The sequence below is a fragment of the Somniosus microcephalus genome, chromosome 5, assembly GCF_052327205.1.
Source record: "Somniosus microcephalus isolate GS21.2 chromosome 5, FLI_Smic_1.0, whole genome shotgun sequence".
Taxonomy (NCBI): domain Eukaryota; kingdom Metazoa; phylum Chordata; class Chondrichthyes; order Squaliformes; family Somniosidae; genus Somniosus; species Somniosus microcephalus.
Window position 1 is genome coordinate 286,500,064 of NC_140991.1, and position 121,896 is coordinate 286,621,959.

General features: G+C 45.5%; 1 protein-coding gene across 2 annotated transcripts; it reads left to right on the plus strand.

Moving 5' to 3' along the window:
• The first annotated feature begins 12,674 nt into the window (after window positions 1–12,674).
• LOC147117799 (sodium/hydrogen exchanger 3-like) lies at window positions 12,675–120,312 on the plus strand. 2 transcript variants are annotated; one of them, XM_085989105.1, is made up of 17 exons: window positions 12,675–13,178; window positions 54,777–55,079; window positions 62,186–62,346; window positions 78,237–78,315; window positions 80,696–80,873; window positions 81,965–82,185; window positions 88,101–88,303; window positions 90,088–90,177; window positions 94,139–94,209; window positions 94,581–94,710; window positions 97,632–97,738; window positions 99,167–99,296; window positions 101,066–101,239; window positions 103,175–103,241; window positions 105,901–105,993; window positions 107,062–107,302; window positions 112,586–120,312. In XM_085989105.1, the coding sequence occupies exons 1-17, from the start codon at window positions 12,899–12,901 to the stop codon at window positions 112,587–112,589; spliced, it is 2,532 nt and encodes an 843-aa protein (XP_085845231.1). In that variant the 5' UTR covers window positions 12,675–12,898; the 3' UTR covers window positions 112,590–120,312. The 2 variants fall into 2 exon arrangements, with proteins under 2 accessions (XP_085845231.1, XP_085845232.1); XM_085989106.1 differs by lacking the exon at window positions 112,586–120,312 and having other exon boundaries at window positions 107,062–107,306.
• The last annotated feature ends 1,584 nt before the right edge of the window (window positions 120,313–121,896 follow it).

A 121,896-nucleotide genomic window follows, 5' to 3' on the forward strand; every position in this document is an offset into this window, starting at 1 on the left:
CTTGCCAGCAGAGCATTAGTTTAAAAGTTGTACCTATGTTCCTCTTCAGTTGCATAACACATTCTATTTTGGCTGCTAGGTTGAAATACTTCATTTAGAGACAAACCCAATGTCCTTGCTATCAAATGCAATTTTTATGACCCGGTTTAAAATCTAATTGATTTTGCAATGTATTATAGTGCTTTAAATCACTTGACTTTTACACTGTGCAGACATTTTTGAAATAACTGGAAGTAGGCAATAAAAGCGGACAATACACCAATGAGTCGGCATCTGTACAAAGATAAGATTAGTTATGATTATCTGGGTGTACCTGTAAGATAATTCTAGCGGTGCACACTGCACAACATGAGTTGTGTCAGCTGACCCTTTATTTCTGTTGCTCTTCCTCTTTATATATCCATGCTCCTCGAACACTCGCTCTCATTCCAGACACGCTGGTCGACATGTTCTTCCTCCTTTCTACGTTTTTCATTGTTGAAATGAAGGCTCACATCATTCGTTCCTTTCCCAGAACCTCAAACTATGCAACACCTTGCCTCCATCTGCAATGAGAATCTTGGACCAGTTTCTTGAGTTTATTTAAAAAATTTTGTTTAAAAAAAAAAAAAAAAAAAAAAAATTACAAAAGGAGTGAGTGTTTCAATGTTGTTGGGCTACCATTGACATCTACAGTTCTCCAGCCACATTAGATCCTGATCTTGGCTGTATCTGAGTGGATAATGGTTGAGTGCCTATACCTCACCAAGTGATCCTACACCATGGATGTTTACTGATCATTTGACTAGGGAGAGAATTTCAGATCTCAATCCTGTCTAGATGCGCACTTTCTATCAGGGATAACTACATAAAGATCTGGTGCATGAACACTTGCTATTTTAGTATCCCTCGTTCCTTAGCCCATGGGTAACTGGGTGATTTTTATAGCCCATTAGCTGCTGCCCACACTTGAACTAATTCTGCAGAAACCAAGGATTGAACATTGGGAGCGTTTCAGTTTCTGTGGTGCCATATTGCATCACATGGTGCAGTTATCTGCCAAGTCATTGAGGTAGTTAGATTCTGCAAATTGCATGGGTATGTTGGTGTGGGTGGGTTGAGGAAATAAGCTGTGAATTGGGCAAGATTGTTCCCGCTTCCATAATTGTTCCTGATTAGGATGAAAGCCTTACTCACCTCTGATGTAGTGATTATCAGTGTTCAGAGCATCGAGGCATTCACCTGCTGTGACGTGTGCAGATATTCCTTCTCCAGACTTTTACCCTGTAATTGCATCACAGAATGTTCATCCACTCTCTCGAAACTGTAACTTTCCTGGCTTGTGTGCACTTTTGGGAGTCCAGAACAAGGGGGCATAACCTTAACATTAGAGCTAGGCCATTCAGGGGCAATGTCAGAAAGCACTTCACACAAAGGGTGGTGGAAATCTGCAACTCTTCGCCAAAAAACTGTTGTAACTCAGTCAGTTGAAAATTTCAAACTGAAATTTTAAATTTTGTTATGCAAGGGTTAAGGAAACAAGACGGGTAGATGGAGCGGAGATACAGATCAGCCATGATTGAATTGAATGACGGAACAGACTCGAGGGGCTGAATGGCTTACTCTTGTTCCCATGTTCTAACTGGTTCTGTACTGAGGAGCAGGCAAATAATCAAACTAGATGAATAATAATCAACTGTAATAAAATTTGTAGATACCTTGAATTGTATACATCATATATAAAAGTGAAACTTCTGCAGTTTGTCGTGTGCAGTATTTCAAGCACCAGCCTTGCCCCTTTACCCCCTTGGGTATTGCTGCATGTGTGGGCATGTTGCCACCACATGCAGTTATCAGTCATTTCATTACAAGCCCTGGCAATGTGGACAGGCGGGGGGGGGGTGGGTGTAATGAGGACCTGGGTTCTTGGAATTGTGAATGTGGCGTATGAACAGAATAATCCACATTGAGCTGCTGACTTCAATTTATATGTGTGTGAAGGGACTGAATAATCTATGAGCAGTAAAGGTAATGAGCATAATAAATTCTGGGGAGCAAGAAAAGCCATAGGCTCTTTTTTTTAAACATTTATTTTTCTATGACCAGCCACCTCTTTTTAAACTCCTTCCTGCCCCACCCCTCCATTCTTGCCTCAAAATATCCAAGGTGAGGAGTTCATGGATTTCTTGATATCCAAAATTGAAACCATCAGTGTAGTTGCATCCACTCCTTCATCTTGGGCCTCCGGTCCCTCCATCCACTCTAGCCATGAACCCCCAGCCCTCTGCAGTTTCTTTTCTCCTCCCTTCCCTTTTACCCCCTGCTCCCCAATCCCCTGTTCAAGCTCCTCTTGGTCACGAGATTCACCTCCTGCTTCCTGGACCCCCATGCTAGATGAAATTATCAATGGCTCCTTCTCCTCTGGGACTATTCCTTTCCCCTTCAAAGTTACTGTTATCAGCCCCTTCCCTCAAAGATGTGTGCCCTCAACCCTTCTATCTTTGCCAATTTTCACCCATCTCCAACACTCCTTTTCTCGATAAGGCTCTTGAACATGTCATTGCTGTGCCTATCTCTCGCTTGGTCCCTCCAGAACAGCTTCTACCTTTCGCAATACCAAACTGGCTCTAATCAAAGTTGTAACTGACCTCTTTTTGTGTCTGACCATGGTGCAGCCTCATTCTCCTCAATCATTCCACACCATAATGACCAGGCCATCCTCCTCTAATACCTCTGCTACACTGTCTAGCTGCCTGGGATTGCTACATGTGGTTCTAAGGCCTTTTTGGACATAGCCAAAGCATCTTCAGCAATGGCCTCTTTCCCTTCTATGCACTATCACCTCTAGCGTTATCATGGGCTTTTTCCTCTTCCTTATTCACATGTTGCTCCTTGGTATCATTTTTAGACACTAGGCACGTGGAAGTTGGCCTATCCGTGGATGCCTGGCTCTCCTTTTCCAAGGCCCTGTCGAGATCTTATCTGCCTGTGCTGTCTGACATTCGGTGTTGGATGAGTCATAACTCTCTTCAGCTCAGTCTTCAGAAGGCCAAAGCCGTCATCTAGGTCCCTGCCACAGATGCCACTCCCTTGCCACTGATTTCAGTTCCCTCCCACCCACTGTCTCAGGCTGAGCCAGATGGCAAGCTTCCTATTTGAACTTGAGCTGAGTTTAGGCCCCATATCCCCTCCATCACAAAGACTGCTTACTTCTACCTCCCAATATTTCTCCCCTTCATGTCTATTTCAGCCCCTCTGCTGCTAAAAGCTCTATATACACCTAGAACCATAGAATGATACAGCACAGAAGGAGGCCATTCAGTCCACTGTGCCTGCGCTGACTCTTTGGTGGAGCTATCCAATTAATCTCACTCCCCTGCTCTTTCCCCATAGCTCTGATTTTTTTCCCTTCAAGTATTTGTCCAATTCTCTCAAATATTACTATTGAATTTGCTTCCACCACCCTTTCAGTCAGTGCATTAGAGATCACAACAACTCGCTGCGTTTATAAAAAAAAAAAAAAGTTTTCTCATGTTGCCTCTGGTCCATTTGCCAATCACTTTAAATCTGTGTTATCTGGTTACTGGTCCTTCTGCCACTGAAAACAGATTCTCCTTATTTACTCTATCAAAATCATTCATAATTTTGAACACATTTCCTCTGAACCTTCTCTGCTCTAAGGAGAACAACGCCAGCTTCTCCAGTCTCTCCACATAATTGAAGTCCCTCATCCCTGCTTCCATTTTAGTAAATCTCTTCTGCACCCTCTCTAAGACCTTGACATCCTTTCTAAAGTGTGGTGCCCAGAATTGAACACACTACTCCAACCGAAAATTAACCATTGTTTTATAAAGATTTCGCATAACTTCCTTGCTTTTGTACTCTCTTCCTTAATAAAGCCAAGGATCCCATATGCTTTTTAAACAGCCTTCTCAACTTGTCCTGCCACCTTCAAAGATTTGTGTACCTACACCCCCAGGTCTCCCTGTTCCTGCACCCCCTTTAAAATTGTACCATTTAGTTCATATTGCCTCCTCTCTTTCCTACCAAAATTTATCACTTCACACTTCTATTCACATTCTGTTCCTCTAACTCTGGCCTTTTTGTATGAGTTTCCTCCTCACTCGTGGCCTCTGCCACCCCACCCCACATTGGTTCAGCCATCTGAGTCCTAAACCTCACCACCTCTCTCTTTTTCTCTCTATGCCATTTCCTTTTTAAAAACCTCCTCAGTACCCAGCTCTCCGACCAAGCTTTTGGTTACCTCTTGTAATCTCTACTTTCCTGGCTTGTTGACCATGTTACATGTTGCCTAGCCATGAAGCTTCTTGAGATCTTTCTAACTTGAATGCAAGATGATGGTGGCAGCAGCAATGTTTAATGAAAAGTGTAATCTCTACTTCAGGCCAATTATGCTAACTCAGCTAAAATGTTGCTTTTAAATGATTGATTAACATTCCAGAGTGCAAACCCCATAATGAATTACACAGTAACATGTTGTAAGTGTTCCCTCTGTTGTATGATGTGTTCTGAGGTGCAAATATGGAGATCCAAAACCAAATATTTTGGTATCCCAATAATATAACTGGCCTGGAGCATTGTTCTCTTCTGGCATAACTAGAACTGATATTCTTTGTAGGCATCTGCAGCCTTGTATGGCCAGACTGATGTACTTTGGGTTGTGTCCAACACCTTTTTGTTGTGAATGCCATGACCATTTCTGTAAATAGGCTGTCAAATACAAACTGAAATCTGTAGCTTTTAATCACTTACTGGGCTAACGTTTAGATCAGCCATTAACGCCGAGCACGGTAAAACGTAATTTGATGCCAATTTACAATTCGCAGGTGAGGAGAAAATGTGTTGCATGGAGAGTTCCTGCAGCATGGAATGTTTTACCACGGGAAGAGGCCATTGCATCTTTTGAGATAAAATTGGGTATGATATATGAAGCAGAGGAAGATACAGAGCTATAGGGAGAATGCAGGGCAGTGGGATTAGTTTTGGATTGCTCTAGCAAAGAATCAACACAGACAATGGATTGAATGGCCTCCTTCTGTGCTGTAAACCTCTGGTTCTAAATTGCTTGCTGGAGAATGCACATAAGAAATAAGAAATAGGAGCAGGAGTAGGCCATATGGCCCCTCGGGCCTGCTCCGCCATTCAATAGGATCATGGCTGATCTGAATCTAGACTCAAGTCCACTTCCCTGCCCTCTCCCCGTAACCCCTAATTCCCTTATCTGCTAGGAAAATGTCTCTCTCCATTTTAAATTTATTTAATGTTGCAGCTTCCACAGCTCTCTGGGGTAGTGAATTCCATAGATTTACTACCCTCCTGAGTGAAGAAGTTTCTCCTCATCTCAGTTTTGAAAGAGCAGCCCCTTATTCTAAGATTATGCCCCCTAGTTCTAGTCTCACCCATCAGTGGAAACATCCTCCCCGCATCCACCCGATCAAGCCCCCTCACAATCTTATATGTTTCGATGTTCTCTACTTCTCAGTTTGGAAGGTGGGAGAGTTCCATGCCACAGACCTCTTTGTATGTACTACTGCTCAAATGTATTCACCAATTTAAAAATAACAGAAGCAAAAGAGAATACAGATTAAAAAAAATAAACTAAACAGCAGTGTACTTTAAAAATGATTAACTATTCACAAAGCTTATATCCCTCTCTTCAGGGTAACACTTTCTACTTTTCAGTTTCTTTGGTTGAACTCATTTAAACAGTATGCAACTTTATTTTTTGGGGAGTTTAATGCAGTTCTGTCAGAATTAAACATTAGTTGCATGACCGGCAACATTTATCCTGCTGACTCCTTGTGACATGAAGCTATTTCATTGAGCATACAAGTCTTTGACAAACAATTTAATGAAAGAAAGAGCTTGCAATAATATAGCATCTATCAAGACTTCAGGACGTTCCAAAGCACTTCACAGCCAATGAAGTACTTTTTGAAGTGTAGTTACTGTTGTAATGTATGAAAGACAACAACAGCTTTCTTTTATATAGTGCCTTTTAACGTAGCAAAACATCCCAAGGCACTTCACGGGAGCGTTATCAGACAAAATTTGACACTGAGCCATCTAAGGATATATTATGGCATGAGACTAAATGCTTGGTCAATGAGATAGGCTTTAAGGAGTGTCATTCCTGCCATCCCAGGTATCAGTCTGGTGAATCTTTGCTGCACCCTCTCCATGGCAAGAACATCCTTTCTCAGGTAAGGCGACCAAAACTGCACACAATACTCCAAGGTGTGGTCTCACCAAGGCCTTGTACACCTGCAGCAAGACATCCTTGCTCCTGTACTCATCCTCTCGCTAAGAAGGCCAACATACCACTTGCCTTCTTAACCGCCTGCTGCACCTGCATACTTACCTTCAGCGACTGGTGCACAAGGACACCCAGGTCTCGTTGCACTTCCCCTTTTCCCAATCTATTGATAGTCTGCCTTCCTGTTTTTGCCACCAAAGTGGATAACCTCGCATTTATCCACATTGGGCAGATGCATGGCAAATGCAGTATAATCACCCAACCTGTGCAAATCATACTGGAGTTTCTCTGCATCCTCCTCACAGCACACACGCCCACCCAGCTTTGTGCCGTCTGCAAACTTGGAGATATTACATCTAGTTCCCTCGTTTTGATCATTTATATATATTTTGAATAGCTTGGGTCCTAGTACGAATCCCTGCGGTACCCCACTAGTCACAGCCTGCCAGTCGGAAAGAGACCCATTTATTCCAACTCTTTGCTTCCTGTCTGCCCCAGTTCTCTATCCAACACAGTACCTTACCCCCAATCCCATGTGCTTTAACCTTGCACGCTAATCTCTTATGCGGGACCTTATCGAAAGCCTTCTGAAAGTCCAAATACACCACATCCACTGGTTCTCCCTTATCTATTCTACCAGTTACATCCTTAAAAAACTTCAGTAGATTAGTTAAGCATGATTTACCTTTTTGTAAATCCATGTTGACTTTGTCCGATCCTGTCACTGTTTTCCAAGTGCTCTGCTATTACATCTTTTATAATGGACTCTAGCATTTTCCCCACTACCGATGTCAGGCTTACCGGTCTATAATTCCCCATTTTCTCTCTACCACCTTTTTTAAATAGTGGGGTAACATTAGCTATCCTCCAATCCATGAGAACTGTTCCAGAGTCTATAGGATTTTGGAAGATGACCAGCAATGCATCTACTATTTCTAGGGCCACTTCCTTAAGTACCCTAGGATGTAGATTATTAGGCCCTGGGGATTTATCGGCCTTCAATCCTGTCCAATCCCGTCAATTTCCCTCACACCATTTCCCTACAAATACTGAATTCATTCAATTCCTCCCTCTCATTAGATCCTATGTTCCCCGACATCTCTGGGAGGTTATTTGTGTCCTCCTTTGTGAAGACGGAACCAAAGTATGTATTTAATTGGTCAGCCATTTCTTTGTTCCCCATTATAAATGCCCCTGTTTCTGACTGCAAGGGACCTATGCCTGACTTCACCAATCTTTTTCTCTTCACATATCTATAGAAGCTTTTACAATCTGTTTTTATGTTCCCTGCAAGCTTACTTTCAAAATATACTTTCCCCCTCTTAATTAATCCCTTTGTCCTCCTTTGCTGAATCCTCAACTGCCCCCAATCCTCAGGTTTGCTGCTTTTTCTGGTCAAATTATATGTCCTCTCCTTGGATCTTATGCTATCCCTAATTTCCTTTGTTATCCACGGTTGAGTCACCTTTTTTGTTTTATTTTTATGCCAAACAGGGATGAACAAATTCTGTAGTTCATCCATGCGATCTTTAAATGTTTGCCATTCCCTATCCACCGTCAACCCTTTAAGTAACGTTTCCCAATCCATCCTAGCCAACTCATGCCTCATAACATCGTACACATCGGTGATGGGTAAACGGGACTTGAGGATACGAGCAACAGAGTTTTTGATCAACTGAAGTTTACGGAAGAATGTAGGCATCTTCAGCAGTGCAGCCCTCCCTCGGTACTGGATTATGAGCTCAAGTGTCCAGAGTGAGACTTGAACCCATGACCTTCTGACTCTGAGGCGAGAGTGTCATCACTGAGCCATGACTTGCATCAATAAACAGTGTTAATTCCTGTCTTGCATTTGAACCCAGACTGTGTTGATGCCAGACACAAATTAGAAATTGCATTAACTTGGTGATGCTGTGCATATTTAATATTTTAATTACCTTGCCCATCAAAGGCAATCCTTTTAATTGCTTCGATCTTTTGGCTGTTCTTTTGTTCCGATGTACTTTCTGGGCTACCTCTGCTCCTCCCCTACAGGGGGTTTCCATTAAATACTCTGCTCCAACTTGATGGATGGGCCATTTTTTTCTGTCTCGTTCTGTCCTCAACTAGTGCCACACATCACATACATTACTCGCTCTCCCAATAGGCTGTGGATGCTGGGTCAATTGAAATCAAGACTGAGATCCATAGATTTTTGTTAGGTAAAGATTTTTTAAAATTCATTTATGGAATGTGGGCATCGCTGGCAAGGCCAGCATTTATTGCCTATCCCTAATTGCCCTTGAGAAGCTGGTGGTGAGCCGTCTTCTTGAACCGCTGCAGTCTGTGTGGTGAAGATACTCCCACAGTGCTGTTAGGGAGGGAGTTCCAGGATTTTGACCCAGTGACGATGAAAGAGCGGCGATATACTTCTAAGTCAGGATGGTGTGTGACTTGGAGGGGAACTTGGAGGTGGTGGTGTTCCCATGCGCCTGCTGCCCTTGTCCTTCTAGGTGGAAGAGGTTGCGGGTTTGGGAGGTGCTGCCGAAGAAGCCTTGGTGAGTTGCTGCAGTGCATCTTGTAGATGGTACACAATGCAGCCACGGTATGCCAGTGGTGGAGGGAGTGAATGTTTAAGGTGGTGGATGGGGTGCCATTGAAGGATATGAAACAAAGGCGGCTAAATGGAGTTAGGGTACAGATCAGCCATGATCTAATTGAATGACTGACCGAACAAGCTTGAGGAGCTGAATGGCCTACTCCTGTTCATATGTTCCAAGGCCTCAAACCCCCTCCCTTCCAAGCATTCTCTGACGCTTTGGCAATCTCCACTACTCATGAGCAGCCCAACTCTCCTACAAACCTTCAATCCCCAGGCACTTCTTCACCCGGTTCATCTGCTGTGAGGTGTAATGTGCTGGTACCCAGGATGTTGATTGGAGTGATGGGCCCCGATTTTCTGCCAGCCGTCGGGCGGGTTTTCAGGTGGGCGGGGGCCGAAAATCGCCGAAATAGGGGGTCGCAACCCCCCCCCGCCTGATTTCCCATCCGACTTTCGGACCGCCGTTTCTCTGCGAGCCAATTCAGTCCCACCTGCCGCTGGCGGAACTGGCCGTTGGGACCCTAATCACCAATTATTTGCATGTTTAATGCCATTTTAGGGGGCCCTTGCTATTTTCAAGGGTTCCCCATGCTAAACACGCCTGCGGGGAACCCCGCTGATGAAACCTGGCATGAAGCTTGCCTGCTTGCTTGGTCTCAACTGCAGGTCATTCGGGAAAGCTGCAATTTAATCGGAGAGCATTTGTTTGGTGAAGGACCTTGCTGTTGAAAGCTTGGGGCTACTTCTTCAAGGCTTAGGCACAGCTGTGGAAGGTTGGAGCCTCACACACTTCTCCAATGTGATATCCTGGGAAGCCCATCTCGCCACCCTCACTCAGCGCTTCCTCAGTGGAGGCATCTACCAGAAGCATAGGACGCCTTTTTTTCCTTCTCTTGCCATTAAAGGATCTCCAGCAGCAGAGGCGGCAGAACCAGGAACAGCAGGATCAGCAACAGGAGCACCAGGCTGCTGTTCACTCACCTGAAGCTGCACAGGCCAGAAGGCACTTGGAATTGGCTTGAGAGCACCTTGCTGCGCTTTAGGGGGCCATGGGGACCCGTTTCTGCACTGGCAGTCCTGCTCAGAAGGACTTCCATGAAGGTCTGGTTTCTCTGTTCAATAGATGGCCAACGCTCCTCAAGAGATGTCATTCTCTTATGAGCACTCACCATGTTTTCTGTACCCTGGCGAGTTATCTCCTCCATGGAGGTTGCCAACCTTTCCATGGTGATGCGTTCATGCGCCAATGACTCCACAAAGGCTCTGCTCATGGTCGCTATGGACTCCTCCATTCGCTCCACACTCGCAGCGACCCTGGAGACAAAACCTGCCAGAGACTCCTGCATCTGTGCATGGAGATCCATCACCTCTTCTCTTGCGGATGGACCCAGAGGCAGAGGGTCGACATGCAGCGCAGCTGAGCTGAGCTGACCTGACAGAGTCCTGCGCCCTCCGACGAGGACTCTCCACTGCTGTCCCTGTCTCCAGAATCTGCTGAGGCTCACTTGTGAGCTGTGAAACACCAGGTGACAACACTATGTCCCGAAGGTCCCCCCGAGGTGTGAGTGGGTGCGCTTACTTCTGCTGACGCTGCGCCCTCAGAGGTTGGAGCTTCCTCTGAGGAGTCTGGCTGCACAGCCTCTTCCTCCTCCACAGTGGGGACGGGGGCTCTGGATGGTCCTGTGGGGGAGTAGAGGAAGGAGTTAGAGATGTGATGCCAAGGTTACATGCACATTCGAGTTGACACCTGCATCCATGCAGCCTTGGTCTCGGTGGAAGGCCTCTTCCTCCCTGACCTAGGGAAGAGGACCTCCCTGTGGGCCCTAACCCCATCCAATAATGCCTGCAGTGAAGCTTTGTTGAATTTGGAGGCAGCTCAGGGTCTGGCACTGGCCACAGCTGCTGCAGGCTCCTCTGCCATCCTGTATGGTTCGTTTGGAAGCCAACAGAGGAAGCAATGCTTGCTGTTGACCTTGAAAGCACCACGAATGATGACATCATACTGTGGGGCTTTCTGACTGGAAATGGACAATTAGCAAGGCTGCCCACACGCTGGAAATTAATTGGCCACTTGAGGGAAAATTGCATGCAGCTGGCTGACCCATTTTTTTGTGGGTCAGAACCCCACATTCAGGGAATCCAACCATTTCCCACACAATCGGGCCCATGTACTCTAATCATTCAACAGCCATTGCACAGTGGGTAGCATTCTCACCTCTAAGGCAGAAGTTTGTGGGATCAAGTCACACTCCATCAGACTCAGCACAAAATCTAGGCTGACACTTCAGTGCACGACTGCTGCTGTGTCTGAGGTGCCGTCATTCAGATGAGATTTTAAACCGAGGCCCCGTCTGCCCCCTCGGGTGGACCTGAAAGATCCCATGGCACTCTTGAAAGAAGAGCAGGGGAATATTCTCCCCAGTGTCCTAGCCAATATTTATCACTCATTCAACATCAGTAAGATAGATTATCTGGTCATTATCACATTGCTGTTTGTGGGAGCTTGTTGTGTGCGACTTGATTGCCCTGATCCCGATATTACAACAGTAGCTACACTTCAAAAGTACTTCGTTGGCTGTAAAGTGCTTTGGGACGTCCTGAGGTCGTGGAAGGAGCGATAGAAATCCAAGTCTTTCTGCAATGGTCAAATATTGAAACTCCCAACAGACCTGTGTCCTTAGCAGCACACTGGATGTCACCACAACCTGCAAGAGCATGCTTTCATTGAGAAAAGCTCTCGCAACTCCACCCCTTGCTAGCAGGTCTTTCTACTTTTAATGGGTGACTTATGTATATTTAGCAAGGTCGTGTGTATTCTAATACTCGGTGAACTCCATAAATGAACGATATTAAAAAAACACATTTTCTCACTTGTGACGGCTGGGTACCCAACCGCATTTAATATTTAAGTACAAGTAGCCAATAAATCTTTTTTATCACGGGTTAATATCTTGAACGGTCTCGCAATACACTTGCTACAAGTAACCATGTTACTCGAAGTCCATCTCCACTGCATGCAGACCGGCGAACTGACATTGCATCACCCCGGCTATTCATTTCCTAACTATTCTTATTAAAGTTGCAAAGGTCACCTTTTAATTTTAATGAAAACCTGAACTTGCTTTCAATCTGGGAAAGAATAACCGTGTCTTTTGGGGTGTGTACAAAACCAGCTGGGCGATTATCTGGACAACCTGATATAACCAATCCAGTCGTAAAGGGCAGTTTGGGGCAGTAACAGGCGGTCCATGTTTGGGTAAATGTCCCGTTGGTTGCTCTATCGGGGTGAATGTGTCTCAGTCTCTTAAACATGTCCTGTGCTTTCTGCTTTGTGAAGTAGCTGCACGCCTTGTTCATAGACTGATTGAGACCCAGAACTCGTGCCTGCCTTTCTTGGGGGGAGTCGCAAGTTTTGGAAGATTCGTCTTCCGGAAAGAAATGATTACATTGAGAGGAAGGCATGGGTTATAGGTTCGGCGGCGAGGAGAATGAGAAGCAATGGATTTTGCAGTGAAAGGATATCCCAGGGCTGGTGCTCGCTACTCCCCTGCGGTGAAGACTGGCCATGTGTCCCAGGCTGGCGTTTTACCGGGATCCCAGGGATTTGTAACGCCGAGTGGGGAACTTCCTTTGAAAACCTGAGCTCTGACCGGAGTGTCACTCGGTGTAGACATTGATTTGTCTCGGATCTGAACTGTCCTTCAGCCAGAAATTAAACAACATCAATAACTTTCGAACAGGTCATTCCGCTCAAAACAATGACTTTTTAAGAATAAAAATGATACAATCCACCTTGGATTGAAGGAGAGGAGGGAAGGGCGGGGCTCACCAGAAGATTGGAAGTGACATTAGTCGCTCATTCAATAAAAGGTTTCATTGAGCTACCTGGTAGGGGAGCGAAATCTTCGTGTAATTAAAGGTGCAGGTACTGTAATTCTGTCCGAGGTGAGAGACTGGCTCCACCTCCTTTAATTGGCCGGCTTTATAATTAGCGCATCGGGGGGTTGGCTGAGCATTCGAACCAGTCTCGGTGAAGATCTGATCGCGGAGATCGGGAGAACATGAGGAGGGATACGAGCGAGTGCGCGGCCAGCTGCAGCCTTTGGTTCCTTGTGCTGCTCGCCCTGGGTTTGCCGCTCTGCTGTCCGGCAGAAGGAGCCATCGGCCGGGTCCCGCAGAGCGGTCCCAGCCCGGCCCCTGGAGAGCTCCGGACCACAGAAGTCAACTCCAGCGATGAAAATGGGCCGCAATCGTACCAGATCGTCACCTTCAGGTGGCTTCATGTGCAAGACCCCTACATCATAGCACTCTGGATCTTGGTGGCCAGTTTAGCGAAGATTGGTGAGCGATTGGGGTCTCCACTAGATGTTATATTGGGGCTGTCTATCTAGCCTCTTCCTTGGGGGTTGTCCTCTTGTTCATGCAAACTAATTTTGGATTGTATGCACAAAAAAAAGCAGCATGGATAAATTGCTTTGAAAATGAACAGTGGCACAATAAAGGGAGAGCTTCGTTTGAAATTGATATTTTTAGTTACATAATCCTAGGTGTCTGTTTCTCTGTATCATGTAGGTCTGTGCAGCTATATATCGGGTCAGTAATTTTTTACTTGATTTAAAAAAAAAATCTGCTTTGTTGAACTAAGCAGATAAATGATCCAAAAGACCTGTGCTTGACGGCTTTATCGCCTTGGTGAGCTGCTAATGTTTTCTCCCCTCCTCGTGAAGAGGTTGCCCCCTTGCCAGTCGTAGCCAGAGAATCACCTGCAATAGTTTCTCTTCCTGCGCCCACACTGTTGCCTCTGGTGTCCTCCAAGGATCAATCCTTGGCCCCTCCTATTTCTCATCTACATGCTGCCCCTAGGAGACATCATCCGAAAACACAGCGTCAGTTTCCACATGTACGCTGATGACCCCCAGCTCTACCTCACCACCTCTCTCGACCCCCTCCACTGTCTCTAAATTGTCTGACTGCTTGTCCGATGAGCAGAAATTTCCTCCAACTAAATATTGGGAAGACCAAAGCCATTTTCTTCAGTCCCCACCACTGACTCCATCCCTCTCCTGGCAGCTGTGTGAGGCTGAACCAGGCTGTTTGCAGCCTTGGTGTCGTGTTTGACCCCGAGATGCGTTTCCGACCACATATCCGCACCATCACTGAAACCACCTATTTCCACTTCTGTAACATTGCCTGACTCCGCCTCTGCCTCAGCTCACCTGCTGCTGAAACCCTCATCCATGCCTTTGTTAGCTCCTCCCCTTGACTATTCCAACGCACTCCTGGCCGGCCTTCCACGTTCTACCCTCCATAACCTTGAGCTCATCCAAAACTCTGTTGCTCGTGTCCTAACTCGCACCAAGTCCCATTCGCCCATCAACCCCTGTGCTCGCTGACCTACATTGGCTCCCGGTTAAGCAACGCCTCATGTTTATATGAAAAAAAAATCTCATTCTTGTTTTCAAATCCCTCCATGGTCTCATCCCTCCCTATCTCTGTAATCTCCTTCAGCCCCACAACCCTCAGACCTCTGCACTGCTCCAATTCTGGCCTCTTGAGCATCCCCGATTTTAATTGCTCCACTATTGGTGGCTGTGCTTTCAGCTGCCAAGGTGCTATGCTCTGGAATTCCCTCCCTAAAGCTCAGCATACCTCTACCTCCTGCTCCTCCTTTACGACACTCATTAAAATCCACCTCTTTTGACCACGCTTTTGGTCATCTGCCCATATATCTCCTTGTCTGGCTCGGTGTCAAATTTGTTTGATAACGCTCCGGTAGGGTGCCTTGGGATGTTTTACTGTGTTAAAGGCGCTATACAAATACTTGTTGCTAGAGTAGGGGCTTCATGGATTCAGACTGGTTGCATATCTTGCTCAAGTTGTCACTTGTTGAGTCTTGATTGTGGCTGTGGGCAGACTTTTCAACCATGGGCTGGTCTCTCTACTAAGTCTGACCCTTGGCACAGTCTCTCTTCCAACCCTCTCCCCACACACACCTAGTGAGCACTTTCAATAAAACTACCTGTGTTATTAAATGGACGGTCTGATATAACCAATCTAGTAATGAAAGGGAGTTTGGGACAGTAACAGGCAATCCATTTTTAGAGCAACTATCAAACCTTTCTCCATCATGGTAAATGTCTCAGTGTATTAAACATGTCCTGTGCTTTTTGACTTGTTCGAAGTCTGAATGTTGAGATCTGGAAATTATGGGTTTCTTGGGGAAGTCACAAGTTTTTAAGTTTTATTTTGGAGGGTTCGTTTTAACGAAACTAATTGAGAGGAAAGTATGTATGGATGTGATGTACGTTTGGCGACGAGGTTAACGAGATGAATGAGACTAAATGGAGTTTACTGGGAATTCCAGTGGAACAATAGCCCAGGGATATAATGGCCCAAAAATTCCTGTAACTGAACAGTGCCCGCCATTAGTTAGACTTGCTCATGCCCATTTAATCTCCATGATAGTTTGCGCTGGAAGTGTGAGATGGAAATGGAACAGCGCCTTCTACAGGGCATCTGAGATCTGAGTGAATAGGACAAACAACTGTGCGTCTCCTTAACCAATCAGATCGAAGGATTGTGAAATCAACAGCGCAAAGACTGAACAAGGAAATGTAAGTTAGAATAATGACTTCAACGTTAAATCAGGTACAGAAAGATAAATAGAGAGGGAAAGAAAGATTGGATTAAGAGAGAGAAAAAAAAGACCGAAAAAGTAAATAAAAAAAAAAAAAAAAAATCTCCGACAACAATTAAAACCTGAAGGAATGAGACTCTACACTTGTAATAGTTAATTTTCAGTGGCAGAGGTTGGCTGGCAGTAATCAACACTTATCACATTGTTAAAAATGTACTTCCACTTGCAATGATTTGACTTAACTTTTTGTGATGAGTTTACTTCCTATCTACAGTGCAAATACAGCAAGTTTACGCCGTTCAATGCATTTGAAAAGGTGCCATTTTCATGGAATTAGAGAATAGTACATTACAGAAGGAGGCCATTTGGCCCATCGAGTCAGTGCCGGCTCTTTCGAAGTGCAATCCAATTAGTCCCACTCACCCACTCTTTTCCCCACTAGCTTTTTGCGAAGTGAATGGCAGAACGGCACATCTCCGACATCAACTTCTCGATTTTCTGCATTTAATGGCGCAACTGCCCTTACCTGAAGTTGCTGTGGCGTTTGAACTTAAATAATGGTGAGTGCTGTTAGCCTCACTGTTATTTTGACAACAATTTTTGGACCAATATAGGCCAGCTGCAGAAGTGCTTTTTACCTCTTGTACTGGGGCGAATCGCAGGAACTGTCTCTCCATGTTGACATCAGCTAACTCGGCAACGAACAGGGATTGAACCATGACCCTTCCTGGGTTGCAGGGATCAACTATCCATTGTCTTTTACCAGCTGAGCCTTGGAGGGAGCTGGCGAGCAGTGAATTCATCCTGTTGCCCTGTACCTTATTTTAAAATTGGAGTGTTATACTGTATTTATGTTTTTCTACTTGAGGTTTAAAAATACCTGAATTATTTAGTTTTGTGTTCAAATTGTCCTGTTAATATCCAAGAACTGGCAGCTTGCTCTTACTTTCAGCACTGCTGGACAGGATGAAGGGGATAATGGCTTCCCAAAGATATACTTGGTAAAGGTTCTGTTTTGGGGAGATGGCGCAGTATATCACTATTGATGTGGTATTGTACAGAAGCAATGATCATGCCTTTGGCACATTTCCATTTGCTCTCTTCCCGAAAGCTGGGGTTTGATTCCATGGGTGCTGAAGCTGATTTGCAGCATATGTACTTCCATCTTGGCTAAGTTCAGCTAACTCAGCATGGAGTAGGACTTGATCCTCGTCTATGGCTCATTTACATACTGACTTTACTATGTGAGCCCTTAAGGGAGCCTCTGGGCAATTTCTTCTGTAACCAGGTAAACTGTGCCTTCTAAACCAGCATATTTCCTATTCCTTTGTTTTTTTAATGAGACATTTCCTGGAGTTGTAGAAAAGGGAGCATTAAATATTTAAGTTGTCGGTCTCTTCACTCGATACATAAGGGAAGGGAACCTTACTGATCCAAAATGTTTTGTTTGTACAAACTTCAGAAGAAAGCCAAGATGGACTTGTATGCATGTGTCTTGTGTGCTGACACTAAGTAGACGTTGTATTTTATTTCAGACAAGGTTGTTTATTTCATGACACAAACATGGTATAGTCTTCTGCAATGTGATTGGTTGAAGGTATAAGGCATTGAGGTTGAACAGGATTATTGGACTAATGTCATAAATGGTAAACAAACACTTGATGGCTGAATGCAATTTTTATTGGGTTCCTTACTTTCTCCCAGCTCTCCTTGCAAGAAAGCACTGACTTTTGTACAGGTTTATGGATATTTACAGCCTTCTGGTACCTTGCGCAAGAAGCCATTCTTCATGCCCAAGTGTCGGCACGGAGCTGGCAAGCCTATTTTGACTGTGAGGGGCATTGTCATTGAGTTTAGTTCTAATTGCAGATGCAAAAAATCCCAGTCGGGTGTCACTCACTTGCAATCAGATGTTAGCCTTGGTCTGTGGTAGCGCTCTCGCCTCTGAGTCAGAAGGTTGTGGGTTCAAGCCCCACTCCAGAGACTTGAGCACATAATTTAGTCTGACATTCCCAGTGTTGTACTGAGGGAGTGCTGCGCTGTTGGAGGTGCCGTCTTTTGGATGAAACGTTAAACCAAAGCCCCGTCTGCCCCCTCAGGTGGACGTAATAAATCCCAAGCCACTATTTGAAGAGCAGGGAGTTCTCCCATTCTCGAAGCCAACATTTATCCCTCACTAAAGCTGATTATCTGGTCACTATCTCATGGCTCTTTGAGGAACCTTGCTGTGAGCAAATAGGCTGCTGCCTTTCCTACATTCCAACATTGACAACACTTCAAAAGTACTTCATTGGCTGTGTGGCTGAGAGGTGCTTTGGGATGTCCTGTGGTCATGAAGGACACTATCTAAATGCAAGAAAGAAACAAACAAACAACTTACATTTCTATAACATCTTTCATGACCTCAGGATGTCCCAAAGCACTTGCAGCCAATGAAGTACATTTGAAATGTAATCTCCGGTTATAATTTGGAGAAATGCAAGTTCTTCCTTCCTTTCTCCTTTCTTATTAAGGGCGGCAGCCCAAGCTGTCACCTAAATAGCATTGCTTAAGGGAACTGCAGCTGAATGCTTTATATATCCACAGCAGTGAAAGTAGAAGAGGAAACCATATTAATACTTGGCAACTTCTTAATTATAGGCTTGATAATTAGGCAATCACAATTGTAAGTTCCTTGGTGTTCAATATTCATAATTGTCTCATTGAGTTGGTTTTGGCAAAAAATGTATTGTCTTGTATATTGGGAAACAATTGATGGGTGCATAATGCAATGGATTGCTCATTAGTCAATCATTAATGTACCTGCGTGTTGATTTAAGTATATGTGCAAGGCAAACAACTAATTCATAGTTTTTTTTGACTCTAAGTGATTTACATTGTTTCACTTTGTCAAATCTAAATCAAATATATAAACAAGCTATTCTCAGCAGAAGGATTGATCTTTTAGCATTCACCAAATAAAATCTGTGGCAGAACATGGAATTGGATAAGAAGTTTATTTAAAAGAAGAATGAAAAGCTTTGGAGTGGCGATGACTTGTTGGCGAAGGGAGGAGAGAGGAAAGGGGAAGGAATTAAATGGAATCCTACAGGGCGTGATCCTTGCACCCTTGTTGACTCTAATCTACACTAATGACCTGCATATTGAAACCAAATGTAAACTTGTCAAGTTTACTACTGCTTGCAAAGTTGCTTTTATACAATTGGAGATCTGTGGCAGCACAGCTGGTTTCTGATGTATAGGTCTCCAATCACTGGCTGCAACCTACCAGGATGACCCAATGCTTAATATTATTTTTAATAAAGGGGTTTCCCAACCGTAAGTCTCTAGGAGAGAGCCCTATATCACTTCATGTGATGCCTTTCATGTTGCTGAGGACAATCGCGTGTCAGAAACCATCAGCAGAATGCTGGGATACTTCACAATTAGTGTAAACTTTTTAAGAGATTATGCCACATTTGGAGTATGTTCAATTCTGGTCATCAAAAGAAAGACTTGCATTTATATAGTGCCTTTCACAACCACCGGACATCCCAAAGCGCTTTACAGCCAATGGAGTACTTTTTGAAGTGTAGTCACTGTTGTAGGAAACGCAGCAGCCATTTGCACACAGCAAGCTCCCACAAACAGCAATGTAATAGTGACCAGATAATCTGTTTTAGTGATAAATGTTGGCCATAACTCCGCTGCTCTTCGCAATAGTGCCATGGGATCTTTTACGCCATTTTATGAGGGGTCAGATGGGGCCTCGGTTTAACGTTTCATCTGAAAGACGGCACCTCCGACATTGCAGCGCTCCCTCAGTACTGCACTGAAGTTTTTGTGTTCAGGTCCCTGGAGTGGGACTTGAACCCACAACCTCCTGTGTCTGAGGCAAGGGTGCTACCAACTGAGCCACAGCTGACGCTAAGTGGGGGGGGGGACAAGTTTCTGTTTCCTAAACTAAGAATTGCCAATTCTGGAGAATCCAGGGATTTTTCAACCAGTGCTTGTTCAGACACTTCTGCACCAGGTATAGGGTAGGTTTGGGGGTATTTAGTTAACAAATGGAATGCTTCTGCTTAAAACTGCTGATTTATTGTCCATTATCTACCTTCCTTGGTCATATGCTAATGGTTTGCACTTCCTGTACCAATCACAACAACAACTTACATTTATATAGCGCCTTTAACATAGTAAAAATGTGCCAAGGCACTTCACAGAAATGTTATCAGACCAAATTTGACACTGAGCCACATATTAGGACAAGTGACATAAAGTTTGGTCAAAGTGGTAGGATTTAAGGAGCGACTTAAAGGAGGTGGAGAGGTTTTAAGGAGGGAATTTCAGAGCTTCGGCCTAGGCAGCTGAAGGCACGGCCGCCAATGGTGGAACGATGAAAATTGGCCAGAATTGGAAGAGTGCAGAGATCTCGGAGGGCTAGAGGAGGTTACAAAGATGGGAAGGAGCTAGGCCATGGAGGGATCTGAACACAAGGATGAGACTTTTAAAAGCAAGGTGTTGCTGACGACATGTATTACAAAACATAGGATTTGTGACCGCATGATGGGGCCAAACCCCTCTTTGCAAATCCAACATTTGAATAGCTGCTGTTTTGTCTGTGTGGAGATGTCAACATTGTAAATATCAAATGATCTACAAGGGACCAGGAGCAATAGTCAGAAGGGCCTCAGAGATGGGCAGCAGTGGATTTGGGGAGCGGTGCTCTGCATTTTTTGTTTTATTCTTGTGACATTTTTACATGCCAGTGAACGATTTCTTAGTGAATTGTTGGTGCCCTCGACCTATTTAAATATGGGTTGAGTTTAAATCTTTCGGGAACCATGTTGTTGTTTTAATGAATTGTGCTGCAAGTTCTCTAATCTTTAGTTGTTTAAAGTCTAGATTATACACTTAGAACCACTCAATTTTATTTATAGTACCATAGTCTGTTATAAAATAATGCTCCCAACATTAAACCTGTAACTCAAAACAAAACTTAACTTGACAACATCCAACTTTCAGCTAAAGTACTACAAATCGAAAAAAGTTTGATTAATTTGTCATCAGCTTATAGGTAAACATTTGGTTGGATTCAGTTATTTACTTATCATCTATATTAATAGTTGCATTTACTTATGGCTGTCGACTCTTGTAGATGGAAAGGGGAGACGGGTTACTGCAAAAAGGAACATTGCATGGAGGCCAGCTGGGTGGGGTTAAGCCCAGACCCTAGATGGTATCAACAATGTGGCATTTAATGGGACATTCACTATTTTGAAATGACTGGCAAAAATGCTTGTCACCTGAGCCTACAGATTTGGAGGGTTGATTAATTATGCACAATGCATCATTTTTTTTCATGTTTGTTTATTCTCTGCATGTGAGTGACACTGGCAAGGCAGCAGGTGTTGCCCATCCCTAGTTGCCCTTGAGAAAGTGTTGATGGGTCTTCTTGAACTGCTGCAATCCTCGTGATGATGGTGCTCCCACACTGGTGTTGGATAGGGAGTTCCAGGATGTTGACCCTGGTCTTCAGTACTACAGCTGCGACCTTGTTGGAGCACAGAGCCTTTTCTATGTCCAGTGCCCTGAGCCATTTACTATGGCATGTGGAGTGAATCAAATTGGATGGACTTTGACATCTCCTTTGGTGGGGGTCCTCTGAAGGAGGCAGAGTAGGATGGTTTACTCAGCAGTTTGGCTGAGCATGCTTGCAATCGCTTTAGCATTATCTCTTAGTCACACGGTGGGCCGCACCACGGTTGAATATTCGGGGAGCTTCCACCTCCCATTAGTTGCTTGATTGTCTACCACCACTCTCAACTGGATGTAGTAGGGCTACAGAACTATGCTTTGATCCATTGGTTGGGGGAGGGTTTTGCATTTTAATGCAGCATAAAGAATGTTTTTTAGATAAAAAATCAAGATGCAGGGATTAGAATTTCTGATTGGAATGTTTACAGAATATAGTTGGAAGTGTCCAAGTGTAAATTGCTATTGTTTCATGACAGAAAGGAGGCACTCCTTAGTCATGCTAGCTTTGTAAATTGTGGTGATCATTTAATGCATTCTTTTGGCCTTATTATGTTTAAGTTATGTTTGTTAACTCTTCCCAAAGAGTTAAAGATGTGGAGTGGGGTGTATCAGGTTTAGGAACTGTCCTTTGCTCTTTGTAGTCTCCAAACTCCTCCATCTTGTAACTTTTGATGGATACGATATCTAATCAAGAGCTAATGTGCAATGTTGTGTTAGGCAAGAAAATTGCCTAAAATATAGAGTTTCCCTTGTGACAAATTTTAAAATACTAAATGCAGCAAAAATATCAAAATATAGTTGACCACTCCATATCAGTGTATGTTTCATTTTGCTATAATGCATGTAGAGTTAATGAGTTATAGATACCAGGCATGTTATTGATAACTTATCAAATGGGTTCAGATGATTACGTAAACTAGGAGAGTGAAAGTTTTTGTATTGTGCAGGTTGGAGTGAAATCACTGGGCTAAAATCAAACTCATTTAAGTACAAATAAATGGGGTTTCCTTTTTTTTCCTGGTATTGTATATCCTTCTTTATTAATCTTTTGTAGGATATTCAAGGCATGCTGTATTTATACTTCCAGGAAGGAATATGAAGCTGTTAATAGCCAACTGATATAGTTGAAAATATCGATCTTCTTGCATGTGACTCAAACTGCTGCGATGTCAAGCTTCCACTTGAATGATGGGAGTATAGTGTCTTTGTATTACAATAAGGCCACTATTAACATGAAGTGTCGTGCAAACTACCTCCCCTTTTTTCCATTTTTACCCCTTTTTCCTTCCTGGAATCACAGGCTCTCTTTGCTGAGTGATGGTTCCATGTGTGAGCCTAGATACTGGTGTTGGAGGCCACCACAATCAAGTCTGTTGTCCTGCCAACACCTCCCAAACCCGCGACCTCCACCAAATAGAAAGTCGAGAGCAGCAGGTGCATGTGAACACTTCCAAGTTGCACACCATTCCGACTTGGACATGTATTGCCATTCCTTCATCGTTGTTGGGTCAAAATCCTGGAAGTCCCTACCTAAACAGCACTGTGGGAGTCCCTTCACCACATGGACTGCAGCGATTCAAGAAAAAGGCCCACCACCACCACCTCAAGGGCAACTAATAATGGCAATAAATGCCAGTCTTGCCAGCGATGCCTGTATCCTGAGAATGAATATTTAAAAAAAAAAAAAAGTAGTTCCACTCACTCCAATAACTTTCGTGCATTTGAGGACGTCATTACACTTTTTTTTTGTCATCCTTCCCATTCAACCAGCTTCTTTTCCTGAGTTTGATTTTTTTTAATGGATCTGTTACCTTGTGCAGCCTACATACCTTTCTTAATGGGGTGGACAGACCTTGAGCTGCCGGATTTTGTCAGAGCAAAATTCTGAAGGTCTGGTGCAAAATTATATATTTATCCTTTTTTGCTCGTTACTTATACCCAAAAAAATTATCATACTGTTCCAAAAAATTAGGCATGCCCACCCCTGCTCGTGGTGCTCTACATTTTCTTAGCAAATTATGATCTGGAATGCACTGCCTGAAAAGGTGGTTGAAACAGCTTTAATGGTAACATTCAAAAAGGAATCGGATACATACTTGAAAAGGAGAAATTTGCAGGGCTGTGGGAAAAAGAAAGTGTGGCGGAGGGTGGGTGGGTGCGGGGAGTGAGACTTATTGGATAGCTCTTTCAAAGAGCCAGCACAAGCACAATGGGCCGAATGGCCTCCTTCTGTGCTGTATGATATATGGCGAAGTATTGCACCATGTGGTTATGCATTGTCTATTTCTTGTCTTTCGATGTTAACTTTTCAGACCAGACCATGTTAAAATACTTGACTCTTTAGGCATTTGCAAACCAACAGGCTGCTTCTCTGCATTTGCCAATGACAATTCTGTTTGGATCAACCCCCCCCTCTCCTGTCAGTGCTGCTCGTATTCAAGTGTTGCCACCCCTGGATTCTAGGAATGGTACCTTGGTCAATAAGCTGGAATTCAAATCTACTATTCTCTTTCAGGCAATTTAAAATAAATTGCTCCAGTCCCAAACCGCCCCCCCAGTAATTATTCGTCAGTACTAGAATTTCAGTGGGGCTGGGCATTTTTAATCTGTGAACTGGAATGCTCAAAATACACCTTTGAGGTTTCAATAAAATTCAGCAAATATCCCTTTTTAGATGGAAAATAAAACTTGTTGATTCCAAAAGTGCTGGAAATGCACCAGATAGGAAGTGTCGAAGATCAAGTGGGTTTTTTTTGGGTGGGGGGGGGGGGTGCGGTTGGAAAAGCAGAAAATAAACTTTGCGAGAATTCCCACTGACAGTGATCAATCGCTGCAGTGTTTGCTATAGGACTCTGGTAGAGAGCAGGGTGCCATTGGATGTTCTTTTGACCAGTGTATGATGTTTATAACTTCCAAGAAGTGAACACAAGCTTGTAAACAAAAATTCTAAAATGGGTATACACCATTTAAAAAAAACTTGTATTTATAGCTGTTTTCGCGACCTTAGGATGTCCCAAAATGCTTTACAACCAATTAAGTGCTTTTTGAAGTGCAGTCACTGTTGTAATGTAGGAAATGGTATTTATATAGCTGTTTTCGTGACCTCAGGACACCCCAATGCATTTTACAACCAATTAAGTACTTTTTGAAATGCAGTCACTGTTGTAATATAGGAAATCTGGCAGCCAATGTGCACACCACAAAATCCCACAAACAGCAATGTGATAATAGCCAAGTAATCTGTTTTCGGGATGTTGGTTGAGGGATAAATATTGGCCAGGACACCAGGGAAGAATTCCATTGCTGCTCTTGGAATGGTGCCATGTGATCTTTTACGTCCACCTGAGAGGGAAGACGGGACCTCGGTTTAACGTCTCATCTGAAAGACAGCACTCCCTCGGTACTGCACTGGAGTTTAAGCTTGGAATTTGAGCTCGAGTCTCTGGAGCAAGTCTGCCTTACAAGCAATTAATTACATACAGATAAATACATAGAAGTTACAACACAAAAACATGTACCCACTTTCATCCCATTTTCTTGCATCCATCCATCAGCCTAATCTCTAATGTTGACATAATTTCTGCCTCAATCACTAATCCTGGAAGTGAATTCCACAGCCTCCCAGCTCTCTGTGGACAGAAGTTTCTCCTTCCCTCTGTTCTAAATCTCTTGCATTTAATTTTGTATCTATAGCCCCTCATTATTGACCCCCCCCCCCCCCCCCCCCCCACCCTCAACCACTGGAAAACAGTCTGATTCTATCTACCTTGTCCCATCCTTTCATAATTAAAACAAAACTTCCATCATATCACCCTGTAATCTCTGTTGATCAAACAAAAAGACCCAACTTTTCAAGACTTTCTTCGTATTTTATATTTACTTTTGAAATGGAATGACTGTTATGTAGGCAAATGCAGCAGCCAACTTGTACACACAAAGATCCCACCAACAGCAAAGGGATAAATAGCCAATTAATCTGTATTTGCTTTGTGTGACGTCGCTAGATCATGCAGAGAGCAATGGAAGTTGATTTTGTTAAGTTTAAGTTTTCATGCTAAAACCATGTAGGGTCTTCAGCAGAGTTTGGAGGATTAGGTACATCATTGGGGCTCTGAACTGTATCTGAATCCTATGTATTGCGCTGAGTATTGCCTAACTGTCCCTTGGTGTTAAAAGGAAAATGTGTTTCATTTTCAAATTCCTCAGCACTGCTGACCTTTACCGTAAGCTTAACTTTCGAGCGGTATTTGAAAGAGAATGTTTATTGTTGGTCCCTGTCAACTAAAGTATGTACCTAGCTTTGATTTGAAAGAGAACCGCAGTAGAATTGGTGTAGGTTTGGTCAGACTATGTATAGTGCTTCCCCTGTCTTTTTGACAAACTTTGTTTGATAAATGATTATTTAAATATTGCGATGTTGGTGGAAGGTGGAACTGTATTGGACAAAATAAGTTTTTGTCTTTGAGGACTTGTTTTGCGGCATTTGCTGTATAAACCTTTTATATACTAAACCATACTGTTTAAACTAAAATATTTCACGCACCACTCCATTATCAATTACTAATGGGAACTGGGCAGAAATGAGCCAAACACGTTTTTGGCAGTTAAAGTTCTGAGTCAGCACAGCTGCGAGTAGTCTATCTGCACAGCAGAGGAATGTTCGCTTGAAATATAAATCTTGCTTCAGTATGCTTCCCGGATATAACTGGTGCTATTTTTTTGGGAGCAACATTGCTAGACAAAGGAAGACCGAGGTCGCTCTACTTTGCCTTCTACCACCCTGGTTGTCGCATGATGGAACAATAATAGAGTTGTAATGATGTAGGGAAGGAAGGGAGTATTCGGGGAAACTGCTTGGCGAACTGTGTAAGTGCACTTGTTTCAACGTTTTCTAAGCTGGTCACTTCATGCTCTAAAAGAAGACTATGTGGTGGAAATTCCTTTAGGCTCTTTTTTGGAGCCGAAGTGTGCACCGTGCGCAGAGCGCACCTGCCCCCCCCCACCCCCCAACCCCTCTAACCAGGAGGCCTGCCTGAAATTGGGCCTCGAGCCTCATTAATATCGCTGCCGCCTGTCGTGCCTCCACAGGTAGCTCATCCATTGACAACGGACTATTGGATATTTTCAGTCCACCTGAGAGGGTAGACGACTCATCCAAAAGATGGCACCTCCGACAGTGCAGCATTCCCTCAGTATTGCGCTGAAGTGCCAACTCTGATCATCAAGTCTCTGGAGTGGGGGGTTAAACACTCAACCTTCTGACTTGGGCGAGAATGCTACCACTGAGCCAAGGTTGACACCGTTACAGACTAGAAAGTTGGAGATTGGTTGCTGGTCTGTTTGGCCAAGTTTGATGGGGTTGGGAGGTAGGTGGCCTTGCAGTTAGGCTCTGTTTGTTTGTAGACTAGTGAATGAGACATGAAAGCGAGGCCCTGTCTTTCTTCTCTGGTGGATGTAAAAGATCCCACGGCACTATTCGAAGAGGAGCAGAATTCTCCCGGTGTCCTGGCCAATATTTATTCCTTCAACTAACATCATAAAAACAGATTATCTGGTCATTACCTCATTGCTGTTTGTGGGACTTTGCTGTGTGCAAAATTGACTGCTGCATTTCCTACATTATAACAGTGACTACACTTCAAACAGTACTTCATTATATGTGCAGCCCGTTGGGATGTCCTGAGGTTGTAAAAGGCGCTATATAATTGCAAGACCTTTCCTTTCCTTTTAGGTATAAGAAAATTATCAGATGCGCTCAGCTATGATGTTCTCCAATGACCAAATAACCTGTCAACACTTACTGTGGAACTTGATTCCAGCATGAATTGGCCTTTCTGAAAAAGGAGGGATATTGGGGGTGGAGAGTGGGAGGTTGTGAAAATTGATGCTTTGTGTATCGGAATGTGGATGGGGTACAAAATTGTTTGTGCATTACTTTTATGCTGGATAATGTGTCCTTTTTATAAAAAAAACACACACAAATTTAGCTTCACACAATTAATGATAACGGCCTCATAACTATTTCCTAAGAATAGTGAATTCATGTAGGCCGTTCAGTGGAAAAATACTGGTATGTAATAGTAATTAAAAAGTAGACATTAGAACCCTGGAATGTGTGCCTTTTTATAAACTGGACAAACAGGAGAGTTAGTTAATCACTCACTTTGTAAAATGCAGTGTGAAGTAAGCAACACCCTCAGCTCAAGGACATATGAGAACAATATTCTTCCAGGTCAATGTCAAGAATTGGTTTACATTTTCTTGCTATGTTTATTTCTGGCTGCTTGCTGGGATAAGAGTACCTGGGTTATAGGTGCCCTCCGGCATAATTATTCATTTGTGAGCTTCGGCAGTGAGTGTTGGTAGTATATTTAACACTGGGCATCACAGCCAAACCCAGTCTTTGTTGTATCCAGAAGATGTTGCCTGGATAGTGATCAGGAATGAGGATTTCTGTCTTTTTCCCTCCTCCACTGGTTTCCCATATCTGAAAATTGACTTTAGGATTCTTGTCCTGGCCTTTAAATCCCTCTACAGCTTGCCTCTGAGCTCCTCCAAACTTGTGCCCCTCCAGTCCTCACACCAGCCTACTTTTCTATCACTGCTATCACAAGCCGTTCCTTCAGCCATCTTGCCCTGCTCTCCTCCTCACTCTTTTGCCTCCCCCATCCCTGCAGCTGTACCTGGCCACTTCCTTCTCTACCTTCAAAGCCCTCCTCTGAAACTGCTCTTTCCCTGCCCCGCTGTCTTCTCTTCTTCCTCCCAACTTCCCTCTCATAGGGACAGGAGTAGGTCAGTCAGCCTCTCGAGCTTATTCTGCCACTAAATTTGATCATGGCTGATCTGTACCTCAACTCCATTTACTCATTCGGTGTTTACACACTATCTAACCTGTGAGACACTCTGACCTTTTTACATACAATGAACACTATTAAAAATAGAACTTAAACTGGCTAAAAGCTTTCTGTTGCCATTGGAATTCCATTGATTTTTGATGACCGGTACTGCAGTTGGGGAATTGATGTTTTCCACACAATTCAATATTACCCAATAGCTCTTGTGAACGCCAGTATGTGGGCTGACGGTAACACTTCGCTTGTGATACAAAAGAGTCACAAAAACAATTTTTTTTAATGTTTCTTCTCATTGTGGAGATTGAGAGCTTTGCATTCAAACGAGCTGTTTCTAGCGTGTTTGGAAATCACATTTTGCTCAGTTTAGTCGTTTAACTGAGCTTTTAACCCGAGCTTTCTGAATGTTTGTTTTATTTTGACGATGTCATTCAGAGGTGTATTGCTAATAATGTTGTCCCCTGGTGGTTTTAGAATATCGGCAGTGTTGGGACTGTGCAATCGCATGAGGTCCCTGAGACAGTCAGGGCTCCTGAGCAGATCCAGTGAAATAAACGTGCGTGACTGTAATAGCTGATCCCTGATTAATTTGTCAACTATTTTTATATTGCAGACTGCAAACACTCTTTTATGATTGTACAGGTAGAATTTGGTATCATTGTCCAGTAAAATGTTGGGACCCCAAACCAGATCTTTCCACAGGCTCCTTCAAGGCAAACTCCACTTCTGCAGAGTATAGAAACATTGGGAGAAAAATTCAGTATCGCCCCGTTTGGGGTGTCATTATCGGCCGTGCGCAAAGTTTAGCGCCTGGCGCTAATTATCGCCCCCAACAGCAAACTTGGCTTTTATCGCCCTTGGAGGTGATTGGAGCGCTAAATCAGGCACTTCGCACCTGTTTTAAGGCGCAAAGGCCAAGGAGCGAGGTGCTACCTCAGAGCACTGGCGAAGCAAGGAAGGGCAAATCAAAATAAACCTGCAAAGTGCTGCTCCGTACTCAAACTCCTTCACACAGCATTGAATCTCCAGAAGTCAGTCTCTCTCTCTCTCTCTCACTCAGAATGCGTGGTGCAAAAATGTCACTGACAAAAAAAGGCAGGAAGCGGTCACCTTTAAATAGCGCTCCCCTAGTCCCTTTCTGACAGCATAACGCTCCCCTCAACCTGTCGTTGCTAGCGGCAGGCGGTAAGGCAGGGGGCGCCACTCAATATCCGGTCCGGGGCGTTGTGCACTCGACTGACATCACAATCTGCCGGCGCAGGAGATCGTGGCGGCAGTGTTTAGCGCCGCCGCAAAATGTCTAGTTAATTTCGTGAGCGGCGCAAACATCGCCGCGCCCGGGCGCTAGTTGCTTTGTGCCCCATTAGTGCCCTCTTAAGGCGCTAACTGGAGGTGCAAACAACTGAATTTTTCCCCCCATTGAGTATAGAAGGTTGAAGGGTGCTCTGATTGAGATCTTTTAAAATGTTAAAAGGATTCTATAGGATAGATACAGAAAAACTATTTCCTCTGGTGGGGGAAATCAAGAACAAGGGGACATAATCTTAAATTTAGAGCCAGGCCATTCCTGAGTGAAATCAGGAAGCACTTCTTCACATAAAGGGTGGTAGAAATCTGGAACTCTCTCCCTCCCCCCCCCCCCCCCCCCCCCAAAAGGCTATGGATGCTGGGGGCCAGTTGGAGCTTTCAAGACTGAGATCAATCAGAGTTTTGTTGGGTAAGTGTATCAACAATACCCCCTGGCCACCCCACCAAGATGATGAAGACAAAAGGTATAGATCCGCTAAGTTTACCGTCCGTTGATTTTTTTTTCCGCGTTTTAAAGTTTCCCAAAATGTACAGCTCATCCCTAGTTTATAATTCTCATTCACACAAGGAAGTTTAAAAAAGAAAGAACTTGCATTTAAATAGTGTTTTTCACACCTGAGGGTGTTCCAAAGTGCTACACAGCAGGGAAATGTGGCAGCCAATTTGTACACAGCAAGGTCCCACAAACAGCAGTGAGATAGTTTTAGTAATATGGGTTGAGGGATAAATATTGGCTGAGACACTGGGGAGAACTCCCCTGCTCTTCTTCGAAATGTTGCCATTGGCTACCCACTCAGCCATGGCTGACAGTTGGATACCTTGTTTGCTCCATTGTGCATTCTATACTCATTCAGCTTTATCCAGATATAAAAGTTGATGTGTTTTTTTATAATTTTTGTTTTTGCTTCAATTTGTGTCTGATCTAGTAATTGAGGAAATTGACTGTTTAATTGTTCCTAACAACCCATCAAATTGGCATTTTATCACTGCCTACAGAAATCAAGCACTGTTTGTTTGCTTTGGGTTTTATGGAATTCAATTGAAGGTTGTATGCCATCACACCAGGATTTCACTCATTCCTGAATGAACTCTTGTTTTTCTCACCAGTCCCACTTCAAGGTTATGAGCATATTTAGTGCACAGTAGCCTTAGGAAGCAAAGCAATTATTTTTAAAACCAAATTCAAGGTGGAGGAACGGGAATCGAAGAGAATGGCCCCGTCTCATATGTGGCTTCAGGTTAGTCAAGTTGTTCCAAGTTATTTATATGATTATAAAAGAACAGCCAGGTTCTTTTGCAAATGGTGGGAGTAATTGAACGACTCTGCTAACCAGCCACGCTTCTAAAGCACTGGGATAAGTGGGAATTTCCAAAATCCCAGTGAGTTTTGAACAAGCTTTAATGAGGAGACAAGAATCTGTATATCTTGAGTACGTGACGCTGGGGGTTTGTGGGGGGGGTGGGTAGAGGGGTAATATTCCATTTGACTGGTCTATCTTTTCCCTCCATCCTCCAAACTACTGGTGACTTGGTGCTTGGCAGCCAGCTTCTGTGGGGGTGCAGGGGATGGGTTGGGGAGTTTGAAATTGAGAATTTTGTGGAACATTTGTGGCTGTGAAGTCCTGACCTACCACTTGGTGGCAGTGCTGTGTCATTAGGCCACCATAGTGTCTTTAATCTCAGAATACCCAAGAGAGATGTACCAATAAAAGTTTTGAAGAGTGCACATGGGTAACTTGCATAGTTTCACTGGGATTTAATAAAAACAATTCTTGTGATATAGGTGGTGTTAGCAATGCCAGCATTTGTTGCCCATCCGTAGTTGCCCTTGCGAAGGTGGTGGTGGGCCTTCATCTTGAACTGCTGCAGAATGTGTGGTGAAGGTACTCCCACAGTGCTGTTGGGTAGGGAGCAATGTTCCCCCTAAGGTGCGCGACTGTGCACCAATTGTGAGGTCCCGCGCAGGACACTTAACAGCTGCTGTCGCAGGAAGAGATACTGCGCATGTACAGCCGCTGCAAATTAAAGGGACCGTACAGGGAAAATAAATTAGAGGGCACATTGGTAGGGAATTCCAGGATTTTGACCCAGTGACTATGACAGCATGGCGATTTATGTCCAAGTCCAAGGTGTGTGACTTGGAGGAGAATTTGGAGCTGATGATCCCGTGCACCTTGCTGTCCTTGTTCTTCTAGGTGGTGGAGGTCATGGGTTTGGGAGTGCTGTCGAAGTAGCCTTGGTGAGTTGAAGTGCATCCTGTAGATAGTACACACTGTAGCCACAGTGCACTGCTAGTGGAGGGAGTGGATGTTTAAGGTGGTGGGTGGGCTGCTGGTGACATTATACATTTGTTATAAATTTGGGAGGACTGCTGAAAGTTTGTTCAAGGGTCTTGGTGTGAAAATATGTTTTTCTATTTATAACCTGCTGCTGCCTTAGTTATCTCTCCCATTGGCCAATTTTCTCGCTAATTGGCTCAATTTCCAAGGGCACAGGTCAACCTCTGATAGTTTGCCCAAGTGGCGACTATTAATGTGTTATCTTTGATGGTGAGTCTTGGGAGCCTCTTCAAGTGTCGGGTGGGGGTGTGCAGGAGGTTGCCTCAGCTGAACTTATTCTTACCCAATCTCTACAGACAGCCCCTGTCTCTCTCTAGTCTTCCTCTGGTGAATTTTACATATTACTACAAGGCTAACACATAGGAACATGGGAATATCTAGACTGAAAAAGACCACAGTCTATCTAGTTCGCCTTCTACCCTTCTGTTAGTCACATGATACAATGATAATGGAGTTTTTGACTAATCCTAGCAATCAATCTCTATCAATTAGTCTACAGATGAGGTGAGGAAATCACCCCATGCTGGAGAACTTTGGGAACCATAGATCCAAAGTCACCTGTTCTCCAGCATGCTCCACTTACCAGATGTCATGTCTCCAATTACTCAGATACACGTAGAGGTATTACGAGTGTTCGCAACACTGAACATAGCAATATTTACTAAAATGGTGAGTATTGTCCACACTGGGAAGAAAAGCACTTCCTGCCTTACATGTATCCAACATTTTCACTCCCTGTGTACAGGCACTCGTGATTTAACAAGGGGAGGTGTTGTTCCTCATATCTCTTAATGACTTAAATATGGGGCAAATCTTCCTGTTCCCGTGTCTGAAGCAATTGGGTGACCTGGCACAACAAATACCAGGAGATCATGTCAATTTCCTTTATGGGTGTGCGCTTCTCCCAAGGGAACCCATTGGATTTCCCAGTGTTCCCTACAGCCCGGCGATCCAATAGCCCCAGGTGCAGAAATTGGAAATTTTGCCACAACTCGGGGGGTGATTTTGCCAATGGCGGTGCATTGGAGGCGGGACGGCTGCTTGTTGGGTCGTTGTCTCACCTCCATCGACTTGTGACAAACCCACGCTATTTTCCCTTGATTGACCTTAAGTCCGCCCAGCAGGCTTGGCTTAGGCCAATTAAGGGAAAACTGGTTAGAGAATGTCATTTTTGACAGATGAACTGTCATTGTTTGATAGCTCTGTGAAGCTGTCATACACTGACATTCTCTGTTGTTTGATGTGTCCTTGTATTCAAGACTCACCAAACCTCTTTCTTTAGCAGAAATTAGATGGATGTTGCATCGGAGAATGCAGCAGCCATCTGTCATCTCTGCCGGGAGATGCGAGACTCTCCGCATCCCCCACTGTTGAAGCCTGCAGGAAGAAACAAAGGTAAGTAAGCATTTTCTATCACTTTCCACTCACCTCACATATTCATCTCTCCACACTTGCACCTATCACTTACCTTCACAGTACACTTTTGCACCCCTCCGATCCCCGCAGACCCACTGCTCACCTCGGTGACCCTGGCGGGGTTTCCTGACGTCGGAAAGCCCGCGCCTCTTTTGGAAAAATGGGGATAATCCTCTTAACTGCCAGTTAACAGGCAGTTAAGTTGCTGTAATCCTCTTCCTGCCTCCAGTAGATGGGACCCGGCGTGGGTCGGCTACCCGCCTCCTGGCAAGATGGCACGGGGGCGGGATGGGCACCCGTCCCCCCAGATTCTGCCATTTTCCCGGCAGACCCGCCTCCATACCCGCCTCCCCAGGGCTGGCAAGATCGTGCCTTCTGTGTTGTGGCATTTTAAAAAGCTGGTCTATTTCACCGCTAGTTATTAAAAAGCTTAGGACCAGCTATTAGTGCGAAGGCTTGCTTAATCTCAACCTCTGATCAGCAGATAGTGATTGTTGCCTAGAGGTGGCTCTCTCTAAAGGGCTGTTACTGCAAATAGAACTGCCATTCGTTGACCTGACACTATCAAGTTGGGATGTATTATAATTGTATTTTGAATAATATGCCTTGAGGGTTGATCGTTTCCTCACAAGATTAGTAATCCTAATGAGTTTTAATAGGTTTTTGAACATTAAGGCTTTTTTTTTTGTAGGTTGAAGTAAACTGGATATGCATCAACCGTGGCCTTTTTGAGAGGTGCCAAAGGTGCATGTGGAAATATTACTTTGTGTTTCCTTTCAGCAATCTGTGAGGTCCAGTTAAAAGTCGATGAATGTTTGATCTGAGTTCAGCAATTATTGTCTCTTTGTATTCCTTTTAAAGGATTGATTTAGCCATTAACTCAGCCCCACCGGTACTGCCTGTTCAGGCTGCATAAAAGGAATTTCCTCAATTCCATTTTGATTGCAGTGTTTCTCCAAATGTCCTCTGACCCATTCAGAAGGGAATGAGGAGCACAGTGAATAGCATCCGAGGCTTGAATCCAGCCCAGTCTGTCTGTCTGCCTGCTAGTTTTGATGGTTGTGAAGGTTTAACGAAAGTGAGTGGGTATAGTCTTAATCCAATTCCTATTAGTGTAAATCTACAGTACCAACCAGATTTTAGTCAAGAACAGCTGATCTGGAGAGATCAATGGTTCAGTTAATCTCCATCCGGGAAATCCAATTCAGCAGTCCACGAGTATCTGTTAAATGGTGTTTCTGTTCATAAATAGTCAGATGATGGTCAAGAGAGAGGCCATTTCAGCCCAATGTTTCCACTCTTTTTTCCAATGGATGATATACAACCTTGCACCATCATAGAGTTAGTTCAACTCCTTAATATCTTGATGATTAGCCTACATTAAACTTCAAAGACATAGAAAATCAGTCAAGCTTTCTTTTGTATGTGAGCAAGATACCAGGCTAACATTATAGTCAACATTCATCAACTGTAGCTTCATTCTACAGATGATGGGAATGGAAGCAGTTTTCAATAGAGTTGTACTTAGTGGAAAGTAGGAAGTGTTTAGTTATGATGCTCCAGCCATCATGGCTTGATGAGCCAGCTGATCGTTTCCTGCCTGTCAATTTTGTATGTTTGTATTACAACAGTGACTACACTTCAAAATTATTTCATTGGCTGTAAAATGCTTTGGTTGTGAAAGATGCTATATAAATGCAAGTCCTTTTTTTTCCTTTATTTCTTAACCTTGTCTTCAGTGCTGTTTCTAACCAGCTAGTCATTCCATGAAATGAAAAGGAAGACTTGGATTTATTTAGCACCTCTTTATTACCTTGGGACGTCCCAAAGTGCTTTAAAGCCAATTAAGTACTTTTTGAAGTGTAGTCACGGTCATAATGTAGGAAACACGGTAGCCAATTTGCGCTTCTTCAAAATAGTGTTATGGGATCTTTCCTGTCCATCTGAAGGGGCAGACAGAGCATCTGTTTAACGTCTCATCCGAAAGATAGCACCTCCGACACTGCAGCATTCCCTCAGTACTGCACTGGAGTGTCAGCCTAGATTATGTGCTCAAGTCTCTGAAGTAGGAGTTGAGAGTGTGCCAAAGCTGACACCTAGAAGAGCAAAAAGTTTATCCAAACCACCTGGGCTATGTAACTCCCTAACATAACATAACTAACAGCACCGAAAACAGACTTGTATGATTATTCATTCATGCTTCCACTAAGTCACAACTGCTAGCTCATACCTGTACTTGGCAAATGCTATACTTATCAAGATCTTTATTTGAGTTTCTGTTCCTGAGCTTGTTTTTGTTCAATGGGTTGAATGGCTTTATCTTTTTCTTTATTTGCTTATGCTAATTTTGAGGTCACTGCAGTCTCTTTACTATGATCCTTCAACTGCTTCATCAATGACCTTCCCTCCAATATAAGGTCAGAAATGGGGATGTTCACTGATGACTGCACAGTGTTCAACGACATTCGCAACTCCACAGATAATGAAGCAACCCATGCCCACATGCAACAAGGCTTGGGCTGATAAGTGGCGGGTAACATTCGCGCCACAGAAGTGCCAGGCAATGACTATCTCCAACAAGCAAGAGACATTCAATGGCATTACCATCGCCGAATCCCCCACTATCAACAACCTGGGGGGTCACCATTAACCAGAAATTAACTGGACCAGCCGCATAAATACTGTGGCAACAAGAGCAGGTCAGAGGCTGGGTATTCTGCGGCGAGTGCCTCACCTCCTGACTCCCCAAAGCCTTTCCACCATCTACAAGGCACAAGTAAGGAGTGTGATGGAATACTCTCCACTTGCCTGGATGAGTGCAGCTCCAACAACACTCAAGAAGCTCGACACCATCCAGGACAAAGCAGCCCGCTTGATTGGCACCCCATCCACCACCTTAAACATTCACTCCCTCCATCACCGGCTTACCGTGGCTGCAGTGTGTACCATTTACAAGATGCACTGTAGCAACTTGCCAAGGCTTCTTCGGCAGCACCTCCCAAGCCCGCGATCTCTTCCACCTAGAAGGACAAGGGCAGCAGGCGCATGGGAAACTCAAATAAAGATCTTGATAAGTACATACTTTGGTTCTGTCTTCACAAAGGAGGACACAAATAAACTCCCAGAGATGTCGGGGAACATTGGGTCTAATGAGAGGGAGGAACTGAATGAAATCAGTATTTGTAGGGAAATGGTGTTAGGGAAATTGACGGGATTGAAGGCCGATAAATCCCCAGGGCCTGATAATCTACATCTTAGGGTACTTAAGGAAGTGGCCCTAGAAATAGTAGATGCATTGCTGGTCGTCTTCCAGAGTCTGTAGAATTTTGGGATAGTTCCCATGGATTGGAGGGTAGCTAATGTAACCCCACTATTCAAAAAACGTGGCAGAGAAAAAATGGGGAATTATAGACCGGTAAGCCTGACATCGGTAGTGGGGAAAATGCTAGAGTCCATTATAAAAGATGTAATAGCAGAGCACTTGGAAAACAGTGACAGGATCGGACAAAGTCAACATGGATTTACAAAAGGTAAATCATGCCTGCGTAATCTACTGGAATTTTTTGAGGATGTAACTGGTAGAATAGATAAGGGAGAACCAGTGGATGTGGTGTATTTGGACTTTCAGAAGGCTTTCGATAAGGTCCCGCATAAGAGACTAGCGTGCAAAGTTAAAGCACATGGGATTGGGGGTAAGGCACTGACTTGGATAGAAAACTGGTTGGCAGACAGGAAGCAAAGAGTTGGAATAAACGGGTCTTTTTCCGAGTGGAAGGCAGTGACTAGTGGGGTACCGCAGGGATCGGTGCTAGGACCCCAGTTATTCACAATATATATTAATGATCTAGACGATGTAATATCTCCAAGTTTGCAGATGACACAAAGCTGGGTGGGCTTGTGTGCTGTGAGGAGGATGCAGAGAAACTCCAGTGCAATTTGGACAGGTTGGGCAATTGGGCAGATGCATGGCAGATGCAGTATAATATGGATAAATGTGAGGTTATCCACTTTTGGTGGCAAAAACAGGAAGGTAGATTATTATCTGAACAGCAATAGATTGGGAAAAGGGGAAGTCCAGCGAGACCTGGGTGTCCTTGTGCACCAGTCGCTGAAGGTAAGCATGCAGGTGCAGCAGGCGGTTAAGAAGGCAAATGGTATGCTGGCCTTCATAGTGAGAGGATTTGAGTACAGGAGCAAGGATGTCTTGCTGCAGTTGTACAGGGCATTGGTGAGACCACATCTTGAGTATTGTGTGCAGTTTTGGTCGCCTTATCTGAGGAAGGATGTCCTTGCCATGGAGGGAGTGCAGCGAAGATTCACCAGACTGATACCTGGGATGACAGGAATGACGCATGAAGAGAGATTGGGTCGAGTTGGCTTATATTCGCTAGAGTTTAGAAGAATGAGAGTGGATCTCATTGGAACGTATAAAATTCTAACAGGACTAGACAGACTAGATGCAGGAAGGCTGTTCCCGATGGCGGGTGAGTCCAGAACCAGGGGTCACAGTCTAAGGATAAGTGGTAAGCCATTTAGGACTGAGATGAGGAGGAATTTCTTCACCCGGAGAGTGGTGAACCTGTGGAATTCTCTACCACAGAAGACAGTTGAGGCCAATTCATTAAATATATTTCTTGAACCTAAGGGGATCAAGGGATATGGGGAGAAAGCAGTCCTGACGAAGGGTTTCGACCTGAAACATTGACACTATTTCTCTCTCCACGGATGTTGCCTGGCCTGCTGAGTTTTTCCAGCATTTTCTGTTGTTATTTTGGATTTCCAGCATCCACAGTATTTTGCTATCGTACTGAATTTGGATGATCAGCCATGATCGCATTGAATGGTGCAGCAGGCTCGAGGGGCCGAATGGCCTACTCCTGCTCCTATCTTCTATGTTTCTATCACCTCCAAGTTCCCCTCCAAGTCACACACCATCCTGACTTAGAAGTATATCGCTGATCCTTCATCATCGCTGGGTCAAAATCCTGGAACTCCCTACCTAACAGCACTGTCGGAGTACCATCACCACATGGACTGCAGCGGTTCAAGAAGGCAGCTCACCACCACCTTCTCAAGGGCAACTAGGGATGGGCAATAAATGCTGGCATTGCCAGTGACGCCCAGATCCCATAAAAACAAATTTTAAAAAATGCACTATTTTTTAAGAACAGAAACTTTAGCTGAGGCCTCATCTGGTGGCTCAGGTTACCATAAAAGTTCTCATGGGACTAAAGAGGTCTTCTCCCAGTGACTTGCCAACACTCCTCCCTAAGGGTGATACCAGAACTAGGAGGTTATACTTATCAGGAAAGACTGAACAGGGTGGGGCTCTTTTCTCTCGAAGGGAAGGCTGAGAGGTGAGCTGATCGAGGTCTTTAAAATTATGAAGGGGTTTGACAGGGTAGATGTAGAGAAGACATTTCTACTTGTGGGGGAGACCAAACTAGGGGCCATCAATATAAGATGGTCACTAATAAATTCAGTAGAGTATTCAGGAGAAACTTCTTTACCCAGAGGGTGGTGAGAATGTGGATCTCGCCACCACAAAGAGTTGAGGCGAATAGTATAGATACGTTTAAGGGGAAGCTAGATCAATACATGAAGGAGAAAGGAATAGAAGGATATGCTGATGGGGTTAGACGAAGTGGAGTGGGAGGAGGTCCGTGTGAAGCATAAATACTGCATAGACCAGTTGGGTCCAATGGCCTGCCTCTGCTGTTGATTTTATATAACCAACACCAACAAAAAAACAGATTTTCTGGTCATTTTATCTCATTTGCTGTTTGTAAGACCTTATGATGTGCAGATTGGCTACCTCATGTCCCTGCATAACAGTGACTACACATCAAAAGTAATCCATTGGTTATGAAGCACTTTGGGATGTCCCGAGGATATAAAAGATGCAATAGAGATGAAAGTTCTCTCTTTCTCGTGAGAAGGGGGAGGAACTGAGTTGATGCTCCCTTGCTCATCGAATAATGACACCTCCTACATGCAATGTGTGGAAAGGGTGGAATTTGGATCAGCACTTAGATAGAAGCACGGCTTTCTGTAGAACCGGCCAATTGCCTGACTTATTTTGCTATCTTGGGAGTCATGGATGCCACCTCAGTGGTATCCTTATTAAAGGCAGAGGTTTGTGAGGTATGGTAATGGTATCCTTAGTCCATGCCAGTGTCCTGGAGCAGACATCTAAAAGACATCTAGAAGCCTAAAGCTGGGCATATTCTAGGACAGTCTGGCAAAATCCAACTTGGTTGCCTTTGCTTTCTTTGTGACTTCTTGTTTTTTGGCAAATATCCTAATTTTCTGGCAGAAGCAACAGAACGCTTCTTCCCATCAGGTGGGGACTCTCCTCGTAGTTTTGAGGTACATGGGCACTTGTGTAGTCGAAGATCTAGGCATTCTGAGGTTCTCTGTCATCTGTGACCAGGAATTAAGCCGACAAATGCAGCTCCATCTCGGTGTGACTGCCTGAATGACATTTATTTGGTTTCTTATTAACAATTGCACAGCACTATACTGGGTCTTGTAATATTGTGAAGTGGGCACTGTTTCTTAGAGGGAATGGCCTTGCAGACTATAGGTCCAGTCATGGACTTTACCTAATCAATCTCTAGGGAGAAAGAGAGAGCTAGCAAATTGTTGAGGATTTGTTTTTGCTCATTCTGCCTTGATGGCTTTCCTACAAATACTGAGCCTGAGAAGAACCTCTCCTTGTCCTACATGCTTTTCAAAGTGCTTATACCAAGTTAGCCTCATTTTAATTTTTTTAAAATGGCACCCAGTGAGACAAGAGCAAGATAAACTTCAGACTGAGCATAGTGAGATTGTGATGGCATTTTTTTGTTGTTGCAAGTGATGATGTGTCAGCAAGTAGTTTAATCAAATTAGTTCTAGTCTGCACGGGGCTCCGGATGTCCACTCGCCTTGCAGAAGCTTTGACCACGTTCGATCAGCTCCGATGGACGGGTCACATCGTCCGCATGCCCGATACGAGACTCCCAAAACAAGCGCTCTACTCGGAGCTCCGGCACGGCAAGAGAGCCCCAGGTGGGCAGAGGAAATGCTTCAAGGACACCCTCAAAGCCTCCTTGGGAAAAAGTGCAACATCCTCACCGACACCTGGGAATCCCTGGCCCAAGACCGCACAAAGTGGAGAAGAAGCATCCGAGAAGGCGCCGAACCCCTCGAGTCTCTTCGCTGGGAGCAAGCGGAAGCCAAGTGCAAGGAGCGCACGTCACCCCACCCACCTGTCCCTTCAACCACCACCTGCCCCACCTGTGACAGAGACTGTAGGTCCCACATTGGACTCATCAGTCACATGAGAACTCATTTTTAACGTGGAAGCAAGTCATCCTCGGTTCCGAGGGACTGCCTAAGAAGAACATGTGCGACACAATAATCCATTTTAATTTGCACGTCAAGACCCAGAAGACAAAGGAGAAACTTAACATTTTCAAATGGTCCTGTTGTTTTGCTGTTTTTCTTTCAGTGACTGCCGTTACTTAGTGGAGCAGAAGGTTCCAGATTCAAGAGCTACTCCAAGATTTGAGCACATAACCCAGGCCGACACTCCAAGTGCATTACTTGGGGAGTGCTGCACTGTCTGAGGTGCCGTCTTTCGAATGAGATGTTAAATCGAGGCCCTGTCTGCCCCCTCAGGTGGATGTAAAAGACCCTATGGCATTATTTTGAGGAAGAGTAGTGGAGTTCTCCCTGGTGTCCTGGCCAATATTAATCCCTCAAACAACATCACCAGATCAGATTATCTGGTCATTATTGTATTGCTGTTTGTGGGAGCTTGCTGTGCGCAAATTGGCTGCTGAGTTTCCTACATTACAACAGTGACTACACTTCATTGGCTGCAAAGAGTACTGGGACATCCTGAGGTCCTGAAAGGCACTATATAAATGCAAGTCGTTTTTTTTATCAATGCAGTTAATTTTTACCATTTGAAAATCCAAACGGATTTGCCCACAAGGAAGTTTTGCAAAATATAAGCTCATCTTGGTCTTTACCCAGGTAAAGGCAGTGCCAGCATCATTGTTATTACAGATAACAAGTGCCAAAGATCATGGTGCTCAGTGACTGTAGGAGAGCTGTTCAGAAGTGAAATTGGTATTGTGTGGTTCCATTTGAAGAATATTTAAAGGAAGCTTACTGTGGAGAAATTCCACTGTTTTGCCACCTATTTGGTTCTATTTAAGGACTTGTCCAAAAGTCTGGATAAAACAAATCTAAATCTCTATAAAGTCTGCCATGGGCCATATTTACATTATACCTAAAATATAAATCTGGAATCTGGGCCCAACCCTTTTTTAAAATTAAGGCTGGATGAAAACAATTTGCATATACATAGTGCCTTTAACATAATAAAACAACCCTCTTCACAAAATTTGACACGGGGCCAGGAACCACGTGAGGAGATTGGTTGCAGAAATAGGTTTTAAAAAGCATCTGACGAGAGGTGGAGAGGTTTAGGGAGGGAATTCCAGAGCTGTTTTAATATAGAAAAATAACACTTTATTCATTCACTGGCAAGGCCAGCATTTATTGCCCATCCCTAGTCTCCCTCGAGAAGGCAGTATTGTGTCACCTTCTTGAACCGCTGCCCTCCGTGTGGTGAAGGTACTCCCACAGTGCTGTTATGTAGTGAGTTCCGGGATTTAGACCAATTGACGATGAAGGAACAGCGATGTATATCTCAGTTGGGATGGTGTGTGACTCGGAGGGGAACTTGGAGGTGGTGGTGTTCCCCTGCGCCTGCTGCCCTTGTCCTTCTAGGTGGTAGGGGTCATAGGTTAGGGAGGTGCTGTCGACGAAGCCTTGGCGAATTGCTGCAGTGCATCTTGTAGATGGTACACACTGCAGCCACGGTGTGCCAGTGGTGGAGAGAGTGAATGTTTAAGGTGATGGATGGGGTACCGATCAAGTGGACTGCTTTGTCCTGGATGGTGTCGAGCTTGTTGAGTGTTGTTGGTTTTGCACTCATCCAGGCAAGTGAAGAGTATTCCATCACACTTCTGACTTGTGCCTTGTAGGTTGGTGGAAAGGCTATGGGGAGTCGGGAGGTGAGTCACTCTCCACATCATATCCAGCCTCTGACCTACTCTTGTGGCCACAGTATTTATTTGGCTGGTCCAGTTACGTTTCTGGTGAGTAGTGACCCCCAGGATGTTGATGGGGAATTTGACGATGGTAATGCCGTTGAATGTCCAGGGGAATTGGTTAGACTCTCTTGTTGGATATGGTCATTGCCTGGCACTTGTGTGGCCGAAATGTTACTTGCCACTTCTGAGCCCCAAGTCTAGATGTCCAGGTCTTGTTGCATGTGGGCATGGACTACTGCATTATTTGAGGAATTGCAATTGGAACTGAACACTGCAATCAGTGAACATCCCCACTTCTGACCACCTGATGGGGGGGGAAGGTCATTGATGAAGCAGCTGAAGATAGTGGGGCTTAGGACACTTCCCTGAGGAACTCCTGCAGTGATGTTCTGGGGCTGAGATGATTGGCTTCCAACAACCACAACCATCTTCCTTTGTGCTAGGTATGACTCCAGCCAGTGGAGAGTTTTCCTCCGGATTCCCATTTACTTCAGTTCTGCTGGAATTCCTTGGTGCCACACTCGGTCAAATGCTGCCTTGATGTCGAGGGCAGTCACTCTTTCCTTACCTCTGGAATTCAGCTCTTTACAGCCATGGTCCAAACATGGACAAATGAGGTCTGGAGCAGAGTGGTCCTGGTGGAATCCAAACTGAGTATCGGTGAGCAGGTTATTGGTAAGTTCCATTTGATAGCACTGTCGACGACACCTTCCATTACTTTGATGATGATTGAATGTAGGCTGATGGGCCGGTAATTGGCTGGATTGGATTTGTCCTGCTTTTTGTGGATAGGATAGACCCGGGCACTTTTCCACTTTGTCGGGTAGGTGCCAGTGGTGTAGCTATACTGCAGCAGCTTGTCTAGAGTCACTGCTAGTTCTGGAGGACAAGTCTTCAGCAGTACAGCCGGTATATTGTCAGGCCCAAAGCCTTTTATAGTTGTGACTGCTTCAGCCTTGAGCCCCCATCATTGAGGATGGGGATGTTCATGGAGCTTCCTTCTCCTGTTAAGTGCTTAATTGTCCACCACCATTCACAACTGGATGTGGCAGGACTGCAGAGTTTTGATCTGATCTGTTGGTTGTGGGGTCGCTTAAGTCTGTCTGTAGCATGCTGCTTCCACTGTTTAGCATTCATGTAGTCCTGTGTTGTAACTTCACCAGGTTGGCACATCATTTGCAGGTAAGTCTGCTCCTGGTATCTACTTCTACACTCCCCATTGAAGCAAGGTTGCTCAGCTGGCTTGATGGTAATGGTAGAGTGAGGGATATGCCGGGCCATGTGGTTACAGATTGTGGTGGAATACAATTCTGCTGCTGCTGATGGCCCACACCGCCTCATGGATGCCCAGTTTTGAGCTGCTAGATCTATCAATCTATCCCATTTAATATGGTGGTTAACACACAACACGATAGAAGATGTCCTTGTTGTCAAGATGGGACTTCATCTCCAGAAGGACTATGTGGTGATGACGCCTACCAATATTGTCATGGACAGATGCATCTGTGACAGGTTTATTGGTGAGGATGAGGTCAAGTATGTTCTTCCCTCGTGTTGGTTCTCTCACCATCTGTCGTAAGCCCAGTCGGGCAGCTATGTCCTTCAGGGCTTGGTCAGTGGTGGTACTACCGAGCCACTCTTGGTGATGGACATTCAAACCCTCCACCCAAAGTATATTCTGTACCCTTGCTACCCTCGGTACTTCTCCAAAGTGGTGGACAACATTGGGGAGTACTGATTCATCAACTGAGGGAGGGTCATAGGTGATGATCAGCAAGAGGTTTCCTTACCCATGTTTGACATGATGCCAAGAGACTTCATGGGGTCCAGAGTCAATGTTTAGTACTCCTAGGGCCACTCCCTCCTAACTGTATACCACTATTCCGCCACCTCTGGTGGGCCTGTCCTGCCGGTGGGACAGGATATATCCAGGGATGGTGCAGGAGGAGTCTGGGACGTTGGCTGATGGGTACGATTCTGTGAGAATGACTTGGGCTGTTGCTTGACTAGTCTATGAAACAGCACTCCCAACTTTGGCATAATCCTCGGATGTTAGTGAGGTGAACTTTGCAGGGTTGACTGATCAGGGTGTGCTTTTGTCGTATCTGAATCCATTCCCTAGGCCGAAGCAGTGTGCTCTGAAGCCAAGTGGTCCATTTCAGAGGGCAGTTAAGAGTCAACCACATTGCCTTGGGTCTGGAGTCACATAGGCCACACCGGGTAAAGTCGGCAAGGTTCCTTCCCTACAGGACATAGACAGCTGAAAGCATGGCTACCAATGGCGGAACGATGAAAATCAGGGATGCACAATTGGAGGAGTGCATAGATTTCAGGGTTGTAGGGCTGGAGGAGGTTCGAGAGATGGGGAGGTGCGAGGTCATGGAGGCATTTGAATGCTAGGATGAGAATTTTAAAATTGATGGGTGAATGGGACTTGGTGCGAGTTAGGATATGGGCAGCAGAGTTTAAGTAGGGTGGAACATGGGAGGTTGGCCAGAGGAGCATTGGAATAGTTGAGTCTAGAGGTAACAAAGGCATGAATGAGGGCTTAAGCAGCAGATGTACTGAGGCAGGGACAGAGACGGATGATGTTATGGAGGTGGAAGTAGGCGGTCTTGGTGATGGAGAGGAGATGTGGCCGGAAGCTCTGCTCAGGGTCAAATAGGATGCTAAGGTTGTGAACAGTCTGGTTGAGCCTTAGACAGTAGTTGGGAAAGGGATAGAGTTGGTGGCTAGTCAATGGAGTTTGTGGCAGGGACCGAAGACGATGGCTTTGGTTTTCCCGATATTTAATTGGAGAAAATTCTGCTCATCTTGTCTTTACACACCGTGCCATTGCACACCATGCAGACTCTTGGGCCACAGGGATATTCAAATGCACAGCATAATTTAGTGGAAAGTAAAGTCATATTAAACATTGAGTTTCAATGTAAAGTAAAGCGATAACATCAGAGCTCCAGGCTGTATATATTGAGTATTATTATGCCATCCTCTGATCCAGATTCATGACTGTGTATAGCTCAATGTCTACATCTAACTTAACATGTAACCATCCTTAAATCCATTAATGCCAAAGTCAAAAGTTATAACACGAACAATGCCCAACTCTTCTCTTCCTCATTTTAACACTTCCTAAACGTACATTTGTAGCTCGTTGGTTAATGCACTTTTAACAATGCCAGTAAGTAATATTTTTTTGATGCAGTGGAATTTTACCCCTAAAATTCTGGTTGTCTGGAGAGATCTGACTTGCCTGTGCTGACTGTTGGTCTCTCCTGTGGTTGAAATGCAGGGAACGGGCAATGGGAAGAAGGGCTGCCATGTCTTTCCTGAGATGTTTTGCAAGTTTCTGCGCTCGGCAGTTGCCAGATCTTCAGCAGGATCCCCAGTATTTGCACTTCCAGGTATTCCCCAAACACCGACACTACCACTTTTGAAGATCTTCATTGATTTGAGTGATTGAACAGGCATTTCAGTTTTTCATTGCCATCACTTATCTTATCTATGATCAGCTCATCCATTTGAACTTCACTTGACTTTACTCTTTGTTCCTTTCTGACTTTTACACCTGCACTTTCCTCTTTGGATCTGATAAAACTTTTTTGCATCCTTCCCTGTGCTCCTATTAGTTCATTTTCAAGGATCATTGTTCCTTCTCATCCTTGTGTCTTGTTTAGTCCCTGCCAGTTTCAAAAGGTCAAACTTTTTATCTTGAACCCATTCCTCTTGAGGATGTTAACTCCAAAATTCCTCATGTTTCTCTATCCCCTTTTCCCTACAGGATTGTAAAATCAAAACTCTGTGTTGCCTCCACACCAGCTAATATTATTTCCCTCATTGTCTTCTCTCCCGTCCTTCTCAAGTCGTGGTGGTGTTAGTGTATACAATATGCAAGTGTCAGCTGTGTCCCATGGATAGCACCCTTGCCCCTGAGTCAGAAGGTCATGGGTTCAAGTCTCATTCCAGAGGCTTGAGCACATAATCTAGGCTGACATACCCAGTGCAGTATTGAGGGAGTGCTGCACTTTATTGGAGGTGCCATCTTTTGGATGAGCTGTTAAACTGAGGACCTATCTTCTCTCAGGTGGACGTAAAAGATCCCATGGCACTATTTGAAGAAGAGCAAGGGTGTGCTCCCCAGTGTCCTGACCAATATTTATCCCTCAACCAACATCACTAAAAAAACAGATTATCTGGTCATTATTACGTTGCAGCTTGTGGGATCTTGCGGTACGCACACTGGCTGCTGCGTTTTCTACGTTACAATAGTTCAAAACTTCAGAAGTACTTCATTGGCTGTGAAGCACTTTGGGACGTCCTGAGGTTGTGCAAGGTGCTATCTGAAGGGGAATTCTTTCTTTCTGTCCCTTCTCCCTAAGTTCCTCAATTTAAAAAAAAAAAAAAAATCGCATAGTACCAAAGAGATTTTTAGTCATAAATATTTTGGTAATATCAGCAGTGACTTCTACAGGAAAAAAAATTGCATAAACTGTTGACATATTTCCCAGCTTCTGAACTATCACTTTCAGAATGTACAGCGACCTGTACCTCCGAGCATGTGCTTTTATCACACCAATAACAGTCTCCTGCTGAGTACAGTGAGCTTTGCTATTTGTGTTGTTACTACTGATAACTTTTACAATCTTCTGTATGATGCTAACTTTCAGTGGCTTTATTTTAACAGCACCTCAGTGCAAACACTTGGATTGGTAACCCTTTTATGATTTCCTTGTGTTACATAACAACTTGCATTTATATAGTGCCTTTAACCAGACCAAAACTGATACCGAGCCCAAGAAGGAGACATTAGGACAGGTAGTTTTTAAGGTGCGTCATAAAGGAGGTGGAGAGGTTTAGGGAGGTAAATCTAGAGCTGGGGGGACTTGATGGCTGAAGGCACGGCCGCCAATGGTGGGGTGGAGGAAGTAGGGGATACACAAGAGGCAAAAGTTGCAAGAAAGCAGAGTTCTCAGAGTTGTAGAGCTGGAGAGGGGCAAGGCCCTGAGAGGGGTTTGAATAAGAGGATGAGAATTTTTAAAATTGAGGCATTGATATACGGGAGCCAATGCAGGTCAGTGAGCACAGTGACGATGGATGAGGGGGACGTGGTGCAAGTTAGGATACAATGGAGGATGAAAGATATGCAAGAAATGTTCAGTATTCTGAATCTGCGGTTGTTAAACTCTCATTTTAATGTTGATGAATATCCTGCACACCTGCCACCGACTGCTGTGACAGACTTGACTGAAACCCGCCACGTTCAGATCACGAACTAAACTTTGCAATTCGAAGGACAGACAAGACCACTTAATCCTATTTAAAATCAAAACCAGATGACAATGACTTGCATATACATAGTGTCTTTAACGTAGTAAAATGTCCCAAGGCACTTCACAGGAGCGTTATCAAACAAAATTTGACATCGAGCTACATAAGGAGATATTAGGACAGGTAACCAAAAGCTTGATCAGTGGTAGGTTTTAAGGAGTGTCTTAAAGGAGGAGCAAAAGGTTTTGGAGGGAATTCCAAAGCTTGGGACCCAGGCAGCTAAAGGCACAGTCGCCCATGGTGCAGCAATGAAAATCGGAGATGCACAGGAAGCCAGAATTGGAGGAATGCAGAGATCTTGGAGGGTTGTAAGGCTGGAGGAGGTTACAGAGATAGGACGGGACAGTGTGGTCTTGTGCTGAAAGTGGAAGTTGGCTGATTTGAAAGGAAGCCCATTGAACTAGTGGTACTGGACAAGAACGATAAAGCTTTCAATAAACAGCATTAAATGTAACTTTACCGTACAATTTCCAGTCCTGTTTAATTCTGTTTGCCAAACAGTGCGTGCCCCATTGAGAGGTAGAGGTTAAATCTCACTTTTGAACTTTGCCCCTGCAATTAATTCTGTGCTGGACCACACATTTATTCACACTTGTAATATAGGGAAAAGCAGCAGCCAATTTTCGCACAGCAAGGTATCACAAACAGCAATCGGATAATTTTTTTTAGTGGTGTTGGTTGAGAGATTAAATATTGGGCATAGCACCAGAGACACCTCCCCTGCTCTTTTGAATAGTGCTGTGGGATCTTTTACGACCACCTGAGCGAGCATATGGGTCCTTGGCTTAATGTCTCATCCGAAAGACGGGACCTCTGACTGTGTAGCACTACCTCAGTACTGCACTGGAGTGTCAGCCTGGGTTATGTGCTTAAGTCTCTGGAGTGGGACTTGAATCCACAACCTTCTGACTCAGACGAGAATGCTACCACTGAGCCACTGCTGACACCTGTAGGGAGAGTATAAGGATGATCCAAGTTCATTTATCCTTTTTCTCCCCATCTTCCCTTCCACCCCCACCCACCTTCTCCTAGATGTAGTTTTCTGCAACTAGGAAACCCAGTTTAAATGTAAAAGAAATATTTCCAAATCTAACCACAGATGACTCTTTGTACTGTACGTTGGATTAATTTAGCACCTTGGCATTCTTTGCAGCTGTGCTCCTCTCCTGAAGAGGCTGCTTCCACTGCTACAGTCCGTGATGTAATACAGTACTCGGCATAGGTTGACGAGAAGCAAGACGCAAAGTTCTCTGGGTTAGCACGAGTAGGCCTTGGGGAGGTGGGGTGTGCATTCATGTGATGCAAATGGTGACTGTTTCCATGTGGATTGGCGATCCCTGGTGTTGGGGTTCCGTGACGGTCAGGCACCCAGTTGACTCCAGGAAAAAATGCAATTCTTTTTGTTCTGAATTATAAATGTTTATAATAAACAGCAGCCATTTTTTTAAGAGCTTGGTGCTATGTTGAGCTGCAACTTAATGTAGCCATTGTAAACTCATGTAATGAAATGTATTGCAGTTTGGGTGTAGAACCATTTTTGAATTGTGCAGCTTGCTGTGCCTGACACGGTGCCACCATTGAGCACAGAGACTAGGACAGCCCTGGATTCCAGTTCTGGTGGTTACTGAATTAGCTGGGGTGGCAGTAGGGGTGCTAAAATTGGCCTCCTCATGTCTGGGCTGAAAGATGTAAGAAGTCACACAACACCAGGTTATAGTCCAACAGCTTTATTTGAAATCACAAGCTTTTGGAGCAGCGCTCCGAAAGCTTGTGATTTCAAATAAAGCTGTTGGACTATAACCTGGTGTTGTGTGACTTCTTACATTTGTCCACCCCAGTCCAACACCGGCATCTCCACACCATGGGCTGAACGAGAGGAGGATGGGTTAGCTGGAGGGTGAAGGAGCCAGCCAGGATCCTTACTCCTGATTTGGTTTCTAGTGAATCCTGCTTGAGGATGGGGTTGAGCTCCACTGTGATGCCTTCTATAGTGGAATAGTCCAATATTCACTCTCTAGGTACAAACATGAAGAATGGCCATTTGGGGGAGATACTGGAGGGTTGAGAGATTTCATGGAACTGAATCTCAGCATTGTTGCAATTTGGATTTCTAGCTAATTATTTTTAATTAAAGCTCACTGCAAATGTCAGCTTCCACAGGCAAGCCTATGCTTCTTATTAGCTGAAACTTGACCTTTCTATGCAAAGTTTCTGGGATTAGTGTACACTGATGTTTCTATGCCAGAAATAGTAGGGGGATACTCTCTCCCACCAAATTGGCAGGATATAGATGTTGACAGGCCATGTCAAACCTAAGCTAAAGGCTATGAATTGAGTTTGTTGTAGGAAATAATCAATTCTTCAACGCCAAAATAAGGTTATTTTTTTAAATTTTGAGGCAGAGAATAGTTTAGACTCCAGTGTCCACCTTGCCACCGCACCTTGAACATGCTGCTGAACCCAGTGAACTGCAGCAATCGCTGGCAGGTTTATTCCCTATCCGAGGGGATTCTGGGCACCAGGACTGTCGGTCAGACTCTGAACAAAAGGAGGTGGCCATGCTCCATATGTCGATCGACAGCTGGTGAGGAGACTCTGAAGCTTGGGTTGGTTGCTGCTGGAAGACATTGAGGCCAGGTGTGAGAGCAAGCATTTGTATACTCTGGGCTCAATGCCTACTGTAACTGGGTTGCAGAGAGGCAAGAAGCTGAAGTTCCATATCTCCATCTGGTGGACCCACTGTTCCATTTGATATGGCCTACGGTAAGGAGGATGGTGAATCCCTTGTTGCTTGTAAGGAGCTTGTGGTACCCACTGCCCACCTATCTCGGGCTCACACTCGTGCTTGTCAATTGTTTATTGACGAATGGGTGATATTACCTTTTTTGGGAGGGAAAGTTCACAAGCAATGGTCTTGAGTTGACTTCAAACATGCAGCGAGGACAAAATGCAGCCTGTAATAAAGGTCTGAGAAGTTGTCAATGAGTTGTGACAGTGTAGCAGAGGGAAGCATGGCTGTACACTTCCACCTGATCAGGAGCCATCAACAGAGTCCTTGGAATCTGGTAAATTATTTTATAACTTGTATCCTAGCATTCATGTAAAAATATCACCTGCATGTAATTTGGGATAATGATCTTGATGCCAAAAATACATTGCAGAGCATAAAAATCTAATGGTCATTGCCCATTTTGTTATGCGTTCCATAAAATTTTGTAAGCAAACTATGATTAACTGTTTAATTCAGTAATATTTAACAAAAACCCTTCTCTGATGATGCAGAGTCCAAAGTTGTATATTCATAAATCCTAATTTCATATCTACACTGATGGATTTTTCTGAAGTAGTTAACTTCTTGGGGTCGTGGGGGAGGATACAGCGCAAAGAGGAGGGGGGAGTTTGGAAAGCATCCCATGCTAGAATGTCATGCAACATCCATTGGGCATAACCTCTGACCAAATAAAGCTGGTGAATGTTATAGTGTGTGTGTGTGTGTGAAATGGTCCTTTAGAAGCCCATCTTGTACAGCATTAGAGCAATTTTGCTTGTAGCTAAAATACACGAAAGGATACAGTAGCCATAAGGGTCAAAGCTTGCACCCTCAATCCCATCTCCTATCTTGAGACAGCCGGGATTAGCTCAAGTGTTCTGGGCACTGAAAATGTCTGGTGTGTAAACAAAGAACCAACTTGCATTGATAAAGCACAACTTCAGGACGCCCCGACGTGCTTTATAGCTAATGAAGTGCTATAAAGTCACTGCTGTATTGTAGGGAAGATAAGTGTAGACCAAATTGCATTAGCTACAGAGCCTTATTACACTCTTGGATCACAATACACAAGTACGTGCAGTTTTCTGTTTTGTTTTATGGAACAGTTGTAAATAGTGGATGTTTATGAAATCATGTAGTGCAGAATAATTAGTCTGTCAATGTGGGAGCTTAATACCTGTTGGGATATAGTTACAAATGCAGGATACTTGGTATTTGTTTCTACATTACAAGAGACTACACTTCAAAAGTATGTAATTGACTGTAAAGCGCTTTGTGATGTCCTAAGATTCTGTAAATCACTTTGGGACGCCCTAAGGTTGTGAAAGGCACTATATAAATGCAAGTCTTTTAGAACTTTTAAAAATTAGTCATTAATCTAAAGTGACCAGTCTTCACTTGTCTTTTGTGCTCCAGGAAGGCTGAGAAAAGAATGCTTGGCTCCTTTTGGATAAAACATTGGCCCGTGGTTTGTGATCAGTGGCGAAGCAAAGGCGTTTGCCGCTGGCCCCGAAGTAAGCTTCCCACAAGGCGAGAAATTTGGCTTTTCTGTAGTTTAGTGGAAATCCCACTGCTGTGATGTCAACAAGCTGTCTAAGTAGCCAATCACATTGCAGAATTCTCACAGACAGTGAACCAGGAAATAGAAAGCATTATTAATCAATTACTTAAAAAAAAAAATTGAGTGAAATTAAGATTTTTTGCAGACACATTGGGTTAAGGTAGAAGCTGAAATATCATGAACGAACTTAAAAAAAAAATGTTTTAAAATTAATTTTAAAATCTAATTATTTTTAACTTAATGGAGAAATTTGACATTCCACCAATATAAAATTAGCTTCTCGGGGCCAGAACGGTGGTTTATCAGTCGTTATTACTCAGATCACTGTTAAAAACCCAGTTACACCTCATTTGAATGGGTCCAATTTTTATGGGATTTCTAACAGCAATATTTGTTCGGAAAAGGGGACGTTTTCGTCAGCATGATTTTACTGACTGTCAGCTCTGGGTGGCTGGGGAGCATCCACAGCCCAGCCTGTGGAGGAGCAGTGATTGACAAACCGCAACTTCAGGATTTCCCCGTTAGGCTGCACATGAGCTAAATCCTGAAGTTGCGGTCAGCTTCAAAGGTGAAATGACGGTGAACGCTGCCAGTTCACCGTCATCAGGACCGCAAGTTCCGGGCCATTAATTTGTTGGGCAGTTGCTCAGTTGGGTTGATATACTAACCACAGTCTCTGCTGTGTAATCTCTTTTAATCAACATCTATTCCCCTTTTCTGTGTTGCGTAGGCGATCGGCTATTTCCAGTGAAAAGTATAATCTAACCCAGAGGATTGCAACTCTGAGCCGATCCTAGAAAATTGAGTGCTCGCCTTGTCACTGGCAGAAATGTGTTGCACTGTACTGCTCTCCATAGAAGTTAGCACTAGTTTACAAGTAAAATTGCTCAAAATAGAATTTGAGTACTCCTTCTGGGATTGGAATGAGAAGACCCAGCTCGCAGTAATAGAAATAGTTTCCCACTGGGGAACAATCAATCACAGAAATATTTTTCTTTCCTTTTGAGTTGCTCGTTTAATGACCAGATGAGAGGAATTTTATCAGTTTCTAGACGAGCACAAGAAATGCAATGGCTCCTTGGAGACGGTGAGTCCTGTGAGACTTAGGATGTCTTACTCCAACCTTTAGAACTGATTGCACAGAAAGAGTAGCAAGACTCTCGTTCTAAAACTACAATTATGTTGGTCGCATTGCACAGAAAATAAATAGTAGTAAGACTCTTGTTCTATAAGTACACAATTATGCTGGTCATGCTGGACATGGGTTGCTGTTGGTTTCACTTAGTCAAATGCCTTGGGGTTAACAAGTCACGAACCTGACTAAGACCTTGCTGTAGGTGTGCACCTTGTGTTCTGAATTCTTTACAGCTGCAAGGAGGTGGTGTTGGGGAGGGCAAGTTTTAGAATGTACCTGGATACCTTCAATGAAAATCATGCCTTTCTTGCTCTGGGATTTAATTATGGGACTGAGACCAGTTGAACTGTTTGTTCTACAAAAGCAAAGGACTGTTTGTTCTATTCTTTGCAGTTGAATTATTTTAGCATCAGTGTAGAAATACAAATGATATCAATACATTTATTTAAAAATAATTCAGTTTTGAAATGTATGTATTATTCCACAATGGTGTATCAACTTGTATCATTATTAGAGATATAAGGACTGCTGCATTGTAATGTGTGGCCACAATGCTATGGGTCAAATAATGTCCTAAGTGACAATACAATATATTCATTACATGTTTTGAACGAGGCATGGTAACCGGGCTTGAGCTCCAGCAAGTGCCAATGCTCTAAATCTAAATCTATGTAAAAAAAAAAAAAAAAATTAATATCTCAAGGTTTTTATAATTCACATCTGTATGAAGATATGTCTTGGTTGGGCAGTGTCCCATGTCCAACCATCTTCAGCTGCTTCATCAATGACCTTCCCTCCAACATAAAGTCAGAAATGGGGATGTTCGCTGATGGCTGCACAATGTTCAGTGCCATTCACAATTCCTCAGATAATGAAACAGTCCATGCCCGCATGCAACAAGACCTGGACGACATTTGGGCTTGGGCTGATAAGTGGCAGGTAACATTCGCACCACACAAGTGCCAGGCAATAACTATCTCCAACAAGCAAGAGTCTAACCACCGCCTCTTGACATTCAACGACATTACCATCGCCGAAACCCCCACCATCAACATCCTGGGGCTCACCATTGACCAGAAACCTAACTGGACCAGCCACATAAATACTGTGGCAACAAGAGCAGGTCAGAGGCTAGGTATTCTGCGGCAAGTGTCTCCCCTCCTGCCTCCCCAAAGCCTTTCCACCATCTACAAGGCACAAGTAAGGAGTGTGATGGAATTCTCTCCACTTGCCTGGATGAGTGCAGCTCCAACAACACTCAAGAAGCTCAACACCATCCAGGACAAAGCAGCCCGCTTGATTGGCACCCCATCCACCACCTTAAACATTCACTCCCTCCACCACCGGCGTACCGTGGCTGCAGTGTGTACCATCTACAAGATGCACTGCAGCAACTCGCCAAGGCTTCTTCGGCAGCACCTCCCAAACCCGCAACCTCTTCCACTTAGAAGGACAAGGCGCATGGGAACACCACCACCTCCAATTTCCCTCCAAGTCACACACCATCCTGACTTGGAAGTATATCGCAGTTCCTTCATCGTCGCTGGGTCAAAATCCTGGCACTCCCTCTCTAACAGCACTGTGGGCGTACCTTCACCGCATGGACTGCAGTGGTTCAAGAAGGCGGCTCACCACCACCTTCTCAAGTGCAAAAATGCTGGCCTTGCCAGCGACGCCCACATCCCATGAACAAATAAAAAAATAGGATATATCTTGGTGGGGCTTTTCCGCTTCTTTGATCGTCATCTTGGGAGTTTGCTGTGCATCACAATAAATGGGATAAGGGAGGGCAGGGTGGCGGAAAAGGGGGACTGATGAGTGCAGAAGTGGAAAACTCCAGCCCTTGTATGGCTGAGTGGGGTGATCTACTTGATTTAATCATATCACATTAACTTTTAATCGGATAATCTACACAGAACGTTCTCATGTAATCACGGTTATTGATTTTCTCTCTTTTTCTTTAGTTTTCCACCTGTCTGAAAAAGTCACCACTGTGGTACCAGAAAGTGCCCTGCTGATCGTGCTGGGCCTCATCCTGGGAGGAATTGTCTGGGCTGCCGATCACACCGCCTCCTTCACCTTAACGCCAAATGTCTTCTTCTTCTACCTCCTGCCGCCAATCGTACTGGATGCCGGATACTTCATGCCCAACCGGCATTTCTTTGGGAACCTCGGAACGATTGTAACGTACGCAGTCATTGGAACAGTTTGGAACGCTGCAACAACCGGTCTCTCCCTCTATGCTGTCTTCCAGACGGGTATTATGGGTAAGGGCACAGATCCAAGCAGTAGCTTTATCTTATCCAACTGAAGTGAGACCAGGGTAAAATGCAAGTAACAGTTGTGGCTATCTGGAAGTCCAAGGGGCAGTCTAAATTTTCTACCTTGTTGGTGTCCCCAGGCAGTGTATACCAACAGGGTTCCATCACCGCTGCTTTCTAACTGGCTGCAGGGAAATGTGTATGAATGACGATGGAGCACTGCGCTTCTCCCTCTCTTGAGGATAAGCACTTGACCTGTACTTTGTGCCTAGTTGCAATGGTATTGCTGACTTCCGGAGCTCTCGGTGTGCGGCATCACTGATGCAAACCCAGCAGGAAGCGCATTTTTCACACACAGGGTCGTGGAAATCTGGAGAACTCTCTCCTTCAAAAAGCTGTGGATGCGAGGTACATTGACATTTTCAAGACTGAGATCGATAGGTAAGGGTATCAAGGGATATGGTACAAAGAAGGGTAAATGCAGTTCAGGTACAGATCAGAGGCTGAATGACCTACTCAACTTCAAATGTAATCAAACATGCAGAATACTTGTCCAGCTCAACATCTCAATTGTCCAACCCTAGCCTACAGCTCTCAATAGACAACACCCCAGTCACACAAGAACAAACCTGACCCTTGGAGCATTTGGCCATCTGCCTGTACTTATCCCAGAACTACAATGCCATTTTCAGCAGATATTTATCTAACTTTTTTTTTGAAGGGAACTAGAAGTGCTTCTCAAACTAGAGTCCGCGGACCCCTGGGGGGTCCGTAGAAACTTTCCAGGGGGTCCGCGGCCTGTCCGCCCTCCACCGCCCTGACCCACACTGCCGGGGCCATGGTTTTACTCCAGTTCCGGGACCAGGTCAGTCCCACGCTGTGCACCTTGTTGTTGGTGAGACTGTGGAAGAGGAGCCACAGCCACTGCTTGAGCCTGCGAGCTGGAGCCTGAGCTGAGCCGTGTTGTGGGGGGGGGGGGGTTCACTGAATGCCCAGTGGGCTGGGCCACCCCCCAGGGGGGGGGGCCGACGCTTTGTCCTCCCCCCACCCCCCCCCCCCCACCCCGGAATCATGGTTTTCGAGGTTGCTGCCACTCCCGGTTGCGGTGATTTCACCGGTTCCTGCCGGGCTAGTTGTACCGTGCTGTGTTGCTGCCTCCTCCACCTCGGTTTGCCGGCGGCTGATCCCCGAGCTCATTTAACCTCTGGTTCATTTTAATCTGGTTTGAGGCCGGTCCGCTGAGTTGTGATGGATCAGTCGGGAGGGGGGGGATGGTGCTGCGCGCCAGGGGTTCCATTATAGGGGTGGTGAGGGGGGGGGGGGGGGCGGGGGGCGCATGCCGGATTTTCCATTAATGGGGTGGTGAGGGGAGGGGGGCCGCGTGCCAGGTGTTCCATTATTGGGGGGGGTGGCACGCACCGGGGCTTTGTGACCGTTAATTTTTCGCGCGCGCACCTGCCTCCCTTTGATGGGCTGTGGGTCCGGGTCCGTACTTTGCGCCCGTGCTGAGTTCTTGATTTGAGCGAGATTCCCTTCTCCTGCGGGTGGCGGCTGCAGCCAGTGGTGAATGAACCACGCTGCACTTTTGCACGTCTGGTGACGCCCGGCTCCAGTGGCAGAGGTTTGTGAGCAGGTCGCCTGCCTGCCGCCTTAACTAGGAACAGTGCGGGGAGAAGAGGCAAACCTCTGTCGGTGGCGGTTGGTATGTTGACGGTACCAAAAGTCAGCCCGATTCGCGCAACCAATCAGTGACCATACACTTAGCTAATTTCAAGCTGGCTCCTTGTTATAAAACTGACACTGATTCAGTTCTTGCGCATTATTCTCAATGGCTGGGCCCGCCTCCTCAGAGGATGAAGAGATGAAGGGTCCCAGACCTGAAACGTTAACTCTGTTTCTCTCTCCACGGATGCTGCCTGGCCTGCTGAGTTTTTCCAGCGTCTTCTGTTGTTATTTCCTCAGAGGCCCACAGCTCTCACTCACTTTACAACCAGCGCTCCTTGCCGCTTGAGCCAATTCCTCTCCCTGGCGCCGCGACCCCGTGCCGTCCTCCCGACGCGTGATCGGAGCGCCCGCGGGGGCCCGTCAAACACGCGCCTGAACGCATTCATGCAAACGCGCACAATCCCACAGTGCAGCTGCTGCAGAACATGCCACAGTGGGACAGTACGGCGGCGAGTCCTGCTTCCAGCAGCACCCCAGCATGTGATTGGGTGCTGGTGCCCTCGCTCACCTTGGCCAGCCTGCTGCCGGCTTTAAAAATTGTCCAGCACTATGTGGCCAATAGTGGCCGTCTGTTGCTGTGGAGTATCCAGAATTGGTGTGAGAAGCAGGCATGCCCATCTCACTGATATCTGTAAGCAAATGCCTGTTTTCCTAAAAGCATTATTAAAACACTCTTTTTAAATGCAGCACTTTCATACTTATGAGTATTATATAGCAAGTGGGGGGTTTATCCGTGAGTACTAATCAATTTGAAGAGGTCCTTCAACCAAACAAATTTGAGAACCACTGAACTAGAATAGCTTAACTTTTAACTTCATGGAAGTAACCTGCCTGGGCTGCAGTGTAAGGAGATCAGTGGACAGCAGGGAGTGATTGCTGGGGCATCTGGCGATCCAGACCATGACGGTAAACTTTTGGTTTATAAAGGGTATCTGAAACACAACACGAGATTACATTCTCCACCCGTCCCCCTGGAATCCCTTTTTTTGTTGACTTATTTTAAAAGTTTCAATTTTTTTTTTATCCATTCAAAGAATTTTGCATATTTGCGAACACTTTTTATTTGCAGTTTTGTTTTTGTATTCGGTGACAAAAGAGGCGGAAGTTCGAGTGAACAGAGATTTTATTTTCATGGCTGAACTTGGATAATTAACCGGAGATCTTTGCCTTGCATTTAAGTCGGCAAATTGCTGGATTTGCCATCATTATCCCCATGAATGGATTAGAATTACTTCAGGAATGTGATCATTCCAACGTCTGCTGTCTCTCCAAGTCTGATCCCATACTTCATTTACGGAAGCAAACTACATTTTTGGAAATTCTAAACTAGTCTGTTACAAATGACAAAACTGTAGCGCTGTTGAGGGTTCTGTTTATAAGCGGGTTGTATGAGTGACTTATAGGAAATAAAGAAAGAGAACTTGCATTTCTATAGCGCCTTTTACAACCTCAGGGCATCCCAAAGTGCTTTACAGCCAATGAAGTACTTTTTGAGGTGTAGTCACTGTTGTAATGTAGGAAACGCGACAGCCAATCTGTACACAGCAAGGTCCCACAAACAGCAATGTGATAATGACCAGATAATCTGTTCTAGTGATGTTGTTTGAGGGATAAATATTGGTCAGGACACAGAGGAACTCCCCTACTCTTTTTTAAAATCGTACCGCGCGATCTTTTATGTTCACCTGAGAGGGAAGATGGGGCCTCGGTTTAATGTCTCAGCTGAAAGACGGCATCTCCCACAGTGCAGCACTCCCTCAGTGCTGTACTTGAGTGTCAGCCTAGATTATGTGTCTAAATCTCTGGATTGGGCTTGAAACCACAGCCTCCTGATTCGGAGGCTATAGTGCTTCCCACTGAGCCAAGGTTATAATTTTCGGTCATAAATCTTTGTGAGACTCCGGCTGGGCATACACAAGTGAATATTTGTGTAATGTGCAGAAAGTGATTGCAGGTGAGGCGAGATTGTGTTCATGTTTACATTAGCAGCAAGTGCAAATTTGCTTAGTCTGCCATGAGATAACTGGGACACGAAGTCTATTTGCAAACGGCTAAGGTATTCTTGCTTTCAGTTGTCATCTGTGGCTCAGTGGTAGCACGCTTGCCTCGGAGTCAGAAGGTTGTGGGCTCGAGTCCCACTCCAGATATTTGCGTGCATAATCTAGGCTGACACTCGAGTGCAGTACTGAGGGAGCGCTGCTCTGTCTGAGGTGCTTTCTTTTGGATGGGATGTCTGCCCCCTCAGGTGGACGTAAAAGATCCCATGGCACTATTCGAAGAGGAGCTGGGGAGTTCTCTCTGGTACCTTGGCCTTATTTATCCCTCAACCAACATTGGTAAAACATATTATGATAGCAAAATACTGCGGATGCTGGAAATCCGAAATAACAACAGAAAACGCTGGAAAAACTCAGCAGGCCAGGCAACATCCGTGGAGAGAGAAACAGAGTTAACGTTTCAGGTCGAAACCCTTCTTCAGAACTGAGAAAAAAGCAGAAAATGAAACCGATTAAAAGGCCAGTTTGGGGGCTGGGAAATGGGGGAGGGGATGAAAGAACAAAAGGGAAGGTCTGGGAGGTGAAGAGACATTAAGAAATATTCAAGGTGAGACGAGATGGTAATAGGACAAGTAAAGAAACAAAAGATGGCTCTAGATGAAGTGTGAAATGCGCTGGCAGAATGAAAGACAGCTGCCATGTGGGAGAGGGAAAAAAGGAAAAGGCACAAACTAAAGGTGTGGATAAAAAATATATAAAAATATAATAGGGGCTGAGGTTATGATCTGAAATTGTTGAACTCGATATTGAGTCCGGAAGGCTGTAAAGTGCCTAATCGGAAGATGAGGTGCTGTTCCTCGAGCTTACGCTGAGCTTCTGTGGAACAATGCAAGAGGCCGCGGACAGTGAGGTCTGAGTGGGAATGAAACGGTGAATTAAAGTGACAGGCGACCGGAAGCTCAGGGTCACCCTTACGGGCTGAACGGAGGTGTTCCGCAAAGCGGTCACCCAATCTGTGTTTTGGTCTCCCCAATGTAGAGGAGACCACCTCCAACGTGATCCCACCACCAAACGCATCTTCCCCTCCCCTTTCAGCATTCCATAGGGATCGCTCCCTCCGAGACACCCTAGTCCACTTCTCTATAACCCCCAGCACCCATTCCCCTTTGTCCGGCACCTTCCCATGCAAGCGCAGGAGATGTAACACCTGCCCTTATACCTCCCCCCCCTCCCCACTGTCCAGGGCCCCAAACACCCCTTCCAGGTGAAACAGCGATTTACTTGTACTTCTTGCGATCTAGTATACTGTATTCGCTGCTCACGATGCGGTCTCCTCTACATTGGGGAGACCAAATGCACATTGGGTGACCACTTTGCGGAACACCTCCGTTCAGTCTGTAAGGGTGACCCCGAGCTTCCGGTCGCCTGTCACTTTAATTCACCGCTCCATTCCCACTCAGACCTCACCGTCTGCGGCCTCTTGCATTGTTCCACGGAAGCTCAGCGTAAGCTCGAGGAACAGCACCTCCTCTTCCGATTAGGCACTTTACAGCCCTCTGAACTCAATATTGAGTTCAACAATTTCAGATCATAACCTCAGCCCCTATTATATTTTTATATATTTTTTATCCACACCTTTGGTTTGTGCCTTTTCCTTTTTTTCTCTCCCACATGGCAGCTGTCTCTCATTCTGCCAGCGCATTTCACACTTCACCTAGAGCCATCTTTTGTCTCTTTACCTGTCCTATTACCATCTCGTCTCATCTTGAATATCTCTTAATGTCTCTTCACCTCTCAGGCCTTCCCTTTTGTTCTTTCATCCCCTCCCCCATTTCCCAGCCCCCCAACTGGCCTTTTAATCTGTTTCATTTCCTGCTTTTTTTCTCAGTTCTGAAGAAGGGTTTCGACCTGAAACGTTAACTCTGTTTCTCTCTCCATGGATGTTGCCTGGCCTGCTGAGTTTTTCCAGCGTTTTCTGTTGTTATTTTGGTAAACCATATTATCTGGCCATTATCTCATTGCTGTTTGTGGGATCTTGCTGTATGCAAAATGGTTGCCACGTTTACTGCATTACAACAGTGACTACACTTCAAAAAGTCCTTCATTGGCTGTAAAGCGCTTTGGGACGTCCTGAGGTTGTGAAAGGTGCTATATAAATGCCAGTTTGTTCTTTGATTTGAATCATCATTTTCCTGCTACACTATGCCTGAAGTGAAGATTGCAACTTAGTGCTCTGACCTGCGCCAGGCTGAAATGGATGCCAGCTCACTGCCTGTGCCGCAAGATTGGAGGAGTAACTGTGGCTGTTGAAAGTAACATAGTGGAGTTACGACTAGTGCAAGTCACTGGTTAACGTTGTAAGCCCTGATTTTAACCCCCTGGGTTAAAATGGGTACGGAGTACTTGTCTCTCTGTTTTGTGTCAGGCTTATGCCCACTGCCGATTTAACTCCCGGGATTTGGGAATCATCTGACCAAGGAAGGTAAGTTGGTTTTTTTTGTGTGTGGTTTTCCTAGATCTACCCGGCCCCGGGCTTCCCCCTCTCCTGACTGTGATGGCCCTCCCTGTACCCTTCTCCACTTACTTTAGTGCCTGGGACGTTCCCTGCAGGTTCCTGGCTGTGACATGCCGCTGCCCGGATTCTTGCTCCTGCCCACCGGCCAAGTACCGATTCCTGATTGATTCGGGCAGGAGACTCAACTCCGACATTAAAATCAGACCTGGGAGTCAAAAGTGGGGGGGGGCCCTCGTGTGGAGCCAGGGTGCGAGGTTACTGCTTGAACAACCGCCCCCCCACCCCGCACGCAAGGCACTCGTGTCGTGAGTTAAAATCAAAACTGACTCTTTCACTTCAGGCAAAAATTGCACTGTGAGCAGAAAATGTAGGGAGCAATTGAGGCGTTGTGGTGGGCTGCCACTTCACACTTTTTGTCACTTATCCTTAATTTTAAATTTCTCAACCTGGTGTTCAAATCCCTTCATTGCCTCCTGGTGTTCAAATCCCTTCATTGCCTCAGCCTTCGCTATTTCTGTAACATCCTACAACCCTCTGTGATATCTGTGCTCCTCCAACTCTGGCCTCTTGCACATCCCTGATTTTAATCACGCCATCATTGGCGGCCACGCCTTCAGCTGCCTAGTCCCTAAGCTCTGGAATTCCCACCCTAAACCTTTCCTCTCTTTCCTCCTGTAAGACACTCCTTAAAACCTACCTCTTTTCTGCCCAAATATTTCCTTGGGTGTCTTGGTGTCCAATTTAGTTTGATGACGCTCCTGTGAAGCGCCTTGGGAAGTTTTACTACGTTTAAAGGCGGTATATAAATGCAAGTTGTTGTTGTTCTAGTTGTGACTCAGAGCTAACCTTCCTTGTGATTTCAACTTGCTCTGCAGGAGAACTCCAAGCTGGCCTCCTGGAATTCCTTCTGTTTGGAAGTCTGATTGCTGCTGTTGACCCAGTGGCTGTGTTGGCTGTGTTTGAAGAGGTCCACGTGAATGAAGTATTGTTCATCATTGTGTTCGGAGAATCTCTACTCAACGATGCAGTCACTGTGGTAAGTTCAAGTAGCGTTTTAACCCCTTGGTTTTTCTTCCTCTTTAATCTGGTAATGAAGGGTAAATTTCGGATTTGCACTGGCGGCTTTGTCAATTTGGATGTTGGAGATATTGGCCCAAATATTTTTGGTTATATCAAAAAGCAAATTTTTTCATTCATTCTCAGGATGCGGTCGTCACTGGCAAGGCCGGCGTTTATTAGCCATCCATAATTGCCCCATGAAGGTGGTGGGCCGCCTTTTTGAACTGCTGCAGTCCATGTGGCATTATTTGTAGCAGTTTGATACAAATGAGTGGTTTGATACTAGACTATTTCAGAGTCGACCACGTTGGTGTGGGACTGGAATCCTATGTAGGCCAGACCGGCTGAGGACAGCAAGTTTTGTTCCCCAAAGGACATTTGTGAACCAGTTTTTTTTTTTTTATATAGACAATCCAACAACTTCATAAAATAGCAAAATACTGCGGATGCTGGAACTCTGAAATAACAACAGAAAATGCTGGAACCAACTTCATGGTCGTTTTTACTGATAGCGGCTGCATATTTCCAGAATGTTTTAAAAACTGAATTTAAGTGGATTTGAACTCTCAGTCTCTGAATTACTAATCCGGCACCATAACAACTACAAAGCCATATTTGGGTCTAAATTTCTTAACCTTTTTGGGGGATAAATTTCACAGGAAGATGCAATTTTTCCATTAATGTTGGATGTGCTTTTCCCATCAAACTGAAGAGTGTTGATGCTGTGGAATAGAATACTCTGCATTTGTTCCCAGGCTGCAGCAAGTGCTACATCACCCTGGGAGCAACAGCCAGATGCTAAGTAAAGGTTCCCGATGCTGTCCAAAACCTTGCGTTAAACCTAACCTTTGGGGAACGCCCAGCAACGACCAATCTTGTGACCTTTAAGTGAGATTTATACTGAGTTGTGTTAAATTGTGGGCAGTTTTTTTCAGGATAACCTTAACACAATTCGTAATAACATTATCTGTTTTGGTCGAGCAATTTCTAAGACCGATTGGGAGGGGGTGGGGAACTGTTCTGTGAGGAGAGATTGAGTAGACTCGGCCTATATTCCCTAGAGTTTAGATGAATGAGAGGTGATCTCCTTGAAACATATAAAATTCTTAAGTTGCTTGACAGGGTAGATGCTGGAGGATGTTTCCCCTGGTTGGGGAATCTATAACTAGGGATCACAGTCTCAGAATAAAGGGTCGGCCATTAGGACGGAGATGAGAAATTTCTTCACAAAGCATTCTGAATCTTTGGAATTCTCTACCACAGAGGACTGGATGCACAGTCGTTGAGTGTATTCAAGACAGAAGTCGATAGATTTTTGGATACTAAGAGAACCAAGGGACATGGGGATCAGGCGGGAAGGTGGAGTTGAGGGAGAAGATCAGTCATGATCTTATCGAATGGCGAGCCGGCTCGAAGGACCAAATGCCCTACTCCTGCTCCTATTTCTTATGTTCTTGTGTTCTAAGATCCATGTGGTTCACTGTCTACCATCCTGGTAGTTACACTTTACAGCAATAATGGAGTTGTTGACTAATCATGGCAATCAATCTCTCTTAATTAGTCTACAACAGATCCAGAGGCGACACGTGGAAAACCCCAGTGGTGGAGAGCTTTCGGAACCATAGGCCCAAAGTCACCTGTTGCTCCCAAGCATGCTACACTTACCACATATCATGTCTGAAATTACTCTGGTACTGTATCATAAAATGTTATTTTCTGAAAGAAGACTATCTCTTCTGAAAGACCTCTATTCCACAATTCATTTCACACATAATGCCCTTCAGGACAATCTCCACAGATGAAAGGATAGTGCATTAACCATCCTGCCCAACAACAAAACTCGCCTTTGTGAGATTGACACAAATGTTTAAAATTAGCACAAAATCCCAGTTTTATAATTAAGGAGTTGGTCATCTAACTTCAGTGCAGCATAAATTTCAACCTTGTAGAAAAGTAAGCTTTCATTTTGCAAGGCTGGCAGATACATTGTTGGAACATTGACTTACAATATTGTCATAACGTTTGATATTTTCAGATGCCAGTCTCCATTTGTTTTATAGCAGCAGTATTGTGCAGAAATGAATTGTGCAGTTTGCATGAAATCTTGTATACTCCAGGATGAAGTCACAATATTGGGGACACAAGAGCTGATGTTCCCCTGTTAGATAAATAATAGTCATTGACCATAAAAGGAGATGGGGTGGAAGTGATTCTTTAAAATGTATGAAAAATTGAGCCTAAGGTTGAAAGAGTTAATCTGATGATCAGTTTTTAAAAAAATCTTTAGAAATATTTAGGGTTGTATACCAAGCTGCTGTATTGTTTTAAAAGTGACCTCAAGTGGAAGTTATACCGCAGTAAGTGAGCAGCACTAGTCTCGAGACCTCCACTCTATATATAAAAAATAAAAAGTCTTGCTCCTGCCTATAAAGCTGGGAAACTGGCAGTTGTTGGAGTGAATTCTTGGTGCCTGTGCTACAGCACCAATACGAAACATTATTGTTAAACTAGGACAATTGAAAGCCTTAAATAGAACAGGGAAATAAAGAGAAAATTCTGGAAAAACACAGCATGTATTAACATCTGTGAAGTAGAATGATCGGCTGACTGCTTCATTTAGAACCTTCAGCAGCACTGCTAAAACTGAGTAATCTTCTTCAGGGATTCAACTTTTAGAAATGGATAGAGCTTGTTTCTCTAAAATGTTGAAACCACCTAAGAATAGGAATTGCTAGATTTGAAAAAAGACCAAAGTCCATCTAGTTATGGGTAGAATTAAGAAATAGGAAAGGATTTAAGGCTGTAGTGGGAGTTGTGGATAGGCCCCCTGGTAGCAGCTGTGAAGTGCTAGATTGTATAAATGCAGACATTAGACAAGCATGTAGTAAAGGCAGTGTGGTTTTAATGGGGGATTTTAACTTTCATATAGATTAGTGGGATAAACAGACTAACACCTGTCAGAAAGGTAGTGAATTCCTTGTGTGTTTCTACAACAATATGTCCTAGAAGCAACAAGGGGGCAGGCCATATTAGATTTAGTAATGAGCCAGATTTAGTTGACAGCTTAACGGTGCATGAACTTTTAACTAATAGAGATCATAACATGATCGAGTTCAACATGGTGTTTAAAAGGGAGAAATGCAAAACAGCTACTAAGATTCCAGGTTTAGGTTAGGCCAACTTTAATGGGATGGGGCAGAGACTGTCCATAGTAAACGGGGCAAATCTGTTGATGGGTAAAACGACAGAAGATCAGTGGGAGATGTTCAAAAAATAATTTAATGTGATACAGACCAGTTTATACCCCTGAGGGGCAAGAGCTCTACTGGCCAAAAAAAAACCAGCCATGGATGAGGTAAGAGACAGCATAAATCTAAAAGGAAAAAGCATACAAAAATGCAAAAAATAGCACAGATCCTGGTGAATGGGAAAGATACAAAGAACAGCAAAGGGTGACAAAATAGATAGTAAGATCTACAAAAAGGGAGTATGAAAAGAAACTTGCAAGGGATATCAAAATCAACAAATTTTTTTTTACAATTATATTAGGAAAAAGAGGTTGGTCAGGAGCAATGTTGGCCCCTTGAAAACTGATATTGTCAATGATAAGGAAATGGCGGACATGTTGAGTAATTACTTTGCATCAGTATTTACAGTAGAGGAAGAGGATAGCATGAGGGAAATCCCAAGGAAACTAATATTGAATCAGGGACAGGGACTTGATAAAATTAACATAAGCAAAATAGCAGTATTAAAGAAAATAATGGCACGAAGAGTGGCAAATCTCCATGACCAGATGGTTTCCATCCCAGGGTTTTTAAGGAAGTAGGTGAGCACATTGCAGATGCCCTAACTATAATCTTCCAAAGTGTTCTCGATTCAGGAACCGTCCCTTTAGATTACAAAATTGCGCATGTCACTCCACTATTTAAGAATAGCAAGAGAGGGAAACCAAGGAATTATAGACCAGTTAGCCTAGCATCTGTTGTCGGGAAATTACTAGAATCTATAATTAAGGATAAAGTGACTGAATACCTTGATCAGCTGAAAATTTTCAGAGAGCCAGCATGGATTTGTGAAAGGTAGGTCATGCCTGACAAACCTGATTGAATTTTTTGAAGAGGTGACTAAAGTAGTGGACAGGGGAATGTCTATGGATGTTATTTATTTATATGGACTTCCAGAAGGCATTTCATAAAGTCCTACATAAGAGACTGTTAACTAAGGTTGGAACCCATGGAATTGAAGGCAAATTATTGACCTGGTTAGGAAATTGGTTGAACGGCAGGAGATGGAGAGCAGGGATAATGGGCAGGTACTCTAATTGGCAGGATGTGACTAGTGGTGTCTCACAGGGATCTGTGTTGGGGCCTCAACTATTCACAGTATTTATTAATGACTTAGATGATGCGATGGAAAGCCACGTATCCAAATTTGCCGATGACACAAAGATAGGCGGCATTGTAGGCAGTGTAGATGAAAGCATAAAATTACAAAGGATATTGATAGATTAAGTGAATGGGCAAAACTGTGGCAAATGGATTTCAGTGTAAGCAAATGTGAGGTCATCCGCTTTGGAACTAAAAATGATAGAGCAGGGTACTTTCTAAATGGTGAAAAGCTAAAAACAGTGGAGGTCCAAAGCGACTTGGGGGTCCAGGTACATAGATCATTAACATGTCATGAACAGGTACAGAAAATCAAAAAGGCTAATGGAATGCTAACTTTTATATCTAGAGGACTAGAATACAAGGGGGTAGAAGTTATGCTGCAGCTATACAAAGCCCTGGTTAGACCACACCTGGGGTACTGAGTGCAGTTCTGGGCACCACACCGTAGGAAGGATGTATTGGCCTTGGAGTGAGTGCAGCATAAGTTTACCAGAATGATACCTGGACATCAAGGGTTAAATTTACGAGGAGAGATTACACAAATTAGGGTTGTATTCCCTAGAATTTAGAAGGTTAAGGGGTGAATTGATCGAACTTTTCAAGATATTAAAGTTAAAGATATCAAGATATTAAAATAACCCGCTGGTTGGGGAGTCCAGGACTAGGGGGCACAGTCTAAAAATTAGAGTCAGACCTTTCAGGAGTGACATTCGGAAACACTTCTACACACAAAGGGTGGTAGAATTTTGGAACTCTCTTCTGCAAACAGCAGTTGATGTTAGATTAATTGTTAATTTTAAATCTAAGATTGATAGATTTTTATTAACCAAAGCTATTAAGGGATATGGGCCAAAGGCGGGCATATGGAGTTAGGGAAGCAAATCAGCCATGATCTCATTGAATGGCGGAACAGGCCCGAGGGGCTAAATGGCCTACATCTGTTCCTATGTTTGCCTTCTACCATCCTGGTAGTCACATGATGCAATGATAATGGAGTTGTTGACAAATCATAGCGATTAATCTCTATCAATTAGTCTTCAACAGACCCAGACAGGAAGCGAGGAAAACCACCAGTGGTGGAGATCTCTGGGAACCATCAGTCCAAAGTCACCTGTTGCTCCCAAGCATACTACACTTACCACATGTCATGTCTCAAATTATTCATGTGCATGACTCTCACTGAATGTATTCAGAAAAAGATGAAGAAAAGCTTGATAATCTTTCTGTAACCCTCACTGCTGAGCCATGAACGTGCCAACTCTGGACATACACCTGGAGGTTTCACCACATGACCTCCTGCCTCCAACTGCCCCCCCCCCTCCCCATACTTGCCATTGGTCGCCCAACATGTCCATCCTCATGGCACACTGCCTTCTCATGGCCAATCGGAAAGCGAGCAGAGGGTTTGTTACCCGATTGGCTGTTTGATTGACACCCAATTTTTTACGATCTCCAATGTTTTTATAAGTAATAAACAAAGATGTTCAAAGAAAATTGGGGGTGGGGGGAAAGACGCACAATTTTTGTTCATCTCCCTATGACTTTTCTCCCAGATTTGCTCACAGCAGAAATCTTTAATTCCTGGAGACTCCCGGACGATCCTACGAGCCTTTGCAGTGCAGGCACAAACCTCACTTTAAAAAGTGCTTTATGCACGCCACCTTGCTCTGGATGTTGCAGGCAGGCTAATTTATCCTTGCTGACAAAATTCAGGACTTGGGAAACTAAAAATAACCCCGCTCACTACCTTTGGGGAGCCTACAGAGCAGCACAAGACATGCGAGATAGAGCTAAAGCAGCAATTTATCTCGGGAATCTGGAACTCATTCTGTTACCATGGTAACCAAGGAGTCATAAATCTTCTAAAAGGCAGACCCGTAGAGATGTGCTGGCCAACAAATGAGGGCTTGAGTCTTGTACCGTATTTATACAGTGCAGTGCACCCAGTTCAGACAGACAAATTGAAGTGATTTGAATAACCCATCAATTGCAATGGGACCCATAGGGCTGGATTTTGTCAATGGGAAGCTTTTGGAGGCAGGACTGCTGCTTGCCGGCTTTCAATCCCGCCTCCATCAGCTTCTGGCCAACCAGCGGGATTTTCCCCTGATTGACCTTGTTAAGCCCGCCCAGCGGGCTCAGCAGGCCAATTAGGGGGAAGTCCTTGACAAAGCACGTCAACGTCTGACGTGCCATCTGTCAAGACTTTTTGAAAGAAGAAATGTCAGCGTTTCACAGCTCTGTGAAGCTGTCAAACACAGACATTCTGTGTCATTTGATGAGACCTTGTGTTCAGGACTCATCAAACCTTTCAACTTTACAGAAATCACCTGGGTGTTGGATCGGAGGATCCAACAGCCAGTCTGTGAAATCTACAATGAAGATGTCAGGGACTCCAGCTCCACAGTGGCTGGAGGCAGAAACAAAGGTAAGTGAACATTTTCTAACACTTTACACTCCCCTTACATACTTACCACTCCACACATGCACCCATCACTCACCTCTACATTGCACTTTCAGACCCCTCCGAACCCCGCAGACCTGCTACTCGTCTCCTGCACCCTGGCGGGGTTCACCGAGGTCGGGAAGCCTGCACTTGGGAAGGTAAAATGGGAATAATCCTATTTTCTGCCTGTTAACTACCTGTTAACAGGTAGTTAATAGGCTTTAGTCCCTTTCCCGCCTCGAGAAGACGGGACCCGGGGCAGGGCGGCTTCCCGTCTCCTGGCAAGAGGGCACGGAGGTGGGATGGGGGCAGGTTTACCATCCGCCCCCAAATTCTGCAACATTACCGACAGTCCCGCCTCCATACCCGCCTCCTTGGGGCTGACTAAATCCAGCCCATAGTATCTGGTGGATTTTAATCGTTAAACCAGAGATTCAAGTGAATTGGGTAGAATATAATTTGCAATACAAAGGATATCTGTGTAGAACATCCTTCATTATACACTTGATATTGGTGTAGGATCAATATAGTTCAATCAAATAGATATCATTGCTATACACGAATAAAGTTCCTTTTTATAATTACAGGATATTAAACGAATATTATTCACGCAGGGAAATGAAATGACATTGGAATAGAACAACTACTAGAGAGAACAGCAAGGGGAGGGGCACCAAGAGTTTTGTTTGTCATGTATGGAAACAGTAACACACATGAAATCTTTGGGCTCTTTATAACTCGAGAGATTCTGTTACTGGCGATGGGATTTCAAGGCCCTCCAATGCACTGCCAGTACATGGTGTGGAGATGCCGGTGTTGGACTGGGGTGGACAAATGTAAGAAGCCACACAACACCAGGTTATAGTCCAACAGTTTTATTTGAAATCACAAGCTTTCGGAGTGCTGCTCCTTCGTCAGGTGAAGTGGAGAGATGCATAAAGACACAGCTTATATAGTCAGAGAATAATGCCAGATGATTACAGGTAATCTTTCTAACTGCCATTTATCACACCTCGGCAGAGAGATAATCACAGGTGTGAATGGTGTCCAAACAGGTCAGTCAGGAAAACATTACATCAAAGAACAATGAGGTGGGGTCACAAGGGGTCAAATGTTGCAGATGCTGGGGTCTGTATGAAGAACAAAAAACATTTTTTTTGCTGGAAATCACAGCAGGTCCGGCCGCAACTGTGTAGAGAGAACCAGCCAATGACGACTCGAGTCTGGATGACCCTACGTCAGGTGGGGTTACATGTAGCATGACATGAACCCAAGATCCCGGTTGAGGCCGTCTTCGTGAGTGCGGAACTTGGCTATCAGTTTCTGCTCTACGATTTTGCGTTGTCGTGTGTCTCGAAGGCCGCCTTGGAGAATGCTTACCCGAAGATCGGAGACTGAATGTCCTTGACTGCTGAAGTGTTCCCCGACTGGGAGGGAACACTCCTGCCTGGCGATTGTTGCGCGGTGTCCGTTCATCCGTTGTCGCAGTGCCTGCATGGTCTCGCCGATGTACCATGCTCCGGGGCATCCTTTCCTGCAACGTATGAGGTAGACAACATTGGCTGAGTCACATGAGTATGTACCATGTACCTGGTGGGTGGTGTCCTCGTGTGATGATGGTATCTGTGTTGATGATCTGGCATGTCTTGCAGAGGTTGCCGTGGCAGGGTTGTGTGGTGTCGTGGTCGCTGTTCTCCTGAAAGCTGGGTAATTTGCTGCGAACGATGGTCTGTTTGAGGTTAGGCGGCTGTTTTGAAGGCGAGGCGTGGGGATGGCCTTAGCGAGGTGTTTTTCGTCATCGATGACATGTTGAAGGCTGCGAAGAACATGGCGTAGTTTCTCCGCTCCGGGGAAGTACTGGACGATGAAGGGTACTCTGTTGGTTGTGTCCCGTGTTTGTCTTCTGAGGAGGTCTATGCGATTTTTTTTGCGGTGGCCTGTCAGTACAGATACCAAAGAAAGAAAGAACTCTCATTTCTGTAGTGCCTTTCACAGCCTTGGAACGTCCCAATGTGCTTTACAATTAAGTACTTTTGAAGTGTAGTCACTGTTGTAGGGAAATGTGGCAACCAATTTGCACACAGCAAGGTTCCACAAACGGCAATGAGAGAAACAACCAGATAATCTGGTTTAGTGATGTTGGTTGAAGGATAAATATTTGCCAGGATACCAGGAAAACGCCCCTGCTCTTCTTTAAATATTTCATGTGGATCTTTGAGAGGGCAGATGGGGCCTCAGTTTTAAAACCTCATCTGAAAGATGGTGCCTCTGACAGTGCAGCACTCCATAAGTAATGCACTGGAATGTCAGCCTGGATTGTGCTCCAGTCTCTGGAGTGGGACTTGCCTCGGAATCAGAAAGTTGTGGATTCAAGAATGCTACCACTGAGCCAATGTTGACCAAGATAAATCATACCTGCCTTAGCAGTGGAGAGATGGTCCCACGACTGCTGCTGTCTTTGATGTAAGGGGTCGAGTACTGATTGAATACGTGAATGTATAGCTTACATTCACATGGTATTAGCCTTGGCTCAGTTGGTAGTTCATCTCTGAGTCAGAAGGTCGCGGGTTCAAGTCCCACTCCAAAGACTTGAGCACATAATCCAAGCTAACACTTCAGTGCAGGTTGCTATTGTTTTTACAAGCCAAACCTTGTTGTCTGAACTGCATAGGCTTGGTGCCCCCTAGTGATAACAACAACAACTTGTATTTATATAGCGGCTTTAACGTAGTAAAACGTCCCACAGCGCTTCACAGGAGTATTAAAAGACAAAAGATTTGACACCGAGCCACATAAGGAGAAATTAGGGCAGGTGACCAAAAGCTTGGTCAAAGAGGTAGGTTTTAAGGAGTGTTTTAAAGGAGGAAAAAGAGGTAGCGAGGCAGAGAGATTTAGGCAGAGCTTAGGGACTAGGCAACAGAAGGCACGGCCACCAATGGTTGAGCGATTATAATCAGGGATGCTCGGGGGCAGAATTAGAGGAGCGCAGATAACCCGGGGGTGGCGGGGGTGGTTGTGGAGGGTGGTTATGGAGCTGAAGGAGATTACAGAGATTGGGAGGGGTGAGGCCATGTAGCGATTTGAAAACAAGGATGAGAATTTAATTGAGGCGTTGCTTAACCGGGGAGTCAATGTAGGTCAGTGAGCACAGGGGTGATGGGTGAGCGGGACTTGGTGCGAGTTAGGACACGGGCAGCCGAGTTTTGGATGAGTTCAAGTTTACATAGGGTAACATAGAAACATAGAAGATAGGAGCAGGAGTAGGCCATTCGGCCCCTCGAGCCTGTTCTGCCATTTAATGAGATCATGGCTGATCATCCAAATTCAGTACCCTGTCCCTGCTTTCTCCCCATATCCCTTGATCCCTTTAGCCTTATTAAATATATTCAAGAAGGAGTTAGATATATTTCTTAAGTTGGCCTCAACTTGTTGAGTGGCCAGTCAGGAGTGCATTGCAATAGTCAAGTCTAGAGGTAACAAAGGCATGGATGAGGGTTTCGGCAGCGGATGAGCTGAGGCAAGGGCGGAGACGGGCAATGTTACGGAGGTGGAAATAGGCGATCTTTGTTATGCTATGGATGTGTGGTAGGAAGCTCATTTCAGGGTCAAATATGACACCAAGGTTGCGAACAGTGTGGTTCAGCCTCAGACAGATGTTTGGGAGAGGGACGGAGTCGGTGGCTAGGGAACGGAGTTTGTGGCGGGGACCGAAAACAATGGCTTTGGTCTTCCCAATATTTAATTGGAGAAAATTTCTGCTCATCTAGAACTGGATGCCGGACAAGCAGTCTGACAATTTAGACACCGTGGAGTGGTCGAGAGAAGAGGTAGTGAGGTAGAGCTGGGTGTCGTCAGCGTACATGTGGAAACTGACGCTGTGTTTTTCGGATGATGTCGCCAAGGGGCAACATGTAGCTGAGAAATAGGAGGGGGCCAAAGATAGATCCTTGGGGGACACTAGAGGTAACGATGCAGGAGCGGGAAGAGAAGCTGTTGCAGGTGATTCTCTGGCTACAATTAGATTGATAAGAATGGAACCAGTGGAGTGCAGTCCCACCCAGCTGGACGACGGTGGAGAGGCGTTGGAGAAGGATGGAGTGGTCAACCATATCAAAGTCTGCAGACAAGTCCAGAAGGACGAGGAGGGATAGTTTACCTTTGTCACAGTCACAAAGGATGTCATTTGTGACTTTGATGAGAGCTGTTTCGGTACTGTGGCAAGGGCAGAAACCTGATTGGAGGGATTCAAACATGGAATTGCGGGAAAGATGGGCACGAATTTGGGAGGCGACAACACGCTCAAGGACTTTGGAGAGGAAAATGAGGTTGGAGATGGGGTGGTAGTTTGCAAGGACGTAGGGGTCAAGGGTTGTTTTTTTGAGGAGAGGGGTGATGACAGCAGATTTGAGGGAGAGGGGGACAGTACCTGAGGAGAGAGAAGCATCAACAATGTCAGCTAACATGAGAGGCAGAAAAGGAAGTTGGGTGGTCAGAAGTTTGGTGGGAATAGGGTCAAAGGAATTGGACTAGATAAGCGTGGAGCGGGCATGAGGGGCGATCGGAGAGAGACTGGAGAAAGATGTGAGTTCAGGGCTAGGGCGGGGGGGGAACCTTAGAGGAAGTTTGGCCCAGTGGGCTAAGGGAAAGAAGGGCAGTGGCAGAGGCAGCTGAAAGGATGATCTCAATCTTAGAGACAAAGAAGTCCATGAGCTCCTCACATTTGTTATCGGAGGTGAGAGTGGCGGAGAAAAGGGAGAGGTGTTTGAAAGATGGTTAGCAGTAGAGAATAGGAGCTGGGGTTTATCTTTGCATTCCAGAATGATTCTGCAATAGTGAGCAGTTTTGGCAGATAAAAACAGGGCCCGATAATGCTTTATGCGGTCCAGCCAGATCTGGCGGTGAATGGCTAAACCAATTGTCCGCCATATCCGTTGCAAGTCTGTGTCCCTTGGACTTAAGGGAGTGAAGATGAGGGCCGTACCAGGGGGAGCGGCCAGGGTGAGAGAGAGTAATTGTTTTAATAGGGACTAGGGCATCAAAGGTGGTGGTGAGGGTGTGATTGAGCAGACCGGTAGCTGCAGAAATGTCATGGTGAATGGAGGGCCAAAGGCTGGACAGTTGGGATTTCATAAGTGCAGTTGTAAGAGAGTTGGGAGAGAGTTTTTTTCCAGGGGTGGACACAGAAGGAAGCCGGGTTGGGTGGGGGGCGGTGGAAGGGGGATGTGGGTGGAGAGCGATATGAGGAAATGGTCAGAGATGGCCTTATCTGCGAATGACATGATGGGAGTAGCGAGGCCATGAGAGATGGCAAGGTCGAGGGGTTGGTCGTGAATATGGGTTGGGGAGTTTACATGGAGGGCGAGATTAAAGGAGGATAGGAGGCTACTGAACTCCGAGGAGAGAGAGCATGATGAATTGAGACAGAGGGTGAAATCACCGAGGATGAGAAGTTGTTGGTTGCAGAGGCTGAGTGAGGAGAGCAGTGAAGATATCTCGGTAATAACGTTTTTATGGTACGTGGGTGAGCGGTAGAGAATGAGAATTTTAAATGAGTGGTGAGAGGGGTGGAATAAGGCGAGATGCTCAAAGGAAGAGAAAGTGCTGGAGGAGTAGGGGGTGATTTGGTGATGAGAGCCACACCGCTACCATGGCGGTCTGAGCGGGGCAAGTGGTGGAAGGTCTAGCCAGGCGGGGAGGCTTCATTTAAGGGTAAATTGTCATCACCCCTCAACTAAGTTTCCATCAGGGCCACGATGTCGATGCAATCAGCCACGATAAGCTCATGGATGGCAGGGGCCTTGTTCGCAAGTGAACGGACATTCTGGAGGGAGATGCAGAGAGGGTCGGTGATGGCTGCCCCATTTCCAGCGTCCACAGGGTCAGTGCTGGGGCGGCGGGGGTGGTGGTGGGATGAGTTGGATGGGGAGGAGACTGGCAAGATTTTCCCCCAGTGAGTGCGCTGGGTGGGAAGGTCGGCGAGAGAGTAGGATGGGACAGACGCAGTTTAAAGATAAAAATCTTTTAGCAGCAGAGATGGAGACACAGCAGGTAAGTCTTGCAGTGTAACCTAGTGTAGTCCAGTGCAGAAACATAGTGTAATCCAGTGTAGTTCAAAGCAGAAATGTAGTTTAGCAGTCCAGGAGATCGGAAACCAATTTGACAAAAGAACTCCGCAGCTTAAGACTTGATGTGACTAAAAAGCAGAGCTGTGCCACATCCGTTGAATAGTAGTCAACGAAGTCCTGTTTGCGAGGAATCCAGTGATCGAGGTCAAGTTTCAGCAGAGTTCCGGCAGTTGACCGGCTCAGTGAGAACAAAGACACGCCGGGGGATGGACAGTGGACTCTGCAGGGGGGGGAGCTTTAAACTTATAGTTTGAACATGTAGTTTTGGCTGAAATGCCTTCACTATCGGAGACAGGGTATCTTAAGCAATGGAAGAAAGGAGATTGGGGGAAGAAAGGGCAAAAGCTGGCAGTTGAAGAGAAGAGCAGCTCAGAAAGGAGCTGCCAGCCCAGGAGCCATCTTGAATCCGAAAGCTATAGACAAAACACTGGTACAACAAATTATTGTTTTGACTGTCGGTAGCTTATTAATGTATGTATTGGCAAATTACAATTGCTAGGTACATTTTTTTCATATTTTACACAAATTTGAATACATCTGTCTTCATCCGCCTGTCCTTCAAAATTGTTCAGAATTGGGAAGAAAACTTGCATTCATCACCACGTCCTATAGTGCTTCCAAACGCTCAGTTACTTTTGAAGTGCTGCCCCTGTTATGTAGGCAAATGTGGCAGCCAATTAGTGCGCAGCAAGGTCCCAAAAACAGAAAGAAAGACTTGCATTGATATAGTGCCTTTCACAACCTCAGGACATCCCAAAGCGCTTCACAGCCAATGAAGTACTTGAAGTGTAGTCACTGTTGTAATGTAGGAAATATGAAATGTAGCAAAGAAGTTCACATTGGTTGAGACTGTTGGCCAGGATAATGGGAGAAAGTCTTGCTCTTTTTCAGAGAGTGCCGTGAGATCTATTATGTCCACCTGAGCCAGTGGAACAGGTAGCAGGGACCTCCGTTTTAATGTTTCATCTAAAAGACGGTGTTATAAATCTCATCATCATGAAGAAGCGACTTGTGAAATAACACTGGACGGCCAGCTGGTGGCGCCGTCCAAGGAGTATAAATACTCGGGCGTGGGCCCAGCTTGCCAGGGACATTTTGTAAGACAGGAACTAGTGAAGGTCAACTAGACCGCCATGTTCTGAAACAAGTTGATTAAAGCCTTGCTTTATACTCGAACCAAGTGCGTAGTGAGTTTTATTACGTCAGACGGTAACTCTGACAATGCAGCACTCTCACAGTAGTGCACTGAAGTGCCTACCCAGATTCAGTGCTCCGGTGCTGGACTGGAGCTTGTGCACATGACCTTCTGACTGGGAGTGTGAGTTCTACTAGCTGAACCAAGCTGGGTCAGTGAAGTAGTTAATCGCACGCACGCAGACATACACATAGCTGATAGTACTCGCCTGTCGTTAGTAGGGCAGATACTGAGACACGTAGGGTATCTAATGGGGAGGGGGGACTGTCACATGATGTTTGTTCTGTCAGAGTTATGGGCCCGATATTTACTCAGGGCCGTGAAGAGAGCGGAGGGGGAAGATTTCTGGACGGGAAACCCAGAAGTAAGGATTTCTCGGATGTCCTGCAGGATTTAACTCTGTTCCATTGCTCCACCCCCCACAACCACTTCCTCTGCACCTCTTTTCTCCAAAAAGCTATAGAGTCATAACGGCACAGAAGGAGGCCATTCAGCCCATCGAGTCCGTGCCGGCTCTCTGCAGAGCAATCCAGTCAGTCCCATTCCCCCGCTCTATCCCTGTAGCCCTGCAAATTTATTTCCCTTAAGTGCCTATCCAGTCTCCGCTTCCACCACTTCCGTCAGCAGCGAGTTCCAGGTCCTCGCCACTTGCTGCATTAAAAGGTTTTTCCTCACATCCCCCCCCCCCCCCCCTGAATCTGTGTCCCCTAGTTCTTGTACCATCAACTAGTGGGAATGGCCTTTCCTCGTCTAGCCTATCCAAACCCATCATAATCTTGTACACCTCTATCAAATCACCCCATAACCTCCTTTTGCTCTAATGAAAACAAATCCAGCCTCTCCAACCTGTCCTTATAGCTAAGATCCCCCATCCCCGGAACCATTCTGGTAAATCTCCTCTGCACCCTCTCAAGTGCCTTCACATCCTTCCTAAAGTTTGGTGACCAGAACTGGACACAATACTCCAGTTGTGGCCTGACCAGTGCTTTATAAAGATTCAGCATAACTTCTCTACTTTTGTACTCAATACCTCTATTTATGAAGCCCAAGATCCCATATGCTTTGCTAACTTATGCCTTTGAAATAGTCCAGGCTTTGAATGTTCCCTGCTCCAATTCCAACAAATGAGTCAAAGACATTGTACAGCACCTAAAAAAAAAAGAGATATAGGTCAATTGGAAATTTCAAAACTGAGATTAATAGGTTGTTGTTGGGCAAAGGTATTAAGGGTTATGGAGCCATGGTGGGTAGGTGGAGTTAATATATAGATCAGCCATGATCTAATTGAAAGACGGAATAGTCTTGAAGGGCTGAATGGCCTACTCCTGTTCCTATGTTCCTCTTGTAACTTTACCTGTTCCTGCTCTCTTTTTCCCACTTTAGCTTCATACATATTTTGTTGATCCCTCTTCTCCCCACCCCTCCCAACTAAGAGACTTCTATTGTGAGAGGTCCAACATGTCACCTGGTGCCAATTGTACCTTAAAAGGTGGCCCAGGAAGGATGTATTTTTTGCATTTAGATATATGCATGGTACCTGCATGCAGTCAAGAATCTCTCGTATTGAATATTTAAGATGGCGTTGTGAAAAGCTATTATGAAAATTAAGATGTTTGAATCCAGGGGCTTTTTATATCAGAACAGGAAGGTTCTATAAACTACCCTTATGGTAACCTCGGTTGATTTCAACCTTTTTTTGTTCTTTTTTAGGTGCTGTACAATGTCTTTGACTCATTCATTGAAATTGGAGCAGGGAACATTAATGGCCTGGACTATTTCAAAGGCATAGGTATGAGAACACTACCGGTGCATAAGGGAGACCTCTGCAGTAAACGCAACTGGTTCACTTAATGTCTTTTTATGGGGAAGAAAACCTGCCAGGCTTACCCGCTCCAGCCTATATGTGACTCCAGTCCCACACCAACGTGGTATATTCTTAACTGCCCTCTGAAGTAGCCTAGCAAGTTACTTCAGTTGTATCAATCTCAGGATGGGCAATAAATGCCGGCACCTCTGACAGTGCAGCACTCCCTCGGGACTGCATTGGAGTGTCAGTCTAGATTATGTGCTCAAGTCTCTGGAGTGGAGCTTGAACCCACAATCTCCTAACTCCGAGGCAATAGTGCTACCACTGAACTAAGGCTGACACTCTTAAAAGTAAAAAGCTATACTCAGCCGCAGTACCGAAACGGCTCTTGTCAAAGTCACAAATTATATCCTATGTGACTGTGACCGTGGTAAACTATCTTTCCTCGTCCTTCTCGACCTGTCTGCAGCCATTGACACGGTTGACCACACCATCCTCCTCTACTGCCTCTCCACTGTCATCCAGCTGGTTGGGACAGCACTCGCCTGGTTCCATTTTTTTCTATCCAGTTGTAGCCAGAGAATCGCCTGCAAAGAAGGTTCACTCGGTTAATCCCGGGGATGAGGGGATGGACATATGAGGAGAGGTTGAGTAGATTGGGACTCTACTCATTGGAGTTCAGAAGAATGAGAGGCGATCTTATTGAAACATATAAGATTGTGAAGGGGTTGGATCGGGTGGATGCGGGGAAGATGTTCCCGATGATGGGTGAAACTAGAACTAGGGGGCATAGTCTTAGAATAAGGGGCTGCTCTTTCAAAACTGAGATGAGGAGGAACTACTTCACTCAGAGGGTGGTAGGTCCATGGAATATGCTGCCCCAAAAAGCTGTAGAAGCTACATCATTACATAAATTTAAAACAGAAATAGACAGTTTCCTAGAAGTAAAGGGAATTAAAGGTTACGGGGAGCGGGCAGGAATTTGGACGTGAGTCTAGGTTCGGATCGGTCATGGCCCTGTGGGTAGCAGAGCGGGCCCAGGGGCCGTGTAGCCTGATCCTGCTCCTATTTCGTGTGTCTAATTCTGTTAGATTCAGGAGATGGTTCTGTGATAGTGGATTGGCGGTTAGGATCAGATCAGCCATGATCTTATTGAATGGCGGAGCAGGCTCGAGGGGCCGATTGGCCTACTCCTGCTCCTATTTCTTATGTTCTTATGTAATGGTTTCTCTTCCCACACCGTCACCTCTGGTGTCCCCCAAGGATCTATCCTTAGCCCCCTGCTATTTCTCATCTACTTGCTGCCCCTTGGTGACATCATCCGAATACACAGCGTCAGGTTCCACATGTATGCTGACGACACCCAGCTTTATCTCACCACCACCTCTCTCAACCCCTCCACTGTCTCTAAATTGTCGGACTGCTTGTCGGACATCCAGTACTGGTTGAGCAGAAATTTCCTCCAACTAAATATCTGGAGGACCAAAGCCATTGTCTTCAGTCCCCACCACAAACTTTGGCCCTAGCTACCGATTCCATCCCTGTCCCTGGCAACTGTCTGAGGCCGAACCAGACGGTTCGCAACCTTGGTGTCGTGTTTGACCCCGAGATGTGCTTCCGACCACACATCCGCGCCATCACTAAGACCGCCTATTTCCACCTTCATAACGTCACTCGACTTTGCCCCTGCCTCAGCCCATCTGCTGCTGAAACCCTCATCCATGCCTTTGTTACCTCTAGACTTGACTACTCCTGGCCGGCCTCCCATCTTCCACCCTCCATAAACTTAAGCTCATCCAAAACTCTGCTGCCTGTATTCTAACTCTCACCAAGTCCCGTTCACCCATCGCCCCTGTGCTAGCTGACTTACATTGGCTCCTGGTTAAGCAATGCCTCGATTTTAAAATTCTCATCCTTGGTTTTTCAAATCCCTCCATGGGTTCACCCCTCCCAATCTCTGTAACCTCCTCCAGCCCTACAACCCTCCGAGATATCTCCGTTCCTCCAATTCTGGCCTCTTGAGCATCCCCGATTTTAATTGCTCCAACATTGGTGGCCATGCCTTCAGCTGCTGAGGCCCTAAGCTCTGGAATTCCCTAAACCCCTCCTTCCTCATTTAAAACCTACCTCTTTAATTAAGCATCTGCCCATATATTTCCTTAGGTGTCTTGTTATCAAAATTAGTTTGATATCACTCCTGTGAACTGCCTTGGGATGTTTTACTACATTTAAAAGACGTATTTAAATGCAACTTGTTGCTATCCAGTGGAGTAGAATGTTGATATATTAGTCTTTTTCACAGTTTGACATATTTGACACCAAACTGAAGTTTTAAATGGGATTGTTTTTCTTTTTTTTCTAGTTTCTTTCTTTGTTGTAAGTTTGGGTGGAACTGCCATTGGCATCATCTTTGCATTCGTGTTGTCCCTGGTAACCAGATTCACCAAGCACGTAAGAGTGATCGAACCTGGATTTGTCTTTATCATTTCATACCTGTCCTACCTCACTGCAGAGATGCTTTCCCTTTCTGCTATTTTAGCGTAAGTTTTTTTTAAACTGTTCAATGTTGACTGTACTGTTCTCTCAACTACCTGTTGTTAGCAGCAGAGGGGGAATCCTTCTGCTTCCTCAACTGTTTAGACTCAACAGAAAGGGGAAGGAGGGGCTCTCTTGATGGCTTGGTCAGTATAGCTGAGGCTCGAAGGTACTAGGTTCAATTCTCACTTTGTACTGAGTTAACTGATTTCAATCGGGGTTGCCGTATGGGTGCTATAATCAGCCACGGTGCCCCTGAGCTACAGTGGAGAGAGTTTGCATTGGCTGATTGCTACCCAGTGATCCTTGCTGAAAATACGCAGGTGGTCTGCACGATGGGTGGCACAGGGTCAGGTTTGGCTCTGTTGCCCCCTGCCAGAGTCCATTCACATGTGGAGATTGGTCAATTGGGTGAGTGTGCCTTGCAAATGTTCCCCCCCACCCCTGAACCCAATTCAAGAACGAGCTAACAAAATTATGGGAATGCACAGACTTGAAAGGTGTGTAGTTTCTGAGAATATGACTGTTAGTAGATTCATTTTAGAGAAAAATGGGCATTCTTCTATGCTGAGAAATTGAGGGCTCCTGGGGCTTGCCAAGTATCCTTTTGAGAAATCAGAGAGGAATTTTCAATGAGGACTCCTGAATTGGCCGCAGATCTCTTTTTTCTTTGGCAGCTGATGTAGCATGTTGGAGCATCAATGTACAGTACCGTGGAGTGGTAGGATGCTAGTTTGTTTCGGCAGTCAGTTCAGTCTCGCACTTATTATTAGAAGTAGGTGGATAAGGGGCTAGGTTCCTCCCTGCAGGTGGGAAGCTGTTCTTCCAGGGTTCCCGAGGAACTAGCTAAAGAGCAGCAACAGCAGGAGGCCTAGGAGCAGACCACTCATACTGGCTCAGCAGCTGCATTAGTGGAGGCTCAAGGTGACTTTCTTGGGTCTCGACTGCAGGAGGCACGTTGCTCAGGTGGGCCAGATAGAGGAGCAAAGGGGAAAAACGTGATCTAATATTCTTGCGTGATTCATTTGAGGGTAATGTTGTTGAGTTTTTGCCTCAATTCTCCTATCCTTAAACATTCTTGGTCCTTTTCCACCAGTATCACATTCTGTGGCATTTGCTGTCAGAAGTACGTGAAGGCCAACCTCTGCGAGCAGTCTATCACCACTGTCAGGTACGCGATGAAAATGCTGGCAAGTGGAGCGGAGACCATTATCTTCATGTTTTTGGGAATCTCTGCAGTGGATACGACCATATGGACATGGAACACGGCCTTTATCCTTCTCACGCTAGTCTTCATCTCTGTTTACAGAGTCATTGGTGGGTACTTGAAGGTTAAGAGGCTGTTGCTTAATCAAATGCACTTGCAGTCACCTAAGATCGGTAGAAATTGGCTTAAGATATGAAGAAAGCAGTTTTGATGGTCCCTCCTTGTCTCTTTTTTTTAAAAAATTTTTATCGTCCCAATGTTTCCTCTCACACATGGAGCAAAATCTTACCAAAGCAAATGTTTATCCAGCTCCTTTTTGAAGGAGACACTCAGCAGATCAGGCAGCATCTGTGGAGAGAGAAACAGAGTTGACGTTTCAGGCCTGTGACCTTTCATCTGTGATGGGGTGGACCGCTCTCTTTTATTTTCCCGTCCTTTTTCCCTGGCTCTGTACTTGCATAAAAGCTGTTCATCTCCAACATCTTCCATTTCTGATGAAAGATCATCGCCATTAACTCTGTTTTTCTCTCTCTCTACGGATGCTGTCTGCCCTGCTGAGTGTTACTAGCATTTTCTGTTTTTCTTTCAGATTTTCAGCATCCGCAGTATTTTGTTGTTTTGTCCTTTTTTGAAGGCGTTGATCTGTACAGTATCGACTAGTTAGGAAGGGGATTGTAGGGGTGGGTATGGACTGAGGTACTAAGTTGGTGCAGACGAACAGGCCAAGGATGAAGTGGAGACGAGTTTGGTAATTGGAGTGTGTTTATGCAGAAATAACCCTCCCCTTCCCGCGCACACCCCCCCCCCCCCTCCCTGAGCTTTAAATAGGGTGAAGCTCCTAATGGGGTTGAGTATATTCTTGAGATTTACCACCCACCAAAATGAGTGGGCTGAAAATTGTAGGCTGGGGAGTGCACAAGTGGAAAAACCCAGCTTGCATGTCCGTAGAAGAACCATAACAAGTTAACTAGCTGTTCAATCATAGGGGAAATCACAGTGACTTAAATCCTGTCGTTACCCAACCTCAATACATGTTTAGTTTCCGGAAGGGGTCAGTGGATATTGAGCAGAAATCCCATAGTTTTTTTTTTAACTCCTCCTACTTCAGGAGTTCATTTGTTCCTGAGGTAGTTCAAATGCCTGAGGTAGTTTCCTGTTGCCTTCCTCATGGTTTTTAACTCCGGCGTACCTTCTCTGAGGTGGGCTGCAACTTAAGAGCCTACCCGCACCCATTGGACACAAGTTCTCCTCTTCCCCTCCCTCCCTCTCCCTCTTTCCCCCCCCCCCGCCTCTCTTTCCCCCCCCCGCCTCTCTTTCCCCCCCCCGCCTCTCTTTCCCCCCCCGCCTCTCTTTCCCCCCCCCGCCTCTCTTTCCCCCCCCCCGCCTCTCTTTCCCCCCCCCGCCTCTCTTTCCCCCCCCCGCCTCTCTTTCCCCCCCCCGCCTCTCTTTCCCCCCCCCGCCTCTCTTTCCCCCCCCCGCCTCTCTTTTCCCCCCCCCGCCTCTCTTTCCCCCCCCCGCCTCTCTTTCCCCCCCCCGCCTCTCTTTCCCCCCCCCGCCTCTCTTTCCCCCCCCCGCCTCTCTTTCCCCCCCCCGCCTCTCTTTCCCCCCCCCGCCTCTCTTTCCCCCCCCCGCCTCTCTTTCCCCCCCCCGCCTCTCTTTCCCCCCCCGCCTCTCTTTCCCCCCCCCGCCTCTCTTTCCCCCCCCCGCCTCTCTTTCCCCCCCCCGCCTCTCTTTCCCCCCCCCGCCTCTCTTTCCCCCCCCCGCCTCTCTTTCCCCCCCCCGCCTCTCTTTCCCCCCCCCGCCTCTCTTTCCCCCCCCCGCCTCTCTTTCCCCCCCCCGCCTCTCTTTCCCCCCCCGCCTCTCTTTCCCCCCCCGCCTCTCTTTCCCCCCCCGCCTCTCTTTCCCCCCCCCGCCTCTCTTTCCCCCCCCCGCCTCTCTTTCCCCCCCCCGCCTCTCTTTCCCCCCCCGCCTCTCTTTCCCCCCCCGCCTCTCTTTCCCCCCCCGCCTCTCTTTCCCCCCCCCGCCTCTCTTTCCCCCCCCCGCCTCTCTTTCCCCCCCCCGCCTCTCTTTCCCCCCCCCGCCTCTCTTTCCCCCCCCCGCCTCTCTTTCCCCCCCCGCCTCTCTTTCCCCCCCCGCCTCTCTTTCCCCCCCCGCCTCTCTTTCCCCCCCCGCCTCTCTTTCCCCCCCCGCCTCTCTTTCCCCCCCCGCCTCTCTTTCCCCCCCCGCCTCTCTTTCCCCCCCCCGCCTCTCTTTCCCCCCCCGCCTCTCTTTCCCCCCCCGCCTCTCTTTCCCCCCCCGCCTCTCTTTCCCCCCCCCGCCTCTCTTTCCCCCCCCGCCTCTCTTTCCCCCCCCGCCTCTCTTTCCCCCCCCGCCTCTCTTTCCCCCCCCCGCCTCTCTTTCCCCCCCCCGCCTCTCTTTCCCCCCCCGCCTCTCTTTCCCCCCCCGCCTCTCTTTCCCCCCCCGCCTCTCTTTCCCCCCCCGCCTCTCTTTCCCCCCCCGCCTCTCTTTCCCCCCCCGCCTCTCTTTCCCCCCCCGCCTCTCTTTCCCCCCCCGCCTCTCTTTCCCCCCCCGCCTCTCTTTCCCCCCCCGCCTCTCCCCCCCCCGCCTCTCTTTCCCCCCCCGCCTCTCTTTCCCCCCCCGCCTCTCTTTCCCCCCCCGCCTCTCTTTCCCCCCCCCGCCTCTCTTTCCCCCCCCCGCCTCTCTTTCCCCCCCCCGCCTCTCTTTCCCCCCCCCGCCTCTCTTTCCCCCCCCCGCCTCTCTTTCCCCCCCCCGCCTCTCTTTCCCCCCCCGCCTCTCTTTCCCCCCCCCGCCTCTCTTTCCCCCCCCCGCCTCTCTTTCCCCCCCCCGCCTCTCTTTCCCCCCCCCGCCTCTCTTTCCCCCCCCCGCCTCTCTTTCCCCCCCCCGCCTCTCTTTCCCCCCCCCGCCTCTCTTTCCCCCCCCCGCCTCTCTTTCCCCCCCCCGCCTCTCTTTCCCCCCCCCGCCTCTCTTTCCCCCCCCCCGCCTCTCTTTCCCCCCCCCGCCTCTCTTTCCCCCCCCCCGCCTCTCTTTCCCCCCCCCGCCTCTCTTTCCCCCCCCCGCCTCTCTTTCCCCCCCCCGCCTCTCTTTCCCCCCCCCGCCTCTCTTTCCCCCCCCCCGCCTCTCTTTCCCCCCCCCGCCTCTCTTTCCCCCCCCCCGCCTCTCTTTCCCCCCCCCGCCTCTCTTTCCCCCCCCGCCTCTCTTTCCCCCCCCGCCTCTCTTTCCCCCCCCGCCTCTCTTTCCCCCCCCGCCTCTCTTTCCCCCCCCGCCTCTCTTTCCCCCCCCGCCTCTCTTTCCCCCCCCGCCTCTCTTTCCCCCCCCCGCCTCTCTTTCCCCCCCCGCCTCTCTTTCCCCCCCCGCCTCTCTTTCCCCCCCCGCCTCTCTTTCCCCCCCCGCCTCTCTTTCCCCCCCCGCCTCTCTTTCCCCCCCCGCCTCTCTTTCCCCCCCCGCCTCTCTTTCCCCCCCCGCCTCTCTTTCCCCCCCCGCCTCTCTTTCCCCCCCCGCCTCTCTTTCCCCCCCCGCCTCTCTTTCCCCCCCCGCCTCTCTTTCCCCCCCCGCCTCTCTTTCCCCCCCCGCCTCTCTTTCCCCCCCCGCCTCTCTTTCCCCCCCCGCCTCTCTTTCCCCCCCCGCCTCTCTTTCCCCCCCCGCCTCTCTTTCCCCCCCCGCCTCTCTTTCCCCCCCCGCCTCTCTTTCCCCCCCCGCCTCTCTTTCCCCCCCCGCCTCTCTTTCCCCCCCCGCCTCTCTTTCCCCCCCCGCCTCTCTTTCCCCCCCCGCCTCTCTTTCCCCCCCCGCCTCTCTTTCCCCCCCCGCCTCTCTTTCCCCCCCCGCCTCTCTTTCCCCCCCCGCCTCTCTTTCCCCCCCCGCCTCTCTTTCCCCCCCCGCCTCTCTTTCCCCCCCCGCCTCTCTTTCCCCCCCCGCCTCTCTTTCCCCCCCCGCCTCTCTTTCCCCCCCCGCCTCTCTTTCCCCCCCCGCCTCTCTTTCCCCCCCCGCCTCTCTTTCCCCCCCCGCCTCTCTTTCCCCCCCCGCCTCTCTTTCCCCCCCCGCCTCTCTTTCCCCCCCCGCCTCTCTTTCCCCCCCCGCCTCTCTTTCCCCCCCCGCCTCTCTTTCCCCCCCCGCCTCTCTTTCCCCCCCCGCCTCTCTTTCCCCCCCCGCCTCTCTTTCCCCCCCCGCCTCTCTTTCCCCCCCCCGCCTCTCTTTCCCCCCCCGCCTCTCTTTCCCCCCCCGCCTCTCTTTCCCCCCCCGCCTCTCTTTCCCCCCCGCCTCTCTTTCCCCCCCCGCCTCTCTTTCCCCCCCCGCCTCTCTTTCCCCCCCCGCCTCTCTTTCCCCCCCCCCGCCTCTCTTTCCCCCCCCTCATCCTCCTCCTTCCCCCCCCCCCCCTCATTCCCCCCTGGAGTAGGGCTCACCTTTCTACTCCGAAGTCAGCAATGCTACCACTAAGCCGAAGACCTTATCCCATTCCAGGAATATCAAGGCCAATAACGGTGTGTTAACTGAAATGAACTAACTTTTAAAGATTAGATTAGACTTTTGGCTAAAGATTAAACTGGCTAATTGCATAATACTGAGCCTGCACAGTGCAATACAATTCAGTGATAGCAACCTAGTAACAGGAGTAGGCCATTCAGCCCCTCGAGCCTGTTCCACCATTCAATTAGATCGTGGCTGATCTGTATCTTAGCTCCATTTACCCACCTTATTTCCATATCCCTTAATACTTTGACCAAACAAAATTTATCAATCTCCATTTTGAAATTTTCAATTGACCCACAGCTTTTTGGGGAGAGAGTTCTAGATTTCCACTATCATTTGTGTGAAGAAATGCTTTCTGATGTCACCTTTGAACTCCCGAGCTCTAATTTCAAGGTTCTGTCCCCATGTTATTTATTATCTCATCAGAGGAAATAGTTTCTCTCTCTATCTACCCAATGAAATCCTTTAACCATCTTCAACACCTCAGTTAGATCACTCATTAATCTTCGATTCTCAAGGGAATACAAGCCTAGTCTCTGCACCCTGTTCTCATAATGTAACCCTTTTAGCTCCAGTGTCATTTCTGGCGAATCTGTACTGCACCCCCTCCAAGGCCAATATATCCTTCCTGAGGTGCGGTGCCCATGATACCACTGGGAGAATGTTTTCATTGGTTTATTTGTGGTGGCTGTATAAGTTTGCTGTGGATTATGTTAAGTTGTGCAGCTCAGCAGTATAGTGCCAGTGTCTCATTATTGTACTTGTTGCCTTAATGTGTTCAACAGTGGCTAAGTCAAGGGAGTTACTTTAGTTAATAAATGTTTTGATATTTTTCCTGCCGCAACAAACTTTGTTATTTCAAACACATTGGATAAATTCTGGTTTCCTTATATATCCTCATATAATATCTTTTTTAATGACATGGCCACATACACTCATAACAAATGCAATACAAGTGTATTACTGTGCTTATCTAACACCGAATATTCAGAAAATGGCATATTTCTGAAATGATTTGCCTCAAGATTTCTTTCAGTTTGTGATGGAACTTTGATTAAACACTGGACCGCAGTCACTCACACAGGAAAGCAGTAAGGCCAGGAAGGGCGAAATAGCTTTGGATTTCTGTTGCTGATTCACCATTACGTGGTACCTTCTCCTAGGCAGGCTGCAACCAAGGTGAAGGAGCCTCTCTTGGAGATTGACTAACCTGGAATGGCTCAGCCTAGACTCGCCATTAGAAAACTTGAACAAGTTATTAGAGCTCTCGGGAACTATGGAATTGTATCCCAGAAAAATATTCTACCTTGGTGAGGAGATGGAAAAAGTTGACATCAAACAAAAAAAAATAAAGTTGCATTGCTTTCAAAACATTATTTATTGTTCTTTTACCATCTGTATGCCAAATGGTACATGGAATTCACAGTTTGTACAGTCATGCCCTGTCCTTGACTTGCATGTCCTGTGTGTTTTATTTTTAAATGCCAGTGTATTCGAGCTTTAATTAAAATATTCCCACTTTTTTTTCAACCTTTTTTAGGTGTTGTAATTCAGACCTGGATTCTCAACCGCTACCGTGTGGTGCAGTTGGAGATTATAGATCAGGTGGTGATGTCATACGGGGGCCTACGTGGAGCTGTGGCCTTTGCACTGGTGGTGCTGCTGGATGATAACACCGTACACACGAAGAAACTGTTTGTCAGTACGACCATCGTTGTGGTGTATTTCACGGTCATCTTCCAGGTAACCATCAACTGTGTGCTGTACAAACCCTCCGCGGTAACTCAATGAATGGAGATGCAAAGCTATTTTGTCTTTCGGATGAAACATTAAAGCAAGGCCCCATCTGCCCTCTCAGGTGGACGTGAAGAATCCCTTGGCACTATTTTGAAGAAGAGCAGAGGAGTTCGCCTCAGTGTCCCGGCCAATATTTATCTCTCAACCAACATAACTAAACAGATGTTCTGACCATTATCACATTGCTGTTTGTGGGATCTTTCTGTGCCCAAATTGGCTGCTGCATTTCCTACATTACAAGTGACTACACTTCAAAAGTGTTTCATTGGTTGTAAAGCACTTTAGGATATTTTGAGGTTGTAAAAGGCACTGTATAAGTGCAAGTCTTTCTTTTCTTACTGCAGAAATCTAAGGGATTTTAATTCACAAGCACAGACTATATGCTGAATGGGCCATGTTGTAGATGGGGCCTTTTCTATTCCTCTCTGCATTATGGGAAATTGAGCCTGTCATTAGGGTGAAGCTGGACCTTGTGATGGGAAGTTGTAGTCTCATGAAGTAGACTTCAATTGAATTGCAAGAGTTTCAATGGGCCAGAAATCAAGTTTAATTTACATAATTAATTTGTGGACCCTTTGATGCTGTCCAAGTTAGGACTGGCAGTTTTTAAATTCAAAGGGAAAGTCTATTTTTTTTGGTCAACATTTATATAACAGATTTAACAGTATTATAATAGCAAGTGGTGCTCATGTGTAATGTGGCTCATATCACTTGGTAGTTCATTTTGAATAAACTATACATCCCAGTTTATATCCTGTATAACTCCAGGAAGAGGTTCAGAATTGAACCTCCAACCAGAGTCGTTTGCTTTAAGCAGTCGTGTGCACTGGAAAAGAATAAAGAATGAAAGAAGTGGTAACTGCAATATGGGTGAGCAATCCACCAAAGCTCTGCTTGTATGGAAGAGTGCAGTAATACGCAGAAGAATTAAACATTACCCACGGAAAGAATGTTATCCCCTAGGTCTGTATTGTATGGAACAGGATGAAGGCTGTCTCCTCGGTCTGTACTGTATGGAGCGGGATGAAGGTTATCCCCTCGGTCTGTACTGTATGGAGTGGGATGAAGGTTATCCCCTCGGTCTGTACTGTATGGAGTGGGATGAAGGCTGTCTCCTCGGTCTGTACTGTATGGAGTGGGATGAAGATTATCCCCTCGGTCTGTACTGTATGGAGTGGGATGAAGGTTATCCCCTCGGTCTGTACTGTATGGAGTGGGATGAAGGCTATCCCCTCGGTCTGTACTGTATGGAGTGGGATGAAGGCTATCTCCTCGGTCTGTACTGTATGGAGTGGGATGAAGGTTATCCCCTCGGTCTGTACTGTATGGAGCGGGATGAAGGTTATCCCCTCGGTCTGTACTGTATGGAGTGGGATGAAGGCTGTCTCCTCGGTCTGTACTGTATGGAATGGGATGAAGGTTATCCCCTCGGTCTGTACTGTATGGAGTGGGATGAAGGTTATCCCCTCGGTCTGTACTGTATGGAGTGGGATGAAGGTTATCCCCTCGGTCTGTACTGTATAAAGATTGCTGGAGAGGGAAAATGTTGTATATTGAGTATTCTGAATGAAATGAAAATGGACAGTGCTGCATGTAAACTGTGACATGGAGATGAACGGCTTCTGTTGTCAACTTGGTTGTGTCTGATCTGTGGAGTTTATTATATTCATATCAGAAGTGTTGTGGATTCTGCTCAATGATGAAGCTGAGCTGATTGTGATATTTTGCAGGGTCTGACGATCAAACCTTTGGTTAACTGGCTGAAAGTAAAGAAGAGTTCGCAGAGGGAGCCTTTACTCAATGAGAAACTCCACGAAAGAGTAAGTCCAGTCTTTCAGTATCCAATAAATGTGTGGAAGGGGGATCCCTTCAGGAATGAGCACTACGATGATGCACTTGTGCCCATTTGGGAGCATATCACTAGTATGAATGACTTCTTTTGTCACTACTGCTGTGACGACAGCTATCTTAGTAACAAATTACAGCCCAAGTTGTCCATTTTAAGTTCAGCATTTTGGTTGACTGTTAGTTTGGGGATGATCATTGCATCACCTCCAGCCCCATGCTAACTTGTTGGATTCATGGATTTGTTCATTTTCTTTTAAATTTATTCTTGGGATATGGCCCGTTTCTGGAAGGCCAGCATTTATTGCCCATCCCTAGTTGTCCTGAGAAAGTGGTGATGCAACGGCGTGGCTTGGTTGGCCACTTCAGAGTCAACCACTGGAGTCACACATAGGCCAGACTGGGTAAAGACGGCAGGTTTCCTTCCCTAATCGACATTAGTGAACCAGTTGGGTTCTTGTGACAATCCGATGGCTTCAGGGAAAGGTCACTTTTTTTTTATTTGTTTATGGGATGTGGGCGTCGCTGCAAGGCCAGCATTTATTGCCCACCCCTAATTGTCCTCGAAGGTGGTGGTGAGTCGCCTTCTTGAACCGCTGCAGTCCGTGTGGCGAGGGTACTCCCACAGTGCTGTTAGGGAGGGAGTTCCAGGATTTTGACCCAGCGACGATGAAGTGTTGGCGATATACTTCTAAGTCAGGATGGTGTGTGACTTGGAGGGGAACTTGGAGATGGTGGTGTTCCCATGTGCCTGCTGCCCTTGTCCTTGTCCTTCTAGGTGTGTCACGGTACGGTGTGTTCCTCTACGGTGTGTCACTGTACGAAGTGTTACTGAACGGTGTGTTATTGTAAGGTGTGTTACTGTATAGTGTGTCAACTTGATACCAGTTTTTATTTGCAGATTTTTAAAACTGAATTCAAATTCTCATACTGCCATGGTGGGATTTGAACTCATAATCTCTGGATTACTAGTCCAGTAACATAGCCATACCTGAGTAATTAGTGGGTGCAGCATGCCAAAGATATTTTAAAATCCCCCCACCCACCCCTTAAAATAGTAGTGTTGCCATCAAGACCAATTTAAATAATAATTATCTCCTGATTTTAAATTAAACATCTTATCCTATATTCTGGCAACTTTTTTTTTAAAGGGACACTGATTTCTTGTCAAAGTGGCAAACATCTTTCTTTTTTGTTGCTGTTTACAAGCGCAGTGTAATGATGCAAGTGACATCATTGTATTGCTGTTTCATGACTTAGCAAAAATGACTTTTTAAAAAGAAATAATGCTGAGCTGTTTAAACAGGATATGGACATTGTTAAAAATGTTCTTAATTAGCAAGCGTAATGACTTCAGCAGATGGATTTGGGCAGTAGAAAAGGAGGGAACAGGTTGTGGTTTTAAAAACTGTTCCTGAGCCAACAGTGCAAAGGAACTTAACATACATCAGAGAAGTGGTCATAAACCTGAGGTAAGTCTATATCGATTACGTTATTGCACCCTCAGCTGGTGGATTTAGTCACCCAATAATGTGTTCAGCAATTGCTGTTCAAAGAACAAATATATTCAAAAGCTGACAGGACCTGTCGCACTCACACCCATCATAATGAAGTGTTTCGAGAGACTGGTCCTGGCTCACATCAAAGCCAGTGTTCCCGCCTCTCTTGACCAACACCAGTTTGCCTATCGTGCAAACAGATCAACGGAGGATGCAATCACAACTGCTCTACACTCGGCACTGAATCACTTAGATGGTAAAGAGACCTACATCAGAATGCTGTTCATAGACTACAGCTCAGCATTCAACACTATCGTCCCCAACAAGCTGGCCACCAAACTCCAAACTCTTGCCCTGAACACTTCCCTCTGCAACTGGACCCTGGACTTCCTAACAAACAGACCCCAGTCTGTCAAATTAGGTAACCACACCTCCCCCACCCCCCCCCCCCCCCCCGACCCTGAACACTGGGGCCCCACAAGGATGTGTGCTGAGCCCCCTCCTCTACTCCCTCTTCACCCACAATTGTGTGGCTGTTCATGGTTCCAACACCATCATCAAGTTTGCGGATGATACCACGGTAGTAGGCCAGATCACCAACAACGATGAGTCAGCCTACAGGGAGGAGGTCCAGCATCTCGTGAAGTGGTGCGCCGACAACAACCTGGCCCTTAACACCAAGAAAACCAAAGAAATCATTGTGGACTTCAGGAAGTCTAAAGGCGGAAGTCACACCCCCATCCACATCAATGGGGCTGTGGTGGAAAGGGTGGACAGCTTTAAGTTCCTCGGAGTCCACATCACGGAAGACCTCTCCTGGTCCCTCAATACCTCCTCTCTGGTGAAGAAGGCCCAGCAGCGCCTATATTTCCTAAGGAGGCTGAAGGGATGTAACCTGTCACCCCTGATCCTCTCTAACTTTTACCGCTGCACAATAGAGAGCATCCTGACTAACTGTATCACAGTATAGTATGGCAGCTGTAGCTACTATGGCCGGAAAGCCCTGCAGCGGGTAGTCAAAACTGCCCAACGCATTACCGGCACCCGGCTACCGACCATAGAGCACATATACCAGAAACGCTGTTTACAGAGGTCACGGTCCATCATCAAAGACCCTACCCACCCCAGCCACAGTCTGTTCGCCCTCCTGCCATCTGGGAGACGCTACAGATGCATTCGCACCCGTACGACCAGATTTAGGAACAGCTTCTTTCCCAGGGCTGTCATCCTACTGAACTCCACAAATAAACTCTAAAGCCTGCACATCTGCCAATGCACTTTATTATGGTTATGTTTATGTTTGTTAATGTATTACAAGCCAAATGTATGTTGAATGTTTAAATGTCTTAATCTAAATGTACACTCTCGGGAGCCGCAAGCCTACATTTCGTTGCACTGCACTTGTGCACTAACAATGACAATAAAAATTGATTTGATTTGATTTGAATGGATGGGTCAATAAAAAGATGTCAATGTTGATCATTATCAAGTATTTAGGGGGCAAAATTCCCCTCGTTAGCGCCTCCGGTGGGAGGCGCTAACGGGGCGCGAATGACTTTGCTCCCCCCCCCCCAGGCAATAACTGTGGGAGGTTAGCGGCGGCTCTACCGGGTAGCGCCCCGATCTACTGCGCCTGGAGATCATGACGTCATCTCCGGGCACAGCGCCCCGGTAGCGCCTTGGAAGAAAAATTCGCAATCTCGCCCCGCAGCAGTGCCGGGCGATGTTACCGACTGCTGCCGGGGTCGTGAACAGTGAGGCTGGCTGCTCGCGGGGCGCAACTTTAAAGGCGCGGTGGGAGGCCGGCCAAAAAAATCTGCCTTTCTAAAAATATCTATTTATTTTCGGCCACCGGTCGCAGCATCTGCATGAGTGCCGAGCTGATCGCGCAGCACTCCCGCTCCCCGGTGGCCCACATATCTAAAAAAATAAGCCTGCAGAGCTCGCAGTGTGGGACCCTTCCAATTGATGCGGGGAAGAGCCCCTGCAGCGCAGCAGTGCCACGCTTGACCGCTTGTGGCGCTGCTGAGCACTTCACCCTGGATTTGGGACATTCCCTGCCTCTTGCACTCCAAGAGGCTGGCGCTCCACTTCCCTCTTGGAGGAAAGAAATGGGAATTTAACTAATGTTTGAAAAGGTTAGTGCCTGGCGCTAACTTTCCAAACATTCTTTACTTGGCACCCCAAACGGCCCTTTAGGGGAATTTCACCCCCTTAACTTTTAGAAAATTCCAATGAAACTCCGTTTCAAACAAAAATCTGTTCGATTCACAGATCTTTCCAAATGGAGATTATTGTGCAGTAGCTATTTTTTTGTCGGACGGAAAGGAAGGTTTCATTAAGGGTGCTTAAAAGAACTGACCTTGTACCATAGTGTTGCAAGTGCAATCATTTTCACTTCCTCACATTTAAACAATTGTGCCTGTCTTTTTTTAAGGCATTTGATCACATCCTGTCTGCGATAGAAGACATCTCGGGGCAAATTGGACACAACTATCTTCGAGACAAGTATGTAGACTTAGTGATAGATTTTTTTAGTGTTCTGTAAATGTTCAGCACAATTCATTAATACTTCCCTTATTGTGTAACTTACCAATTTTTATAGTTTTGGGGAGGGGTGCTGCATGTCCTATCAGATCTTGTTTCTACTGGTTCTTTGCCAGATCTGTGCTAGTACTGAAAAAACAATCGCTGCTCGATCCAATACTCGTACAGTCTGGCTTCCCTTCTGTAACAGTACAAGTTATAATTCCAGACCCAATGACGTTTCACCAAATGCTCATTTTAGATTTTTACTGCTTTGCAGTTCTTCCCTGCCCTCACAATTTGGTTAAGCTATATAAACCACAGCCCCCTTACTATGGTATGTTCTATTTCAGGTGGACTAACTTTGATAGAAAGTATCTGAGTAAAGTAATGATGAGGAAATCGGCCCAGATTAGCCGGGATAGGATCCTCGGCATTTTCCGTGAACTGAATTTGAAGGATGCCATCAGCTACGTGTCGGAGGTAATCTCGCCAGTGGGTCAGTTAAGCAGATGCAGAAAAGGCAGGCCTTGTACCTGGCAATTGGTATATATCTCAATGTTAGTCTAAGAAAATGATCAAGATTATAAGAAAGTTCTAAACCTTTATAAATCATTGGTTAGGCCTCAGCTGGAGTACTGTGTTCAATTTTGGGCACGTCTATGCCTTGGAGCGGGTGCAGAGGATGAGGGACTTCAGTTATGTGGGGAGAGTAGAGAAGCTGGGATTGTTCTCCTTGGAGCAGAGAAGGCTAAGGGGAGATTTGATAGAGGTGTTCAAAATTATGAAGGGTATTGATCGAATAAATAAGGAACAACTGTTTCACTGGCAGGAGGATCGATAACCAGAGGACACAGATTTAAGAGAATTGGTAAAAGAACCAGAAGGGAGACGAGGAGATTTTTTTTAATGTAGAGAATTGTAATGATCTGGAATGCACTGCCTGAAAGCAGATTGAATAGTAACTTTCAAAAGGAAATTGGATATATACTTGAAATGGAAAAATTGCAGGACTATGGGGAAAGAACATCTGGGAGTGAGACTAATTGGATAGCTTTTTCAAAGAGCCGGCACAGGCCCGATGGGCCAAATGGCCTCCTGCTGTGCTATTCTATGATTCTATCATAGAATGGTTACAGCACAGTAGGAGGCCATTCAGCCCAGTGAGTCTGTGCCGGCTCTCTGCAAGAGCACTTCAGCTAGTCTCACTCCCCCTGCCCTTTCCCCGTAGCCCTGCAAATGTTTTGCCTTCAGGTACTTATCCAATTCCCTTTTTGAAAGCCACGATCGAGTCTGCCTCCACCACCCTCTCAGGCAGTGCATTCCAGATCCTAACCACTCGCTGCGTAAAAATGTTTTTCCTCATGTCGCCTTGGTTCTTTTGCCAATCACCTTGAATCTGTGTCCGCTGGCTCTCGATCCTTCCACCAATGGGAACAGTTTCTCTCTATCTATTCTGTCTAGACCCCTCATGATTTTGAACGCCTCTATCAAATCTCCTCTAAGGAGAACAACCCCAGCTTCTCTAGTCTATCCATGTAACTGAAGTCCCTCATCCCTGGAATCATTCTCGTAAATCCTTTCTGCACCCTCTCTAAGACCTTCACATCCTTCCTAAAGTGCGGTGCCCAGAATTGGACACAATACTCCAGTTGAGGACGAACCAGTGTTTTATAAAGGTTCATCATAACTTCCTTGCTTTTGTACTCTATGCCTCTATTTATGAAGCCCAGGATCCCTATGCTTTTTTAACCGCTTTCTCAACCTGCCCTGCCACCTTTAATGATTTGTGCACATATACCCCCAGGTCTCTGTCTTCCTACACCCCCTTTAGAATTGTACCCTTTAGTTTATATTGCCTCTCCTCATTCTTCCTACCAAAATGAATCACTTCGCACTTTTCTGAGTTAAATTTCATCTGCCACGTGTCCGCCCATTTCACTAGCCTGTCAATGTCATCTTGAAGTCTATCACTATCCTCCTCACTGTTCACTATATTTCCAAGTTTTGTGTCATCTGCAAATTTTGAAATTTGTGCCCTGTACACCCAAGTCCAAGCCATTAATATATATCAAGTAAGCAGTGGTCCTATCACTTACTATCATGAAGCTATACTGTTCATGGGTTGTTATTCAGTGCATGTTGTGTGCAGAACAGATGTATATTTGATAAGGTATTGAAGAGCGAGGGTCTCTGAACCTACAAATCTGCCTTATATTGTGTCCCTTCCTGTTCACTGCAATCGTCACAATCCATTATATGCTCAAGAAAAAGGCGAACCTGCCACTTTGCTGGGCGAGGGTGAATAAGTATGACTCACAATTATGTCCTGCAAAAACACTGATGTCCTCTGCTTAACATGCTGCTTGCATAACTAAAAGAAAGTCTGGCCATATTTCCAGGGCCATTGTGCCCCTTCACCTTGCTCTTGTTGATCTTGATTCAGCTCTTGTGCTGATTGTTATATATGGCAGTTATGACCAGTTGCCTCTTCCTGGTGCAAGTTGAAATTTCTCATCCCGTCATGGGTTTGGTGAGCTATCTTTCCAGGTGGATTTTCTCCTGCTTTCCCCTTCCATGCTCCCGATAATCTGGAGTGCTGAATCGCACAAGACCATATTCCTGCAGCAAAATAATGCTGTTGAAATTAAATTCTTGACCCTATTCCACCCCCCACCGCCCCTTGTAAAACACTAATAAAATGCAGTATTGGAAGAATCCAGTTAATTTGAATATACCTTTGATCTTTTGTCTCATTGCTTTGATTTTTCTCCTAGATAGTGAATATTTTCTCGAGGTTGGGTCTATTTGAACAATAAATTTATCAATCGTTGGGGTTTAATTGGACAGGATAAGTACAGGGTGTGACTAGCAAATTTATTGCTGTCAAATAAAAACACACCAATGATTATGTCCTAGAACACAGGAGCAATTAAGTATAATGTTTGCAACAGGCAGTTTGTTAGTTGAGTCTGGGGTTCTTGCAGTAGATCGGCATGTAATGGAACCATTGATCATTCTATTAATTATCCTTGGTCACAATGATGATCAAAAATAGAATCATACAGCACTGAAGGTGGCCATTCGGCCCATCATGCCTTTGCTGGCTCTGAAGTGTCGGCCAAGACTATGGACTCAAGTCTCTGGAGTGGGACTTTGAACCCATGACCTCTGACTCCGGTGAGAGTGCGACCATTGCGCTAAGGCTGATGTAGAATGTGCAGGTATTTCAACTAATGCTTCACGAAGGTAGGATAGCCTCAGAATATATATATTGTTTTGTCATCTGCTTTAATTTACTAGATATCTGGTGAATTCCCAATACTTAATTCTACAGTTAATTGAACAATTCCTGTTCCTTTTGACAATCGATGTGTGACACGTGTGGCTTTTCATTTTTGCAGGGAGAACGGCGAGGGTCCTTGGCTTTTATTCGCTCGAGCAGTGATGTTAACGTTGACTTCACTGGGTCTCGTCACTCTATCGTAGACGCATCTGTCTCTGCAGTGTTGTAAGTATTGGTCATGATAGAATCTCGTCCTAATGACCAAAAGTGTTCGAGCACTGGCCACACGCAGGGAGAGCCATTCTTTGTAAGCACACATTTCTCTAAACCACCCGAAACACACCCTGGATTGAGAACTAATTTGACTGTAAAAATCCTAATGCAGTTTTCAAATTGATTTAAGAAAGACTTGCATTTATATAATGCCTTTTGCAACTTCCAGACATCCCAAAGCACTTTACAGCCAATGAAGTACTTCAGAAATGTAGTCACTGTAGAAAACACTGCAGCTAATTTACACATAGTACGGTCTCACAAACAGCAATGTGATAAAGACTAGATAATGGCCCAGAAATTCGGGTCGGGGGCTTCCCGCAGGTGCAAGCCCCCAATCTGCACTTACCTAGCGTGCCGGCCGTTGAGCTGTGGGCCCGCTTTGGATTCTGATCCTGGGCCTCCTTCAACTGCCGGTGTGCAGTGCTTGCGTATCCCAGGGGCGCAGTTAGTTCGATGCATCCCCTGGGATCACGTGGGCCATGGAGAGTCAATGGTAGCAGGGAATGCTTCATTCATAAGTTTGACAGGAAGAGCTGTCAAACCTATAAATATTATAAGCCCCAAAACATCACTAAAACATCAAATAATTTTTTTTTTAAATCACATTTTTAAAATAACTATAAATTACATGAAATAACTATTTTAAACAATAATTTAAATTTTAGAAAATGCAATTAATTTTTTCAAACGGGGCTAAAAATAAACTTACCTTTCTTTAAAGTATTTAAAAATAATAAACCTGTGGGGAAAAAAAGTTTTAATTTGAATTAATTCACCACTTACCTTGTTAAAAGCAGGCCTTGCGCCTGCTTTTTAAAAGTGTAACTGCTGGAGACATACCCTCCCGGAGAAACCTGCAAAAAAAAAAAAAAAAAGCGTACGTTCAATGCGCACGCACTGCCTCTCCGGCGCACGCGTTCGACCACTGAACCCCTTTCAGGGGAACGGAAGTGCCGGTTTCCTGCGCATGCGCAGTGCACGCATAAAACTGACACTTTCGTTGGGCCTACGTGTGAGTACTCCGTGCGTACTCACGCGTTGGGACCCGAATTTCTGGGCCATTAAATCTATTTTAGTGGTGTTGGTTAAGGGATAAATATTGGTTAGGACACCGGGAGACCTCCCCTGCTCTTGCTCGAAATAGTGCCATAGGATCTTTAACTTTCACCTGCGAGGGCAGGTTTAAAGTCTCATCCGAAAGACGGCACCGCTGACTGTGCAGCGCTCCCTCAGTACTGCACCGGGAGTGCCGGCCTGGATTATGTGCGCAAGTCACTGGAATGGGACTAAAACCTACGACCTTCTGACTCTGAGGCAAGAGTGCTACCAACGGGGACAAGGTTGACATGTTGTGACAAAATAGGTCTGTTTTCCCAGGCGAGAGAGTGCCAGCGAGGTGTGCCTGGACATGCATGCGGTTGAGAACAGAGTGAAGAGCGTAAAGCATCGAGAGGAAACAGTCACTCACCACATGTTGCAGCAACATCTGTACAAACCCAGGCAACGGGTAAGGAAACTCATGGGCCCACTCGGGCTGTTTGCATATCTGCCCCATTGCATTTGGGAAGTGTTCAGAAATCTAAGTTGTGCTCTTTCTTTCTAATTAAGTTTAAAACATTGGCACAGATCTGATCAAGGCATGAGCCATAGCTGTCATCACCTGGTACCTAGTTGGCTTGGTGCTCACACTTTGCTCAATGGGATGCTAAATAAAAGGTTGGCAAAGTACCCTCTTGTGCTGCCGAATAAATATTCATCAGACTATTTACATATATTTGTATTTGTGCCAGGGATCTGGAATATTCCAGAGAATCAGTGGGGAGGACATGGCCAATGTTTCCCCTAAGGTGCACGACCGCACACCAATCGGGAGGTGCCATGCAGGCCGCTCACCAGCTGCTACCGCTGGAAGATACTGCCTAGCAAATTTAAAGGGACCACGCACTTAGACCACAAATTAGAGGGAACATTGGATGTGGCCTCACGAGCCCAGAGAGATAAAGCTTACTCCTCAGTACAAATAGGCAAAAGATGGAATTGTAAAAGGGAATTTGGGAATTTTTGGAGTATCAGTTTTTGGTTATTATTTAATTAGTGTTCATCTATATACAGGAAACTTTGTGATACCCGGCACCGACGGGACCGAGCTGTTGCCGTCCCATCAAAACTGCCGGACAAACCAGCGCTAATGTTAAAACAGACGGAGCTCCGTATCTAGCAACAAACCCTGTGCTTCTAAACAGTCGGCCGTAGCTTGCAAGCGTCTCTGTAGCTAAGCAACAGCTTTAGCTAGACCTTGCAGAGCCTGACTGGTGGGAAAAAAAAACGCAACGAAAAGAAAAAAAACTTACTGAACCGACTCCTGAATTTTGCTGGTGGATCGAGCATTCCGGACAGTTAACCTCCGGATAAACCAAAGTTTCCTGTATGCACGTTCACTGCAGGGGACTGTGCCGGTTCACCTCGATGGAATAAAAAAAGCAAATAGACTCCAACCCAGCCCTCCCTATGACCAAATACAGGGAAGAATATAAGGATCAGGGGAACGGGCAGGGACCTGGGATTAGAGTGGCTAGCTCCAGGTAAGGCTCGGCTGGGCAGGATGGTCTTGCTTTGTGATGTGATGTCCATCATTGTGTGTTTTTGAAATGGTTTGTTGGTGGCCGAGCAGAAATCGCGCTCGTCAGTTCATTTGTTCTCGTCCCCTGGGTTTCTCCCCTCCCCGCTTGCAGTTGCCGACTCTCTTGCTGCGGGAAAATTAGCCCCAGCCGATTTCCAGCACCTCGTCGATGGGTGTGTGCCTAGGCACTGAGGATTGACTGAACGTGAAGGGGAGGAGGCATGTCCCAGCCAAGATTCATTGTCCACCAATGTTGGTGACTGAACTATTGCCCCAACTGATATGCCTGGTTCAGCACAGATCAGGGTTTGATCGTGGGGTCCCACTGTTCTGTATAACACTGTAGTACACAAGCCGATCCATTTACTAATGGAAATTACCTTTGTTTTTCAATGTACCGTGTGTCTACGCATTTTCTCTGGACATTTTCATCCTTTCAGAGGAACATTAGGATCAGAAGTAAGCCATTCAGCCTCTTGAGCCTGTTCTGCCATTCAATTCCATTTACCCACCTTTGCTCTGTAACCCTTGATACCCTTACCTAACAATGATGCCCTTGCCTAATCAATAAGGTAAGAGAGGAGGCGAATGAGCTGCTAGGGGTGAAACCTCTTACTGCGCTCTATATTCACTGGCCCAATGGTTTCTTTTTAAAGTACAGGCTTAATTACAGCCGCCATAAACTGATGCGCAACGAAGATGAGAAACAAGATAAAGAGATATTCCAGCGCACCATGAAAAAGAGACTGGAAAATTTCAAATCCACCAAGCTTGGAACCAATTACAACACCAAATTTAGGAACTTGAAGAAAGAGCGAACAGCTAAAAAGGTAACCTCAAGTCATGGCGGCATTTCTTTTCATTGAGAATAAAGCTTTGTTTTTCCACGGCTGTTTTACTCTTTGTAAATTATACTTTAAAGTGGGACCAGCTTCCTGAAAATGTCTTGGGGGCGGGAGGGACTGCTTGTCGTTTTTGTGAAGTTACGATCTGGAATGCGCTGCTGGAGCGGGTGGTGGAAGCAGATTCAATAGTAACTGTCAAAAGGGAATTGGATAAACACTCGAAGGGGGAAAGTTTTCAGGGCTACAGGGAAAGAGCGGGGGGAGTGGGACGAATTGGACAGCTCTTTCAAAGAGCTGGCACGGGCACGATGGGCCGAATGGCCTCCTGTGCTGTAAGATTCTATGAATTGCGTGCGCGCATAACTCAATGATGTTTGTGAACAAAGATTTGTCAAGTGGAGATTCATGATTTTGGTGCTCGCTTAATTGCTTTTGAGCACTTCAATGGATCGCCAGCCCACAGGTTTCGAACAACCTGATCTTGGCAGAGCAATGCTGTCGTGTGAAATGTCACGCTGTCGTGTGAAATGTCACTGTCGTGTGAAATGTCACTCTGCCATGCTCCGTGCAGAAACCTTTAGAGAATGGTTGCTTCCATAGACTAAAGCTCACCTTAAAGAACAAGGTAATAAAGGCGAGGACATTCTTCTTAAAGTACTGCCCAACTAGTTAAAGTTGAAAAATTACACAGCAATCCCTTTTACACGGAGGAAGATACATGCCGATTAATGTGCAGTTCAGCTCCACTTTGATTCCCTCTCATCTGGTATTGAGTTTGACTGATCACCTGACTTACAGATCACCCTCCAGTTACATTTCTGATACTTGTGCCCTGATATTTACTGGGAGGGCATAAACGGCTGGGGAATGTGTCGAGGCCGGGGACCCAGAAGTCCTGCCGAATTTAATGGCAGGAGTTCATCATTTTTTTATCCTTCTGCTTCCCGCCCGGCAGCCGGCCAAATTGACAGGCTGGCCGGCTACCGGACGGAAAAACCAGTGGCAGGAGGCCACAGCCGGGGACTCTTGGGGATGTTACCTGGCAATGGGGTGGGAGGGGGAAGGCCGCAGATCAGGGCTCCGGGAGGGAGGGAGAGAGAGGCCATCGCAGGAGGGGAGAAGGTTGGAGATCACTGCTAGGGGCGGGCTGGGGTTGAGGTTGGGGAGGTCTGCGATCACAGCGGCCTCTATTGGCAGAGGGTAGGCCGAAGCCTTCCTTGAGTAGCTGGGGGGGGGGAGCACTCCTGCTCCTCCTGGCCCACAAGGAGTGCTGTAAAAGGCACGTACCTTCCTGAGCCGGCAGCTCCTGCCTGCCTTTTACTGCTGCGTTTCCTGAACCCTGGGAAACCCGCATTCAGGCCACCAATTGCACTGAGAGGTTGATTCAAGAATGTTGATGAAGTGTCCCGCTGCAAAAACCACTGCCGTGAAAATGGTGGCAGGCGCGTACGCGGTGGGCTGGGGACATGTTCCCCGTTTCTTTTCATTTCCATCTCTTTCCCCCCCCCCCCTCCGGACCATTTCCCACCCATTGTGGGCGGTTAATATCGAGGCCTTCGAGTGGAGTTGTTCACTAACTCTTCATCGCTGGTGTTAGTGGGATGGCTCCTAGCTCTGAGAGGAGTTCAGAAATGCTGATATCTGGTGGGGGAAGCAGGTGTATCACTGTGATATAGAGACAGCTTTCCAAAGACGGCACTGCCCTCCACAGGGCTCCATGAACGTGCGTGTACAGTTTTATATAGGGAGGAGATAAAAGCAATCCATCATCTTTTGCATGCAAGTGATGAGTTTGGTTATGATTTCAGTTGCATTTGCTGTGATTTCATTTGCTAATTAACAATAACAAATTAGTAAAACTTGTATCACAAAGCTAGTGCCCCTTTAAGTCCTGTTCTAGTTCTCCTGGTTTTGTTACAGAAACACAGTGATGCAGTGCCGAATGGAAGGCTCTCGACACAATCTGTTACGTTCCAAGTTGATAAAGGTAATTCTTGGAGTGCATCTTCACCTCTGTTCCCGCCCTTCTTCCCAATCTCTGCTGACTCCTTGGATTACAGTTCCACAGGTGCAGGGTCACCTCTGAAACGTTGGTCAAGTGGCTACCTGTGAGTGAGTTTGGATATAGTGAGTGTTGGTGGCCACTTGACCTTGGGAATAGCAGTTTCAGCTGACTGACACTCCAACTTTGTCTGATGTGTGGGGGTTCCTGACAGCAATCAGGAGAAGGAAACCTGACCATTTTCCCCCCCGCCCCCCGCCACACCCTCACTTCCTGGGGTGCTGAGGCTAATTGTAATGCCCAGCTGAGATCACCTATCACCGTCAAGGCATCAAATCTGGGATATGCTTGGCCGATTCGGTTCTGCTGCTCACTATTTAAACTCTTGGGGGAGGGGGGGGAAATGGGTACGTCGCTGGGACGCTAATTTTAGTGCCCCGAAAAAGTTAGTGCCCCTCTCTCGTAAATTCAGTAGGCGCCCCAAGCAAGAGGTGGGGCGCTACTAGAAAGCGTTCCACCTCCTGCTTGGGGCGCTACTACTGAATTTCACGGCGCTACGTGCCACCGCGCCATGTCATTGCAGGCCTCGAGGAGTGCTGGGCTGAGCGATCGCGGCCGGCAACCCGCATAAAAAAGTGAAGGTGGGCAGGTGCTGGCAGTCGGCCAAAATAAAAGTGGCCGTCCGACACCTGCCCCTTGAACTTGCTCCGCCGCCACTGCCAAATTGCCCCCTGATCCTGTCACACATATCGTCCGGTGATAGATCGGGGCACAAGGGGCGTTTGCGGCTGGGGCGCTGTGCACGGCGATGACGTCATCGCCGACGGCGCAGCGCCACGGGGCGCTACCGGCTACTGCCACTGCTAACCTCCCGCTGAATTTTGCGAGAGGCGTTAGTGGCGCCGCGCCCAGGCACTAGGGGATTTGCGCCCCGTAGTCCTTGGTGGTGGGGGGGGGGATGCTAACGAGAGGTGCAAACCAACCCAATTTTTCCCCTTGGAGCCCTTCGCTACATTTTTGATCCAAAAACTATTTAGAGCTGTTTAATTTTATTCTGACCAAACTTGCCAGGAGATCCTGTAGTATAACATAAAGGCGAGATTCCTTCTTTTCCAAAGGTAATTTCCCCCCCCTTCTCCTCATGAAATACCCCGCCGCCTTTGTAGAGGGCAAATGGCTTGTTCCCAGAGCTCTGCTGTGGCTCTAGAAGGTGAACATAAATAATCCAGGGATGACCGACTTCCTCCTTTTTTCTTTTTAATCCCTACACCTTCCTTTCCATGGTAAGGCCCTTCCTGCCAGCCTAGGTGTCTGCCTTACACTCTCGCCTGTGAGTGAGAAGGTTGTGGGTTCAAATCCAACTCCAGAGACTTGAGCACAAAATCTAGGCTGACACTCCAGTACAGTACTGAGGGGGTGCTGCACTGTCGGAGGTGCCGACTTTCGGAGGAACATTAAATCGAGGCCCCATCTGCCCTCTCAGGTGGACGTAAAAGATCCAATGGTGTTATTTCGAAGAAGAGCAGGGGAGTTCTCCCCAGTGTCCAATATTTATCACTCAATCAACTTCACTAAAACTGATTATCTGGTCAATATCACATTGCTGTTTGTGGGACCTTACTGTGCGCACATTGGCTGCCACGATTCCTACATTACAACAGTGACTATGCTTCAAAAGCACTTCATTGGCTATAAAGTGTTTTGGAACATCCTGAGGTTGTGAAGATGATATCTAAATGCAAGTTCTCGCTCTCGCCCCAACTTGCCATGGAGAGATCAGTACTAGGCTGGTCTTGGTGAGTGTAGCTCAGTAACACATTGGACAGTGAACTGACCCACTAAGCCACCCAACTTCCATTCTGATTTTGCCCTCCTTCCCGGGGAAGTGCGTGACCTCCACTTGTCCTTGGAGCTAGAGCTCCGCACGTGGGAATGGATTACAGACCGAGTTCCAGCTCTACCTGTTAGAAGATTCCTTTTACATTGAAGGGAAACTCCGAGCATCCTTGGTTTGGATTGCGTCGCTCAGACCTGCAGGCCAAGAACATCCTAGACTCCTATTCTTTGCTGAGTTGGGGGATCTTAAGTTGGCTGCAGGGCACTAAATTGGTCACCAGACTCCTGGGTTAAGAAATGGAAAGTCAGCTAAGGCTCTGGCTGTCTGAAGGCAAAATAAAGTTCCAGCACTGTTATTTTAAGTACAAAATGGATGATCTTTTGTCTTTGAAGCATCCTACAAGTGCCTATTTTCAGCACGTGATGTGAAAGTCCCAGCAGCATGCTTTAACACCCCTCCCCCCAATCTCCGAACAGCGTTGCCATCAGAGCATTGGCATTTCCTACTCCCGCTTTGCCTTTCTGGCTGTTTTTGTTGGCCAAAGGTGAGAAAGAAAATAGTCATTAACTAAAATGATTGTATTTTCCGTTCAACTGTTCGGCAACGTGGACTCCTCTAGGAGCTGGGTTGAATCTGCGCAAAGCCCTATTTCACTTGAGACCCTTTTTTTAAAAGTCGGAAGAAACTATTTATCCTGTAAATCTGGATTCAAATCCATGGCACCTACCAAAGAGTGACTGCAATACTACCTGGATTACATTCATTTGTTGCTGTATTTAAGAGCTGTCTCCTACCCATTTCTTCCAGACTCTGATGTAGAGGACAATTATGATCCATCGGATGGAGGAATTAGTTTCCTAATTACTGCCCCAAGCGATGAATCTGATGAAACAAGAACTGGTAATATACTTTGTCTATAGAACTGTTCAGTGTGGTGAATGCTTCTCGGATGTTTCCTCTGCTTATATTGTATTGGAGTCTAAAAGTTGGATTTGAAAACTCCAGCTGGTGTGAACAGCCTCCTAGAGAGGGTCTTGCACCTTAGGGCTTTAGTGCACTTGTTAAAGTTGAGCTACTTTTGCACTGATACACACCCCCTGTGCATCAGCACAACAATGCCCCATAAATTTACTCTATCCTGGTAACTGTTGCCAAAATATTAGATTAAAAACGAAATATGAAGGGCTTTCCAAATAGCTCAGGAAGGTCCTGGATTCAATCTTCAGTCTCTACTAAGCTATCTGATCTTGGGACCAGTGTAGTGGCACCCCAGTTAGCCTCCGCACCATTTTGTAAGGGAGAAGAAAGCAGCCAGGGTTCCCAGTCCTGATCGCTATTGAGCGAATACCTCATGAAAGGGTGTACATTGGTTTAGAGTGGGACCGGGCCCAGCTGTGATGTTTCTTGTGACCAAATAGCCTACCAATGCTTACTGATGGTTACTAAAAAAAAAAGCAGAATACTACAGAAAATGCAGGAAGTACTCAGCAGGTCAGGCAGCATCTATATAGAGGAGAGGAAGGAAAGGTTGATGTCCTTTCTGGTGAAAGTGCAAGCTCTCTTTTTCAAAGCCTCCCATGACATGTTGGATGTCGTAAACTGATGCTCTTGGGCCACCTTGATGCATTCAAAAATTTGAACCTTGGACAACGCCACATTGCGTTTCCACAACTGTAGTTCTGAAGATCCTATTGTATGCTCACAATCTCTAGAAATGCCGATTTCGAGCACTAATTCCTATAATCCAACTTGCTAGTTAAATTTCCTGTATAGACGGAGTCATGGCGCACTCTAACTTCCACTTTTATTACAGCGACATTATGTCTTTGCATAGATTCTAACATTACAGTGTTTGTCATTGGCCATAAGATGATTAGATTGGACCTTCTGCTGCACTTGTCTACTTGTGACTCCTTCAGAGATTCTTTTAACTAATTCTTGTTCTGTAACACTAAATAATTCCTGCAGGAATCGATAACCCGAGTTTTTCCACTGAGGAGGATCAGTCGGTTTACCAAATGATTCCACCGTGGATGTCCAATGAAGAAACAGTAGTTCCATCCCAGAGGGCCCGTTTACAGATTCCAAGGAGTCCCAACAACTTCAGGCGCCTCACGCCCTTGCAGCTCAGCAGCCGATCCATTGATTCGTTTTTGCTAGCAGACATCTCGGATGAGCATCCATTGTCTTTCCTACCTGAATCATCAATGTAATTACATTACATCCACCTTATCCCTTTTGCTTCACAGAAAGCAGCCTGTTGATCTCAAAATGACCTAAACATTGATTCCCATCAACCATAGCATTTTCAAACCGTTTTTATATTAAGGTTTGAGTAATGGTTTTGCTTTGATGGAATTAAAGATGAAATTACTGAATGTTTAGGGGAATTAGAAGCAGACAAATTGATTTCAGAAAGGAAGATTGTGCTTGACAAAACTAATTGTGTTCTTTTGAGGGGGTGACCAAAGTGATGGATGAGAGGAAGTGCAGTGGATGTGGTGCACATGGTCGTTCAGAAAGGCTTTGATAAGGTACCACACAGACGATTGGAGAAGATTAGGGGAAAGGTAGCAAATTGGATTTAAAAACTAGAAGGGAGGAAACTGAGGGTAGGGCAGTTTCTCAGTGGTTAGAAGTGGTAGTGGTGTCTCAGAGCTCAGAGGCTTCTGTTCACTGTATATATCAATGATTTGGATAAGGGCAAGAAGGAGTGATGTTCAACTTTGCAGATGATACCAAAATATGAGGCTTAGTAAATAATTCTTATTAATATCCTCTTGCGGATTTATTTACTAAGATGGTGGAATGTGCAAAAAAGTGGCAGATGACGTTCAATGTCAGTAGAGGTAAGGTGTTGCATTTTGATTTTTTTTTTAAATTATACTTTGAGGGAAGGCTGGGTGATGTGGAAGAGCAGAAGGATTTGGGGTTCTGGTTCACAAGACATTCAAAGCAGCACCTCGAGTGGAGAAATGAATGGAATACTGTGAAGATGATGAAGTGGAGACCTAATAGCGAATCCATATAAACCTTAGCAAGACCACAGTTGGAGGACTGTGTTGTGTGCAGGTTTGGGCTCCACACTCTAGGAAGGATGTTGAGATCAAAATCAAATCAAATCAACTTTTATTGTCATTGTTAGTGCACAAGTGCAGTACAACGAAATGTAGGCTTGCGGCTCCCGAGAGTGTACAATTTGGATTAGGACACTTAAACATTTCAACATACATTTGTACATGTATATTAGCATAAATATGACCATAATAAAGTGCATCGGCAGATGTGCAGGCTTTAGTGTTTATTTGTGGAGTTCAGTAGGATGACAGCCCTGGGAAAGAAGCTGTTCCTAAATTTGGTCGTACGGGTGCGAATGCATCTGTAGCGTCTTCCAGATGGTAGGAGGGTGAACAGACTGTGGCTGGGGTGGGTAGGGTCTTTGATGATGGACCGTGCCCTCCGTAGGCAGCGTTTCTGATATATATGTTCTATGGTCGGTAGCCGGGTGCCGGTAATGCGTTGGGCAGTTTTGACTACCCGCTGCAGGGCTTTCCGGTCATGGGAGCTACAGCTGCCGTACCATACCGTGATACAGTTTGTCAGGATGCTCTCTATAGTGCAGCGGTAGAAGTTAGAGAGGATCAGGGGTGACAGATTACATCCCTTCAGCCTCCTCAAGAAATATAGGCGCTGCTGGGCCTTCTTCACCAGAGAGGAGGTGTTGAGGGACCAGGAGAGGTCTTCCGTGATGTGGACTCCGAGGAACTTAAAGCTGGCCACCCTTTCCACCTCCACCCCATTGATGTGGATGGGGGTGTGACTTCCGCCTTTGGACTTCCTGAAGTCCACGATTATTTCCTTTGTTTTCTTGGTGTTAAGGGCCAGGTTGTTGTCGGCGCACCACTTCACGAGATGCTGGACCTCCTCCCTGTAGGCTGACTCATCGTTGTTGGTGATCTGGCCTACTACCGTGGTGTCATCTGCAAACTTGATGATGGTGTTGGAACCATTAACAGCCACACAGTCGTGGGTGAAGAGGGAGTAGAGGAGGGGGCTCAGCACACATCCTTGTGGGGCCCCCGTGTTCAGGGTCGGGGGGGGAGGTGCGGTTACCTAATTTGACAGACTGGGGTCTGTTTGTTAGGAAGTCCAGGGTCCAGTTGCAGAGGGAAGTGTTCAGGCCAAGAGTTTGGAGTTTGGCCAGCTTGTTGGGGACGATAGTGTTGAATGCTGAGCTGTAGTCTATAAACAACATTCTGATGTAGGTCTCCTTACCATCTAGGTGATTCAGTGCCGAGTGTAGAGCAGTTGTGATTGCATCCTCCGTTGATCTGTTTGCCCGATAGGCAAACTGGTGTTGGTCAAGGGAGGCAGGAACACTGGCTTTGATGTGGGCTAAGACCAGTCTCTCGAAACACTTCATTATGATGGGTGTGAGTGCGACAGGTCGATAGTCGTTCAGACACGTCACAGCCGCTTGTTTAGGCACAGGAATGATGGTGGCGGTCTTGAAGCATGTAGGGACTACTGCCTGGGCCAATGACAGGTTGAAGATGGCGGTGAAGAAATCAGCCAGCTGATCACATTCCTTGAGTACCCGTCCAGTAGCCTTTCGTGTGTTCACTCTGCGTAGAGCGCCCCTTACGTCGGAGGTCGACAGAGTGAGCACCTGGTCTTCCGGGGGTGGCAAGGCTTTGGTAGCCGGCTCCTTCTTGTCCCTGTTGAAGCGAGCGTAGAAGTTGTTAAGCTCCTCCGGAAGGGAGGCGTCGCTGACCGGGGGACTGGTGTTTTTGCCCTTGTAGTCAGTGATGGACTGGATGCCTTGCCACATGCGCCGGGGGTCCGAGTTGTTGCGGAAGTGATCCTCTATCCGCAGTGTCTGTTTCCATTTGGAAGTCCTGATACCCTTTTTTAGGTTGGTCCTAGCTGCTCTGTAAGCCGCCGCGTCGCCAGATTTAAATGCTGCGTCGCGTGCTTTCAACAGTGAGCGGACCTCTCCGTTCATCCAGGGTTTCTGGTTGGGGTATGTCCTGATATTTTTGTGACCTGATAACAGGGAGGATACAACGCATTCACTAAGCTGCTGCCAGGTCTGAGGAAATACAAATATGAAGAAGCAGTAGAAAAAGTGTGGTTGTTTTTATAAGAACAGAGGATATTGGGGCTGATTTGACAGTTGTTTAAAATCATGAAGAGATGGGACAGAGTAGATAGAAACACTGTTAAGTGATTGCTAGTCTAGAACAAAGGGATATAGATACAAGATAAGATAGGCGATAAGCTAGGAGATTTTGTTCAGAGAGCAAGAGAAACTTTTTTTCACACAAAGGGTAGCCGTGTTAGAAGATATCAGTTTAAAAGCAATTTTAATCCAAGATTGATATATTTGTGCAAATGGTACTCAAATCTTAAAGTAATTGTTCTCAGTAATTGTCCCATAATTCGGTCTATTGTTAAGATCTCTCATAAATCTATTGAACAGGTTCTCAAATGCAGCCTCACTACAATTTTCTGTCTGCATTTAAGTTGCTGTACTATTTTTCCTCTCTTCCCCTAACTTTCTGATTTCTCTATCTCTTTCAGATCTTCTGTCAACAGTTTGTGGTTGTGTTTGAGTAGATTTTAAGTGAACATGGTCAGTGATAAATGAGATATTAATGGAATACGTGGGACATCTTGCGGATTGTTGCGCCGTTCTGTAATCTGCCGATTTCTTCCATTATTTTTTGGGAAGGGGGTTGGGAAAGAGAAGTGACTAACCCATCACAGTAGATATTCCGCCATGTGCCACTGTGAATCAGAGCACTGAATTGAATCCAGCTCACGACAGAATGGGTGAAGGCCTGTTCTCTTTTACTCACTTGCATCTCTTTTTAAGGAGCCAGGTTGGGTAGTCTCAGCTCAGTTCCTAGTGGGTGCAGATTCACAGCAAACACTCATATTTTTGACACCAATTGCTGATCTCTATTATAGAGGCAAGAGAGATGGCTCTTGGGAATGGAAGGGTCGCACTGGTGTGATAATGGATACCAGAGTGATTGGGGTGCTGGCCAATTATTGGGATGGAGTGGAGGGAGCTGTACTCTGCATCTAGCGCATGCAATGCCTGATCTGTGCCTAATGCTGATATTGGGTACTTAATATTGACTTGAAAAGTCATCCTTTGCCTAGCACTGATATTCTTGAACTTGTCCACAAGCACACACCAGGTTTAAGCAGTGGAAGATTGAAGCACTTCACAGGGTTCAATTGAACAACAAAGCTATTTTGCCCCTTTGAATTTTATCTTGAGCACACTGACTATTAACGCATGGAAGCTTAAGCTGTTTACAAATGACTTTGAGATCCATCCACATTCTTCGGGTTGTGGGAACAGCATCTCCCTACTTTCTCACATCACTAACTTCGCTATCCTCTCTCTGTGCTGTTTGTTGAACTTTGCCGATTGAATTGCCTGTTCATTTAACTCTTGTTTTCATTCACTGAAATTCTTATTAACTGATTCTGTTTTCTCTCTAGCACTTTTATTATCATTTGGTTCTTACTGTTTAACAGAACAATTTTCTCCCTCCTATTTGTTGTGTCTTTCCTACTATTTATCCCTGGATTGAGCTGCACATTGCTGAGAATAATATCGGCCTTGAGTAGAAAAGTCACAAGACAGTCAAAGGTCTCCGATAACGAAATAAGCTGATGCTCGAGTACATTTTAATACCTAATTGAAGGCACATTATGAGACTGCTTTTAATTCCATCTTATAAAAGTTTTGTCGCTGATGCATATGATTTATTGATATTTTAAGTTGCAAGGTCCCTGGTTAATTGATACCTACAGCTCCTTGATCCTCTTAGACTAGTCTATAGCCCTTTTGATCGAAGTGAGTTGATAACTGGAAGCTGAGTAATTTCTTTGCTGCCTGATAACTAGGGCACATTAGAATATTGCTTCAAATAGGTCAGACCCCCTCCTCTATTGACTGAATGCGATTTTAAGAAAAAATGACCGTATTTTTACAAAGTGATGATGCTGTTGTCCTATATTGAATGCAGTGCCATCTTGAGAATGTCCTTGAGGTTTTTCAGCGACTGAAGGATTCTGAGCCTCTAGTTGAAAATCTGGCCTCAAACTATAGCCTGATGGCCCGTAAATTCAAACCCTTACTGAGTCAATTTAATATTTACCAGTTCTCAAGATAAATGGAATATAGTCGGGGATTAATAATTGTTGCTTCTGGACCCAATAGAGCAATGCGACATTGTCCTTTCAGACAATTTGTTTTTATCAGACATTCTTAAATTAGCTAGACTGTAGAAATTCTCACAAATGTGACCATTTTCTACTCTTGCTGAGTTACTTCCAGAGGAAGTGCCTTGCCATTCATGTCTAGGAGGGAGGTGACAATTTTGTGAACAGAATGATATGATTTCCAGGTTTAGAACAAGTAAATGTTGCGTCTTGTTTTCCTACACTGACTCACTTTTTTGTTGTGCAGGTAACTCTAAATCAATCCCAAGTCCCCCTCCATTGCCTAGCCCTTCCACCTTGGATGAGAAACACCTTTCCTGGAAAGATGACCAACCAAGCCAAGACAGTCCTAGCTCTGAGCGACCCTCGAGGATCTTGCCATCTTATCTCCAGAAGACCTGGGTGCAGAGCTATTCTTCACTGGAAAACGTAGAATCCCAAGTGCCCACCATTTCAGAACAGGTGGCTGCACAAGAAGAGAGTTCTACTGAAATAGTTTTGAAAGCAACTGTTGACACCGTCAGCGAAGCGGAGGTTAAGGAAGAAGTCCATCCTACTCAGCATGGCAGCGAAGAACTCGACGTGAAAATAAAATATGCTGAGACGCTGAATGAAGAGCTGGAGGACAACAGTCCGAAGGACCCTGGAGTGCAGGAGCAGAAGCCATTGATCAGCAAGGACAATAAGATGCACTCTGCGGCAGCCAAGCGGGTGCAGAATCGGCGATCTTTTCACCGGCCCAAGCCTTTGCGTTATCCAGTTCTCCAGAAACTTGGGTCTCTCCCAGTCTCTTGTCACATTCCTCCTCATTCCTTGGAGCAAGAAGAAACACAGTTTTAAGCACAACAGTCCTCCACTACACCAGCAATAACATAGATAGAACCTTTTAATTAGTCAACTGAGCATCTTCTGGTTGTGCCATGCAACTCTGGAATATGCATTTCATGTACAGGCACCGAAATGGAGCTCCACAATAGTACGTCAATCGTGGATTGTAGAGGTGAAAATTGGAGCAGCTCCATTAAAGAATTTTAGAGGGTATAGAATTAATATCCATGATTTTCTATAAAACACATGGTACTTGTACAGCTGGGGGGTGGTGATCAAATATTACTATGACCATGGAAATGCAGAAAAGTTCCTGTTTTAAAATTTATTGGGGAAATCGGCAGTTTATTTACAGATGTTTTTCTTATCCAATTTATTTTTTAGATGTTTTGTGTTGTAGGCTTTTGGTTACAGTTCAAGTTTTCATGCTTGGCTTTAGAGCATTTTTTTAAATGAAAGAAAGACAAATACATATGCAATAGTCATCGGTGATGAGGTGCTGTAAAACTTATGAGGTGTGAAAGTTAACCGACCAGTGGATCTCCAGGAAATTGGAGGTCAAAGATTTTTAAAATCGCAACAGAAGTGCAGGCAATGTCGTTTGGGCAAATATTTGAAAACCTGACTCCGTACTGAGAAGTTCAAGTGAATATTAACTTTGCTGGTGTCACAGTACGTGAGAAAAGGACGAGGCACAATGGTGGAAGATGTACGTTTTTATCATAAAGCTTTAGCAGACATGTTTTGAGATTTTTTCCCCCAAGAAACTATGAGACTTACCGCCTCAAACTGCAACAAAAGTCAAAATGGTGCAATATGGGTTAAGAGGGAGTCTTTTAATGCAATCAGGATTTCAAATATTTTGCTGAGAGTGGACTGGCATTTTAAGAGTGTTCTTTGCAATGCAGGAGGGACTGTTCTGGTAGATGTGCAATAGGTCTTGTTGACTACTGACGCTAGTCCATGAACTCCTCCTTATTTATTCCCTCGTTTTGGTGAATGGAACCCATATATTCTCACCTGAATACTGCTGATCTTGAGTTTAAATATTAAAGTGAGTTCCTGATACCAGAGGTGGAGTGTGGTTGTGGCAGAGATTTTCCCCCTCAAAAGATGGGAGAATGAGACATCCAACCAGCACAGGCCAGCTACAATTGCTTGTCTTCCAAAGATTGTGTTAAAACTTTCCTTGATTGCCACTAGTCTACACTCCTCAGGACACAACTCTTCCTCCACCCCACCCCTCCCCCACATTTCAAGGATTGAAGGGCAACATTATTTACTCCCAATGTGGCCCTGATCAGTGCAGCAAGTATTTTAAATTGATCAAGCTTGGGAAGTGAAAGCTGCCAACCTTCTTTGCAATTAATATAATACATCACATCAGGGATAAACTCACCACCATTTGTTTGAACGCCAGTGAAAAGGCGGCATGCTGGGCCGAGGTCAGGGAATGCCATCGAGGTTCAAATTTCCACCCGCCCCTCTTCTCAACCCCCTGCACCTTTCCAAGTCACTACAGATGCTCAGTGAATGATGTAAGCTGCATAGTTGTAGATTAACATTGTACCAAAAGACGACTGGTGCTTTTTGTGTATCTGTTTTCTTTAGACTTAAATTTGATACCTGGCCCATGGAGTGATGATGTAAGCATCACAGTGCAGCAGATCTGCAACCTAAGCAATTCTCTTCTCTAGGCTAGTGCCATTGGGATTCCAGTTGTGAAATTACCCTCCTTTATTTTATGTCTTATTACATGCACCATCTCCGATTGACAGTGTTGGTACCCGGCCTCAGCCAGAGCTACTCTATAACCAGCAATTAGGAGGCGCGTAGGAGATCCCCGAGGTAATGGCTGGCTGCCTCCCTTCCCTTTCCGCACAGTTGAAGTCAGGTATCCATTGTGTGGGAAATAACTCCATTCATCCGTATATTTATTCACATAGCGTTCAGTCGCATATAATGTACAATTGGATTTCAAGACTTTTTCAGTGTAAACTATACACAACAAAAATAATTTCACGATTTTTTTGTGCAGAAACGCACATTGTTTCAGGCTGACTTTTTTCCCCAATGTAAAATGACGGACATTATATGTGTAATGACTTGATAACGTGACACTGCCTCGGTAAGCCTGTTGTCGGCCAATTGTTTTTCTTACCGGGTTTTTATTTTATTTTTTAGTTTTTTTTGCATGTTTTCTTTCCTTCCTTCTCTCCCATTGTTGAACAATGGATTAGTCTTATCTGTGTCTATTAGAATGCACTGTGGTGCTTCTGTGAACTTCAATGTGTTATTGGTTAATGCTGTAAATAACAAGGTCTGATGGGCTGAATTTTCAATGTTGATTTATTGGGGGGTATGATGACTATTGGCTTCAATGAGGGTTCTACAGAGGCACACTGTTGTTTGTCTCTCTTACCCCTATCGCCATGTAGCAGCCAATCAATTGTTGTAAATTATCCAAATCTGACATTATTATGTCTCCAGTTGGTAATGTAAACTGTACATTGATGTATCTCCCAGTTCTGCTTAATATGTCTTCCACATGTTTTATACTTGCTGATTAATACTGTATCGTGTTCAAAGTTTTACTAGCTCTTGTTGGGAGTAAAAATATATTTTAAAATAAAATTTAAAAGGAAATAGCGGATCTTTTAATCTAATAAAATTGCAGGTGATGTGCAAGTGATTCCTCAGGAATATAAAATGTATGTGCCAAGCTACTTGTTACTGTAACTTTTTATTTAGTTTGGTTTTATAGAGAGCTCACTGAGCATTTATTCCTTTTGTACATAATGTTAAAATGTGGACAAACCAAACATTTTGAAATGCAGACCACCTTTTTGATTTGTTTCTCTCTCAAAACATCAGGGTATGAATTTGGTTATTCTACTCAAAAACTAACACAGACTGTCACGATCCATACATTTGCTCAGCAAAAGGCAGCCATCTTGGTTGAAATTGGGGCTCTAACTATTTGACAGGATATTCCAATTTAAACAATTCTTTCAGACTGGTTTGATATGCACTTTCTGATGTAAATATATTATCTCTCTGTCAGCCTTGGCTCAGTGGTAGCACTTGGCTCTGAGCCAGAAGGTTGTGGTTTCAAGCCCCGCACCAGAGACTTGAGCCCATAATCGAGACCGACACTTCCTGTACAGTACAGAGGGAGAGCGACACTCTCATCTTTTGGATGCCTCATAAAACTCAGGTCCCGTCTACCTGTTTTTTCTCCCCGGTGTCCTGGCCAACATTCATCCTTCAACCGACATCACTAAAACAGATTAACTGGTCATTTATCTCATGGTTATTTGTGGGACCTTGCTGTGTATAAATTTGGCTGCTGTATTGCCTATATAACAATGATTATACTTCAAAAATAATTAATTGACAGCGCAGCGCATTGGGTTGTCCTAAGGAGATGAAAGATGCTATATAAATGTGAAGTTTGTTCTTTTTCTCTGTGTATAACCTGTAGCAGACATAACTTGCAGCACCATTATTAAATTAGCCAACTGGTTGACAGCTGGCAGAATTCGAAGTCCACTAATGCAGTTGTTAGTACCTTGTAGGGGACTCGTGCTGTTAGTTTTTCTGACTTCCAAGCAGTCAAATTCATAATCCCCTAATCTTGAATGCACATATAACTGACTTTTGAAGACGGGCTTCTCATGTGATTTTTGCTAATTGCAAAAATGTAAATTGATGTATGATGAAAATGCCATCACACCAAGCTGTTCAAATAGCTGTTCTAACCTCTGCCAGCTGCTCATATCAAGAGGGTGAAATTTGCCTTGGATGGTAGTGCGAAACAGGCGACAGCAAATCGGCGGCCACTTTTACACCCCGCCCAATATTCTTTTCCTTTGACGTTAATGGTAAAGAGAATCGGCAGAGTGTAGAAGGGACTGCCACGTCGCTGTCCTGTTTTGCGTTATCACCCAAGACTAATTTCACCCTCAATCTTTTACGCAACCAACGCCAAAATGGCAGAGTATATTCATCGTTGCATAAAAACATTTACGCAGACATATAATCTACAGTATTTTCACAGCAGTCATGGTGCTGGGTTTGCAGTTTGTAGTGGTCTGATGGGACTTTTTATATTTCTGACAGTGCTACTTTTGATTTTGTATCTCCTCCTCCGCTTAGTTCTCCCTCATTGCTACCTCCTGCCAATCTGCTTCCTCCTTCAGCCAGGAAGCCAAGGCCTGTTCACAACCATGGCCAGGGTTACGCTGTGATTTTTTTTTTAAACCCCTCCGTGGCCTTGCCCCTCCCTATCTCTAACCTCCTCCAGCCCTACAACCCTCGGATCTCTGCCCTCCTCCAATTCTTGCCTCTTGCGCATTTCCGATTTTCATCGGCCCCTCCTTTGGTGGCCGTGCCTTCAGCTGCCTAGGCCAAGCTGTCCTAATATCTCCTTATGTGGCTTGGTGTCAATTTTTGTCTCATTACGCTCCTGTGCAGCACCTTGGGACGTTTTACTACATTAAAGGCGCTATATAAATACAAGTTGTTGTTGTTGATGGGAGGTGCTTTTTATTCTTTTTCCTCCCTCCCTCCCCCCCCCCCCCCCCCCCCCATGGACAAGGAACAGCCCTGCCAACTTAAGCTTTCCACATAGTACAGGAAACTCTCGATTTACCGGCACCTAAATAACCGGCAATCTCTGTTAACCGGCAAAATTCAGGAGTAGGTTCAGGTAAGTTTTACTTATTAGTGGCCGTTCCTGGATCTGTGACTGTGTAACCAGGGTTCCTGCACCTGTTGCTAAGCAACAGGGACGCCTGAATCTTGTGGCCGGGGTTCCTGCACCTGTTGCTAAGCAACAGGGACGCCTGAATCTTGTGGCTGGGGTTCCTGCACCTGTTGCTAAGCAACAGGGAAGCCTGGGTCTGTTGCTGTGTACGTGGCTCTCGTACCTTTTACTATACCTCTCTGTAATCCGGACTTTTTGATAAACCGGCACCACGTCGGTCCCGTCGGTCCCGTCGGTGCCGTCGGTGCCGGATAAAAAAGAGTTTCCTGTAGCACATGTAACATCCCAGTTGTCAAATTCCTACACTTTATTCCAATTGGTTTTGCCCAAGCTAGTTCAACTGATCTAACCTAGTCTTTGTCTTTAACTAGTACCTATGCCAGGATCAATGGAACATGCCCGATGAGAAACAGGCATTCAAATCCTAGTTGAGGCTGGGTTTTGCCTTTTGGTAGATGTGTGGCCTGTGTCTATATTTTGAGCATTGTATCTTGGCCACTGTGCCCCTGTTGAGGGTTTGGACATGTGTTTTCAATTTCCTGGTGATGTTATCCAAGTCTTGTACACATCTATGGATTGACTTCTGATTGAGTAGTTTGACAGTGGCTGGAGTTAATTATTATCTCTGGAATTTGTTTTGATTTTTCCCAAATCATTCAACCATCCAGACTGCATATAAAATTTTAGTACATCATTGACTAGTAACTGGAATTCTCAACTGGATTTGTGTCGCTGGCGGAATTCACACATGTTCCCTTCCTTTGCATTACATATACCAGCACAAGACTAAATTACTGCACCAGATAAACTCCCAGCACATTACATGTTTGTAAGAGAGTAATATTAAGAGGTGCAGGTGGCATCAACAACAACAACTTGTATTTATCTAATGCCTTTAACATAGTAAAACGTCCCAAGGTGCTGCACGAGAGTATTTTAAGACACAAAAAAAATCAAGGTGAAGCTTGAGTAGTTGATCAACATCACCGGAGTGTTATTACTGTGTTTCAAAGGCACTCCAGCTCATATTGGTCTTTACATAGTTAAATAGTATTTGCAGCACAGAAACAGGCCATTTGGCCCAACAGGTCCAAGCCGATGTTTATGCTCCACACGAGCCTCCTCCCACCCTTCTTCATCTAACCCCATCAACATATCCTGCTTTTTCTTTCCCCCTCGTGTTTATCTAGCTTCCCCTTAAATGCATCTATCCTATTCGCCTCAACCACTCCTTGTGGTAGCGAGCTCCACATTCTAACCACCCTCTGGGTAAAGCGGTTTCTCCTGAATTCCCTATTGGATTTATTAGTGACTATCTTATATTTATGAGCCCTAGTTCTGATCTCCCCCGCAAGTGGAAACATCTTCTCTACGTCTCCCCTATCAAACCCCTTCATAATCTTAAGACCCCTATCGGGTCACCCCTCAAGTCTTTACAACAAGATGGGCGAGGGGATTTTCCTTATGCTACTAATGGGCATCATGGCAGATGCAAAATGGTTGGCTCCATCAATTAAATTCTCGTTTGAACGGAAGTACTATTGTACCACGTGGTTCAAACTGCTGTGATGGTGGATGGGGGGAGGTATTTTCTATTTTAGAGAACTCTTTCTCTCCCGCCCCCCCCCCCCCAAAAAAAAAAGTAAAACTGTTGGAGCTGGGAGCCAATTTGAACATTTCAAAACTGAGATTGATGGATTGTTGTTAGGCAAGGGTATTGAGGGTTACGAAACCAAGGCGGCTAAATGGAGCTAAGGTGCAGATCAGCCATAATCTAATTGAATGGCAGAACAGGCTCGAGGGGCTGAATGGCCTACTACTGTTCCTATGTGTATATTTTCTCTCTCTTAAATGGGTTTCTCCTGGACCTATCTTGAAATACATTTTAATGAGCTGCATTGTAAAAATAATGTTGCAATTTACTGCAGCTTTCACATTGTATAACCATGAAATGAAAGTTGATAGATAAATGCTTTTAAAAGCCTAGGCAATGCGGGAAGCTGTTTCTGATTTAGCACTAACATTGCAGTCAATTATGCTCCACACGTAAGCTTGTGTTTCGCTTCGATAGCGCTATGTTGCTGTACTGTACTTGTAACTACCATGCCAAAGTGAAGGGTAGAATCACACATGGACGCACACACAACCCTTGTATGGTGCCTTAGAACAATAATGATGACACTTTGGGTTTGTTCACTTATAAATCTGGGTGCGGAAGTGTAATCATGGTGCAAGTGGAATTGCACTCTTGCTGCAATACTTTATCAATAAAGTGGAGTATTTTGTCTTTTACTGTAAATTATATTTGAGAATTGCTGATTGTTTCTGAAATCATTTTGTTACACAAAGGTGTCAATAAAGCAAGAACTCAAAAATGCTGTAAATATCCTTTTAGGATTTATTTGTGCCAGGTTGGGAGGGGGGGAATGCATGATTTGAGCTATTTAGTTTTTGTTTGCTATGTCGCTGTTTCACTTCTTGAGACTTAGAATTCAGCACAGACGGATGGGAATGGAAATGTCCTCTCGAAGACCGTTGAGTGAAGTGTGTGTGGTAAACCACTGTTGTTCACTCTTGCCCATGGTTGTACCTGTCTGTGCATGCCTCAGCTGGCTCCGCCCCTGGCTCCACCCATATGCCCTGGTATAAAGGCGGCTGCTCTGCAGTCCCTCAGGCATTCAGGACCAGTCGACCACTAGAGGCATGCCTTCGTTCTTTAGCTAATAAAAGCCTGTTTGTTACTTAACTTCCTGTCTTTCGCAGTAATTGATAGCGCATCAGTGTGTTTTTGGTGAATCAACTGGCCCGCAGTCCAGTGCTCTACGAGAGAGGCTATAGCGATTGCTGGTGTGACAAATGCTACTGCCACTTTTGGGGAGGTGCCCTGTGGCTGGGATTAAAAAATATTGCGTCTGGACCCAAATCCTTCTGATGGCGCTGACTGGCTCATGGGTTGTTGCTGGCAGTAGGTTAATAGGTGGGTTCTTTCCATCTTTGTCATTTATTTTTGCTTCTGTTTTCTCTTCCCCTACCCCCCCAACCCAAATTGGCCCGATTTTGATAAACTTCCTCCATGTATCCTTGCATGTAGTGAATGACGCATACCACAGTCCGTGTTCAATAGCTAATTAATCATCTAGGCCTAAATCCATCCTTCAATCAGTCCATTAAGATGATAAATGGAGTTTAAATTGTCGCTAGAAACTATTTCCTCTGGGGGGGGGGGGGGGGGAGTCAAGAACAAGGCACGTATCCTTAATATTAGAGCCAGGCCGTTCAGGGGTGATGTCAGGAAGCACTTCTTCACACAAAGGGTAGTGGAAATCTGGGACACTCCCTCCCAAAAAGCGGTTGAGGCTGGGGGGGGGGGGTCAATTGAAAATTTCAAAACTGAGTTTGATAGATTTTTGTTAGGCAAGGGTATTCAGGGTTATGGACCCAAGGCGGTAGGGCAGTAGATGAAGTTAAGATACAGCTCGACCATGGTCTATTTGAATGGTGGAACAGGCTCGAGGGGCTGAATGCCCTACTTATGTTTCTATGTTCCTATCCAGTGTCCGGCCAGGAAATTGCCCCACTTCCTTTTTAAAGGAGATCAGAAACTGACGGCAGTCCATTCCACACATCAATCATGGAGAGAAAACAAATTTCTCCAGCTTTACACAAGATTGGATTATCTTCAACGTGAGTCTTCTGGTCTTGTGATCACATTAATTCTTTTAATAAGTCTTTACTTCTCTATCCTATCATTTAAAAAACTTGACTAATGTCACCACCACTTTTTCCCCAGTGAAAACGAATGAGATGGGGTCAGTCTATCATTATAATTTAGAATTTTATGTCCCAGAATCATTTTAGTCATTCTTCACTCTATTCTCTCAACATTAACTTGCATTTGTCTTTTTGAAGGTAAGATGACCAAAACTGTATACAGTACTCCAAATGTGGCCTCAACAATGAGT

Coding starts and splice junctions, on each gene's coding strand:
- LOC147117799 (XM_085989105.1), top strand. CDS start 12,899: ATGAGGAGGGATACGAGCGAGTGCGCGGCCAGCTGCAGCCTTTGGTTC. Junction 103,242..105,900: donor TACGTTCCAAGTTGATAAAG/GTAATTCTTGGA, acceptor CATTTCTTCCAG/ACTCTGATGTAGAGGACAAT. Junction 105,994..107,061: donor ATCTGATGAAACAAGAACTG/GTAATATACTTT, acceptor TAATTCCTGCAG/GAATCGATAACCCGAGTTTT.